Here is a 139,961-nt window from a genome sequence, read left to right as displayed (position 1 = left end):
GTACAGGACATCAAATTGAAGTCAAGCAGCTAATGATGATGTGAAGATCAATTTCTTACAAATGTCCTTGTTGTGGTTTTGAGTCCCGCTGCTATCCTGTGACTCGTAATGAAATACATATGAGTTTATACTGTTTAGATTTTATAATCCAATATAATGTGGATTTAAGGACACTGAAGCTAAAATGTGATTTTGTGTTTTTATCAAGTATTTTGTAAAGTAAATTTATGTGTCTAATATATCGGGGGGATCTGTGCGTGTGTAAATTTGATTTGCCAGGATACCAAAAAAAATTCTTTTTTTTGTAAGACAACAGTAAGCTAGACAATTTTGCATCGCTATCATTCTGAAGATGTGATGGCCGACACAATAAAAAAGTGCTCATCTCAAGTTTGCTTCATTTAAAATACATATTTTGAAAACAGTACAGATATAGCAACTAACTCGGAAAACTGGGTAAAAAATAACAATTTTGTCATTTTATATCTGACTGGTTGCCATCCATATAATTAACACAACATGCTGAAATAATAACCAAGATTGAACAGAAAGGAGGGAACCAAATATAAACAAACTGATGAGACAAGGAACACCTGAACAAGACACAAGTGGAGCTGATTGGACAATAAAAGGGGCGGGGCTAATGAGAATAAGATGGGAAACAATGATCTAATGAGGAATACAAAGAAAACGAACACAAGGAAAACATAATACTGACAAAATGGACGAGAAAAGCACACCAACTGAGAACTTGACAGCTACTTTGTTTCAATGTTGGTTGGTAAAAAAAAATGTTTAAGAACTATTATATATATTTTGTATATTTTGGATGGTGCATTCGTAAAACACAGCAAATTTGTTTCAGTCAAAGCTTTTAATAAACAAAGTCAGAGACTATTTTCTGGAAACGTTTAACATGTTCCTTTCCTGCAACGTGCGTTGATTAATATTGTGTCTTGTGGAAACAAGGAGGCCGGGAAAGCCGAGCGGTGTTGTGTCTATTCACGACATGCTGAGGTTATCCGGGATGTGAACGGGAACATCGCATGAAGCAAAAAGCACAATATTGAGGGTCAGCTGCAGTCCAGTTCCTGAAATGGCGTTCAGGTGAGAAAGTCACCAAATGTTGCCATCCGGGGGAAGAGAAATTGTCTGTTGCTATTAGAAACCGTAATTAACTGTACAAGTTTAAGTTACATGATAAAATTCAATATGTCTACTTAGACGGATGCAAAATGTTTGTAGAAAATTTAATTTCTTAATCGTTTCCTGTCAGACAAGTGGAAAAATCAAAGTCCCATGATTTGTTGTTTTTTTTTTGCTGACTCATCATGAAAGTGAATTACCTATTTTGATACACTTCGTGACAGTGATTTATTTTCGGGCTTGATGAACATAACGGAAGGAAATGTGACACGTTGTCATTGTGCAACTTGTATTTTTTCTCATCGTCAGAAAGAATGACGAGCCAGAAATGTAGCAATGACTTGCAGATTTCGATGGAGACGCACGTAAAATCGAGCTGTTGGAATGTCTGTAAATTTAATGATGACTTTTCCATGGCATGCAAAAGGATATGACTAATGAAGCGCAGGACAAAGTGAATGGAAGCTAGCCAGGGCCAAACAATGTCAAGCGGGCAATGCGACGCTGATAAATTCTTACCAGTTAGCTGGCTATTGTTCTTTGTGTTTTTAAAAACAACAATTTGATATCACCACAAAACATTATCTGACAGGCACAAAGGAATGTTTGTTTTTACTTGATTTTAAGAAAAAAAAGCTACTGATGGTCGAGTCTTGCGTAATGCCTGGAAGCTGTTGCTGGAATATAACGTTTTAAAAAAAATCAATGCTGTTTTCACTTCCCAAAAATCTGTGTTTTTTTCATTTTTTTTTTCAAAATTGAAAATATATAATCTAAAAAAAAAATATATATATATATATATATATATATATATATATATCATCTCAAAAGGTTGAGATGTTTGATGATATATATAAATATATATATAAATATAAATATAAATATAAATATAAATATATATATATATATATATATATATATATATATATATATATATATATATATATATATATATATATATATATATATATATATATATATATATATATGTATATATATATATATATATATATATATTTAGCTCGGCATTCCGCAATTAGCAGAGGTCAGCGTTTTCCAGGGGTCGGCAGGAAGCTCGTGTGCACAACTCATCAGTTAAACTCACTTTCACACACAATGGAGGAGTTGCCTGTGGATATTTTTAAAAAGAGGTATACAAGGTTGAACTTTATACGCCATTGCCGGGTTAAATGGTTAGAGCTTACGGTTAGAGATTCTTCATCATCATCATCATCGTCATGTTAAACCGAACCAACAGCAAATTTGACCAGAGAGAGAGCCCAGGTATTTTCGTTAGTGTTGTTCTGGTGTCTGATTTGTCCGAGAACATTGTTGTTGGAGTTTTCAACCACTTGTATATAAATAATGTGTGAAAAATAAAAGTATATATTGTTTAAAATTCTTGAACTTTCATCATCCTAGTCCGTACTCAGCCCCCACCACCACCACCACTCGATTCCCATAGCGTGCTAGCGGCTCGTAGCAAAGTTCCTCTTTACAATATGTGTGTGACTAAGATCAATAAACATTCCTCCCTCCCTTTGGCATGTCAGCTAGTTAAGAGAAGTCCAATGCCTTTCATGCCTGCATTGTCGTCCTCCCCCAATCTGCTGTGTACAGGAAACACGCCCCCCCCCCACCCCCCAACCCACCCCTCGCACCCTGACCGGACAGGAAGCAGTCTTGTCCCAGAGTGCTTGGAAAAGGCCAGAGCGATATCAATTGTGGAAGTTTATCTTGGGGAGTTTTTATTTTAATCTGCCGCTCTCAGGCGTGTGGCTGGGTAACGGTGGGCCAACGTGCCTCGGGGCCCGGGCGGGGCCGCCGCCTTTACACGCGATGCCATACCATCCTGAGAAGCCCCCCACCCCCCTCGGTTTTTCCTCCTCAGCGACAAACAAGGGAAAGCAGGGTGGGCCGTTCAGGAATGTTGCTGTGATATCTTTCATTGATCTGTGTGGGAGAACACGACGGGAACTCTAAGTGGGAATGATGTTCTAAAGTCCCAGTGAGATTCCCCTGAGAGCGAAACGACATTTGGTAACAGGTACACTTTGTCCATGCTAACACTGTACGGACAAAATATTGAGTCGCCGCCATTTTGAACCCACACCTACGTTTTAAATCACTTACCTTGAGAGGGCCTGTTAGCTCCGCCTCTCAAATTGTATTTGTCCCGATGCCCACTGTACTGGGTTTGTCACTATCGAATATTTTTACAATTGATTACCTTATCGATTATTCCATCGAATAATCGGATACATTTTGAATTTACATTCAAATATTAAACTCTTATGCTATTCAATGACTAAACTAGTCTCCCATATTATTCTTTGTTGTTTATTGAGTGATTCCAAAAAAACAAATAAGCGACAATTTAGTCTTGTCTAAACTGAAGCTGCCGATTTCTCGACGTGTTTGACTTGGACTGCCGCCTGCTTCCTTTCGGATGTGCCGATGCATGGCGTGACAAAACATATCCGCGCCAATGATAATGTTGATATTTGCGCGAGTAATGTCGCTAGCCGCTCTGTTTGCAATTTAGCGAAGCCCACACTCATCTGTGTTTGCAGAACAGTTACTTTTAGAAAAATGACTGGTTTCCTAAAAAGACAAAAACTCCCGTCTGTTACTCCTGTTGTGGTTTTGGGTTAGTTGGACACTTTTTTTTTTTTTCTTTTCTCACCTTGCGTGACAGTCTGTAGTGTCTTGGCTGTCACAATGATAAGTAGCGTGCGACTTTACCTGCTCCGCTCCTGGTTAGCGTGAGAGCTAAGGGCTGAAGGCCAGGTTTTTCCAGTTTTTCTTTTTTTCCTCTCACTTTCTTTCACTTTGTTTGCGTGCTTACATTTATGTAAATTTGACCAAGTAGGAAGTTGCTACTTAGTGACAAGCTAATTTTCTATTGTTTTTGTCTCTTTGAATTAAGAATGGGTGATGTGGTCATTTTAGGTTCAGATGCTAAACAAGTTTCAAAGCCATTTTTTTCTCAATATTTTACACAGAAATTATACAACGTTATAATATGATGTCAACGTTATATATGATCATATTTTGTAATGGCGACAGTCCAATGATTTCAGTTTCCATTCTTTTCTTTGGGAAGAATTTATTTTAAATCTGAACAAAATGGTTGGTTGACTTTTGAATCTCTGTCAAGGAACCTGCGTGCCTTACATAACTGAACACAAACATACGCAATAAGTGTGCGGCACGCCATTGCAGGTCCAAGGTTTGCATGATGCATGTCAATGTGAGGAAGGTGGCGAGTTGAGAAGCAAGGCGACGGATTGCGTAACAAACACACGAGAACATTATTTCGACTGCCAACGCTTCAAACAATTCGGTGAAGTAAGCCAGACGACAAAGCACATCAAAACAATATCAAACAACAAAAACAACAGATTTGGATTTCCACACCGACACTCCGACGAGAGCAGCCACTTCTTGACATCGACTCAAATCGCAACACGGCTTGTGAAAGTCCAATTTGGCCTACATCCAACAACGAGCCGTCATCCTTCGTCATGCTCGAGGGATCGTTTCCAAGCGCAAGTTTATTTTAGCGCCACTGCATACTCACCGCTACACGCCGTAGCTTGCTGATAGATGTCTTTGTTTTTGAACACTGGGTTGGTTCTATGCGGAAATCAAAGACAACTAAGACACTGTTACGGCTCTGATGCAACATGTTGACAACGGGAAAGTCATTTCTCCCATCGTCTTGTGTTGTTTGTCCAATTGGTATTTCATACCCCGACGTTGACATCATCCGATGATCCAGTGGTGGGATGCCAATTAAATTTAAGGATGTTGCTTACGTACACATATATATGCATATGTATCAATATATACTATCTCTGAGCGCATAAGAAGGTAGAAAAAAACTACTTTACGTCATAGAAGACGTTCAACGTGACGAATTATCCAATTCCGGGTGGAAAATGGTAAAAATGACAGCACTGTAATGCTTTCTTTTCACGTTAGCGTGTAAACAAAAGTGGTGTCGTGTGAACAGCCTCTCAGAGGCTCACCTGTCAGAATACTTGAGCAGCAATTAGCGCACGCCATCGCGACTCCCACTTCCTGCTGGCCCGACACACCACGCAAGAGTTTGCATGACAAGAGCCACTTGACGCTTCCTGTCGCGCCCTGGACCGTATTTACAAGGGCAAAACAATAGTGGCAGGGAACAGGGTCAAGATGAGGGGGGTCACGTGTGCTGGTGTAATTGTCTTGTGCGTGTTTGCGTGATGATCGCCAGCGTGATGAAGCGTGATAGTGTGCACACACAACTGGCAAGGCCATCAGGTTCTTGGCGAGCGAGCTGAGAGGTCCACGGGGGGCCATTATGTACTTAACAGGCTCCCGGCAGCTTTAGTTATCAAAGACATCCTGAGCCGGCCAGTTCCCTGCAGCTTGACTTTCATTACCCTGCTAATGTGCCACTAGCTGGGCAGCACGAGGGATTAGCTAAGGGTCCCTTTAAAAGGTCGCCACTTTGCACAGAAACAAAATGGTGTCATTCGGAATAGACGGGCCGCTTATGCTCCTTGTGTAAGCTATCTTGGGAAGAAATGGTGACGAAACCGGTTAGTTAGTTAGTTAGTTAGTTAGTTAGTTAGTCAGTCAGTCAGTCAGTCAGTCGGTCGGTCGGTCGGTCGGTCGGTCGGTCGGTCGGTCGGTCAGTCAGTTAGTTAGTTAGTTAGTTAGTTCACTCATTTGTCCGTCTGTCTGTTTGTTGGCTAGCTCATTAGCTAGCTCGTTAGATCATTTGTTGGTTAGTTTCTTTTGGGTTGGTGGTAACTCAGTATGTCAATTGGTCAGGCGGTTAATTGGATGATTACCAGAAACACACAGAAGCAACGTTTTTTTAAAACCTTAACAAAGTTCTATTTTCATATTCCTTTGTTGGCTAGTTCATCCATTTGTTTAAATTGAGCTTTTTTGTTGTATGTCCTGCTACCTATAGAACTGCGCTCGAACGTGTGCCATTTTAGTTGTTTTTGTAAAGTATCTCAATGAAAAAAACCTCAATTGGGGTCAATATCATGAAATAAATCTCTCGGGAGCCTTAGCTGCTCTGCTGCTTGAACCTTTGTTGCCTCATCGGGCAGTCGCGGGGTCAAATACTGTGGTCAAGGATACTTGAGGACAACAAGGGGGAGGCATTTTGAACCCTCATTGTTTGGGCAGCTGGAGTGTGGGATAAACTGTAAGTCATTCATGAGCCCGTTTGAGCGGTTAACGTCTTGGCATTAGCATCAAGCCTTATTTGGCTCTTTGCGTACGTACAAGCATAAAAATATTCGGATAGCCCAGGTTGCCGCCGCTCTCGGCATTCTCCCCATTGCGTGACTGCTCAAGCTCCACAAACTTGCACGGACACTTGGAAGGCCACAATGACTGTTCCATCAATTTTCCTGAGTGCATCCAAGGTGAATTAGATTGACGATACACTGGACCCTTCATTTTGTCTAAGCGCCGCAAAGTCTTAACTTGGTCTTGACTCCACAAATTCCTGTTTTGACTCGGTCAAAGCAAGTTTTTCCCACAATTATTGAAGCATTTTGCATTCCTTAGATCTGATGGTACCCCAACTCACAGAAATACCACAGGAAGCGTGATGATATGATTTGATAATATAATCTATATGATGTGAATAATAAATGGTAATTTTCAAAGTGTCAAATTCTTGGTTTTGTCTTTTCAAAGACTTGGTTTAACTTGGTTTCGACTCCTCAAAGTCTCGACTTTGGCAGATGTTCATTGGCTTGTCTTTTTTTTTTGTTTTGGTAGCATGCTAACCTAATGTGTGTATGTTATGACTGAAAAAGCATCCGGGGTGTGGGAAATTGAGGGTGCCTTGGGAAGAGGTCATTCCCACTTGGAAGTGGGTGTCTCAGGTGGGCCTGCCTTGTGTTTGTTATGTTTTGTTGAGGCTACTGATCTTGCCTTTTGTCGAGCAGATAGAACATATCCTCTCGGATGGGAAGAAATTACCTCATGAGGAAGATAGGGGAGTTTTTCCACTGGGAATCGGTTTCTTGTCTTACAAGTATGGACCTGAGAAGCTGTATGGGTGTCTACCTGTTTGTTATCTTAGAGCTTAGGTTTCTGGTTTATTTCCTCTGTAAGGTGTGATTTGACGTCTTAAATCTAAGTTATGCGTTCAGTCTCGTGGCATGGAAGTTTATCTGGAATTTTTATCTGCATCTTTGAAAACGAGGGTGGCTCTTCTTTAATTTAGATACGCTCATATGAATTTGGCCACATCTAAATTGGTTCACTTGAATCATGTAAGTGATTGATTGATCATTTATCAGGTGACGTTAGGTTATTTCCCAAGCGTAACACCAAAAATTCTATGTGATCATCCTGTGTCTAATAAGTGATTGTCACAGGTAGACCACATCAACAAATAACGACAAAAAAGTGTCTTAGTGGATTATAATCACAAATGCTGCAGACTTGAACCACTGGGTAGAATGTGCTCATGCAAGAACAACCACCAACATAGAAAAATGCTGCCCTCTAGTGGATAAAGCGTTGTCATTGACTGCAAATAAATGTTTTTGAGTCCCTGAAAATTTCTGCACTCTATATAAAATTACTGTAATTCTTAAATGTCATATTTATGTTAAACCTCTTTCATTAGAAGTTTACCACCTTGATCGATGCATTAAAAAGCGAGAACATACGTCCCTGGGTCCATTTGTGGTCTTCAGCATCCTTAAAAAAAAAAACTATTGACACGGCCTGCAACCGTATTTGGTGTAAGAACTTTATAAATCATTTTTGCTTTGAATGGCAAAAGGTTATACGTATTCATATTTTGTCACCGGTGGGCAGAAGTTTTTCATTTCTGGAATGACCCGTATCCCTCCAAATGACGCTTATTTTCGTTAAAGAGGAAAGAATCACAAACAAAGTTGGTACTAGTAACAAGTCGACCATCGGTTGATTATCGCCTGTTGTGTTGGCCGCCATTTTGGCCGCTGGGTTGTGCTCGTCGACCGTGAAGCTCAACCAGCTGCTAATCGCTCGGTTGCGCATGCGCGGAGACCATTTCCTCTCGGGAAGCAGTAGGCCCCTCTCTCTTGTTGCCTTGCCACACATACACACTCATATATACAAATAAACACACATGATCGAAAAGGCGCAAAGTAGCGTCAAGTCCACGCAGCGTTTTTGGGATTGTCGACAATTCAAGCCGCAGCAGCCGATCCTGGATGCTCCCCGCCGCAGTCACCCCCATGGACCACCGTCGCTAGTTTGTCGCAGCCCGCTTGGTCGACGCTTTTTCTCGGGGTGAGTGAGCTTTTTTTTTTTTTAGCCTCTCTATCGTTTTTCGTCTCGTTGTGGTTGATTTCACTCGGTGTTTAATAAGACAACGAGAGAAGCCATTGTTTGTTAAAAAAAGATCCTAATGCAGTTTTTATTATTAGACTCATTGCTTGAGCGCAACCAGCGCCAAACACGTTACCGTTAGCCGCTAGCTCACCACAAAATGTAATTGCATTAGCGGAGGGAGACACGCACACAGATACATACTTTCCCTCTTTTGCTATCTTTCTGTCTTCATTTTCTGAAATATAAAACATTTAAACGAAGCCATTCTTGCGTTGGCATCTGCTAACAACGCCCACTGCTAGTTTTGAACCACCAAAGATGCGACCCTGATTCCATTATCGGACGCTTGGCTTGCGGAAAGCTTTTTTTGTGGTCAAGCATTAAGATGCGTTTGACAGGCGATTTGTTGCATTTGTTTAAATAAATGATTATATTGTGGATAGAAACTGGCGGATGGATTATTCTTTTTTTTTTCCCCCCGCTGGAGACATTGTGCGTAATGCAATAATTGACTGTTACAGTAGATACAATTATACACACAGCCGCTGTTTATTTTTAAACCCGCAGCCTAGTGTTTTTCTATTCAAGGGACCAAGAGGGCATCTTACCCACCTTGTTTCATCCCCCCCCCCCAAGAAGCAATTCCCTTTTTCAAAACATGTACCTATAATCTGATTATTAGTTTTATCCCTAATAAGCCATCTCCCATATTGATTACATTCGATGCTGTTGACTGTTTCAAGAACTCGACTGCAGACATTCTTGGCCTCTTTTTTTTTTTTTTTTCAGTCGCTTCCTGTCCTGCTTGCTCTTTCAAGTCGTGATACGCACATACCTTTGCAAGCCGGGGCACGACCACCAAGGGCTTCAGCAGCCTTCTTAGCTACATCCATAAGCGAGGAGGGGCCAATGTGCTTGCTCAGCCCAATGTTTGCTTTTTACTCTTGAGTCACAGTGTATTTAAAAAAAAAAAAAAACATCAACACTACATGCATATAAGACTTTTATGGCCAGCCTTAGCAACTGATCTTTATTTTGGGCCCAAATGGATGATCCTAATCAAATGGCCCTCGGATTACAAAAAGATTGACCCACAGTTTCTTCGGACCAGAATTACAGTATGTGAGGCAGCATCACTTTAGCCGGGTCGTCACATTTGCGCCTCGTCGAGACATTTTGTTTGTTCCATCTGTCAAGTCTTACACTTGAATTCTTCGCTCTGCTACCAACGTGATTGACGCGCGGCGAGTGCGGCGTTCAAAAGGCCTCGCCGGAAGGCATCTGAAGGAGAAATGCGTACGCCTGCGAGGTCATCTTTATTAATGTTTGTTTGGCAGCTTGGAATCGAGCTTTGTTCCCTGCGCCGCGCGGATCTCATTGGCATGCGAAGTGGAGGCTTCTCGCAAACAAGGCGCATCCACTCGCTGTCCATCAACGCTCGCGTCGCCCGGTCGGCTTAAGAACGGCAGAAGGTTCGCAAAACGGGATCGGAGATTGGCGGACGGATAACAAAACCGTTTAATGTGCACACTGGACTAATAGTCGGTGATGTCACTTTGGAAAGTGTGGAGATGTTTTCAAGCTTTGATTCGGGGAAAAGGGCACGGGTTTTATATCGCAGTTAGACCAAAAAAAAAAAAATGCAAACAGAAGCGAAACAGTTCCGCCGTCCCTCGAAATCACGAGTTAGTCTCGTTGGTTGTCAATTTGTTGGAGCTATTCAGCAGCTGATACACGCATACCTTCTCATAATGGACAAGAATGCCAGGCGCTGGCTTCCCAGTCATGCCCACTTGAATTCACCCCAGAATTGTTCTATCGAGTTGAGGTCAGGACTTTTTGGAGGCCAGTCATGTTTATCCACATGATTCACTCCCATTTTTGTCTGACTTGCTAAAGTCATGAACTTTTTTTAGTCAGGAATGAAATATCAGCCCAGTCTAGTTGACAGCGACTGTCATCCCCAATTAAACGGCCATAAATAAACAAACGCAGTGATATGGGTTTTGACTATCTGAGATGTCCTGGTGCTCCTCAATGCTGCGCTGGCATTGCGACCCGCAGCAGATGATGAATCCCTTGCTTTGCTGGTGATGAAAGGCATCAAAAGCGGGCTAGAAGCAGACGCGGGAGGCAACGCAAACTGGTTCTTTATGTTGAGGTCAGCGGACTTCGGCTGGGCTTCAAACGGGCCGGCAGAGGATCCATTACCCCCCTGCTGAGCACCTAAGCCGGACTGGGCTCTGCTCCCACATGGCTTTTCGGGAGAGAATCTTCAAAGACCATGTAACCGGAGACTTGTCCGTCGCTTGATTAGACGACGCTACTCGAAACCTAAATGGGAATAAAAGTGAATCATTCAGTTCCTTCACGATGTCGCGCTCTCTGTTGATCAGCCGTAGCGCCAAGCCCTCTTCACAAGACCCTCGTCGCTATCGGCCTCGTAGAATGGCGGCATTGTGGCCGCCATCTTGGGCACAAACTCTCCATCTGTGCCAGCGTCTGGTCACCCCCCACACACACACACACACACTTGAAGGCTGCGAGGGCTTCTTCTCCCACGCCTGCCGGCGAGTTGACCGACCAACATGGTGAGAAAAGCCCACCGGGCACCCCGGAAAATACAGACTGGGAACCGTTTCACACGATGCTAAATCCGATTATTTTGATTACTACCACAATCACGAGTCGTAAAAAAATAATGGCTTATCGTAAAGCGAGTGGATGTTTTAAGCAGTCGTCTCCCGGATAATTAGGTTACATTTTCGAAACGTAGCCCGTAAAAAGAAGGTGCCAGCTTCATTATCTTCCTCTCGAGGGGGTTCCGCCATTGTAGAACTTTTTTCTCTTTCATCTATTGCACATTTAAGGAGCATGGATATTTTGATTTGTTAGCAGCATAAATTAATCCCGCCCCAAACCACAAAGACCTCCGCTTGACACGTTGAACGGCGGAATATATTCGCTTCCTGGATGTAAGCGAATATGCCCCCGCAGTAGTTCACTTCCTGTTTTCGAAACGTACGTGAGCAAGGATACGTGTGTGTGTTTGTGTGTGTGTGTGAACCCCGGAGTGGTGAGTGCCCCACGCTGAGCGCTGATGCTTGCCTGCGCACAGAAAATGAATAATTTAGAGTCCTGGCATAACGCGACGCAAGTTCCATTATTCAGAGCTGGCATCCAATCCGACGATCATACGCAGATGCCAGCCGGCCATCAAAAAAAAAAAAAAAAAAAACATCTCCAGTTTTTCCCCTTTTTAACTAGCGGTCTACGAACACTTCCCGGCAGTTTTAACGGTTCCCATGTGTGTTAAAACATGCGAGTCAGATTTTAATCCAACAATTTTTTTTTTTAGAAACTTTCTAAACTCAATCATAGCGTCAACGTCTGCATATGGATTAAGATTGTCTTGTGATCACTACAAGTCTGACTCGGTGTCCTTCGCAGCAATCAGTGGAATCTTGTCTCGTGAGCCAAATCTGATTGAAGCATCTCTTTCTAGTCCTTTTTTTTTTTTTTTGCCAATGTGCCTTCCCTCTTCCCTCCTCCTTCTCATCACGACGTGGGTGTTTCTCCATGGTGTCATTGGTGCTGAATGCGTGTCTTTATTAAAAGAGATTCGGGGCTGACATATTGTGCCCGCACCCGGCTGTGTCTGCTGCTAATGATGTTCTTTGTGTCTCTCCGTGCATGCGCTTTGCCTCCCTCCTCTTCCCCGCGGCCTCAATGGAAGACTTGTCATGTGTTGCAACCAAAGGAGATCAGGCGGCACACACACACACACACACACACACACACACACACACACACACACACACACACACACACACACATATCTTCCCCGTCACCTCCAAGATACTACCCAATGTTCTTTTGACATGGTCGCCAAAGTAGAATATTTGAGATGAGAGTTTTTATGCCTGGCAGTGGACACATGTTGGCATTTGTCGGGCTACACAGGTGGCGCTAGTGCGCAAATTCGTTGTCAATTGCCAGTCATCCGTTTTATTTATACAGCCGTGTCTTGACATATGACTTGAAATTGTTTCTTGGCCGTTCTTGTCATTCAAATCATTTGTCTCCATTGAAATGAATGGAGATGATATTAATCCGTTCCAGAAAAAAAAACTATATATATATATCTAATGTTTTCTCAGAGCAAACAGAGTCTTTCATTGAATTTAACATTTCCATAATGTATGTGCCGCTAGAAGCGAGTCCAGGTTGCCTCCAACCCGACATGTACTGAGAGGATATAAATAGCCGGAGCTGTGTGTGTGTGTGTGTGCGTGTGTGTGTGTGTGTGCGTGTGTGTGTGTGTTTGTGTCTGTCCGCACCGAGACTCTGAAGCTCAAGCTCAAACAATAAGCAATCGCCATCGCCCAGCATCACATAGCCTTCCTCCCCCTCTGCGGCCCAGCCGTCGCGGGCCCTTTCCCTTCCCCCCCTCTGCTCGCCACCCCTTTCCTTTCTTTCTTCCACTTCCTGGCTGGCTGCTTTTGTTGTCCGACGCCAGCGGTGAGTCCGAGCGGCCCGTCGCTCCGTGACGTCACGCCTGTCTGTCTGTCAGCCCAACTGTCTGCTTCTCCACCACCCAAGGGACCACCATTATAACCAAGAAGCAACTCTGGGACCACTGCTTATTATTTATTATATTATTATTGGATTATTATCATATATTATTATTGGATGGGAAAACGATTCAGAAAATTAGCTGCAAAATAAATCAAGTCTAAATAAATGTCTTTTATTTTCAATTTTGCAGACCGCCTGCAATACCGCCACGGACCCTTAGAGGGCCGCGGACCACTGATTGACAATCCTCGGCGTAAACGAAGACAGTAAACAACGTAACAGAAAGGAAGTGAGCGTCTTCCTGTTTCTTCAGAATGTTTTTTCTCTCGTATCTTCGTTTTTTGACTTCCCGTACACGTGAAACCTTGCTAGTCAACGCAAACGGCAAATAATTTGTTTATGCTCCATGCTGCAAAGCCACATCTCTCCATTATTTACATTTCTGTCATCACTCTGGAGGACTATTCCACGCATCTACCTCATTTTACGGGGGAGGTTTGAATATCCATATTATTAGTCATTTCTTGCAATAATTGAGAAGGTAACGTGACTTTTCCCCTAACACATGATTGATCAGGAATGTTGTTGACTGGCAATCTACATAATGGTGTCCTTGTTGCGGCTGTTGTGCAATTGAGCCTTGATCAATTCGATTTCTCTCAGGACACTGTGTGACTTTTTGTTTTCATAGTATCTGGGCCAAACAGCAAGTTAAGAAAGAAAAAGCCGGTTTATGTAAAATCTGTTTCCCTGTATTTCGTTGCTGTTGTGTTTCCTGTGCGTTGGTCCTGTGCTTGCGCGATATAAATAACGTCCGCTTCGCATCGGCCACAGATGCCTGCGGTTTTTGTCGTTCTGGTTTTAGAAGCTGACAATAACTTTTTCGATTGGGGCTCGGGCCCTTTCTGGCGATTCCTCTGTTTACGCTTTTATTTACAACAACGGTAAAAAAGCTGACAGAGCAGCAATCGGCTAAAAGACAAACTTGGCGCTGTGATTCTTTGGTTGTGGGATGTAAACATGCCATTGTGTTTTTTAGTCTGGATTTACTGGTGATTAACCTTTGACCTTTGGTATTTGCTAACCTCTGGTGCCTTGCTTGTTTACTTTTTTTTTTGTGGTCCTGCGGCCAAATGTTCATCCTCGGCTGAAAGCTCGGGGATGGGCGGTGCAGTGCAGGTATAGCAGTACATCACCGTCAAGCGTGCAGTATAAATGACAACGCAGCCGCAGGAACACGAAGGCATCGTCAATCCACAGGCTTGCCGTGATCTAGTTAGTTTGAGCGCAAGGGCATGATTTAGCGCACGCCGTTCCGTCCGTCCCTGGCGGGCTTATACCTCGGCCAACACGGCCTCCGCTTTTCGGGAAGCGCTCCATCAATAAAGAGCGCTGTTGCATCACTCATCGCCATGACAACGTCACAATGAGCGGAGACAAATTTAGACGCAAAGGAGGAAGCGATCGTCATTCATGTCCACCTTGCGCAATATTCCGAGTAGTAGAGCCCGATACAAATTGATAGAAATGTTTACACCCCCAATGAAATCTCATCAGGATTCCCGTTTTTTTAGAAACACGGTTTAGTTTGTGCTACACTCTTGAAGGTAATTGCCAAAAGTTTAGAGATTAAAGGTGTATTTTATTTTTTCCATTAGTTTTCCATGAACCCTCTGGCTGAGAGCCGCTGCGTTCTGCTAGCGTAGATTTTTTATTTTATTTTTTAAACCACACTTATCCAGGGACTGCACTAAAGTTGCATAACACCCACATTAGTGTCAGACGATGTTAAGAGATGGGCCACAAGATGACTCATTCTTTCATAATGAAAGAACACCTTAATAGCGGCGCATCTATCTCCGTGACCTCCACGTGGCCCTGCGTTGACAATCGGGAGTATCCTTACGAATTTTTCAGAACATTTTTTTTTTTTTTTGCTCCGTGACCTATTGTACGGCACGAATTTGAAATGGAAAGTATTGTCGAGGACTTGAATGTGATTGTCATGCGTGTAGGAGGGCCAAGCGATTGAACAATGGGCCCCAAGAAAAGAGTAGCACTTGACTAATTTGGTCGTGATGTTGCTTGATGTGCTCCGACGGCTCTTAAGGCATTCCTCAAAGCGGCGGCAGTTAAGAATAGCACTCTATGGCCGGCCTCACAATGCGGATGTGAGTGGCCGACACGAGAGGGGCCGGCCCCCGGCCCGGGCTAATACACAGCTGTTGCTATATCTGCCATTGACCGCAAGCGGGCCAGTTCCTGTGTCAACACAGGATGCGGCGGCCGCAACGCCGTGGTCAACTCTCCAGGGAATGTGTCATGCTCATCGAGCCTTACTAGCTACTCTTAAAAAAAAAAAAAATCGCTTTCCTTTGCGGGTACGGATTCTGTCGTCTGCCCCTCCCCGCTTCATGCAGAGCGATGGAAAATATGACTCTACGACTTCCTCCTTCTCGCTTGACTGGCAACTTCCTGTTCGCCCGACTAGTCGCAAAAAAAGTGCGATGCTCTACAGCTTTTTTTTTTTTAAAGGTGAAATGTTCCTTCTAGAAATTGAAGAGGCCGTTTTGGTTGAAAGCAGTCGTTTCGGGTGGATATGTTTGATTGGAAATGACCGTGTTATTGATTCACGCGCATGAATTTGACGCTAACGCTTAGCTTTATTCATCACAGCTCTGATGGTACCAGGTGAACAGTGAGCTGCCCGAGGACACCTGCTGCCCACTTCCTCTCATCATGTCTGGGATTCACGTAAGCGGCACCAGCACAAAACAAGTTTTGTCGGTCGGTAATGACGCCATTTTGTTTTTTGCAGGCGCCGTGGTCGACGGGCACCGAGTGCGTCGCCAAGTACAACTTCCAGACGGCCAACGAACAGGATCTGCCCTTCTGCAAAGGAGACGTGTTGACCATCATCGGAGTCACCAGGGTAAGCGAGCTCTCGCTATCTCTGACGACAACGCTCGTTATGATCGGCTGAAGACATTTTTTTTTCCCCCCCTCTTCAGGATCCTAATTGGTACAAAGCGAGGAACATTGTGGGCAGAGAAGGAACCATTCCAGCAAACTATGTCCAGAAGAGAGAAGGAGTCAAATCAGGAGGGAAGCTCAGTCTCATGCCGTAAGTTGGTGGACAAAAAGCTCCTCAAAAGTTCACACTATGGGAAAAGAAAGGCAAACATTTTTTTTTTTTTACTTTTTATCTTCATGGGGCCTCTGACTTTTTTTTTTTGCACCATTCTCACTGTAACTAGTTGCAAAGCCTGGAGGGGGGGTGGCTGGGACAGGAAGAGAGAGAAACATGTCTAAAAGGGGGAACATGAGACAAGAGCAACATGCAAATGAGCCATAAGGAAGAAATGGACCCAAATAACGCCGTTTTGATTCCACACCGCGCCTCGTTTGTCGATCCATAAAACGATCGGCCAAAAATGTAGCACTCCAACCGGGCTACTCCTTCGAACCCCGTTATGAGCATCACGACGCTCGGCTTTTGGGTCATTGGGTCATCCGGCGCTTCAATGGGGTTGTTACATAACCAACATTACCGACTGACGACACGGGAAACAAACTTCCTGTTGCTCGCTTCAGATTTACTGAAATAGTTAAGCAGCTTGTTGAGTGGCTTATGAACGACTGGTGGATTTTATATTGCAATCAAAACTTTTTTTTTTTTTTTTTTTTTTTTTTTTTAAATAGGTTTAGGCATATTGGTAAGAAGAAATTAAAATAATTAAATCTGTATATGTGTGTGGGCTGTAGACCCCTCGCCCAAGAATTATTACTGGTTAAGGATCCGGCATTCACTGGAGAAGCAGCCTGCGCTGATCTCATCAAATCGAAACGCATTAATCTGCTTCGCCACAAAGCCTGGCGCTGTCTGCGGGCGGAGGCCAACGACAAGGAGGGATGGATACCAGCAGCCACGAGAAACAGGCTAAATCAATTTGCACCGTTGTACGTCCATCCATCTAGCTAGCTAGTCCCGCTATCACTTTTTGTCCACCAGTAAATCAAAGCCAAAAGATAAGCCCAGACCTCTAGCGTTAGCAGAGATTAGCATTGATCACTCTCATTTACGTGAATGAAGTTGACACGGGGGGGTAATTTGTGGTTGGGAACGTGTTTTGGTTTCTTCACACTCTTGGGCCGGTAGGAACATCCCGTCGCCGTGGTAACCAAGGCATCTTGCTACCGGCTCAATAGAAGAGATGACGAGCCTTTCAAAACATGCTAATTTCAGAAGAACACAATGAGAACATTTTGCCAGCACTTAATCTGGTGTCCCGTCCTCTTTTTTTTTTTTTTTTTTCTCAGTTGGTTCCACGGGAAGATCACCCGCGAGCAAGCCGAGCGGCTGCTCTACCCTCCCGAGACGGGCCTATTTCTGGTACGCGAGAGCACCAACTACCCGGGCGACTACACGCTGTGCGTCAGCTGCGACGGCAAGGTGGAGCACTACCGCATCATTTACCACAACGGCAAGCTCTCCATCGACGAGGAAGAATTTTTCGACAACCTCATGCAGCTGGTGGAGGTGAGCCGGGCGGGAAAAACACTGCGAGCGAATCATTTTTTTGATTTAGCCATACGACCTAGCTTACTTTATTTAGTATGATGAATGAGTTAGTATATTATTTATTAACACCGTTACATAACCTCGGGCACCCAACTGAAAAAGACAGACACACACACGCACCGGGAGTTCCCAGTGGGGTTTGACTAAACATCTCGCTTTCTTGAAAAAAAAAAAAAATAATCTGCCCGAGCTGTTATCCACAAGGCTGGCAGGCGGATAGACTTTCATCCCGTCAGATAACGAGAAGCTCAAGAGCTCAAACTGTGGCGCGCAATTTTAATTGGGCTGGCAATGGAAATGTGCCTTCAAGGTAAAGTCCAAATTCTTGCCCTCATATTACATAACAATAAAGGCAACTGTGCCAACATTACTTCAACGCAATTATTTTTTTAGTCCTGATCCTGGCCCAAACCTTTTTTGTTTTGTTTTTTTTAAATCTCAAAGGTGTCCGACTTTTAGTTGTTAGCCTTTCACTTTTTCTTTCCGTATCATTATCGTTCCTCAGGGCTTGATCTCCGTCGTCCTTGTGTAAACCTCGCCGCTCTGTTACGCCGCCTTCTTCTCTTTTTTTTTTTCTTTTTTTTTTCTCTCGTCTATGTATAGCTTCTCCCCGCCTGCATTTCCCACTGCGTCTTCCCTCCTCGCTCGCCGAGGATTCCTCTCATTCTTCGCGTGTGTATTTTCCGGCTCGGCCGTCCCTAGCTCCCGTCGGCTTGTCGCGGCAGGCCTCCTTTGCGAAAGACCGATAAAAGGAGGCGGGAACTCGGCGGTGATGTCACACACGCCGCTCGCCATAATCACACTTTCCTCTTAAATGTTCTTTCATCTTCATGTTAGTGTTGCGTAATGCATTGTTCACAGCGCTTCGCCACGTGGGAATTTCCTTCGGTACAACGGCACCACCTGGTGGTTGTAATCGCCAACGCAGCCACTCGGCCCATTGGTCATGCTGCAGTTTTGGAATTTGTCATTCATTCCCACACGCGACTTTGCAATCGGCGTTTGCCGAAATAAGTATGTCCGCCTCCTCATCTGCATCCTCATCCCCGTTGTCAAGTCGCACATGCAGCGCTGACGCTCTGCAGTGGAGGTTCATGCGTTTTCGGCCATGATGTCATCACTGTCCAATAGGATAGCATCTTCAGAGTTCAACGTCGTCCACTTAAAAATCTTCCAGTTAAAATGCAGTCAATTAGATTAGAACCAGGATCTGAACATTAACACTAAAAATGATTCAACTAAATGTCACATTTGCATATGTTTGGTAAGTCATCCTTGTGATTCTTTGGAAAAAAAAATGTTTCTTTTTTGCTCAGTGACAGGAGAGGGAGGTGAGGTTTTCCCCGAACACTTGGAAAAAAAAAAAAAATGACAGTACTGACATTCAGAGAAGCGTTTCTTGTCACAGACAAAAGGAAATGCGTTCAAAGAAAGCACAAGATGAAAGTCAAAGCTGTTTAATGATGCGGCTTTCAGGCTTTCACCAGGGAAGACCTCAGAAACATCAGACACACTTTAGAAGTTTGTTTTTATGGGTGTCCCCCAAACTGACGGTATACACACACACACACGTTTAAAATTCTAATTCCGTTCCCGCGTGTACTTCGCAGCACTACACCAAAGATGCCGACGGCCTGTGCACCAGCCTCATCAAGCCCAAATTGATGGAAGGCACTGTGGCGGCTCAGGACGAGTTCTCCAGGAGTAAGGACATTTGGATTTATTGCTTTCAATCCATCATTTCTTTTTTGATTTCATTTTCCCTCACTCTTCCATGTTCCTCTGCAAGGCGGCTGGGCCTTGAACAGAAAGGAGCTGAAACTCCTGCAGACCATCGGCAAAGGAGAGTTCGGAGGTGAATCGAGACCCACCTTAGAGTTAAGGATGTCGACTTGGAGTTTCTAGCCCGGGTTCTCCTCCTGTCTTGTCAGATGTAATGGTGGGCGACTACAGAGGGAACAAAGTGGCGGTGAAGTGTATCAAAAACGACGCCACGGCGCAGGCTTTCATCGCCGAGGCCTCAGTCATGACGTGAGTCACGTCTCCAATTCCGTTCTACAGAAACCTGATTATTTCTTTATTTTTATTTATTTATTATTGTGCAAAGGCAACTGAGACACAACAACCTGGTGCAGTTGCTGGGCGTCATCGTGGAGGAGAGGGGAACGCTCTACATCGTCACAGAGTACATGGCCAAGGTCAGTCAAACTCGAAAAGCAATTTCAATTCAAGATTTTTTTTTTCCACAAAAACAAAAGAATCGTTTTCCTCCGTCGCGCAACAGGGCAGCCTGGTAGACTACCTGCGCTCCCGAGGACGGACCGTGCTCGGCGGTGACTGCTTACTCAAGTTCTCACTGTGAGATATTTTCTGTGTCGCTTTGTACTTCCATCCTGCAAGTTTCATTTCCATAGTGAAAGATGAAAGGGAAAAAAAAAAAAAAACATGTCCTCCTTTGCAGCGACGTGTGCGAGGCGATGGAGTACCTGGAAGCCAACAACTTTGTCCACCGAGACCTGGCGGCCCGCAACGTGCTGGTGTCGGACGACAACATCGCCAAGGTCAGCGATTTTGGACTGACCAAGGAGGCCTCCTCCATACAGGACACGGCCAAGCTCCCCGTCAAGTGGACCTCACCTGAAGCTCTGAGGGAGAAGGTGAGAATTATTTTCAGGTACTCAGACAGGGAAACTGACTCACTTTGGCAAAAAAAAAACAAAAAAATTCTGTCACCCCCGCAGAGGTTTTCCACCAAGTCAGATGTCTGGAGTTACGGAATCCTCCTCTGGGAGATCTACTCCTTCGGCCGTGTGCCTTACCCTCGAATTGTGAGTACCCGAATGTAGCGTCAGCAGAATTTTACCATCATCTGAAGTCCAATTGAAAATCTTTTAGATTGTGCTCCCGGACTGTGAGGCGCTTGGCCCGCAGGTGGCAGCATTGTTCACTTTTTTTTTGTGCAAATGGCTTCTCTTGTCCGCTAGCCGCTGAAAGAGGTGGTGCCCCGCGTGGAGAAGGGCTACAAGATGGACGCCCCCGACGGCTGCCCGCCGGTGGTGTACGACCTGATGAAGCAGTGCTGGACCCTGGACGCGACGGTGCGGCCGTCCTTCCGCATGCTGAGGGAGAAGCTGCAGCATATCCGAGCCAAGGAGCTCTACCTGTGAAGCGGCGTTGATGACGATAGGGGTGGGGAGTTAAGGGAGGAGGGGGGGAGGGGTTAAAAACCAAGGGACCACAGTGAACTTTTCTCCCCCACCCTTGGATACCCGCCAGCTTCCCTTAAAGGACCCACTTCCTGTTGGTGTTGTAAAGCTTTTGCCCAATTGGCCGCTCTTTTTCTTTCTTCTCGCTCCTCCTCCTCTTCCTCTCCACCTCTGTTGAACACGGCATTAAGTGGAGGGGAGGCTGGCCTTTTCCTCCACCTTTGTCAGGTGCTCGCTCACAACCCAATCCAACCCTTGCATGCCCCACTTCCGCCTCAGTCGGTAGCTCGCCCTCCTCCCTCTGCTGGCCGTGGTTGTCAGGTGTGGGGCCTTCGCTCTGTGCCAAAGTGCCTCCAGTCCTCCAGAGCTCCACAAAAACGCCGCCACTGTCTTTGAATTTTTCTTTTTTTTTTTTGGAAATTGCCCCTTTTTTTCAGGGAGGTTATCAAACCAGTTTTCTAGTGCCGTATCTCTTTTTATCCCATTTTTTTTGTGGTTTTTCTTCCCTCTGTGTTTTTTTTTTTCTGGGGTCCAGGAGCCATGAGTGGCGGAAATGGAGGAGCAGACGGGACGAGGACTTGGAGCAGCCTCTGAACGGTTCATCATACGTGGGCTTGTTTAGTTTTTTTTTTTATATCAAATATATTTAAAGGATTTAAAAAAAAAAAAGAAAAAAAAAAGGACTGACTGGGACAGAATTTAAAAAATTAAAGGCGGACATGGGCAGTCGGGGGACGGTGGTGCATGATGTGTGCGAGCGCGTATGTGTGAGAGTTAGCGTGCGTGCGCGAGAGGCCTTCGGTTCAACTGTCAGTGCTTTCAATGTTCATTGTTTTATTATGCTATCATGAATAAATCATTCCATCTGAGTAGACATGTGAAAGTGCCAATATCATTGATTTGTGATGTAAATATGACCACAAAAAAAAGTCGTAGAACAAATCACACCGCATGATATCACTCAGGATCATCTTTACAGTTATTCGATAATTAGGCATCTGCTTAGTTGCATAAGAAGGTTAATGTCCAAATTTGGTCACATGATCTCTGGTCCAAACACTCGGAAAACACTGCTCATCCTTTAAAGACGTAAAATATGTTGACGTAATCCTGATGAGCAGGATGTATGCTAAATCAGCTTTTATTAAAATATGCACCTGAGCTTCTGACAGGAGTTACACATCACCACGCATAATTAACCTGATTACAAGTTTTTATTTATTTTTGTCTTAAATCCGTAGCCGGACCTAACTCAATGCTGTGACAGAATGAAGATGAGTCGGTTCTACTCGGATGCTGCGGGCTATGTTTCTCCAGTTAGGCTTTGCATGAGGTTTAGGCAAGTCATGTGACTCATCGGCCTGTGAGGCCCGGATCACTCTGCATTAATTACATTTTTTTTTTTTTGCCTGGGATTTGCAACGACGCAGGTTGACTTCCTCCCACACAGACGGATTTGTTGAGCTGCTCTAAGGAACCCGCGGGAGATGAATGTTGATTGAAGAGAGCAGGTTGACGCCGTCACGAAACAGCCTGGAATTATCTTTGAACGCTTTTAGAACCTAAAAAAAAATTCAGTGCTGTTTTTATGCTGTGTTGCTCATAGCCGTGCTGGTGAACCCGAACAAGTAATTAGAATTTTATGCTGCACTGTCGTGTCACCCATATAGAAACAGACCAAATCTCATAACTGTTGTAAAAGTTCTTTATCTGCCGTTGTCTGAACTTGTAGAAATAGCCAAATGACCTTAAAATGGCGACCATTACCCAAAATGGCTGACTTTCTGTCTTTGTGTTGATTCTTGAGACTATTTGTGTCTTTATAATTGTAATTGTTATACCAAATGTTATGTTAAAAAGTGAAAGTTGAAAAATATTAGTCATTTCATAGCTGCTTACTGTATATGTCAATATTTATAGGCAGCTGTGGCTAAAGCCAGACTAGCAGGGTTTCTATTTTTTTTTTTACCTTTCGGTGCCACGCCAGGTACGCAAAGCCAAAACAAGCAAGGAAATTTTCATCGGAGTTCAATTTGAATTATAAATTCTCATAAAAAAAACGAAGCTAAGATCCGTTAGCCAACAAAAACAAAACAATTTCGTTAGTTGAATCAATTTTTCCGAGGAATTGCTATTGAAATTCAATTTGTTCATGACATTTAAAGCTCTCCATTGTAACAATTTATCGTAATTGTTTACTATATTGTACACGTGCCGTGATGTAACATCCCGCTCGCCCGGCGGCTGCGGCGGGCACGTTGGCCGCCTTTTGACTTTGGCAAATATCAAGGTCCTCCCCCGAGTCGCATCGGAACATGTTTTTTTCTGCGCCGCTTGTCAGCATGAATTTGCATTGCGCTCTCCACATTTCACCTCCCCTCCTTCCCTCCAGCATGCTGCTTGCCATGCATGCAGCGAGACCAGGGAAGGGCAAACAAACGAGTCTCTGAAGATCTTCCATAAAACCATCATTTTGCAATTCACATTATTATCATGCAAAACTCAACTTCAACTTGTGATCTGCACACCAACTGTCTGCAAGCATCACCTGCCAACATTTTGTATTTTCTTTATTCAAGTTACCGAGAGAAGCCAGGCCGCCATTTGGCGACACTGCTGCTCAAAGTTTATCGTCTGGCCTCGAAGGAACGACGAGTCACCGCTACCTCCTCGTGACAGCGAGGCGCTTCCGTTCGTTTTACGTCTTATTGTCGTGGCGACTGGCGACGACTTCTGGCAGGCTGCCTTAGCAGATGATGTCTTTGTGCACCTGGCAGAGCTTAACATGCCACATTGCAAAAAGAGAAAGTGTGAATTGGCTCCAAAAATGAATTTCAAGTAGCTGTCAGGATCACAATGTCGGTATGGAAGAGCAAATTAGCCGTGTTAACATCTCGTGGATTTTCTCGAGAAATAGCTAATTAAATTTACGCTGTTATTTTTAGGGTGACGTGTGAAAATATTCGTGATGACCAAATCGTTTGACGAGAAATATTGTCAGATTTTGATTGGCAGATTGCATCCCACCTCTTCCACCTTCAAACATAGCTACTGGATCCTACGAGCATTTTGACCGTCTAATAGACGTCTATTAGACGTCTGGGCTAAAAACATGTATCTCAAGATGTATGAATACAAGCTGGTGTATCCATAAGAATGCTATTTCGTGACCAAAGTGAATTCGTCCTCTTTTTTTTTCCCAAGTGAACCCGCCTCGGCGCGGATGACTCGGCGAGGGGCCCGAGGAGGACGTCACGTAAACGCTTGTGACACATGAGGAGCGGCGGCCGAGCGTGAGTAATGTTGAAGGCTTCATGAAATGTCGCCAAGACTGCAGATTAAAAAAAAAAAAAGTGCACACTCAACCACTTGTCACAAAACCTACATTAATGTTGCTTGTTGTTTTGAACTTCCTTTGTTGCCTCTCTCTCGCCCTCTACGTAAACTTAAATGCCATTTATTTATTTTTTAACGACAGAGATATGACAACAACAAAATGGCGACCGTATGTTTGGATTTATCCACCATCTCATCTGTTCACGTGTGCGACTGTGTAATTCATGCAACATGGTGTAAATACAGCGTGAAGTGTGAAGAGAATTTCCCAAAGGGGATTCGCAGAATTTTAAAATCTGGAAATGGACATCCAGCTTGGGAAATAAAAGCATATTCCTCGAACGGAGGTTCATCCAGACCGACCTCTGGACATTTGTCCCGACTCGGCGGTTCTGCGCACCAATGGGGCAGAAGTGAATATAAACGTTGTGGCCCCGGCGGCGGGGCACCGAGGGACAGAGGGAGACCCAGATAAGCGCTCAGCGGCGCTAATTTAAAAAAAAAAAAAAGGATGTCATGCGAGGAATGTGCCTTTCTAATGTTCTTTGTAATGAATGTTTCTATTATTTGATGTTTTTGAAAACCTTAGCAGCAAATCTTCATCTCCGAGCTCTCGTTCATCACGACATGTGCTAGCTTGTTAGCATACACACCTAAGCCAGAGGTCAAACCTTTCACCTTTTTCCGGTTGACCCTTTAACGGATCAATGCTTCAATGATCTTTTGCCTCGTGTATCCCAATTTGGTTGTTTTTTTTTATCTGCGGATGTTGACGCTTGAGTGAGAAAAGCAGCTATTAGCATTGTGTTTTTGTTGCGCTCCCTGCACTCGGCTTTTGTTGCGTAATGGCGTGATTAATTTGGCAAAATGCTTGTCCTCATTACTTCGGTGGGGGCGGAATGCTCGGCGGGCACTTCATTAGGCACACCTGCACGATATCATGAGAACATCATCGACAATTTTAACAAAGACTAAAAATATATTGCACTGAATATTTTTGGTTCATTTTTTTTTCTATTTTTCTATATTCTGTATTTCTTAAAAATAATATATTTATAATTTTTTTTTTCCCCCACAGCTTCAGCTGTTTATGGTTGTGTTATTATGTAATGGCTGCTAATTAGCATTCATTTCTTTTCATTCATACGCTTAATAAATGGCAGCGTGGGTGTTTTGTGCATGGCAGCTTATGTGACCTCAGTACAGTCAAAGTGTTTGACGTAAGCGGCGACACGCAGCTTTTTTCTCGTTGTCTGTGAAGCCCCGAAGAGTTCTTTGCGTCACGCGACCTCCGCCGTTCCGTCCACGTTGCACCCAACGATGCTTCGGATCATACGTACGCTTACTTCTGAATCAGTCAAACGTGAGTCACGAGAGTCCGAAAAATAATGACGTTTGTATTTTCGACTCAGAGGAAACTGCTGTCGGAGACATCTCGTCAGAGATTTAATGTGATAATAGACTGTGAAAGCCCCCCCCCCCACACACCTGTCAATCACAGCAGACGGCGGCCATTGTGTGATGTTCATTGCAAAAATGAACATCACACTCAGTTTCGTCGGGAAGAAGCTTGACGAGCCGCCATTTTGTTATCACGGGGGGAAGTAGCGCTCATCGTTACATCATCTCGTCGATTCAGTTCAACATCCCGTCCGGCCTGGGGAGGTTTTGACGGGCGGCCAGCTCGGCTCACCTTCGCCCTCAGCCGAGACGAAACGTCGAGACGTTCCGATTGAGCCAACTTAATTGAATTCGGTGAGCCAAAGAAGGCTCTGCGAGTTGGGGGGGGGGGAGCGTTGGTAGCGCCAGGACTCCAGCAGCGATGAAGATGACACAGTTTTGCCTTGGGGGAGGCAAAGGCTGGATTCATCCGAGCATTATGAGACATTTTCAGCGGATTTCGTCGGTAGTCGTGTTGGACGGAGGGGGCTGCGTGAGGTCGACTGGAGACATTCACCAAAACATTCAGTCTTATGTAAGCTTTGTGAGGTACACAATGTTTGCTTCCAATAAACACCAAACACCCAGAATAGACGTACCATCATTTGAAACATTCAAACTTGATTGAATCGCTAATTTCCGATTTACCCGAACCCTTCGTTTGCCCAACCCCAGAATTAAATAAATTTAAAAATATCGGATCATCCTTGCCCCGCCCCAAATTTAAATAAATAAATAAATTAAATAATCATCCCAGGCATCCATTTTGTAGGGTTTCAAATTCGAGTTAGGGTAGGCTATTGACTTCTAACTGGGCTCAACCAAGGCCTCAGACCAAAATTTGAAACCCCAACACAGGCCTTCAACCCTAATTCGAAACCCAAACTCTTGGTTGAAACCTGAACACCTCGTTAGCCATCTATGCTGGTGGTGACCTGACACACGGGCATGCGAGTCGCGTGAGGTGACGGCCACGGCGTTTGGCCATCAAGGTCTCGTCAAAGCGGGGTGTGTTGTTTTTGGGAGTGGAGGTCAGACTTATGCAACGCTGCCTGCGCATGTGGCGAGATGCGCCCAAAGCGGTGGAGGTGTTTGTGTGAGTGTGTGTGTGAGTGTGTGTGTGTTTGCTTGTGTGTTGTGTGCTCATAACTGAAGCAGACACAGATGGAGCGTTTGGGTTGGAGGCGCAGCTCCCAGCTGGAAAAACAGATGACAAGATGTATTGAGAGAATATGAAGTGATGCATCGTGGGAAATTTCAGGTCATTATAAACGTCTAATGAGGCCGCCGCCGCCGCCGCTGCGTTAGCGCACAGGTCAGCGCCGCTTGATTGGCTCGCAAACACAAAAAAAAGGTCGAGAAGCTGTTTTAAACTTGGGTTCAGGTTTTACGCTTGGCTTTCAAAGTTGTGGTTTCGACTTCATGAAGAGCATATTCGTGTTTGTTAGCGTCACTGGCTCATTAACTAGCCACTGTGGCTAAAACATTGACGCTAACGTTAGCCACAGATATAAGATTGACCTCTTGTTTAGCCGCAGGGCAAACAATCAAGCAAGTAGGGTTGCCATTTACTTATGATGAGTAAGCACAAAATACATTTACGCGTTTTATAATTAACCGGACACAACATTAGGTACACCTGAACCATGTAATCCCATAGAAGCAATGTAAAGATGTTTGCTAGTTGCTTCACATCTTCATCGCATTCCAACTAGCAGGTTGTTTGCATGGTGTCATACAAAGGGGAATTTTTACGCTCAGCTAATTCCATCTAAGCTTAGCCAGTGACGTCACATTTTCTCCAAAGCTGCCCTCGGGATACACGCCATATGTGACACGGAGAAAGGGATGGAAATCATGGGATGAGAGATGTTGGCTGAGGTCAGCAGAAAGGAGTAAAAAAAAAAAGAACGGATGGGGGAATAGATGGATGAATGGATGTTCCTCAGATGGAGGATGTTGAAGAGATGGAGTGACGAACGAAACGTGAGATGATGGAGAGAGCTGGAGGGATGAGGAAGGAAGGGGGGGGGGGATTGATGACAGGGTAGAAAGAACACGTGTGACAGGAAGTGGCAAGGAAGGAGGAGTGCGCGATGATGAAGGATGGCTGAATAGGAGGATGAAGGGGTGAGCAAATAAAAGGAAGGATGGAGAGAAGATGGACGAGTGCACGGGGATAAAGGAAGTGGAGGGATGAGGGAGAGAAAGATGGAAGGCTGCTGTGGAGGATGGATCACATAAAATGGAACGTAAAGAGAGATGCAGGAATGAAGATGAACACACACACACACACACACACACATCTGTAATACTTTAGCTGTTGATCTTTAAAGCCTGCAGGGCTTCTCATAGCTTGTTAGCCTCCAGCAGCGTGCTAACATGCTAATCTTGAAGCGGATTAAATAATCTTTAATCTTTACATATATAGTGAAGGGCCGTGTGTAAAAAAATACATTGCATGTGTGGATGTGTGTGTATGTTGGTGTGTGTTTATTGCATTCGAAAACACACATTCTGCTATCCTTTCAGTGCATTACTTATTGCTGTCATGAGGGATTTATTACAGTTCATAACTCGGTCACTTTTATTTAGTTTAAATTTTATTTGTTTATTTATATTTTTTTTATTTATTTATTTATTTATTTATTTTATTTTAATTTGTATGTCAGTTCAGGTGTACCTAATGAAGTGTCTCTATGTCGCTGTCATTCCAGCCAGTCTAAAGTGAGACTCACACAAAAAGAAAATGGCCCGCACAATGTTTCCTAATGAGGCTTTTTGAAGCTTCTCGCCATCAATACAAGCCTGATTGGTGGAGTGTGTGGATGGCATCAAGAGCGGCAGCTGCTCCAGCTCGCTTCATCCTGTGAGTGTATTTTTTTTTTTCTTCTGTCCCTGTTTCCACAGACTTGACAAACTCACTGATTGCTCTTTCACACGTCTTCTAAAATCGAGATGCTTCTCTTCGCACTTTGTTTAAAGGCGCTGGCTTGGAAGTAGGAACACCGCATCTGACTTTTTTGGGGGGGGGGTTTGATTTCCCCGGAGTCCGTACAAACAAAATAAAATGCTGCTTGTCGTCATCATTTTGAGGGTTAAAGCGAGATATTTGAATAGCTTCAAAAATCATCTTGATGACGCACTGGCTCCTTTCAATGTTACCACGGCAACCCCGGATTAGCTACTTTAGTAGTAAACCAACCAGGACACTTTCACTTTCGAGCATCTTACAATATTTTCTAATAATCATTTTCTATCTTACTGTGTTCACTAAATATTCCAATGATTATTATTTTTTTTGCATCATTTTGAAGCCCTTTAATGTCGTTTTGGGCTGGCGGGTGTTGTTTGTGAGTCTCCTCCCTTGTTTGCTAAAACAAAAGTCCTGGACCGAGTGTGAAGAAGAAGATGATGAGGACAATAAGGATGATGATGTAGTCAAACCCACGCATGCTCTTAATCCAAGCAGCTCGTGTAAAGTGATCGGCTAAAAAGGATTTTGGTAAAACCACCCCCGTTATTACCACCCTATCATCGGCATACAAAATGACCAGCGGTGTTGAAATTGAACAGGAAGTCAGCCATTTTGCTAACTATGAGGAACCATAATTAAAAAAAGAAATATTATAATTAATAGTATTCTTATTATTTATTATAATAACAATAATTTTATTATAATTAATAATAATAATAAAGTGTGGAGATATTCTCAAACACAAGTAGGAATATTCATGTTTTTCAAAAACTTGAATAAATGTTAAAATGTAGCTTTACCTTTTCCAAAAAAAACAACAACATTGCCTTTCAGATTTTGGATGTAAGCCATAATGGTATTTGATCCAAGACATTCCAAAATGGCATCCATTAGCGGCATCAATGATGCTATTTTAATGCATAGATGGAATTTGATTTTGATGACGATGATGACATTTGATGTGAGGACTGTTTTTGATGACATCATCCCAAAGACCTGCTGTGGTTTTGCCCTTGGCGAGTCATGCCAATGATCAGCATGCAACACAGACGTCAGTCAAAGGGGGAGAGCAGGCGGTAAAAAGACGACTAAAGCGGAGCAGGAGGCTGCGGGGGCCTTGACACGCATCTATTTTTAGATTCTGGGAGTAATGTTGTTTCTGCACTCATCCGGGAGCCTTTCGTTACGCCGCCATCGCCAGCCAGCCGCCATTGCCGCGCCTTTTGCACGCTTTTGACAAACGCAGCTGCTTCCGTACACCCAACTGGACCAACACGACACTCAGTGTCTTCAAATCTAGTTTCATCTCCAGATATTTGTGTCATGTACTGTTTCATACACTCCACTTAAGGTCAATAGCTGCCCAAAAACTTTATGGTCCTGTGAAAGTTTGCGGTCAAAGAAAAAAAAATCCAATTGGACTCCATTTTGAAAGTAGCACGGAGACGCTATGGGATTTTTTGGATGATCCAAGATATTTGAAGTCACTCCTTGTGTACTTCACTTCATGATTGTATTTAATGTCAAACAGATTTAATCAGCCTTTGCTGATTGATTGTATAATGACGATATATTTGGAGTGTATCTAAGCCAGACGTATTCCGAGTCGACTGAAGGAAAGTAGGCCAGACAGTGTCACGCCGATGCCGCTACGAGGATCATCCTTGTCGACTGCCTGTCAAACTTCTTGGATGTTACATGATCGCCTTCTGGAATGTACTTCATATTTGTATGCCCAGTGTGTACAAGAAAACAAAAACTTTGCCCCTAATTGCCCCAAATTAATTAATGGGGGGAAAAAAAGCAGGGGGCGCTAAAAAATGAGTAAATGCTATAGATGGCGAGAAAAAAAAAAAAAGCTTGACCCACGTTGTGTCCGGTGTCGATCGGGAGTGTGCCGCACCCGGTGCTTTGCAGGAGGGAGGGTAGCCAGCCACACGCCATTGGTAGAGTTGCGCGCCAAACTTGTTGACTCATATGCGCCCGGCTCGTCAGCATCCGCCTCCTCTTCTTCCTCCTCCTCCTCCTCTTCCTCCGATCTGATTGCACGCGCCATTCAGCGGGGAATCATTTCTGCTCACTTTCCACCCCCCCCCCCTCTCTCTCCCTGCAACCACAGTGTTTTTGTTTTTTACGCGCATCTTTCTCGGGTGGATTCCACGCAAGACGCCAGCCTCCATCACGGAGCCCGCTTTCTTCACTTTCCCCCCCCGAAAAAAAGATTCTAATTGAGAGATGGCTTTTATGGTCAAGCACGTGGTGGGGGGACAGCTGAAGAACTTGACGGGTGGTTTGACGGAGGAGAAACCTGAAGGGGAGAAGACGGACGCGGCTGCGCAGGGGATGACCCAGGAGGAGTTCGAGCAGTACCAGCAACAGTTAGAGGAGGAGAAGTAAGTCGACAGACAAAAAAAAAAGACGGGTGACTCAAGGGGTGAAATGCGTGCGTAAAAAAGACGAAGAAGAGACGTGCGTCTTTTACGCACCCGAGCCAGGCGCACACGCGGATGGATGCATTGGAAAACATATTTGCGTCAGGTTTCGTTGCATGCACACGCTTCTTTTTTTTTTGACAAGGATTCGTGCACGTGGATAATCTGCGCGCATGCACGAAGCATGGTCTAAATAAGGACGTGTAAAATGGCTGCCCTATTGGGTAAACGAACAAGTATGGAAATGAGACGTAATCTAATGTGTTGTGTAGGGATGCTTGAGGACACCATGCCCAAGGTCATTTGGGAAAATGCGCTCTACATCATTTGGCACATTTCGAGAAATTAATGTGTATGTGTTGGGGGGGGGGGGGGGTGATTACAATGCTCAAAGGCTACCAAAAAAAATGACTACATAAGTTTAAAACTAACTTTACAAAGATACAAAATGAGCATGGGGGTATGATGAGTAACAAAGAGACATTTTTGAAACATTGAGGTTAAGTAAAAGCGGACCATTTCAAAATGATCAAAATGAGCAAAGGGGTAAAGAAAAAAAAAACGTCATTAAAAGAATGCCAAAGTGAGTAAGACTGTTTTAATGAGTCACAATATACGTATTTAATATGAAAAAAAAGATGATTCTAAAATGTGTATGAAACTTCCCTTTGAATATTGTCAAAAACTATCCCAAAACAATTCGTGAAGCATGTAACACACAAAAAAAAAAGTGAAGAAGGGTAACATCAGTCAAAATCAGACGTGGCCCATTATATGTATTATTATGTGTTCAAATGATTTGCATGAATGTATGTATCATATAGACATCTATAGATAGCACGGCATGCTAGAGGTCACCGAGCGCAAGGTCATCTGGGAATTCGAGTTGTGTGGTTATTGATTGCTGATGTCGCTTTTCACGTCCCGTATCATGTGCCTTAACATTCAAACCAAAGAAGGTCACGTTTGAGTCACTTAAAAATTGCAAAAACATTTTTAGCAAATTGACAATCATTCATTTCATTTTGACTGGCTATCATTTGGATCACGAGTCCAATTTTCAAGTGGAGCAAAATACAATTGCCAACCCTACATTTAAGTATATTTCATGTTTACAAAAATTCGACACGCTCACTCAGGCCGCTGTCACGTGACCTTTCAGCAGAATAACTATTAACCCGAGGCGAAGAAAACGTGTTTAGCGATTCCGTGAAGACACGTTATCTACTTCAGGGCGCCCGAGAGGCCACTAACCCGCCCGATGTCACGTGATATCCTTGACAAGACTGATGGTGACTCTGGATTTGGTGTTTTGCCCGCTTGGGCCTAACATGACAGCATATCTCGAGGATAATGTTAAAAAAAAAAAAAAAAACGACCTTGCGCTGACACATTGGGTGCATCGCCTTCAGAGGATGTGATCCTCACAGGCTCGGAGTGTGTGTGTGTGTGTGTGTGTGTGTGTGTGTGTGTGTGTGTGTGTTTGCGGTCTCCATATTCTATTTGTGAGCTCACACGCCACATCTGGTCGACATTATGTCAGCTTTGTTGACTTGTGTGTCTCAGGCCTCTCAACAAATTAAGCAATTGTGATGGGGGATGACTTGAAGCCAACTGGGGCGTGAAGGCCTCAACAAGCTTTGGATTCGGGAGAATAGCGCCCTCTGGTGTAGGAAACCACTCCAAATGCTAATTTATCGTCGATAAAATGTTATTATTGATAGCTCATATTGCTAAATAAGAATTGTTTTCTTCTAAAGTCGCATCTTGGACCAACTATTTTTGACAAAATGGAACCGAATTAATGTTGTTTTATTTCAAAAGTGTACAATAATCAACAAAACACAATATGACCTTTAAAAAAAAAAATCCTCTCTCCATTTCAAACAAATTCACAAAATTTGGGATTGCTGTATTGCAGACAAGAACGAGAGGCCAATTTTGCCCAGAAGAAAGCCGAGCGAGCCACAGTGAGGAGTCATTTTCGAGACAAGTACAGACTACCAAAGGTAATCCGAAGTTTTTACAAAACATACATATTCAATGTTCACATTACATTCATATTGTCCTTCACGTAAAGTTTACAACATACGTCAACTAGCTACACGCAAGACTTTAAACTGAGGTTTTATGAAAACACGCATCCAAATTGTCAATTTGAATATTTTTGCCAAATCAGAACGAGCTGGACGAGACCCAGATCCAGCAGGCGGGCGACGACGTGGTCCTACCCACCGAGCTGGCCAAGATGATCGCCGAGGACGGCCAGGAGGAAGCGCACAAGCAGTCTGTGCTGGGTCAGCTGTCCAATCTACAGAACGTCGACATGGACCAGCTCAAGGACAAGGCCCAGGCGACGCTGGAGGACCTCAAGAAGCAGACGGAAAACTGCAGTCTCATGTGATGTCAGGGAAGTTGAGATCTGCCCAAGGTCGAGCTTCTGGGTAGGAGGGAGTAGTTGTGCAAGTGTTTGTTCAAATGATTCATTACGGAAGCTCGGAGCTGCTGCTAAACATCTTTTGACAGGCATTTAGCTTTGGCATTTTTTTGCCTGTCAAAAAAGGTTTACTCCACATTGGCAGCTCCGCGTAAATTACAATAATGCTAAAAACAAATCCGACTTATTCAATAGAAAACATTTTGTTGAAAATTCTTTGACGTTTGATATTTTCTTGGCATTTTTTAACTAAATGATTCAACATTTCACCCGGAAGCTACTTTTATCAATCATGGGCCTTTTTATTGTTTTCTTTTAACCAATGACGTTCGAGCAAATAAGCCATGTGTCACTTTAGAGACGTTACCGCGCGCAATACACGAGACGTAGCTCTCCGACTTTTTTCGAAAGCAAAGCCTGTTTTCGTGCTGCACATTGATCGAAGTACTTGCTACAAATACGTATATAAAAAGCTGCTAGAAAGGTACAAATAATAAATGCTTTTTAGAGGCCAAAATCCGAATATTTGTGTCCTCATAACGCCGATACTTTTGTTGTGTGTACGCGCTGAGCTCGTCGTATGGTGCCGTTTCGTACCAGTGGATTAGCTGTCGTCGTGTCGAGTGGTGTCCTCGTGAACCTTGTTAGCGCTAATGCTAAGGCCGCGACCTCGCGGTGTCGTTTTCAGAGGAGTCAGGAGAGAATTATGGTGTTGTTGTTCGTGGACGTTTTGTGTAGCGATGGCAATTTACGCTTCTTTGGGCCACTTTACAATACGGGTACACTCATTCATGTGTTCATAATGACTTCAATATGGACTCACAATGTTAACCCTAGCCCATAAATGAAGCCTAGCCTAACCTTATGTTTATAAATTCTTACTATAATGATATGAATCATCTTTGATGACACCCTTATTGTAAAAGTGGCACCCACCTCAATAACCTACGTTGCTTTATTTTGCTAAATTGCATTTTTGGCATTTGTGCGCGTGCGTGTGTTTTGAAATAAATGTCATCTGGTTTCATTAAGGGGGCAGCGTGGGTAGAAATGTTCCAAATTTAACAGAGCACACTTTTTTTTGTGTGGGTGTGTCTCTATCTTTGTCCAGCAAATAGATGAATGGACGCTAGGGAAATCCTCATTGCTGTGGTTCTTGTCACGTGATGATGGTGATTGATTAGTTAATGTTCATTATGAAATATACAAGAAAAAGTAGCAATAATAATTTTTGGGGGAATATTGCTCCAAGGAAATAATTGCTGTAATAATAATGACAGTTATAATAATTATAATAGAGGGGAAAGTGAAGCCATAAGCCACGAGACTTGCTTGCTTGCTACAAGCGTGTTGTGTTTTTCTCATCTAATATTTCTGTCATTCTGTCTCTCATGGGAGTTTCAATTGCAATAAACATATTTTTGGATAATGTTCTCATTTGTGTGTTCTTTAGCATTTTTTTTTCTAGTAATCTCTCTGATGTGCAAGGAGCCTGAGAAAATTGACTTTTTTTTTTAGGAATCCACTTTTTATATATTTTATTGTGCACTTGGAGTCTCTAGCATTGGATAGAAAAATAATCTGCTACAAAGATACTTTTATATTCTGTTTGGGGGATATTTTTTTACTCCGTTCAATTTGATCCATTTTCTATGACATATTTTGTAACTATTACGTCACAGTTTTGATATGGCAATACCAAACAAGGTAATGGGCGTGGCCAAACGGTTTCCGATATCTGCCATCTTTATAACTCGGAGAAACTAGTCCAAACTCAAAGACGCCAAAGGTACAATTGGATAGGGCAAAATGTTCCAATGTTGGATGCATTAATTGACAAAACTATTACAATGTCCCACAGTATCAGAACCTCAGAGAAGTGCCTAGTTAAATGACATTTTTCAAGACGAAGCATCCTTGTCTGTGCGAAGCACTTAAAGATGAGCGTTTGAGAAATCTGTCAATATAGAGAAGGATTTACCCAAAGACTTCGTTTCATTGAGAATTTAGTTCCTCCAACCTATGGAAACAACGGACACAGTAAAGCGGTAAGCTTGAGATGACACAAGAATAATAAAGTGTATTTCACTTTCATAGTATTGTGTGTCTATGATGCCCTCGTTTTGGTAGCATTAGCATCACAGTCTGATTTTAGCACTGTGCACTTTATGTTTTCACTTCTTGTGAGTATATTTTGAGTAGTTGTATCAGATAAATTGCATCTAAGGTGCTGTTTTATATTGTTATCCACAACTGAATGAGTAAAATGTCAACAGGAAGGATCTATAAGCATGTTTTGTCTACTTTATTTAGAACCAAGACCTGCATTCTTACTAGTGAACAACAGAGGGCGACAAATATTTAGAAAAAGTACATGATGTATTTCCACATTACTTTTCATTTGAATAGACGTACTGTATTGCGCATTGTTGTCTTAATTAAGCCAAAGTACACATTTTACACTGCAAAAAAATAAATCACATTTCATGTATCATATAGAAAAAAAAAGTGTTATTTTGTGTTTCTGTGTTCTTAAAGAAAAGTTCACTTGCTTTGGTCATACATACGATTCTTTATACAATACTGTTGATCTGTCTATTTGCACTCTTGAACCTGGCATCCATTTTGTGCAAAGTGCTCGAGCCTCCCAGTGTAAGACACGTGAAAATGTAGTCCCCCCTCTCCCCCTAAAAAATCAAGTTAATCAGCATGTGAATGGCAGTAAAGCCTGAGCTATTGCTAGTTTTCAAGTGCAGTGTGAAAGGGGAGAGCTGTAAATTATATTGCTGCAGAAGGCCCTCTCCATTGACGGACGTGTTGCGTGAACAGACCTCCTTGTGGGGAGACGCTGGGCCGACGCATGGCCAATCGGACACAATGGCGGTGAAACGGGCCAGAAAATAGCATTCTACATGGCTGAGGAATGTGTGACAGCAGTGGGCGAGGGAGAAAGTGAGCGAGGAGGGTGTGGTGGTGGTGGTGGTGGGGGGGGGGCAATTAGATTCTGAAGACCCTCAGCGATGAGGCCTTCATGAAGGTTCTGTCAGATGGTATAATGGTACCTGGTCCAAGCCTAGCTGGTTCTGATTTCACTATAGTCGTGAGGGAATTTGTGAGCAGGCAACAGTTGCCGGAGAAGTACTTAGAGGCGACCAATCAGCTGCCAGGGAGAGAAATTTGTGTGTGTGACCATGAGAGAGCAAGCGAGAGAGAGAGGGGGGGGGGGTGCATGTAAAAAAACTTTTCTTTCTTGGGGGAGGGGTGTTGTGAGGGAAGCTCGGCGCTGCGCGAAGTGAAACAGCACAGAGAGAGCGAGCACGAGGGACAAAGGAGATCCACACACAACCAAGAGGGAATGAAACAAACTGGATACGTTTTGCAACTTTATTTTTTCATTTAAATGCACATCCGTGCGCGCGGCCGGTCCCTAAACGCACCGCGGCCGTTCGGGCTGGAGTAGGAGAACTTTTGCTGCTGGAGCGTGAGTTCATGCACTCTGCTTTTGCACCCACGCGTGGTGACTCCATGACGTGTTTTCCGGGACTCTGCGAGGTATTTTTGTCCACTTTATAGCCCGGGAGGTTTGATGATGTACTGCAGGAGGAAGGGTTCGAGTTAACCCCCTAAGCATGAGATGTTGGTGCGGCGTCCTGGCACTGCTCCTGTGGGTGCTGGTGGCCTTGGATGCCCAGCTCATCTGCTGGCAGGCCACCCTGCGCTGCCACGCCGAACCCGAGTGCGACTTTGCCTATGGTCAGTACTTGGCCGCCTGTGAGGGCAACCTGCGGGGCACCAGGCGCCAGTGCCCCAGCCACTGCATTAACGCACTGATCCGCCTCAACCGCACCCGCAGCGGGCCGGACCTGGAGAAGTGCGAGTGCGCTCAGGACGTCGAGTGTCAAGGGGCCAAGCGAGCCATCGAGCCGTGTCTACCTCGACGGTACCCGGAAGATGGCGGCGGGGGGATCGGCTGCATGGAGGCACGCCAACGTTGCGTGCAAGACAGCCACTGCCACGCTTCCCTGGAAGCGTATCTGTCTTACTGCGGACAGCTGTTCAGTGGACGCAAGTGCTCGGCCAAGTGCAAGGCCACCATCCAGCAGATGTTGTACATCCCCGACGGGGCGCTGCTCAACCGTTGCGTTTGCGACGGCGAAGGGAGACCCTTCTGCGAGGTGGTCAAGGAGAACATGAGTAAACTCTGCTCCATTGGGGACCACCACGGCGTCATCTCAGACCAGCCGGAGGTGGACGACACGTATGAGGACGAGGATTATGACGCCAGACAGGACAGGGATGACGTCTACAGCGAAAACTCTGCGGCTCCACGGAGGTTGCCCACGTTGGGGGTGCTCCTGGTTCTCCTTCTTGGATGTATTTGGTTGTGAAATTGGATTCATCCCTTGACACTTCTTTTCCTGGACCGACTGAAGCGGGGCTTGAAGGCGAGTCAGCTGGATGAGGTGATGCTGGTTTTTCACCCTTGCTGTCAACACTTTGGATCATTTGAGACTATCTTTAAAACCAAGGTTGACAAGAGGACAGCTGGAATTCTTCATGGTTGAGGATATTCGGTGGGTCCAATCCTACTCTACGCCAAGAAGTGCCACCACGTTGGGTTTTTGCAGTTGACCTGGCTGAGGGATTCTGGTTTCCACCCCTGGACACTTTGGATTTCATCATGCTGAAACCTCGAACTCTTCAAGAACCGTTTGAGGTCTCCCTAGTTGAGGGCTATGACATCTTAGTTGGAAGGACCAGCAACCACAAAAACATTCAAGAACCTTCAGTTTGGACTTCCTCAAGCGTGAGGATGTCTTCTACATGGGAAAAACTGGAGGCCGACTCACCAGGCTATTTTTTTTCCAGGCTAAAAAAAAAAAAAAAATTTGCCAGTTGCGTGCGGCACCCGTTTGTTTACTCTTGGTGTCAATGGTACTTAGAGGGTCGCTTTATTAAGACCTTAGACAAACACGGAGACTCGGCCCGTCCGGGTCTGTTTACTCTCCTACTTTTGTCGCGGTAACCACACTTCAAATATTTGCAGGGGACAGGATCAAGTGCTTAAATTAACTGGAGCACCGCACTCCACACAACTTTTGTACAGAAGACCCGAGCAGCCAGCCGCCCCTTGGCCTCCTTCCTCCCCTGCTCACCCGACCTTTTCCTCTCCGTAACTTCACACCTTTAAATGACACCCTGTTTTATCACTGCTAACCTTGCTATGTTGACACCATCTTGCTTTTGTTTCTTCATTGCCTGAGATCCAACGCAGGAGCGACAAAATGTCAACTCCATTCCCCAATCCCATGCTAACTTTTACAGCTCAAAATGTAGCAGGCTCATTAAATTCACAACTTTTTTTAATGCTGGAAAAACAAAAAAAAGCTCTTTGAAGATATTTGTTGGATTCTACAAGTCTCAATGGGGACACTTGCTTCTTGTAGATTTTTGACAACAGGATTTACTGTAACGCTACAAAACCGTTTACATTTTCTAAACAGGCAACATGTTGAAAAATGTTCCCATTGTCACGCAGAAATTATGCCAACATGAGTTTTGTGTGTAAATGTTAAATTATGAAGCCAGAATATGAAGACTAATGTGTATATATATATATATTTGACAGAATGATATGATTATATGAGTGTAATGAAGCTTGGAAGCCATGATTATTGATACTGTCCCAGTTGCCGAATGTCTTTGGAATAAAATCTTGAAAAAGTGAGCTAAAATGACATTTTAATGCATTTCCACATCATTTAAGGTTTAGGGCGTCAGTGAAAACTTCAGTGAGGAAATGAAGCTTCAACTTTGCTTCATGAACCAGATGTATTTTTGGATTCCTCTAGGGGGCACTGTTGGTTTCATGAAAGGTGTTTAAGAAACGGCAAGTCAATATGCTCAATAAACACAACTGGTTCATGAATCATCTTGAAGCTTCATTTTCCTCATCACTAGTCAAAATGTTATTGTCCAAAAAAAACCCCCACATTTCAACGTTGTGAATATTCGTGCAACATCCAACAAAAGAAGCTGAAATAAAGCTGCCGTCCCCCCCCCCCCCCCCCCCCCGCGCCCTCCCATTTTGTTTTTATCCAGATTGTCTTGACTCCAGGACTTCTCGACCATGCATCTTAAATTCCTCCGAGACGACGGCCCCGCCCCTTTTCCCGTTTTCTGGGAGTCAAATCAAAACAAACACGAGAAAAGCAGCTTCGGGGGTAAATGTGCAATTTGAGTGCAGGAAAAGGGGAGGGGGGGGCACAAGGGGGTTACACAGCTTTTGCCACAGCCCATTTTGTAAATTATCTGCATTCAGCGTTTCTCCCAAACAACCCCGCCGTAACCTTCAATCCCGACCCCCGCGCTCTCTTCACCGGGCCAAAAAGGGAGGGACCCCAGGATTTAGGAGGCACTTGTCTCTCAGAGGTACAATGTTCCATTCATGATAACCATCCAGCCGCAGCCAACGACCGACCTGCTCTATGGTGTCAGTGCAAAAGGGGGCGGAGTCAAACCAAACTCCCCATTCCTCCACAGTTTGACCAAGTTTAGACAGAAATTTTCACGATTCTTACCCAACGATGAAGAACTGTCTCCAAAATTTCCATGACGTTTATCTGGAGTGAAAGATGAGGTCTCCATGCACACTAAATCAGCAGGACCCCCACAAAGAAGCAGAAGTGCCCCGATTAAATTCAATGGCCCAAATAAAATGTGAACTCTTAATTTCAGCCTGGGAGACATTTCTTCCCAGTGTGCCTAGTGAACACCATTAAACTAAGAACAAAGCCTGCTTGGATATCAAAACACAGCAGCAGCATGACCCTCAAGTGCCCCCCCCAGATCACGGGTCGTGTTTTAGATTAAGAGATAGAACTTCATGTTACAGTTCTGAATTATTATTATTTTTTTACCACTTTTATATTCTCCGGCATGTGTTTGTAATCGGTCACCTCCAGCCGAGAACAAAGCTTTCCAGCGGGACACTTGTAGTCTCAAAACACTGGTCGACCACGTTTGTCTTGACAAAGATCCAACCGTAACAAGAATTATTTTTATTTTTTTTTAAAGTTGAAGTTGAGGTGACGAGTCAATTGATATTCTATTGTGGTATTCCTGAAAAACTGTCACCATTTTTACGTAGCAGGTTAATTCAATAATTATGCTAGTCATTTTACTCTATTTAGCATTTTGTTGATTATAGATATCTTCTTTTTACACTTGTATGACACTTATTAGTATTCTAGAATGTTACATAAAGAAGAAAAATTCAAGGACTTGTTTTTAAGTGTAAATAGTAGGTTCTTGAAAAATAATCTCTAGTTGCCATGGTAACAAAAACCATGCTTGCCTCACGTCCGACGGGACACTGCAAAGGTGTCAACTCTTAAACAAGTGTCGGGCAGGCGAAGGCAAAGTGTCCAAAAAAAAAAAAACTTTTGCTTTTCTAAGTGCGGTTCTCATGTGAAATGTTCCCATATAGTGAGCGTCATATAATTATAAAATGTCCTTAGTCTCCCTCGCCAAGCCTTCCTGTCTGTCTCCTCCCACTCTGTGGACGCGATCCAGCTCTTCCTGACGTTGATGGCGCGCTCGAAGCTCTCGCTTCTCTTTTTCTTTTTTTTTTTACAACTTCTGGACAAAAGGCAAGCATTGGCTTGGCAGCGCGCTGTTGACAAAACGTCTCCAGAAGGTTCCAACAGTCATTTTATTTCCCGCTCGGCTTCTTCTTTCTCCTTTAATAAATACACGGTCATTATTCAAATGACAGCTGCGTCAACATTCAAAAACACAAAATGAAACAGCGCAGCAGCGTATAAGTTCTGCCAATATACATATTTAGACTTTTCCCTCATAATTAAGGCTCTTTTTCGAATATTACAACATATGTTGGAAATCAAAACAGCGTGCCCAGACCTCCAACGGCGAGGATTATCAGTCTTTCGTTTAGGCCCAGTGCGTCTCGTGTGTGTATGTGTGTGTCGGTGTCACACAAATGTGCGCACACACACACATACTGGCCTGGGGGCGGCTGGCCAAACCTGCTGCTGTAAAGTAAACAGCGCCCGGGCCGCACCTCTCCATCTCTTCTTTCATGGCGGTGGGAATGGCGTCCATCAGTGGAGAGGACATGGCGAGCCTGCGGTTAGGCCACAGTGGAGGAGGGAGGAGGAGGGGGGGTGAACTACAGTAGAGCCTCGAAAGTTCGGGATTAGACTTTTTTTTTGGAAGTGGTCCAAAAGTCAGATTTGCTCCTTTTGTTGTTTCCATCTGAAGCTATTCGATTCCGTAACGCACATCTTAATTGTGCCAGTGGACAGTAAAAAAAAAAAGAAACATAGATATATATGATGTAAATCTATCTTAAAACGTTGTAAACAGTTATCTTCTATCCACAGTGTGTTAGCAGGAAAACAAAACCCGTGACAGTATTTTTTGCAGCTCGCTCTCGCTACTTGCTAGCTCACAGCAACAACCAAAACATTGAGCGCTTCTTCCGACTCCAGAGATGTGGAAGGTGAGGTGGGGATGCAAGTTTGATTTGGCATAGAGCACTGAACTTTAATGGGAGGGGGGGGGGGGGTGTTTGGCTCAGTCTGACTATCCGAGGTCCAAGCCAGCTGGTTTTCTGCCGATGGCCTTCGGGTTTACTGCAAACAGCACGCTGGCAAGATAGAAAAAAAAAAAGAATTCTGTTAAGATTGAATAAATTACATTTCATCATGTATAATCTGACAATATGAGTTGGTCGATTTTGTGAAGTAGTATTTTTTTTTTTTTTTAAATCGTCTTTTTGATTTCCATTTCTGATGACACAATGCGCTTATATGAGAGACGTCGTCCTTTGCCGACACGCAGTGGCTGCCGTCTGTGGCTAGCAGCAACCGTGTGGTTTTTATTAAAATAACTTCAGCGGGAATAAGAAAAAAAAAAAAAAGCTCATGTACTTTGGGAAATTCAAGCCGCCTCTCCAGTGAGGCCTGCAAAAAAAAAAAAAAAATTCTATAATTCCACAGGAATTTCTGGCTAAACACAGGATATTGTCCAGGCTTTAAGAAACTCGGAGAAAAGCATAGGAAGGAGGTGTATGTAGATTTACGATCTGGAGCGAGTGTTTCACTAATAGCACATTTTTCACATGGTGTGACTTTCCTCACAGATTTGCACCGCTGAGCTCAGCAAAAAAAAAAGTAAATTGTTAAGCTCCAAGTTATCTGAGCTTCTTCTACTGCTAGACTTTTTCAGTCTGGATAGCCTCCAGCAATGTGCTGCCTGTAAAAGTTCCGAGAATGTGGAATGCTTTTGTCGGTCATCCAGAGTACATCTCACACTGCAAGAGCTGTCTAAAGTTGAAAAAAAAAAAAAGAACGACGTACGTTTTGCCATTTTTCATCAATACCATACTCACAGCTTCTAACAGAGTCGGCAAGGGACTCCCGATCCAACGAGGCGTCCCTTTGAGTCTCTTGCATCTGGAACAAATACAAGTCATTCCAAATTATGACCAATTAAAAAAAAAATCACATTCCAAATTATTAATAGACATTTAAAAATTGTTTTAAATTTTTTGGACTGCACCCTCACCTTAATGTTCTTCTTGAGGTACTCTGCTCTGCTCATGAGGTTTTTAATCTGGAGAAAAGAAAATATTTTTATGAAAGGTTCCATTTTTTTTTCTTTAATCGTTTTAAGAAAAAAATCAAAATGGTGGCTTTGCTGGTGCTAAGACACAGATATGTAACGACGGGTCACAAAGGACAATGAATCCGTCCCGAGTAACACAATGAGCCCCCCCCCCCCACCCCGGCAGGATACCGAAGAGGCGGGACAAAACGAAAGCTGGCACGTCGGGGTAGCGTACGGTGTTTTTCTGACCTGTACTCGGCAGCACGAGACAGGATGTCTGAGTCCCTGCTGCGGCAGTGTGGAATGCGAGTTATTATTTTTTGAACTCCGGTGAGACCTCCAAGCTCACGGAAATGCCGTGCCAAATTTGCTAGAGGAGGAAAATTGGGGAAAACATTTCAGAAGGGACACGTGTGCTTTTAAGCTTTTGGGGGGGGGGGGGGGCACATGATGATGAGGAGGAGAAAATGTAACACAAGAGTTTTGCTTGTACACAATGACGAGACCGCCGTGGTTAGTTTCCATTTAAACGTAGTGCTCTGGCGCAGCAAATTAACATTTTGACCGCAGTTTTTTTTTTTTGTATTCTGCCCTCCAACCGCAAGCCTTTAATCAGCGCGTGCAATAAAACATGAAGGAACCCGACGCGGGTTGCACTTTCTCCATGCTCGAGTTGCCGTCCTGACTTTAAAATCAGTCACAATTTCGGATTCCACTCCACAATGGATGGAGTCAGCTTGCCGGTGCGTCTTTGTTAGAACTCGAGTCGTGTTATTGTTGTCGGAAATGTTTGCGGTTGTGTGTGTTTATGTTGTGTTCCACATTAGAACGTTTTTTTTTGCCCTTTTTTTCCCCCCGTTGTTTAAATTATTGATCTCAACGACGGCGAGACTCACCTCGCCGTGCAGCAGCTCTCGTCGGCGGCCCTGCGGCTCGGCTGGGAGGGCCAAAAGAGAGAATAGAATTAGCGCCGTACAACTTTTAGGAGGCCAATGGATCTTTGACGTGTATAGCCGTCAATGGGAGCCAATGAGTTAAAAAGCTGAGGTGATGGGGAAAAAATTGACGTCGTTCAGAAGATGAACGGACATTTTAGCTGATTAAACTTCCAACACTCGTGCGTGACCATGAAAGTGAGTCACAGATGGCCCATCAAGCAGGTTCAGCGTGTTCTCCTCCATCCCGCTTTGAGCATCTATCATCGTTTCAAAGTGGAAATGAGTGCTATGTTGGCATGTAGTTAAATCCTCCCCCCCCACCCCCTCCCCACTTGAAAAGCATCTTGATTGGGAAGAGCGAGCTCCGTCCGGGCTTGGCTGGCCGCCTCAAGCTCTCGACAGCCCAAGATAAAGCGTCTTGTGTGTTGTGCAGCGAACGAGGCCTAAATGGGAAGCAGATGGCCGTGCTCCCGTAGCCCACGCGGGGGGGCCCTGGCAGACTCTGGGTCCCATCATCTCGGCTGGAAAGAGCCTCAATAGCGGAATCGTTCTCACATGAGGGCTCTCGCATGAGCTCATTGAGGACACGCACTTGGTGAATGGCTTTCTGTGTTGCCCGGCGGCCCCGCCCACTCGCACCTTGCCTCGACAGCCGCGCTCAAATATGCCGCGACGGGCCGAGGAATCGCTCAGTCGTTCCACTTCTACCTATTGCCCTACCCGACAAGCTTCCACTGTACCTGCGAGTGTCAACAGGAGTTCTCCTAAACAATTTTGATATCCATCCAAGGCCTCATTGTCGTCCACTCCGCTTTGCTCCTGCACCGAGACAACGGTTGACAAAAAAAAATAAATAGGACAACCGATCTCAAATCGTGATCAAATTTGATTCTTCTAACCACCGCGGCCTTTCGTTTTTTTTTGTTATTCGCTACCGCGTCTGACCTTAGCGATGGCGACGGAGGCCATCTCCAGCGCCGCCAGCAATCGTGGATGCTCGCGAGACATTTCTACAAAGGGCGAGATGGAGAAAAAGGTTTGAATAACGAGCGCTTGCCCTCATCTTGCCTTCGTGACGTTTCCTACCCCGGAGGATGTCCGTGGAAGTGCGCGCCTCCTCGAAGATGAGCTTGTTGTCCGAGGCTACCAAAGCCTTCAGCTCTTCCGCTCGGGAAGCGTACTGACGGACCTGCGGGGGTGACATTTAATTGAATTCAAACTAAGTGATTCCCACGGTATTCTCTGGCCTACCTTTTTCCTGAGGACTTCTTTACGCTGCAGGTCGGTTTCATCTAGAAGAGGTGATTTTCTTGCATTCAGTATGTTTAACGTGAGGCTCAATGGCAAATTTGCTCTTACAGTAAATAGCAGGGACAAAGTGCTCCAAGGCGCTGCAATATAGCGAGAGCGCGGCAGATCTCTCGCCATCCTGGTCCTTCTGGACGGCCTGTAGGACCAGTTCTTTCTGGAAAGAGGTAGAAGATAGAGGGTGACACAGACCAAAACATGCCACGGATTCTTTTTGTGTCTCTTACCGCCTTCCCTAAGCTCTCAGCACTCGGCATGTGCTCCATGTCCACAAAGGGGTGCGTGAAGAACTCTGCGAATGTGATCCGGGTATCTGGATTCCTCTCGAGGAGACGCAGGAGAAGGTCCCGGCAGTGCTTGGAGACCTTGGCCCCAGGTGGGAGCTGATGCACAACGACGCGACCTCATTATGTTGCTCTCAAACCGTTAATTGTTAAAAAATTCGAGACGCAAGTATGCTTCAGGCCTCCACCGCTAGAGGGCGACAGCGCACTTCATTCATAATATCCAGCAACCATCAAGTCATATTATTTTATTTTTAAGGAAAGTACATTAAAGTGGGCCACCTAATGGATTTAAAATGAACAAATGTATGGATAAAAGAAAAGAATTCCATCACTTGTACCTCAATGGGGTGGTTACTTCGGATCTTCTCTTCCAATTCTGAATACGACCTTGATGCAAAAGGGGCCCGTCCAAACAGTGCCTCTATATTCACACAAGTAACATAAAGAGGGTTTTTAGGGTTGTGGCTTTTGGGGGGTGAAGTATGGCTACATCCAAATCTAGCTAGCTAGTTTGTTGCAAGTGACAACTCCTTTCCAATATTCTCTATTATATTTTTGTAGACTCGACCGGGCCCAACACTCACCATAAAGAATGACTCCCACGGACCAAAGATCCACTCTGGAGTCATACTGGCGCCGACACACCATCTCAGGAGCCATATACAAAGGGGAGCCTCTCAGCACGCTCTTCTCGTCCCATGGTGACATGTACTGGGCGAAGCCAAAGTCTGATATTGAAGCAGATACATAATACTAAAATCTAGTATTTATTCTCATAAATATTGCGTCACCATATTATTTGACTTAATCGTTTTTTTTTTCTTACCTGCTAATTTGAGGATTGAGCCACATAGCAAAATATTCTGTGGTTTCAAATCCAAATGGGAGATATTTCGGTCATGGAGATACTGGAGAGCACAAGCTGTGGGTGTGAGCAACATACGGTATGTGTATTGTTCTAATAGCCATTTAAAAATCAAATAAAAGACCGTATGCCGAGTCACCTATCTGCTGCAGAAAACGTCGGGCAACTCCCTCCGGCAAGATCCGACGACTGCGGATGAAACGGGACAGATCTCCACCGGAACACCACTCCAGGATCAGATAGATGTTCTCCGAATCCCACTGATGGTAAGGCAAGAAAATGATTGGATTCATACAGTGGAAATGAAACTGCTACAGAAAATGGATGAATGGAAATCAAGTGAACTCACCACAAAATCTTTCAGCTGGACAATATGAGGGTGGCGCACAGTCTTGAGGATCTCGATCTCCGTGAGCAGGTTCTCTGTGGACGCCTTGTTCAGTGTCTTCTTGGCGACCACCTTCACGGCCACCGCTTCTCGATTGTCCCCCTGCTGCACCGTTTGGGATGAACGTGTCGGCCATTTTGTGTCACGGATGCAGCAAAAAAAAGAGGATGCAATATGGAGGTAATGGCTCACCTTTCTGTAAGCCTTGTAGACTGTGGCATATGTTCCGCTACCGAGCCGCTCTGTCAGGATGAAGTCATTCAGTTTTGGAGGGGCAAAGCTGGAAGACGAAGCCATGATGAAGCCAGCAGGTCTTGGCTGCAATGGGATCATATCGGGCTAGGTGATGTGGCTTATCTTAAAATAACATGTCGTCTTTGGCCAACATTTCCAGTCATACAGAAAACAAGATGTCAAATCATTGCACTCAGGACTAAGAACTAGCTAGTTCACAAAATGATTAACACTGAGTGTGTTTTGTGAACGAGTTCCTTTCTGCACACTGCCATGTAGTTAGTGACACCAGTGCACGTCAAAAATACGGAATCTGCACAAAATAATTTGAAAATAAAATTGTCATAACAAATGAACTCAAACTACCGATAGCACCGATTAATAGCGCACGTGCACAATTTATAACGCTACAAATATACCCACAACAGTTTGCAGTTATTGTCACAGATGAAACAATATGATAGTTTCACATTAAAACTCTTAGTACAATTCGTCATCCTACGTAGCTCATAACACATTCTTATCTGTTTTATTAACTGCATTGATAAGTAACGATCATGAAGATGAACCCTGTCACCAGGAAGTGAAGTGATGATTACTTCAGGCTAGGCTTGGGTTGATCTGACGATTAAAAACAAGCAGATTTTGTCTAGACAAGGGAAGAGGAAAACAAGGTGACTTCATTTTGAACCTGATGAAGTTCTAGCTAACGACACAATCAAAACATACACGAATGTTAGCAGTCAATCGCCTGAATAGCAATGTTTTGATTCAAACCGCGTTCAAAGTGACAGTTTAATGCGTACCTTTATAGCAGTTCATCCATGACAGGCAGAAAGGTGTGTGGAAAAGTGATTGTTTACATCGCTCGCTGTCAGTCGGTGCAGTCAGTGACGTCTCGCGCACGGTGATCACGTGACTTGGAACCACCTAGAATCCGTCACACCGCCTCCTATCATTTGGATACGAGTACTGCACTTGCTTGAAAGCGGTATTTTTTTTTTATTGAGCAATCTACAAAGTACAAGAATTGAAAATGAATGTAAAGAGATATGGCCAAAAATAAAAATATGACATTTTCATTAAGGAACGATCAATAAAATATCAAGTGATTTTGTAATGAAATGCACCGGAAGTCCGCCTTCATCACTCCTGTAGTGGTCATTTAAAGATGGCGGACTGCTTGGCCACACGCTTGGCAGCTCAGGAAGAGCAAATTAGGCTCCTTGCCGGCGAAATCTCCACCCTTCGGGATGGGATCAACCGGGACTTAGGCCCAGCCGGCGACGCGGGGGTTTCCTTGCAGCTGGATGAACTGAGGTCGGAGAATGAGAAGCTTAAGTACCGGCTACTGCACCTCCGTCGGGGTCTGCGGGAGGAGTTGGAGCTGGAGTCGGGCAAGAAGTGTTCACAGCCAAGGGGCGAGTGTGGCAAAGCGGCTGAGCCGAACGTCGTCAAAGGAGGGGAAACGAATAACAAAGCTGCTCCTAAAAAGGTCTTGGATTTTGATCTGGTTCTCAAACTCAGTGAAAGAGGCGATTCAAGGATGTATTTCTGTTTTTTTTGTTTTTTTTCTATTTACGTTGTGTAATTTATTATGTAGTAAAAATACAATTATTGAATTCTGACAGCTGAAAATGTGAAGATTTTATTTGTGCAAAAAACACCAATTATTTTATATTTTAAATAATGTACCAATTATTTTTAGACGCTATGTTGCACCGACCAAGGGCGACCATTGGTTGTCATGGTAACACAAGCCTCAAGATGTGCTGCATCCATCAGTACTCTGCAATAGTCGATTTTGAGTGGCTCATTTGCATGAGACAGAATCAAACTCTGAAAACAGACTGAGGCTTAAGTGTCATGTTCTACCTTTTGTCTTAAGATAGCTCTGTCTCTCATCAGGTGAGCAGCACTGATACTAAACCAGGTGACAAAAACAAGGAGAAGAAACAACATAAAGAACAATCAGATGGAACCGTCAAAGGGGTGAATATCCAGACTTAAATTTATCTCGAGCTATGTTGAATTGAAGAAAAATTGAAGAAATATTCCAATGATGAATAAAAACCTTTTTGGCAGCTCAAAGCCTGGCCTACGTTTGTGGATGAGCGCCTCCGCCTCTACGAGGAGCTGAAGAAGGAAAGTGATGCCCTCCAGGCCAAGAGAGCTTCAAACGGTAAGCCCATCACTGTGGAGCTCCCCGATGGGCGTAAAGTGGCGGGATCGTCCTGGGTCACCACTCCGTACCAACTGGCTTGTGACATCAGGTAAATGTTGCTGCTGATAGGCAATAAATACTTGCTCGGTGCATTTTTTTTTTTTCATTTTTATTTATTATCTGGGTGGAATCCAGTCAGGGTCTTGCTGACAACGCGGTGATCTCTCGAGTGAATGGAGAGCTGTGGGATTTGGACAGACCTCTGGAGCGCGACTGCTCACTGGCGATTTTGCGCTTTGACGATGACGACGCGCAAGCAGTGAGTAAAATACATTTTTCTATCATTGTAAAGAGGAAATCTAAAAATTTGCATAAAACTAGATGAAATGATGGTTTGAACGTGAACTTGCTATTGATGGTTTTTCCCCTTTTTTTTGTCTTGCAGGTGTACTGGCACTCCAGCGCTCACATCCTCGGCGAGGCGATGGAACGCTTCTACGGTGGCTGTTTATGTTACGGACCCCCCATCGAAAACGGCTTCTACTACGACATGTTCCTCGACGACCAAAAGTAAATTTATCCCCTCAATCAATCCACGCACACTGAAAACGATGACACCATTATCAAATATAAATTGTTCTAGGAGCGTGTCCAGCACGGAGTTTAGCAACCTGGAGTCCTTGTGCAAGACATTTGTGAAGGAGAAACAAGCCTTTGAGAGGCTTGAGGTTACCAAGGAAACACTACTGAAGATGTTCAAGGTGAGAGAGATGTTGCAAAAAAACGAACAGACCTTTATGCGTCCCCGACCTTCATCATACGGCTTGTCAAAAATAATCATCCCCCATTTTGTGTGTAACCCGCGTGTTTGTATTTTCCAGTACAATAAATTCAAGTGCCGTATTCTAAACGAGAAGGTCACTACACCCACGACTACAGTTTACAGGTCAGTTGGTTGATCACAACATTTTGAAATGTAGTTTTTTTTGATAAGCTAATCATTATAGCTACCGGACAGATGTGGGCCGCTCATTGACCTCTGTAGAGGACCTCATGTGAGGCACACAGGGAAGATCAAAGCCATGAAGATCTACAAGGTGCACTTTTTGAAGGACTTTTGTCATCGGTCATTCACATATTTGTGGAGTTTAGCAACTCATTTGTATATCTGTCGTCAGAACTCTGCCACTTACTGGGAGGGCCGCTCGGACATGGAGACGCTGCAGAGGATCTATGGGATCTCCTTCCCCGACTCCAAGATGCTGAAAGAGTGGGAACGCTTCCAGGAGGAGGCTAAGAATAGAGACCATCGCAAGATAGGCAAAGTAAGTTGGCGTACGTTTCAACAGTTTTTTTAATAGTTTTAGTAGGAATTTTTTTTTATATCTGCTTTTAAATATTTTTAATTACAGTACATAAACTGCACCGTGATTCTATTTTTTGGTAAATATAAAAAAAAAAAATCACATTTTTCCAAATAATTTAAATGATTATATCAGGTGGAAAATGGATTGCTATTTTTTATTTAATGAAGAAATATTCCTCTTACCAGCAGGGGTCACTGTGCTCTCACTTTGACCCCATTTCGAACCTGCTGTCGTCATCTTAGTTCCCCAGTTGGGTCCCCAGCATGGGGTCGGCACAGAAGGCAACGCCTTCCTAACAACCGCATGCTTCCATATTCCCAGCAAGTGTCATCGACTTGCTACTAACAGCCCTAGTTTTGTTTTTTCCAATATGCTTCATGAACATAAAAGCCCGAAATGTCAATTAAAGTTCTTGGGCTTGTTTTTTTTGATTGTTGTAGGAACAAGAGCTGTTCTTCTTCCATGATCTCAGTCCCGGGAGTTGCTTCTTCCTGCCGCGTGGAGCTTACATCTACAACACGCTCATCGAGTTCATCAGGGTGAGCGAGACCATTGAGAACATTTTGTTTGCTTTATTTTCAACTCAACCACATACATCCACGAGGTAATTAAAATTCGGAACCTTGAAGAGTCAGCCATACACAACATAGACAATTACCATTTTACCAATATGTCAATACCAATTAATCACAAATTTAGTCAACAAAAACAATTTATTAAAATATCTCTGCCTTGTCAGAACAGCGTGAATTTGTTTTAAACTCATAAATTGCAACCCAACAACAACCTTGTTTAATATTATTCCAAAAAGGCGAAAGGCAATCTACAGTTGAGTCAATAAAATCTGCCAGGCCATAATTTGCGACAATACGTCAATCCCGCTTGTACCCTCCAACCGTGATTTCAGTGGCTGCACGTTGAAACTTCTCAAGTGTGTTTGCAACGTTGTTATGTGCAATCAGCAGGGAATGTACCGTACAAATAAGCGGTGGGGGGGAGGAACGGAATAAAAATGTAATCAGTGATTACATGTGTGGAGGCAGAGAATTGTTTTTGAGCAGTGAGTACAGGACTGTTTCTGACTTGGAACATATCAGTGAGTGGAGCATGTTCCTGTGACATATTTCTCCTCCTTGACAATTTTCACAGCCCAAATGAGGACGTGAGATGAGGCCAAGAAGGTCGCTCGGTGGTGTTGCTAAGCACGCTAATGCAACGCTGTCTGATGTCAGAGTGTTTGAGGCAACTGTCACTTGCACCATTTTTAGCAGTTCCCCACCTCCAGGCACATATTATTAGTCAATTTCCCACAGGGCACAAAAGCCTTTATTAGACCCGTAAAGGGTAAATTGTGTCTTTTTTTTTCCTCAGCGGTGAAATGGAAAGTAGCAGCAGCTCAGAAGAAAATCTTTATGCATGTTTAGTGGATATTATGCAATATGAAAATGTACTTTAATATATGCAAGGTGAACAGTGGCAAATATAGCCGGCATCACTCTAAGTAGCAAAAAAAAAAAAAATATTTCCAAACAAATTTTTGTTTCTCACTTAGGATGAATACTGGAGAAGAGGCTTCCAGGAAGTGGCCTCTCCCAACATCTATAACAGCAAGTTGTGGGAGACGTCGGGTCACTGGCAGCACTACAGCGAAAATATGTTCTCCTTTCCAGTGGAGAACGAAACCTTTGCGCTTAAACCCATGAACTGCCCGGGACACTGGTAAGACCACCTATTTGCTGCCTACATTTTTTTTATTACAATATATATTTTATTTCTTTGGATGTAGAGCTGCAACTAACAATTATCCTTTTTTTTTTTTCACCAAATTATTCTCGATTAAAAAATGTTCGGGTTCCATCCGTTTATTCAAAAACAGAACATTATTTTTCTGCAGTATATTAATTGTTGACAGGCTGATATTCAAAATGTTTGCACAATTTTGAATAAAAAATAGATTTTTAAATATTAAAAAAAAAAAATAAAGTATCCAAACCATTAATTGATGATTCAAAATCCTTCTCAATTATTTCAGTCATCGATTAATCATCGCACCGCCTAATGCTGTGTTCTCGCTCCCCAGTTTGATGTTCAGCCACAGGCCTCGCTCGTGGAGGGAGCTCCCACTCAGGCTGGCTGACTTCGGGGTCCTCCACCGCAACGAGCTGTCCGGAACGCTCACCGGGTTGACCAGAGTGCGACGTTTCCAACAGGACGATGCTCACATTTTTTGCACCATGGATCAGGTGTTTCATTCGACACCACGACCGCAATGAACACGATGAGCTCCGTATTTATTTCCAATCTTTTCTCCTCAGATCGAGTCTGAGATGAAAGGCTGCCTGGATTTCCTGCGCAGTGTCTACCATGTGTTTGGCTTCTCCTTCCAACTTCACCTCTCCACCCGCCCGGAGAAGTACCTGGGCGATATCGCCGTGTGGAATCAAGCCGAGAAGGTAACCGTAACAACTACGTCGTTTTGACGTCTTGAAATGTGAAACTCTTGACTCGTGTTTGCCAGCAATTGGAGAACAGCCTCAATGAGTTTGGGGAGCCTTGGAAACTCAACCCAGGAGATGGCGCTTTCTACGGGCCTAAGGTCGGCTAGCTCACATCACGTAGCGTCTGCAATGTATATACGTTAACACTTTATGGATGCTCTCTTATAGATTGACATTAAGATCAAAGACGCCATTGGTCGTTACCACCAGTGTGCCACTATTCAACTGGACTTCCAGCTTCCCATCCGCTTCGACCTGACCTTTGTGGGGTGAGGAGCCTGATCGAAACGCTGGCTTTGATTTACCAACACAGTTTAGAAAACACAATTTAGACACGTATCGATTGAATTACAGACTCAAAACTGACCAAGTTAAGGAATGAGTCAATGAGTGACCCATTGGCTAACATTTAGACTCAATAATTGACTTTATGATCAATTTATTGAATAAATGGTGATAAATAAATCATTTGGTGATTTTGATTTCATTTTCAAATTTCTCTCACAGAAAGGATGGCGATGACAAAGGTCGTCCAGTTATCATCCATCGTGCCATTTTGGGCTCTGTGGAGAGAATGATTGCAATACTGACAGAAAACTATGCTGGCAAATGGTGAGTGGATTTTCGGTATTTGCCAAAATAATCAATAAAAGATAGTAATAATCCTTCCACAAGATAGACATTCCCAAAAAAATGACTCTTTTTATGAAATTCGTCCCTACCACCAGGCCTCTTTGGATCTCTCCAAGGCAGGTGATGGTAGTGCCTGTCAACCCGTCCTGCGACGACTATGCCAAGAAGGCGAGTCCCCTTCCGTCTTAATCACAACAAAGGGCATCTTGATGAGGTCGTCTACTAACATACGGGCGCCGTTTCTTGCCCTTTAGGTCTGTAAGCAATTCACAGATGCAGGCATGATGGCCGACGTCGACCTCGATTCTGGGTGCCTTTTAAATAAAAAAATACGCAATGCTCAACTGGCCCAATATAACTTCATTCTGGGTAAGGAGATGCCTTGATTTATTATCAAATATGTATTTTATTCACATTATAATATCTGAATTAGTTTTTTACAATTACACTTAAGGAATTTCAGCGACATTTGATCAATTCAGGCAAACTTGACGTCACTTGTTCATGTGGCTAATTTTTGCCGAATTTTAGACGATTAGACTCAACAGTTGGACTTTTTTTTTTTTCCCCGAGTTCTGTGCTGGCATAAGTGACAAATTCACTGACACCAAGCGGGGCCATGTGCTTGAGAGCTCTGTCACTTGGCATGAACTGGTATTGATCTTGTCATGCCTTGGCAGTGGTCGGCGAGAAGGAGAAGGCGACCGGCGCCGTCAACGTGCGCACCAGGGATAATAAAGTCCACGGCGAAGTATCGTTGGAGGAGACCATGGCCCGCCTGAACCTCCTCAAGCAGGCCCGCTGTCGAAATGCAGAAGAGGAGTTCTGATGGAATGGTTGATCGGCCAATTGAGAAGAGGTAAAATTGCAGAAAAATGTCTCAGTGGTGGTGCCAGGAATGTGTCATTGAAGGTACAAAATGATTGGATCAGAGGGAATTGGCGGTTTAAGAAATGTGGCGATTATAAAGACTGATGATGTAACTGGCCTGCCTCTTCTTGGAAGGGAAATAAATCTACTGTTCAAGTGCAATTTGTTTTGTTTTTGTACCCTAAATTCAAAAAAAGTGGTTGGTACAAGTATGGACAGTGGCCCGCCCACTATCAAGACTTTCATGTAACTGGACATTGCATTAAAAATTCTTTGACCCACATTGGTGGGTCAAATGAGATTGACTTGGTTTAAAGTTCTCTTGAGAAATGAACATAATAAAAATAATAAACACGTTGTACATTACAAACATAATACAAATTGTTCTCATTTTTAAGGGATGTATAAGAAGTGATGAAGATATCAAATAAAAACAAATAATTCGGAGACAATAACACTTGATAAGTAAGGCCTAAGTATATTTTCAACAGTATAATTTCAAAACGGATCAAATTCTATACATAGTACATGCAATATGATATCCTTGTAGTTCATGTGCTGGCCATAGGGGGCAACAATGCGCCTTATTTCACCAACAGCTACAAGCAAGCAAGCGACGAGGAAAAAAAAGAAAAGGAAGCGACAAATGGCTTGTCAACAGTGGCGACCTGACCGCGGGCGATTACTCAAAAGCTACGGAATTGGACTCCTTTTGTACACGGAGCTTTTTTTGCAGTGTGTCAATGGTATGTTCTTTTTGTGTTTGTTGTGTAAAGTGTACCTGTAAATGCCGTCGCGCGGTTATCTTGTGCTAGCGGCTCAGGCTAACACTCAAAATGGCTAGTTAGCGCAGGGGAGAGACACTTGTCCATAACATTTGACATATTAAGGTGACGTTTATTTCCATTGAAGCGAATTACATCCTTTCACATTCCAAAGAGATTTACGCTAACCGCCATGAATGATGCTTGTGTTTGCCCGTCAAGGATACTTGAGCTCCCCGCACGTCGGCCAGGAGCCTCCGTACACCAGAGATGCCCAGCACGGCCCGGTCATCACCAGCCCGGTTGTGCCTGCTGCAGCCTCGGGTAAAGTTTTCACTCATTCACCCACTACACTGTTTTCATTGACGCGATGTACTCAGTATGATGGATGGATGAATGGATTGATTTGCGAGCGATAATTTGGGACACAAGCATCAGCGAACTCAAATCACTTCACAATAATCAGCATGATCACATTTCTCACAAATGGCCAAATACGCGTTTTCTTGTTTTTGTTGCCACATTTTGCTGGAGAACAAAAACTAAAGAGATGTTTACTTTATTCTGCATTTTCAGTGAGACAAAACACAAAAGTTTTTGATCGAGTCCAAAAATGAGGCGGCGGCATCTCTACCTCCATATTTTATATGCAGGACCAAATATTCCTTTTTACATTCCTGTCTTTGATTGCAGTTTCTCCTGCCGATAATGAGGAGAGCTACGCCTCCAAATGTCCCAGTGGGGGTCCGTGCAATCGCTTGCCAGCTGATTGCATACAATGCAATTACCAACACAATTGCACTTATGGGAAACCAGCCTCCTTCTCTTGTAAAGCCAAAAAGGGCGTTCACTGTGTTGTGAGTCTTTTTTTTTTCTCCTCTTCACCCCCCCCTGTACTTTGAGTCATGCTTCTTGTGTCTCACCACTGATGTTATTTTTGCGTTCCATTCAGGGAGAGTCGGGCCAGCAGCAAAGCAACTTCTCTCTTTCCATCACTTGTCAGTTCTGCTGGCAACTGGACCCCACACAGTATCGCTGCTCCAACTCCACCAGCTGCATGACCGTGGCTTGCCCCCGGCAGCGCTACAACGCCACCTGTGACGTCATGGAACATGTCCACTGTTTAGGTAAAGCCTTCTTGCAACACTGGGCGGCTGTTTTTCTAGCTGATAAGTTTTGTGTTGCATTCATGTTTTCATACAGAAGACTTTATTTGGTGCTTAAAAATGCCTGACAATGAAATAGAAAAAGCTATTAGAATATGAATTTTTTATTATTTTTATGAATCATTTAAAATAAAAATACATCCGGATATATGGTAGAGTTTAAATATGATTTTTTAAAGAAAAACAAATCATGTCATAACTTTTAGAAAGTCATGTATTAAAACATTTTAAAACAAGGGTTTTATAAAAATCCCATTTTCCTTAAAGTTCTTCTCCTTCTGGTTTAGGTCTTTGCCATGTTTGATGAACTCAGACTTGTTTATTTACAGGTAAGAGGCGCTTTCAGAAGCGTTTGTATTGCAACTGGACTGGAGGATACAAGTGGTCCACGGCCTTGGCACTCAGGTAAAACCAAAATGTTTCTCTCAATTATTTGAAGTTGTGTAGCCATTAGACAGCCTCACTCTACCGTCTCACTCTGTTTCCCATATTTATATGATTATATTTCTGGCTGAAGGAACCAATTGTTTTATTTTCTTTTTAATCATCCGATTAGCTGTTTTACTCTTTTATTGTAATCGTAATAAAAAGGTGAATACTGCATATGTAAACCAAAAAAAAAGACAAAGCATCAAGCCACTTATGTGTTTATTTTTGTTTGTGTTTACTGTGGCGTAGCATCACGCTGGGTGGTTTTGGGGCCGATCGATTTTACCTGGGCCAGTGGCGAGAGGGTCTGGGCAAGCTGTTCAGCTTCGGAGGACTGGGCATTTGGACTTTGATAGACGTGCTTCTCATCGCCGTGGGTTACGTGGGACCGGCGGATGGTTCTCTCTACATCTAAAAAAAAAACTGTTCGGATGTTAGAGGCCCGGCTCGCGTTCCAAGGACCGCTCTCCCGACACCACGTTTTCAGCACCGCCCCGGCATTCCCATCTGCTAACACGCAGGAAGTGTTTTTACTGCCTCACACCCGAGTACGAAGACGCACGCACATGCGCCGGTTCCATCCTAATCAGTCTCCGCTGGTGCGAGCGTGCAGATGGAGGATTCTACCACCACCAGGAATCGGCAATTACATCCTGGCGGGAACTCGTTACTTGAAGGCAGCCGCCAAGATGGTCCTATGTCCAAACTTCATTGGCGAGTGTTCTTCCACCCAGCACAAGGTGGAACGGATACAGTTGACGCCAACATGCTGAGGAATACAATGAGTGTTGTTATAAAAGGAGCATTTTGACAAAATAGGGTTGCTTTCACACTGGTGATTAAAATTGGCATTTTACCAAGGTTTTGCAAAATCGAGGTAGGAAGTCGACCTAACAGTTTTCTGGCTTCGGTGGCAGAGCTGTCACAGAGGTTTAGGCCACAACTGTTAAGAAAATTGACCTGGCACACTTCCATTTTTAGAGGTTAAGTTAGATCCAAGTCATCTATTGCTAAGACTAACAAGAGCGGACCTTCACCAAGGCTGAATGAAAATGAATTGAGAGTGTAAGGTCAACCCAACGAGTTCCTAATTTTTTGGCCATCACATCTGCGGAAGGTTATACTGCTACGCCCGAACCAGGGTGTGAAGAGTTTAAATGCCTGCCACCGTCCTGGATGACGCATAGCTGTGTATTTGTGCATAGTGATGGGAAAATGAAGCTTCAACTTTGCTTCATGAACCAGTTTTATTTGTTCACTCCTCCAGGGGGCACTGTTTCTTAAAGGTAGATTTATGAAATGGCAAGTCAGTGTGCTTTTCGTCCTACATTGGACAGAGTGCCATCTAGAGGGCTAAATGAATACAACTGCTTCATGAATCACCTTGAAGCTTCATTTTCCCACCACACTTACTGTGTTGCACATAAGCAGCTGATAGGATCATAGGATTTGATAGGAAGTGACATCATAAGCAAGCAAATTCAGAACTCCAGCTCACTGCAGGATTTTTTTTCTTGCCAATGTGTGCAATAAATGTTCATGTGGATTTAATTATTGTTGAAAACACTGTAAATGACATATTTTTGAGTTGTGTAAATAAAACTTGTGAAATCTGTTTTTTCTTAAATGAATATTGAATGAATATTGTGAGGACGTGCACAGGCTCAGGGTCAAAGCCACAACTCTTATTTTATGTACACCACGCGACATACTTTTAATGTTGGTCGTTACGCAATTGATCATTGTCATTGAAGGGGTTGAACTTCGTAGGAATTATTTGTGTTTATAGCAGAGGTCATTGTAATTTGTGACTCACGTCTGGCAGGTACAACACAAAACAACCCCACGTCTTCCAAAAACCTCTTGTCATTGGAAAACATGTTGCATAACAGCAGCAAGGAGGGAGGAGGGTGTAAAAAAAAAAAAAAAGCGACCCTCCCATTGGCAGTTGCGCTCAGGCCACAGTAAATTCACTCCACCCTAATTCGTCTTCATCGTTATGCTGGCCTTAGGCCAAAGACACCACCCCCCCCTCAAGTTTTGGCCTGAGCTGAACTGAGGAACTTGGTAATGCTCGCCTTTATTTCTCATGACGGAAGAAATATTTGCCCTGTGGTTATTTGCATGCATGCTGTTGTATTGTGAGCTGTGTAATACAAATGATTACATGTTAAAATAGTCGACCTCCAACTGTTTAGCAAAATAAGGGGATTTGGAGGACTGTTTTTTTCTTCAACATTCTCGTCACATTGTTTAACATCAATAGTTTAAAATGTTTAGAACTGCATTAAATTGAGGAAAATTTATATATATTAGTATATACTATATATATATATATATATATATATATATATATATATAAATAAAACAAACGGCGAGGACTTAGTATATATATATATATATATATATATATATATATATATATATATATATATATACTAAGTATTAAAATTCACAATTATAGCTTTTCTAGCTAGCTAAAAACAATTACAACTACTATTGTCAAACAAAATAAAAATTAAGATTTTAAAATCTTATAAGAAAGTGTAAGACATTTTATTTCACTTTTTGGAAATGTACTTGAAGACCAATCCCTGTTTACACAATGTTTTGCAAAAAAAAAACAACCATAATAGATAAAAAAAAAAAAAACAAGCCCAACTTTTCAGTATCAGAAACATGCGTCTTGAAAAATAACATAAATTGGAGCGGTTGAATGAGCTGAATTTTAGTGAGAAAAATGGCAAATTATTTATAATAGTCCATGGGACAATGATGAAGGGGGCGTAACGTTCTGCTATTACCCCTCATAATCATAATAATCCCATTTAATCATACCCTGGCAATTACTTTCAGCATCCCTTAATGATGGTGTAATCATGTGCTAATGTCTGACTAAAAAAAAAAAAACATGTTTTTTCATTTTAGGCAACAAAATGGAAATGAATTCATTCCTATTTTACAAAAGATCCTCACTCGCTGTCAAACTATTGTTTTCATTCCAAAAACATTTGTGATTGACTTTCACCGACCGCAGTCTTAACTCCCCCCACGCTCATTTTTTTTGTCAAACGGTGCCCCGCTGTGTGTGGTCTCATGGTTGCTATGGTGCATCCAGAGCCCACCTGAAGTTGTGGAAATTACAGTCTATAAAAAGCCGCGAGCGCCGTCTTTAGATTTTTTTTTTTGCTCTCATTTAGTCTCGCATGGATGCTAATTGAAGGGGAACGTGGGCTTTTCATATTGTAATGGCGTATCAACATAAATGTTTTGAATAAATCTATTGTCACATGGCCTTTCCATGTGACAAAAATTATTTCTTGACGGTAATGTCTTTAAAGCCACACCTTGTGAGGACAAACATACCTTCTGGTGCAGCGCAATGGTTTCTCATTCCAATCCAGAACTCTTGTATAACGAGTCGGCATTCCACCTATAATCATTTCCACAGTCGAATCATTGTGACAGCAAAAATGGCAAATGCGGTTTCAGTGCTTTTATTTGCACAACAGGATTTGCACTGTACAAACAACCCCAGTTCAGGTGTTGAGGGACAAACACAGGAGCATCTCTTTTTTTTTTTTAACCTGACCTGAGCATCCCTCGCTCTCACTCCTTTGCTGAGGAGAAACAAAGCTTTGTTTTTTTTTTTTAAAAAACAAAAAAAAAACAAATGAATAAATAAAAGCAGCAACTTGCTGAACAAATATACTTCCATTGCCAAAAGCGGATCTGAAATTAAATTAAAAAAGTGGAAATTAAAAGAAATGTACTGTCCAGCCTCAATGATAGAGCGTATGAGCTTGGTTTTAGGAGAAGTAAACAAACAAACAAACAAAAACAATGTTCTATGCGGCTCCACTAATCTAATCACAACATTCTGATGCAAATTGCGTTTGTGGAATATCAATTAAACAGCAAAATGCGCCCGTTTGTATCCATCGCAGGGCGGCCATTTTGCCACTTACTGTCCATTGAAAAGGACATCAACGAATGAACAGGGTTTAGTTGACGACCAATCACAGCTCAACATGCAAACATCACAAGTAAGCTCAGAAAACAAGTGAGCCCTGCTTGGTCATTACTTGAGTAACTGTGATGTCATTTTCAGTTGACAGCAAGTGGCAAAATGGCCGCCCCCTGAGCTGGATAAAACAGGTGGACTTTGCTGCTAAATACATATTCCCCAAACGCAGTATTTATCAAAATTATTTTTGTTCGACTAGTGCGGACTCAAAGAACATATTGTAAACATTTTGGAGTCGACTTTCCGTTCAAACAGTATGTAAAAATGCAGTGGATAGACCAAAACAGAAAAAAGGCATAACGTGATCTCCACGTACATGTCGATACATCTTCCATCGTTTGAGGTTTGGACACATTAAGACTTGTATTTAAAAAGAAAACAGGGGCCAAAACACAAAACCCAAGGAGCTCCTCTGACTCCTTTTTAGGTAAACATAGTGGAAGTTCTCTTGAAGCAATGACAACTTAATTAAATCCACTCAAATTCCCATTAGCGAAGAAATAATGTCGCCAAGTCAACATAAGATTTTGTATAAAAATAGAACGAGACATTCAACAAAAATAAATCTACAGTGTCAAATAAGAGGCGAGGGGAGGGGGGGGGGAGGTGCTCAGGTTTGGCACGAGCTGGATGCTTTTCACATGTTAAGTCTGGGTGGCGGCACTCTTGGCTCTCTCGGCCAGCGGCCCGCAGTGGAACCCTCGGGTTCCGTCGGGGCCCCGCGGGAGCCTCGTGACGCCCGGCGGCAGCCCGTCCGCATTCTGGATCTTGCGGGCCAACATGGGGCTCCCCACCGGGCTGCTCTCCTGCGAGGCCACCTGCTTGCGCCTCTGCACCCACGGGCTGCCCGACGGCGTCAAGCTGCTGTCGGACGAGTAGTCGGCCCAGCGGCGCCCCGGTTCGGGGCTTAGCCGCCCCTGGGTGACCAAGGGGGATTTGTGGGAGTGGGCGGATTTGCGCTGGATGCAGGGACTGGCGCGGGGGCTGGACCACGGACTGTTGCGGGGTGACAGGTGATTGTTCTGGAAGGCAACACCTGCGGCCGTGGGGCTGAGCTTGTTGCAGGATTGCGACTTACGGGCCGGCCGCGGCGACGTGGGCGTGCTCTCCGTGTCCGAGGAGCTGCAGGCCGAGTCGTCCGCGTGGTACTGCAGCTCTCGGACTCGGCTGTTGAGCGAGCGGCTTTTCCGCATCCCCGTGGGGGGCGCTTCTTCGCCGGGCCGTTCCTTCTGGACTTTCTTCTTGGGGGGCTTGGTGCCGATCAGGACCACCTTCAAGCCCGACGAGCCGCTCCCGCCGTCCTCTCCGCCCACGGCCTCGTTGGCTTTGACGGCCGCCTCCACCTCCTCGAACTCCACGATGGCGCACTCCTCGCTGCCCAGCTGGGCGTAGCGACCGCTCAGCCTCTTCAGGTCGGCCGGCAGGTCCTTGCCCGGCTTGAGGACGCGGACCGAGGCGATGGCGCCGTACGTCCCGAAGGCTTTGAGCAGCAGCTTCATCAGCTGCTCCTGCTGAGCGCCGCAGCTCTCTCCGGCCCCGTTCTCCGTGAGCTGGGCCAGCTCGGGCCAGCGCTGCAGCTCGCTCAGAAGCAGCATGCGGCTGGGAAGCGACTCGCTGGCAAAGACCGGCACGGCCGACTTGCGCCGCACCTTCCGGCCTTCGTCGTTGAGCTCCAGGAGGTTGGATTGCCTCAGTGCGAAAGCCGTTGTTCTCCAATCGCGAGTTAAGTGTTTGACCTACAAAAACGACACGGGGTTATTCTTGAGAAATTCCCACAACTCCCAAGACCATGTCTACGGATTTATGGATTTCTTTCTCAGCCATTATTACCTTTTTGAAGGAGGTCAGCAACTTGACGCTGACAAAGCCTAGCTTATTCCGCCGCACATGCTTTAGCAAGAAGGCGTCGTGCTCCAGGTTTTCATCCGACAGGTAGTACTCGATCTGGGTCACCAGTTTTTGGATGAGTTCCGGGTCGGGGGGCTGCCAGCTCTCCTCCTCCAGCTCCCCGCCGCTGGTCCCGGCACCGCTGTATTGAGATGATGCAATTCTGTTTTATTATTTGAATTGAACAAACGGAAAGAACAGATTGTGTTGTAGTGTGTCGTGTGGAACATTCTGGATCATTCCATGTCCAGTATGCGTGGGAAGACGGCTCTCCCACTCAGAGAATCTCCTTTCGCTATATTTTGCATTCAAAACAATCAACTTACTAGTCGCTGACAGAATTGCATTATTGCGCAACACCCAATGTGAATCACAGGTCTTAGTGCCAGGACCTCTCCATGTGAATACAGTTCATTGCCAGCCTCGCCCCCTCCCTCGACGTAAATTTAAACGCAGTCTGGTACAAACAAGCAGATGAGAAGTGAATGAATTTTTTTGTCAAGATGACTCATCGCCTTCCTCCGCATCCCCCCCCCCCCCCTCCCCCCACACTCTTGCTTCATCTCTCGCTCGCTCGGCTTTCGAGCAAGCTGACCGCACAGCTGGCACGAGCCTTCGAATGAGAGTCGTGCGAGCCTTTTCGACGAGAAGACGTGACTCGGATAATACTCTGGAATCTCCAACATCCAACCGTTTGCATTCCAGAATCTCCCACGGGAAATAATAGGAAAAGGAAACAGTTATGTGAACCCTCACACTGTTCACAAACTCACCGATTGGATTTTGGGGGAATCTACCAGCAGCAGAAAAACACTTCTGCTGCTGTTTTTTTTTTTTTTTAATGAAATACTTTAAGTTGCCACAAGATGGCAGCAAAGCACATATTTTCAATTAGACAGAAAACTGGCCTTTCTAAATAAATTCATATAGCCACATTTTAATAGTCCCAACTTAGTCTTGACCACATGTTTACATTTTCTTTCCTCTCTCGAACAACTTCAGAATCTTAAGATGGCAAAAGTGTCGTTGTCGCTTGAAAACTGCTATTTTTACAGGTTGCTGAGGAAAAGCGAAATATCATATTTGAAACTATGAGTAGGTGCAAGTATGTTGCAATTACTTGGCGGGTTTTCACTATTCGCAGCGGGGCTTCTTCACCGCCCCTCCCCTCCCGTGAATAAATAATAAATGGAGATTCTCTATTGCAGGATATAAAGCAGTAAGCAGCCAGATGGCAGCTACCAATCATCTCGTCTCCTGGCACCCGCTATAAAAATGGCAACGTGACAAGAGAAGGAGGTGGCGCACAAAGCGCTTTGTGTGCGACAAAGCCATCAGGGCGTGGCCAAGCTTGCCTCAGTGCTCAGACTGCCCAGGTAGGAACTTCTCAAGAGGCCGGCTAAAAATAGCAGGTGGTGACGTGACGTGAATGGGGGTGGGGGGGGATTAAGGGGAAGGTATCAGCCTTTATGTCCCTCCAGTGTCCGGTAGTTTGGTGACAATGAGACTTGCAGTCTCGACTCTGGGCTCTGCCACACTCTTCAGTAGTAGACTTAAAAAAATAATAATAATAAGGCAAGAAACTTTCATATTAAAGTTGGACAATTGAAGAAAATGTTTTTTTTTTTTTATTTTGAAAATGTTTTCATGAATGAAATAGAACTCATTGGCCCAAACTTTAAGTAAAAACAACTACCTTGTTGCTATAATTGTCAATTTATACTTTCAAGTTGTTCCAACTAAAATGACTATTTTAGCGATCAATTTTTTTTAATTTTTTTTTACAGTGATAGAAATGATAAATGCTTTCTGTCCTCCCAACTGGTTGAGGAAGATGGCCACTTACACAGTCTTACGAAAACCATGCGGTCAAAGTGCTCACTTCCATTGGATCAAACATAAAAAATGCTTATCGTCAATTTTGCCACCAAGCAACCACGTTTGTCGCAATAACTTTGACTTCTGCTTCTACAGTTGTCATCACATTTGCGGGCGCTTTGCTCAAATGACCTTAAAAGAGCTTTTAAGAATAAATGAAATTCATTTATGTGAATATGTCATCATGTTAATCATTTAACAAGGTAGAAAAACACTTTACATTTTTTTTTAAAAGATCATTTTTACAATACGGCGAGGACGTGACAATGTTTCCCATGACTGGTCGACTTATTTTTAGAGCATCTCCACGGGCTGCTCATGTGGTTCTTTCTACCTGGTACTCTCTGGTGACACCTGCCTCATATAAATATGTACAAGTGACTCAAAATGCAGCTTAATTGCAGTAACCACAGTTCCAGAAGTGGAACAAACAACACCACAAAAAAAAAAGCATTTTTGAGCCATTTGGTACTTGCTCTATTATGTTAGCATCAGATGGAAACGCACAAAAAAAAAAATGAGGTGAAGGCATGAGTCCATCAAAAACAAGCTGATGTCACTCGCTTATATTGTTTGCATGCTTGAAATACAAAAATGCAGAAAAACAAGTTGGTTGAAAAAGTGCCCCGATGTACTTGAGTATAAAAAACTAAATTGGTGCTTTAATTCCCACTATTGATAAATGCCGGATTGTGAAATAACATTAAAACGCCCAAACTGTGGTTTTAGGTTCATTTGACCTCGCCTCAACTTTGAAGGGGCTTCCATGGTGTTAAGTGCGCGTGTATTGTGACCAACCTTGACTTGTCGTGTCTTCCGAATTCATCCTCGCTGCAGCTACCGCCGATAAAGTCGACATGACCGGGCGAGAATTCCTCCGGTTCCTCGTCTTCGGCCGCTTGGATAGCGACCGTGATGGTGACCGTCCCCATCTCCTGCGAAAGCTGATGGTCCACGGTGATGACCTCTTCAGACGAATCAGGGGAACACGGGCTGGTGCTCGGACTGGAGATCCCCGCTGCCGCGCTCATGTTCTCCCCAAAGTGGTTGAAGACGTCTCCGGAAGCCGAGCTCGTATCAAAGAGGCGGGCAGGACGCGACGTTGATCGACGGCTACTCTCACGGAGGAGAACCCACGGAGCTCCCAAGAAGCGCTCCACGGCTTGCCACACGAGCACGAACCAGATCGGAACGGCCTGCGGAGCCGGCGAGACGCAACCTGGAGCGAGAGAGGCCGACGGGCTGCAAGGGGAGGAGGAGGAGGAGGCAGCAGCACCGCCACCGCCGTGTACCGCCGCGGCAACTGCAGCTACTTCCTCATATGTAAGAGGCTTTGTGGTTCGGATGCGAGCTCTGGGATTGGGCCGTGGCGGCGTCTGTTCGCACTCACTGGCCCACAAGCAGAGGCTGCTGACACACAGCCAGGAGGGGGGCAGCAGGAAGGAGAGGCAACGCATGAAGGCGTTCACTAAAGCGTGCATCTTTGATTTATTCCCCCCCGCACAGTCGTGCATAGAAATGTTTGTTTTTTTATGATCAGATCAATTCCACCTTTCAAAAAGGCGTCTTTTTAAAATGGGAGGGGAACAAAAATGGGACGTGTTGCAATCTAATTGGGGGAAAGTGCCGTGACGATGCACCAGGTAGAATTGAAGACTGCTAATTGAATAATTGGCTTGCAGCGTGTTATGCCACGCAACCAGGTGACCCCTTAGGAAAAGGAACGGGATGATTAACGGGAGCACTTTCAAAATAGAAGATCGAGGGGAAAGTCCATCTGGAAATAGATAATAATGAGCACGTGATTAAAAAAAATATATATTTAAGGCTGAAAGTTCAAACTGTTAATTTCTGCTTTTAGCTCTAGAAATATGTATTTGCCTCAAACCAAACCATCAAAATTCCCAAGATGTTTTGAAGAACTTCTGCCAAAGAGGAAATAGTTTGTGTATTTGGAGGTTTCCACTTTTTTTTTTCTTCAATTGACTCATGTGTGGGTCAAGGGAAAGCCCATTAAAAATTGAAGGGTGTGACATTGTGGAAAAACTAAGCGTACCCTGCCCTACTAGTCACACAAAACTTTGAGTGTACTTTGTTTTCCAGTGGCCTTAGACTACTTCGAGGTTATAACATATTCTCCCAAAAAAAATGTCCTTTTAATAATCGTAAATAATTTCCAAAAAATGATCAAGGACTTGGCTTTGTGGTCACGGTTAAACAAAGCGCCCACTTGGCCGTGAAAATGTTTTTATTTCTTTTCCTTTTCCACATGTTCACACTTGTCATAGTCGCAGCTTGACCGTTCCACTTTTCCAAGCATGTTTCTTGTCCTTGGCTTCAAAACGGTGACAATCACTCACAATAGTTTTGTCCCCATCCCTGCATGAAGCAGCCCGAGTCCCCGAAGATTGGCAAGCCACGCACGCTCACAGCTGGTGGCTAGTCTGACTCATTGGAGGCACCACATGCCATACACACTGCTCCACTTTGTGTGTACAGTGTAACAAGTTTGGCAAAGTGTGTCAGCAGTTCTCAATGTAGATTATAGAATCATGTTTTCCCCCAATACACAGAAAATTCCCAACCTCAACTCTAAGCCTAACCATGATAAACCCTCATTTAAAATCATAAAATCTAAGCTTGTTTATCACAATACTATTAATATTCAGAATGCAAAATCTTAATATTGACAAATCCAGTTTATTTTAATTTTAAAGATGCATCGCTACTAAAAATATATGTCAACGTCATAATGTACTGTACTTCCTTTTATCTCCAGGCGCTTGCATTGATGTTTTCATATTGCTCATTGACCTTTCCAAGACAGTTATATCATCTTCAATTCTTGGAAAGCAAAAAAAAAAATAAAACCCAGCAACCTAGAAAATTAATAAATGACTGTGGACCACCCGAAGGTTTCAATCAAGCTGTGACCTTTGAACCCGCTCCTTTGTTTGCGGAGCGTGACACCAAGTACAGAAAAAAATAAAATCACGCTTCTTAGCTCAAAATAATCACGCTTGGATTTGTAATAAAGGTTTAAATGTCAAACCACCGCATAACAGGAGCTGGAAAAAGAAACGAGTCAATACATGAATAAAACCGATGGAAAAGAGAAGCACGTTGCAGGTAGAAAAAAAATAAATAAATATAAGTCTTGAGAAATTCATAAAATTAGCACCCTTGGATAGCTCAGTGCATGTGAAGAGGCACAAACGCTTGACAGGCAGCTTACATTCTATGCATGTGGCACATTTCCTTTTAGTTCATGAATAGATTGTGACAGGCACTGTGTGGGTTGCGCCTTTCGTAAATGTGGACCGCTTTTTTCCGAAGGATAGTTTGTTATCATTTTCGAAATACCATAATACCGTAACTAGCGCTACGGCCAAAGTTGGAGGCAATTTGCAATTGAGTTTCTGTTTGGATGGTTACAGGATACTTCCTGTTTTGTGGAGAATGACTTAAACAAAAACAAAACAAAAAAACACAGGACAGCTTTCTGTTAAGAAATGATAACATATTGGGGTGGTCAGCAGCCCCGTGAGCCACCAACAAATATCCGCCCCTGCCCCCTAAAAAACATACATCAACGCATTAGCACTTCATCTTGCAATGTGGTAAACAAATATGCATAACTCATTTGCAATTGTGCATATTTTTGACCGTGTCAAATGGAGGACGCTCTGCTGTGTTGTTGAGTTCAGCACAGTGGGGTCAATGACAGGAGGCAAAGTTGAAAAGGTCACACGAGGCACAAATTGCAGGTCACCACATGTTTATTCAGTGTGCCGCGTATGTTTGTGTCTCCACAATTACTTGTTAACATCCTGCTCCATTTGCTCAATGATACTTTAGATTTTGCCCTCTCGCTTGAGAAAAATGGGACCGGATAAACAACAGCTCTGTTTTGTTTTAATTAGTCGGTAATCAGACTGGAAGGACGTGTGTGCCTACAAATTACATCACAACAGCTAGCTGACAAATAAAAAGCACATTTTTAGATAATTAGAAAATTTTAGTACCAGTTTGTACAGCAAGCGCTGTGTTTTTTTTTTTTTTTTTTAAAGAAAGTGTATGTTACCAAGCAATGGCACGGCGGTTGCCATGGCAACGAAACTTGTGTGTTTGTGTCTTTTGCTTTCCGAGGAGGCTGCGAGCAGAAAGGATCTCCAAAACGGTAGCGATAGATCAAACATTTAATGTTCCGTTATTTGCTTCTCTAGGGATGCAAAAGAAATTTTAATGCTAACAAACGCACTGGACTGCACGGAGACATGAGCCGAGCCGAGCGTACACGGAAACACACGAACGACAATGATCACTTGTTGTTTCTCACACCAATGGTTAGTTACACATTTTAATCGTTTGTTTTCAACAATTGCACAAGAATGACAAAACTCCACTTTCCCTACAGGTTAATAGTTGCAAGTTGCGCCCGAAAAGCGGCAAATTATTACCTGGGAGACGCCAGCCAATGGTGAACAGATATGCAAATTTGATGACCTCATTTTTAATTGTCCAAAGATTTACTGACCATTGTTTCACATTTCATAGGTCGCATATCATGATTATTTAAAGGACACAGGTCTGAATCCTAAAACAAGAAGTTCGTTTTACCCAGGTACTTTTGTATTTTCAAAATAATAATATTGTGAAGAAGAAAAAATATATATATAATGACGTCAGTCCTACAATCTATGTCCTGGGCATACCTGTATTGACAAATATTCCTCTCCAGATTATCATTCCCATCGAGAGCCATCGTTTAGTGCTGCCCCCTACAGTTTGCCCTCAGTTCCTTTTACTCCAAACGAGGTCCGAAACAGGCCAACTCGCAGTGCCGGGGCCAGGTATGACCGCCCCGCCCCTCACCCCAAGTCAACAGGTAAACAGCATAAAGTACAATTGTCATTTGTATGATTTTTATGATTATTATTTCAATTGTACATGTGTTTATTTCTTTTCCAGGTGGCTCCGGATCATACCATTTCAATGCCACCTCCGGTTTCCCCATCATTCACTTCCATTGGGATGATGTGGGATCCAGTCTTCATCGAATTGACTTGGACAGGTATTTGTTGTAAATTCTGCCTTTGGTTTACAAGGACAAACAACTAGTATTATATTCCACTGAAAAATGACCACCCACTGTGATGTAGTATTTTTTTCTTTTTGGTTTCCGTCAAAGTTGCAATAACAAATATGTCCACTAGGGCGCAGCAGACTCCTTAAAATCTTTCCCACCTGTAATATTTCGGCGGGTGGCTTCAATCCATATGAATGTTTTCCACCTTGCAGGCGCAGCCTAGATGAGTGTCCACAGTTTGGTACCTTGGACGACCTGCAAGTGCTCAACTTGCAGCATAACATGATCGCTACCATCAGCCAGTTGTCACTCTTGAAGCAACTTGTCATCCTTAACTTGGACGACAACCAGGTCACCGATATGAGCGGCATCCAAGCACTTACCTCCCTTAGGATTCTCAATTTGGGAAATAACAGGTGACATGTGTCTTAATAAGCATGAAGATATCAATGTAACAAATAAATACAGGAATTGATGAATCATTTTACACTTGATGGGCTTTTAAAAAAAAATATATCCAAAATCTTAAAGGAGTTTTTCCAAAGTAAAATCTGAAGCTGCAATGTGTGACTTCTCTTTTGCAGGATTTGTCAAATCACATGCTTGGACAATCTATCCAAGCTCCACATCTTGGATTTGCATCATAATCAGGTACAATGTTCATTTCCCCTTGCTGGATTCATAAATTGTATCCATCTATCTGGTTACACTTCATTAGTCTCCTTCGCCATGTTGTCTTCAACCTTCTTGGTCTAGCTGCTCATGTTTTGTGTGAGAAAAGAAACAAATATGTTATTTATTTTTATTCAGTTGGCAAAAAAGGCAAAGCGACAAGGCGAGAGAAATCAAACAATGAGAAGATATGAAACGGAAAGGCCCGACCGATTGTCTTAATTGTGTTGTGCCAGTGCGCACCGCCCACGCAGCACCTCAGGGAACGCTCTCGAGTCCTCTTCGCTTTGTGGAGCCACAGTCCGAATACATGAATAATTACAACACTGCACTGTGTTTGAAGTTCATCAGCGCCGTTTCAACTCATCATGTCCACAAGAAAAAACATTTACATGATAATATATATATTTCTTTTTTTTAAATGATCGTATTTCATAACATTATGAAACAGTTGCTAATGAAGCTAGATTTTGAATGCTAAGAATACATCTCTAAAAGTTGACTCCCATTCTCTCAAATGTGACCCGACACGTCGGCATAGCGAGCGAGGCCGCGACGCTTTTCCACTTGGCCGCTTCTTGGCGGGCGCTCCCGCGACACGCTCTGCTCACTCTGCAAACCGAGGCCCCCTCGGAACCTTCTCCTCTCATCAATTCCGCTTGTACTGTCAGCAGCGCGGCACGTGGGTGGCCGAGCGGCCCGACGTTGTGGACCGTGTTCTCCTCTGATAAAACCTTATGAATAAAAGAAAAACTTTGCCATTATCACCCCTACTGTTTGTCTCAGATCAGCAAGATGGAGAACCTGAACCATCTGACGGAGCTGCAAGTGTTGAACCTGGCTGGGAACAACATCTCCCGCGTGGAGAACCTCCAAGGCTTGGATTCTTTGACGGAACTCAACTTGCGACACAATCGCATCTCTTTTGTGGTGAGGGCCCTTCATTCATTTTCATCAAATCAGGTTTTCCAATCTCCATCCGAAACCTGAATTTCCCACTTATCATGTAAATGCTCGTTGAGTCAAAGTTCATTGGTGTCCAAGTCACGTCAGAGCCTCCGTCACTTCACTTCTGTGAGATCACTTTGGATGTGTCATCAAATCTGAAGCTTCCCGGGCTCAGCGCATGAAATCGGACCCTGAATAACAAGAAACTCACTTCCTCGGGTTCCTAAAGCTTTTAAACAGGAACACTACATGTCAGGACTTGGCCTATTCATTTTCGACTCCAATCCCTGAAGCACTTTTTTTTCGACTTTTTGGTGAAAAAAAAAATCCACTTGGAATCAACTCCAATCTTCTCCCATCACTCACCTTTTCCCACAACTATGTGCTAATGATCGGATGCAATATTTCACTTACTCTTCAATTCTATCATGTTCTCTGAAACCTGTCAACTGACTCAAGAGCGTGGTAAGAGTCATTTATCAAAATTGTTTTCACTTGTCGGCAGGTGGTTCTTTCACTCGGAGAATCCCCCCGTGACGGAGTATGTGGGGGGGAAACGACGGCAGCGATAACACGATAACAGTATCGTCACCTAGGGGCAGGCTGGCTTTTTCCATTTGTCTTGAAACATCATTACGGTTGAGAGCGTCAACAATATTCATACGATGGGATATCCAGCTTTGTTGCGGATGGCTTAGCTTGAACATCTGCGCGTGTGTGGTCTTGACTTTATTTGGAGATGAACGTCAAATGAATTTGTGTGTACTTTACTGAACAAGCAAGCACGGAGGTGGTTATTATTTTCCAAATGTAAACACTTCTAGGAATTGATCGAAAGTTATTTCTAGCTAACACATTAGCCACCTCGTGTTCTATCGGCCTTCGCAAGCCTGCAGGCACGTCTCCTCTTCGCCGCGCTCTGTTCGCATGCCAGCGCAGCGGCGGCCATCGCACGCTGTCTGAGGCTAAATATAGCCATCTCAGACTACATGATGTCATCGCTGAGCTGACAAGCCGCCTAACGACGCCCGACCAATTACAGCGGCCGTCTTTCCAAACAATTGATCATAGCGTGTTTGTGTTTTTCCAGCTTTCTCTGGCTGACAGCTTTTTATTTTCTTTTTTTTACACTCACACCAGTCATCACCTCATTGATTGTCACATGCAAGTCACGCCATGGATGACTTGCTACCCCCCCACCCCCCGCCTACAATAGCATTAGGTGCTAACTGCTAGCAATATATCCTGTCACTTGTTATCAAGTCTATAATAGCTAACTTATTTTTCCACTTGCAAACCGCATAGTCAACCGCTAGCTGATATATCAATAATTGCTAATCTTGCCGGAATCGAATGTGCGTATTGGCCAAATCTCATTTGCATGTGTGGTCCTCTGAGGATTTGGCAGGGGCGGGGTGCGGATGCAGCTCATTCAGAGCCATTGTTCCTTGCTACCAAAGCGTGTGTGTGTGTGTGTGTGTGTGAGTGTGTGTGTGTGTATGCGGGCTGCTGCTGCAGCATCTCTGCATTGCTCCCCCTCCCCTCCTCATCCTCCCTCCGCCCCCCCCCCCCCCCCGAGGAGGCAGCAGCATGCCGGGCTCGGTGCATGCGCAGGGCGAACGGGGATGCTGTGCCGCCGGAGCCCAAAGCTGCAAGGTGACTGACTGAGAGGAGAGGCCAAAGTGACGATGCTCTTCCTCCCTCTCCTTTTCCCTCCCAGGACGAGGTGGACCGTCTGCCCCGCTTGCGGCGCCTCTTTCTCAGCTGTAATAACATCAGCAGGTAAGCCTTTCAGCCACCTTAACGCCCCCCCCCACCTTTGTCCTCATCCTGTACCGCTCATCCCATACGGAATCTGGAGAAGATTCACCAGGCCTAAAAGTTGTTTGAAGCACGCTGGATGTTTAGTGCTAGCTCAGGGCGTGTGGGCTGGTTTGTCACACCCTCCCTGGTAGCCTCAATGAAGACGTTAACTTGTGGCTCACCTCACAAAAGCGAAGCCTGCATGTGCAATGTGGCCTGGTTGAAAACAATGAGCTATTCAAAGTATGGTAATGTCCTCGCATGTGGGCAAGGAGAGCCAGTGTCGCTGATGTCAGCTGTTTGTCAAACACGCACATGCAAAATGAAAACATTCTGAAGAGGCTACTGTCGGCGACAGCTGACTATCAAACGACAGCCTGTGATGTCACTCGCAAGACCACGCCCCTTAAAGGGAAAGTCACGTCAAATGTTCTGAAGAATATGTTCGATGCGGGCCCGTAAAACCTTTCAAACATTTTCCTCATCTTTGTATTATTATTATTTATTTTTTTAGATATTATGACTTAAAATTTGGAGTTTTTTTTTTTCTTCTTATTCGCCCAAAAAACGTTCCAAACCTTTTCTTCATTTTTTTTATTATTATTTAGATATTGTGACTGAACATTTTGACTTTTTTACTCCTTGATATACGGTAACTTTATTTTGGTCAAATCCAACCATTGCGATATTTCTGTCATTCTTTTGATCACAGACGTCGCGTCACTCTTGTAACTTTTTTTTTTTTTTTCCCGACCTAGTCTCCACCAGCTAGACTGCTCCAGGGAGTCGCTCTCCCTTTCCGAGCTTACCCTGGATGGGAACCCCGTAGCCCTGGAGACATGGTACAAGCAAGCTGTCCTACGCTGTGTGCTTCACCTCAAACAGCTGGACATGAAGCGCATCACGGTAAGAAGCCTCATTACGTGTGTTTCCCCAAACATCTTCTATCATGAGCCACACTAGTATTACCTTACTTTCCAAATCCAGACGCAAAAACTTGTTTACTCCATTCAGTGCTCCAGCTCTTATTCTCTCATCAAATCCAAATGTATTTTGTAAATAAAACCCTTTTTGAAAGGCTTTTGTACTGTGTATGTCATCGCCTGCCGGAGATGTTCTGACCCTCTCCGCATTAAGCTGTCTAAAATAAACCATCGAGGCATCGCTCAACGAGACCAAACTGTCAGGCCTTCGGAAAGGGCTGTCAAAGTCCATTTGTGTCTTTGTTTTTCGACACGTTCAAAAAGCTGTTATCACACAAACACACTTTGAGTTTTATTTGTGGCTTTGTTGACTTCATTTCACCGTATCCAGCGTTTCCTCCATCGGAACTTAAGTAATCCTTTGGCCTCATATTTATGATTATTATTATGATTATGATTATTATTATCCATCCATCTATTATTTATGTCGCAAAAGCCCCTCCTTTGAAATCAATAGAACATTGACCAGTGTGACCAAAACAGCCGGGTGGACAGCTTCATATCTTTATCGCGCCTAACTGGCAGAGATCCTTGACACCATGGCATGCATCCCAAAACAAGTGTTGCGCTGTCACAGACTGTCACAGTTTAGCAGCATTGCATTCTGGGAGTATTGGCTATCCCCAACAGCTGGGCTGTGTTCATCCCAGACTGAAAATCTAGACCGATAATCCTGTGATGATGATGATGATGATGATGATGCTGGCTGGCTGGTGGGTGTCAGAATCCCCTCTCCTACTGCAGCAAGTGGTCCAATTCTGACTGACACCTCTTTTTTTTTCGTTTTTTGGGCAGTTCTTCACTCCGCTGAATAATTTAGAAGTGGCAAGACTGCTGACCTCGCTGTTATGATTTTTTTAAAGGACGAGGATCGCCGCATGGCTGGCGTGCAGGCTCGGAAAGAGGAGGAGAAGAAGAAGGAGAGTCACAAGCAGACCATTCATAAGGTACGCCTTTTGGAAAACAAATTCCACATAGGAAAATATTTCAGGCCAGAAGACGCTATCAAGAGTTTTGAGTGGATTTGCTCAGATTTACTCTACCTCGCCATCGGGGTGTGGTACATTCCACACGTGGGGTTGTGTCAATGCTAAATTTCAACCGCAATTGTTTCAAGTTGTCAAAGAGGTAAATTTATGTTGTGTAACTCCAGCGTAAGTTTCAACTTCAAAATCTCAGCCATCAGCAGAAGCTATTAGGTAGCTTTTGACTGAGACCTGAGACAGACATCTGAATGGTTCAGCTTGGGGCGAGCGACACTTGAAACCTTGCCAACTCTCTGTCGACGTAGGAGAAGCGGCGTCTCGCTATCCGTAATGCGGCGCAGCAGTGGGAGGGCGTCGTCGCCGCCTGCCTGGAGCTGCCGCCGACCACAACCAACGGCGCCAAAGATGAAGTCAGCCCGGAGAACAGCCCCGCCCACTGCCACACGCAGACCAACGGCTTAGCTCAGGAGCCTTCGCCCGATGAGCCACGGTGGGTCTGATGTAACAGGATGTGATCACAATTCGGAAAAAAATAGAATTATCTTTCCCTATTTTCATGCGCTTAGCTAATAGGAAAGTTGTAACTGCTGTTAACGTGAAAAAAAAAAAAAAATACTGCTTCGTGAAGCAAATTTGAAGCTTCATTTTCAATGAGTTTACTGTACCGTATCAAAATATCAGAATTCATCTGTCTGATTCCCTTTGTTAGACGGGTGAGTCCGGGTTTTGGACCGGAACGAATGACGGGTGGACCCGAAAACCGTTTCCGCACCAACAGCCGTCCAAACAGCCCTCGAGATCCAAAGTAAGACAAGCATGATTTCATTTTTAGATCATTCGAAATACCCAAAGACAAATCAAATCTGCATGGCCATTTGAAATTCTTCCTCGATGATGAATTTCATTTCGTAAAACGTGTTTGGATTACACACATCCATCACGGACGTATGCATCAACAGTTGCAGAGATGAATTATGTGGAAGGCGTGCATTAATCGTTTCCTAGCCGGCACGTAGACAAACAAAATGGCCCTGAGAGCAAATGGTGACAAATGTCTGCCTCACCCCTCTGAGCTGGACCCGGTGTCAGCTTTTGCTTCCATTGTATCGCCCCCAAATCTATATTTTATCTTCCCCCTCAGGCCGAGCGTGTCATTCATTCGCCTTTGAGAAAGGTGACACCGTCATTCCCACGCACGCAAACACAAACAATCGGCGATACCTTCCTCCCGCTTAACGGATGGAATTGTCTCCTGTTTTTTGATGTCTCGCACGACATCGCGTATCGTCTGGCCGTCGTGCGTGAGAATCCTCGGGAAGTACGCCGTCACAGATGGCGCATGGGTTGTCACCCTTCCCGAATAGAAACAGATTCAAGAGGACATCTGGATCGACATCCTGTGTGATGACGTATTTGTGTCGATTTCGGAGACCTTTACCATTTTCAAATGGTTTGGATTTAGAACAAAAAAAAATTGAAAATTTGATACTTCATTTTAGTTCCTATGTTCATTGTCATGTTTGTCTTTGCGTCGATGCAAATAAAATGAAAGGAAAAGATGAATAATTCTGCTTGAGCTAGCAGAGCTACCATTCCGCTACAGCTAGCAGAGCTAGCCTAATCGCTAAATCCGGAACATCTGTCGCTGTTTAAGTGGGGAAATGACAATATAATGCTGTTGTAGCAACACTTATCCTCAATATTAAAGAAATGAAGTCCTTACAGACGGTGTATACTTCTTCGGGAAGATTTAATTTGCCAGATGATCTCCTGCGGGATTAAGTGTGATGATGGTGGATTTGAGTTTATGACATGTTTTCTGCACAGTAGGTTGAACTCAGTGATACTTTCCCTCGTCGTCTTTTCACGACTTTCTGCCGAGTGTAATCGAGTGGGCTGTTTTTGGTTGCATCCTTTATGATTTCAAAAATGTGTATAGACACACACACACACACACACACACATAGGCAAGACCACACTTGTACACAATTGACCATATATTACTGACGATATTTTTTCCCAATTTTTCAAAATTAATATTGCACTTGTAAAGGATATATTGTGCATTTTGCTCATTTTTAACAGTTTAAACAAAAGGTATATTTTTTTCCCCACAATCAAATGAAAATTCATGCATTTTTGTAATAATTAAAACATTTTGTGGCTTTTTTTTTCTTTCATAGGTCCAAATGTGTTTTATTTTCTTCTACGTTTCAGGCCCACGGAAGCAGGAAGCGTGACGAGCCTGTCGCTGTCCGACAGTCATCTGGCCGAGTTGGACGGCGACACCTTGCGCTTGTTCGGCCCGGGTGCCCTGGAGGCATTGGAGAGGGGCTGGGGAGTGCAGACGGCCGGCGCCGTCACCGTCATCGCCTTCCGTTACATCTACTTTGACGCCATCGTACCAACGCTGCCCAGGATCAGGGTCAAGTTCCCCAATCTGGCGGTGAGAAGATTATACACTGAATATTTATGCAACACGGAATATGCAACTTTATTTTTTTCTGTAGCATCTCATTTTCCTGGAAGCCAACATCAGCCGCCTGCCACAGTTGGCCGCACTGGCTCAGGTTCGCCGTCTGGACCAGCTGACCATACACCCGCAGGGCAACCCGGTGGTGGGTCTCGCCTTGTGGCGCTCCTTCGTCATCTACCGTCTCCACCATTTTAACCTGCAGAAGATCAACGGCCAGGAGGTCAGTCCGCATCGCGTCAGTAGATGGCAGTGGTGCACAAATTCTGTTATTATTGATTAAAAATGGAATTAGGGTATGACATGATTACTTGCAGATATCTAATAAAAATTATTTATAATCTTTTTGATGTTCATGTAAAAGCATCAACCATAAATGTCTTTTACCCAAGACATTAATTTAATTTAATTTAATTTAATTTAATACTCAAACAGTAATAGAGGGAAAATCCTTCTTGGATAGACGCTGTGTTTTTTTTTATTTATTAATTTGTATTTGATTATGTTTGGATGTTGGTCCCAAATGAAATGGTTTATAAATGTCGCCGTACTGTACTGGCTCTCCTTGGCATTGGCACGTCCACATCGCTGTAACGTTAAGCATATTGATGTCACTCTGTATGTTTCTGTGTGTCGTATTAGTATATACGTGTGTATGTACGTGTGTGTTCACGTCCTTCGCCAGGTCACCATGAATGATGTCATCGCCGCCGAGCGCGTCTTCGGTACGCTGGGCCACGTAGCGGCCACCGAGACACCGCGCTGCCGCCTTCTCTTGCTGCTGGAGGAGTCCAGGTGAAGCTCTAATCATTTCATCCAATATCTTTTTTGACCCATATTGGGTTATTTTTTTTTTTTTTTTTACTCAACTGTTTGTTGAGTGTAAAAAAAAAAAAAAATCTACTTCGATACATGAAAGTAGGATTCCTAGTTGATGACTTCCCACCACCGACAGCAAGTATGTGACCGAGGTGGAAACCCTCGCGGGCATGTGCGTGCTTGACTAGCCGTGTGTTTCTATCGGCATTTTTTTTGTCTGCTGCTGGCACCAAGCAGCCGGCGGTGCTAAGGTACTTGGCACCGTCACACGCACACATAGAGAAACATTCCACCTTTTTCCCTTTCATACTTTAATTCTATCCTGGAGCGTGCACTCGGGCTGAACTGTAAATAGCAACGTAGACTCCTTAGTAATTAAACCGGAAAAAATGCATGTCATGTCCAGACAATTTTACCTTCCGTCAGAGATATTTTTCCACTTTAATGTGCCACTTGGGTTTCCCCATGCATCTTAAGTCACTTTCTCTCAATATATTCAAGGGGGCCGGATTTTTAGATTTGGATCTTGACTTAAAGGCAACATAGCATGCATTTGCCCCCCCCCCCCTAACTTATTTTTGCAAGATTAAAGCCACGCCCCTCACGAAATGGTTTTGAAAGCTCACCTCTAATGAATTTAATGGCATTTTGTCTGTATTAAAAAAAAAAAAAAGAGTTATTTTATGAAATCCTCACTCACTCTCAATCTCATCTTTCACCTTCCCCCGAAGGAAGCGGCAGCTGCAGTTCCTGTTGGAGGGGCGCGGCCGGCGCGCGGGGCTCAGCCCGGAGGAGCTGCGGGACAACGGGAAGCTGGCGGGCGAAGGCCTGAGCCGAGCACTCTTCAACTATCCCAGCCGGGACGGCAGCACAGACAGCCCGGAGGTTAGCGCGAGGATTGAGACTCATCCTGCAGTTTTGCCATGCTAACATTAAGCTGGAATCAATAAATGGCTTTGGATGTTCCGCGTCGCAGGAAGGCGCCGCCGAGGCGTCTGAGCGCGCCGCCACCGTGGACCTGTACCTTCAGGATCTGGTGCGCCGGGCTTCAGAGACCAACGTGAAGGGTGAGGCCTTGCACCGCCTGTGGCCCCGGATGTTCGCCGAGATGGTACGCGACTGCGTGTTGGAGATGCGCGACCGAGAGGCCTTCCGCCAAGCCAGCCTTGCTAAGCTGTCCAAGTGAATGAGGACAGCTCGTGATTTGCCATCATGACCCGTAACGACACACACGCACGCACGCACGCTCACGTCTGGACGTTTTTCAAAAGCACCTTCTCCACTTTTAAGGACTTGTCGTTGATTGAATGTAGTTGGGACAGCTTTGAAATGATCACAATCTGTTTTGAATCATCTTCTCTTTCAGCTCATACTGGATGTTCATGTCCCACATGCGTTGCCTGAGAAAAGATGGTAGGACATAAATTAAGAGTTTGTTTTAAAAACACTGGATTCCTCTATTGTAGTATTAAAAGATTCTCTATTAACACAATCATTGTGTTTTCATGCCTAACTTTATTTTTCTGAATTGTACCAGGCTTCTGTCAGCGGTGAATTTATTTTAAAACAATGTTTTTTTATACATAAATAATTCAACTTGGAAAGTAAACAAGTAACAGACCTTTTCTTCCTCAGTAAAATCTTGGTAAAAGCAGTTTCTGGTGTCCCTAATGTAGTGGCCGATGAGTGCGTCTCAGCAGGGGGCGCAAAAGAGTCACTTTTCCCTCACCGTGTGTGGCTCACAACAAGTCTTCGACATTCAGATTCTTTTTGTGTGCGTAAAAGTCACAAGCACGTGAGCTAAGTGGTTCCGCAGAACTCCTCCGCACTTTTTTTTTTTTTTTGGCGTGACTCTTAATTTGAGATCCAGGATGTTTGTTTCACACGATTCGGCAGGTATTGGTGGACAGGAAAAGCTTGAGCAGAAACGTGGATTATGTGTTTAGAAGCCGAGGAAAAGTGGCGTTCATTTTGGGCTGCTGACTGGAATATGTTGCCTTCAAAGTCCACTGGAGTTCACGTAAACCAGGACCACTCAGGTAAATCTTGTTGTAAATTTTTAATGGGATTATTTAACTCACTCATGAAGCTTTTCTTTTCATTCACAACGTCTTTTTCGTTTTTTTTAATTGTTTATGTTGGTATAGAGTATTTGCTATCAATAATAAAAAAATGTAATTAGTAATGACAAATAACTTTATTTGCATATTTGGAACATATCAGTGGCAATTTGCCAATGAACCAAAATTTGTGTAAATATCAAAAACAATTGCATGCAGGAAAGTTGCCAAACACGAAATGTTAATAGTTTGATGTTCTAATATTAGGCAAGTACAATCCATTAAAAATAGAGCTGCTCAATTTTCTCCCCAACCTGGTGAGAGCGATAATCCCCCCCCCCCCCCCCCCCCTTTCGGTGCAGCCATTATAGCCATGAGCCATCCACATGGAAGTCTCAGTCGACATAATTAATGTCGATTTGAGTATGCAAACCCCAAATCCTGCAAACTCTATAAATTCAAATTGCACACATGCCATTTAATGTATCCCTAAAAAAAATCCCCTTGTAATGTGTTGTGTTACTCTTGTAGGATTTTATTACGTCGTTCACTTGGATGCGATTACATTCACTATGAAACAAAGTTGTGTTTGAGCATGTCTAATTTGTCATTTCCGATTAGTGTGTGATCATCATCCTACAAGAATGCGAGGAGTCTACACGTGGCTTTTCAGGTAATGTTTTTTTTTTTAACACCTTTGATGCTATTGTGTACCTGGATCTAATTCCTCCCAACTGGCTGGCTCTGCAGGCATGTTGTACTATTTCTATTTTGTTTGGAGGCTGTGAGGTGTCAGCACGTCGCAGACCACAGAAAGGTGAGCATGGAGCGAGGTCGCACCCAAATACAAACCCGTACATCTCGTGACATCGCCCTGCACGTGTCATCACAATCGTGTCTTTGTTTGTCAAATACCGCCAATTTAAGAGGACTCTCCTCTTTCCTGCTTCCCGTAAAGTGTTGAAAGCTTGCAGGAACGCTCCCAAAAAAAACTTAGGTGCCAATGTTGTGTCAACAAACTGCCACATCAGCAGTTTATGGGCTAAACTGGAAGTTCGGGAACGTGTTTCGTAACTTTCTTTACCATCGCAAAAGTGTTTAAAGGATTCTGAATAGACCATTTTTCGGCAAACGTTATACATTCAAAGTGTCGACGATCAAGTCTTGGGTGAAACATCAAAGATGATTTTGAGCCTTTGAACCCAACGTACGTGTTTTGTAACCGTTAAAGATGGATTGCCTAATAATTGACGGATGACAAGTGTCCTGACAACCTTCCAAACTTTCCATTCTTTAAAAATCCTATGAATGGAGTCTTCTTAAAAGATATAATAAAAGCCGCCTGGCCTGGCAAGGCCGTCTTCCCAAAGCCGCTGCAGGCATCTCAAAGTTGAGAAGGGCTTCGAGCCAACAGAGACTTACCAGCCAAAACACGACTTAGAACTTTACTTCTTTTAGTGGGGAAGAGTTGAGCTTCTAAAAAGGTCCACCTGAGGAAATCACATTGTTGTTCTCATCCAGGTCCCTCAGAGGACGCCAGACTCTGAAGCAGACCATAGAGGCATCCAAGGATCCTGGGCTCCCTGGGGGTCCTGGTCGGCATGTTCCTTGACATGTGGAGGTGGCGTGCAGAAGCGGAGTAGATCGTGTGTAAAGGTCTACCCTGTTGATCCGGGTCAGGTCATTTCAGCTTTGAGGCCGTCAGTTTCCATCTATCGGGATGGCGGCCGTCAAGAGGGCAGGGGGAACCCGTCTGGTGGACGCAGGTACAGACAGTCTTTGACCAAATCAAAAATGATATTTAGTCTTTAGACTTTGCCAAGGCCGCCCCCCTTAAATGCCAAATCCTGCATCCACTAGACAAAACCAAATGCTTTGTTCTGGTTTTTTTTTTTGTTCTTGTTACATTGGGATTAAAGTGACTATGTGAGGCTGTCGGGGTGGGTTGTGAGACCCCCCCCCCCCCCCCCTTTGCAAAATTCCTCTTAAAAGAGAGTCCAGGACTCAGCCAGTGCTTGGCAGTTCTGCAGTCCTTCCTGTTGAAACAAATCAAGCTGACAGCACAGCGACAGGGGGCGGCTGCTGAAGGGGAACGACTCCATTGGCGCATTTCCATTCGAGGACTTAACTCCAACTCATTTTTTTTCTAGAACAACATTTAGGAGATAGGCATTAAAACTTGTACGTTCTGGCCTAGCTGACCCTGATCACCCGACACTGCCTAATTGTCTTCAGGAGGATCAGCGCCATCATCCCGGGCCGGTACGGTTTTGGAAGAACTCCATCGCGGACTTCGGAAAGGGTCCGGCAGTCTCAGCCTGACAGACAGAGACGTTCCGCCGTCTCCCACCACGGCGGACCTCACACGGAGATCCTCTGGGCCCCGTTGTACCAACAGAAGGGCCAGATGGGGCTTCCTCTGAGCGGGCAGGATTCCCAAGCTCAGCAGCCACAGCGACAACTGGAGCGACCCTACCAACCTCTCCCGGCTTCTTCTTGTGTGGGAGAGGGCGATGGCCACAGAATCTGCGACCATAAGGTTCAGACGTCGACTTCCTTCATTTTTTTTTCCACGTCCCAGCCAAAGCGACTCAGTGAACACATCTATTTGAAATGAAACACACCCCCTGGGTTCTGTATAACATCACGAGCATAAAGTAAATCAAAGCCGAGACTTGTTTAAATGGAGACGTCGACGCGTCTTCTTTTTAACAGCAACCTGATCAATGAGTAACGTCAACGCTGGCTTCCACTTCTTCCTGCTTGACTAATTACATTTTTTTTTGTGTGTGTGTATACATAACCTTGGCGTACCCCTTTGGAAATAAACAACTGCTCAATGTGTATTTAAGGTCGTGAAAGGGTGAAGAAGAAATCTTAGTGTTAATCTTTCCAGAATGCAGATTTTGCAATCCCCCCCCTTCTTTTTTTAAAAAAAATTTTTTTAATAATTCAAATTTCCCATGGCAAATGATGGAAAATGTTCAAAAGTAAAAATGTCATTATCAGCAATACAGGCAATGTTTTAAACTTGCGGCTAAAGTCCCATTCCAAATGAAATGATTATTATTAACAATGTCATTATCTGTTTTTAGGCTTGTCCCACATTCAGCAAACCCATCAGAGCTGCTCAGTGTTCCACACACAACAAGAAGCCTTTCATGGGCAATCTGTACGAGTGGGAGCCTTTCAATGAAGGTACTAGTGCGACCTGCATGTACAAAAACAATCCAGAAAAATGCGCCCCAAAAATAGGCTGATAACGAACACAAAATCTCCACCAGATGGCGCCAAAGTAATACTTGTATTCAGCACCCAAAACAAAGAGTCCAAAAAGAAATCTGAGACTGTCCCAATAGAATCTGTTCGTGAATGCCAAACCGCAAATATCCGGGGGCTTACTGTAATCATGATATGGATTTTCATATGATATGTAGCTTCATGAATGAATATGTATCAATACTTTTTGAGTTCAAATGTGTCCATGTGCTTTTTAGTTACGGGGGATCAACACTGCGAGCTCAACTGTCGAGCCGCCGGCTTTCGGTTCTACGTGCGACTCTCCGACAAGGTGATCGATGGCACGCCATGCGGACCCAACAATTCTTCCGTGTGCGTAGCAGGAAAGTGCATGGTAAGATCACATCATTTTATTTGGTTGCATTGTGGCCACAAGAGGGCAGTATAGTTTAAGAGTCATCTCGTGGAGTGAAGCTGAGGTCCACAGGAAGTTGCGCTGTGGGATTTTTGTTCACTGTTTGAATCCAAGTGGCTAAAACACACCTGCCAGAATTGGCCTGACACGTCGTTGCGTGGGAGCAAACACACTACACAAATGTTGTGATCACTTCCTGAACCATCCTCACACTTCTTCTCATTCAGAAAAAAAAAAAGAAATCACTCCTCTCAGCTGTTGGAGCCATTGCACTCGGAAATTCACCCCCGCCCTCATCGGCTAGTGATAACGCCAAAACATCTGTTATAAATATGAATCGCAACTGTCCGTTTGCCGTTTGTTTTGCTCATCTGAAATCCGGGCACTGATAAGCAGCTTGAAAAAGAGGTGATGCTAAATGTGGAGCTTGAAATACTGCAGCCTCCAGAGCTCCAACTTTTTAACTTATAAACATTAGCTGGACAAAGTGGGAGAATGTATACTGAGTCCTATGAAGTCTGCCTAGCAACAACTGATGCAACCAAAAAAATAAGTTATTTGCTGTTTCTCACTATCAACAACTCGCTTTCTACGATTGGAAATATTTCCCCAAATGTTTCAGTGGGCTCTCAATTCCCCTTTAACAATCCGCTTACTCTCCTTTCTAAAAAAAAAAAAAAAACTCAGGAAAGCGTCCTCTCCCCTCCCCTGCACCTCCCCAAAAGCTCTCTTTACAAAGCTCGTAAGGGATGGTCGCTGACGTTTTTTTGGGGGGGGACTTGAGAGCGAGCGCAGTGTAACTTTTTGGGGAGAATGCTGCCGGTGCCGAGCCTGTTGCTGCTGGCCTGCCTCCATGTGCAGGGGAAGCCGAGGGCCCAGGTAGGACCTGCTTTTTCGGGGTACCTGGTGGAATGTTGGGAGAGCTCGAGCACCTTGTTGGTTTAATTGGATGTCGGAGCCGATCCGTCAACGCCGTTTTAGCTCAGCTCTGATTGACTGACGAGACTAGCTAGGTCAAACTATTCCAATATGTAATTAGATAAGGAAAACATATGACAAGAAAAACACCAATCTATGGTTTCGCGGATTTTCTGGAACGCGACGTATCACTTAATTCGACTTCCAGATTCAGCATCCCATCCAGCCATCGCTATACATTCCTGGACATGGGCTGGATATTCTATAAAGCAAAGGTTTATGGCATTTCCAGATGCTACGCCAAGAAAACATTTGATCTTATTTGTGTTTGTGCGTGTGTAGACCTCTTCGAATCCCCGGCGTGCCTTCCAAACATTCGCCCTTCACCCCTCGCTCGTAAATACATAAGTGGTAAAATCAGGCTCTCTGGCGTCATCCTATGATGTCATCAAAGCATCAGCTAACCTTTTTTATTTATATATATATATATATATATATATATATATACACATATATATATAAAATTAAATGATACATTTATTTAAATACGTGTCGAAAAATTATGTGGATTAAAACAATAGGTAAAATAAATAAATAAAACCAAAAGATTAAATCGTAATAATAATAATAATAGTGAATGTGATCCTGTAAAAAGACTCAGGAAGCATCCCTTATATTAAACAGGAAATCAGCCATTTTGTTTCAAAGCAGCCATTTCAGTTCAATTCTTGCAAACACGTCATTATCAGCCTTCATATTTGTATAGCAAAGACAATTTTGCTAGGCACCTGAAGAAAATGCTTTCCCTCTTTCTTTTTTCCCTCGAGTGCCCGTGAATAACCTCGTGTCAACGTTTGTTTCACGAGGGGAGATTTTGACTGCTGTGATGATGTCGTGTGAGGTGTGATGGATTTTACGCTGACACGGCAGAGCCGTTTAATGCTCGTCATGTCACTAACACTTCTTCATGGCTGCACTTTTATTCTTTTTTTCCACTGGGGATTTTTTTTATTTGTTGGATGTTATGCTCATTGGAAACATGAAATACAAACGGAATGACTTTTAGAATCCTGCGTGACGGGACATCGCCTCAACCGTTACGCGCTTTCACACAGTCATCAGATACTTGACAAACTTCGGACTTTTCACGCAAACATTTGGAATTATTTGAACAAATAGTCCTCTCTGGTTGCTCCTCACAGATTCCTGGCTGCGATGGCTTCCTGGGCTCCGGGAAGGTGATGGACAAGTGCGGAGTGTGCGGCGGCGACAACGACACCTGCCGTCTCGTATCGGGACTCTTCCGCCATTCTCTGACCAAAATCGGCTACCACAAAATCGCCGAGATCCCGCCGGGAGCCACCAAGATCAACGTCACAGAGATGACTAAAAGCCGCAACTACTTAGGTAGGAGAAACCTTTTTTTTTTTTTTTTTTTTCACCCCACAAAATGCTACACAAAGCCAAAGAAAAATCCTCAAATCAATATTTCATCCAGCTCGGGAGGCGGCCATTTTGCCACTGTCGACAGGTGCTCAAGTAACAACCAATCACGGCTCACCTCTTTTCTGACTTTGCTCATGTGAACTTTTTTTTCTACATCAATAATCCCTTTAATGTTTTAGATTTGTGGGGACCATTTTCTGAATTAACTTTTGGAATGTTATTTAATGAGAGCCAGATCCCATTTTAGTGGTATAACCTCAACCCCCCCCTTCCAACCCCTCCCTCGATGAAAGTGCTCGACGGAGCAGCACGCGGCTCATTTAAGTAAACGTTTTTGTAATGCCAAAGTTTGCGACGGCGTCCAGGTCCCGGTGTATGTATTCTCTCCGCTCAAGTAATCTAGGACAACGGGGTTTCTAATGGATTTTTCATGAGCAAACACATCCCACGTATTCCCTCAGTGGCTCTCTTTTTTGGGCCCGAATGTGCTTTCACTTGATCCAAACAGTCTTTTACAAGTCTTAAGTTACCCTCCTAATGCATTTCTAATGTTCCCTTTCGCTTAATCCACCGAGTGCTTCGGCCAAAAAGGTCTGCCAGCGAAAAAAGGATGACAAGTTTTCAAAGTTACTTACAGCCCTCACATAAGGTTGTGCTATTCCACATTTGACTCCGATTTTTCTGAGAATTTCTTTGGCTTTTTTTGGTGACACTTATCGTAAAAGAATCTTCTTGTCGGTTTCCCGCAGCACTGAGAAGCCGCTCGGGTCGCTCCATCATCAACGGGAATTGGGCTATTGATCGGCCGGGCAAGTATGAGGGCGGGGGCACGATGTTCACTTACCGCCGACCCAATGAAATCAGCAGCACTGCTGGGGAGTCGCTTCTTGCCGATGGGCCCACCAATGAGATCCTGGAAATTTATGTGAGTTGAGAACACAATTGCATATATACTTTTGTCTTTCCTGTGTATTTTTCATTTAATTTAATTTATATATATGTAGTGATATTTAATAAAAAAAAAAATTCTAATTAAAAATTTACATTTTTAAACATTTATAAGATTTAAAAGATTTTAAAATGTAAGCATTATTTTTATTTAAAAATAATTCTTTCCTGTGTATTTTTCATTTAATTTAATTTATATATGTAGTGATATTTAATTATTTATTTATTTTTCTAATTAAAAATTTACACTTTTAAACATTTATAAGATTTAAAAGATTTTAAAATGTAAGCATTATTTTTATTTAAAATGTAAAAAAATTACATTTTTTAAACATTTTTTATTTTATTTCTGTGTAGTTTTAATTGTGGTAATTCTCAATACCCCTCAGTTGATCTTCCAGCAGCCCAACCCTGGGATTCACTATGAATATGTGGTCGCCTTGGAGACGCCACAAGGTAAACAAGACCTCCAGGATCAAAGGTCACATGACATCCACCCTTACTCAAATCAATCACGCCTCTCAGGGAACGCCGTGAACGAGGAGCAGCAAGTGGGGCACGACGATTCCCAACGGGGAAATTACGACCCAGCCGGCGGGGGGACTTACCCGCCTCATCGTCATGACAACCAGGCGCCGCCGCGGCAACGGGAATACAGTTGGAAGATGGCTGGCACCAGCGGGTGCAGCGCCTCCTGCGGTAAAGGTGAGATTTGAGAAGTTTCACCCTGAGCTTTTTGCACATGGCGTATGTTTTTAATTTTGCACTGTGTAGGTTCCAGGCATCCCATCTTTCACTGCGTCCAGCATCTGAACCAGGCCCAGGTCCAGGACGTTTTGTGTGAGGGCAGCAGTAAACCAGTGGAGCAGGAGGAAATGTGCAACCTACAGCCCTGCCCTGCATTGTGAGTCAATTGTGTGTCCATTTCATTCAAATCCAAATATTATTAATTTTTTTTTTGCTAGTTGGGACATCGGCGAGTGGTCGGAATGCAGCAGGACGTGCGGTCTGGGCACGCAGCAGCGTCAGGTCCTGTGTCGCCAAACCTACGCCGACCGCACCCACAACGTGCACGCCAGCCACTGCGACCACCTGCGGCGGCCCGAGACTTCCGGCACCTGCCAGACCAAAATCTGCAGCGAGTGGCGCGTCCTCTCCGAGTGGAGCGCCGTGAGTGTCGACCGTCTGTCGCGGCTGATCCGATGGAGTGGGTTCTTAATTGGCTGTGTTCCGGCAGTGCTCGGTGCCGTGCGGGTTGGGTCAGAAGCGGCGGGACGTGCGCTGCGTCAGCAACGTGGGCGACTTTGTGCCCGACGCCGAGTGTAACCCAAACCTGAGGCCGGTCCACGTGGAGAATTGCGACATGGGTGCCTGCGCCAAAAGTTGGTTCTACACAGACTGGGGCGCCAAGGTAGCACACACACACTCACACACACACAACGGATGCCCCAATAATTGGAAAAAGAACAAAAATGCAGCCTCCGCCCTGTCAGAATATCCAACAGATTCCCATTCAAAATGTTCAATGGAAAGACTTTTGTCTCCCTCGCGACAGTCAAGTCGCCATTCTGGAAAACATCTGTGCATGTGATTGATGAATGCACAGTGCATGTACGGTCCGGTCCGGTCCATACATACTGTCTGGTTTCAACTGGAATCTCCTGGTCAGCATTATGCTCAAATGCTTAAACATTTCCTCAACCATCTTTACAAACATCAATGTTGTAACTTCATTGTCGTTTCCTGTTCTTCAACATCTTCATGTTCAGGTGTAGCTCAGTGGAAAAGTTGTTGTCCTCCATCACATAGGTTGTTGATTCAATCCTTATCTTTGGTGATTTTTGTCTGTTTTCCCCAAATGTTGAAAATTCCACCAAAAATGACAGCCACATAAGTAACAGAGCAAAAAAATGCTCCCCCCCCCTAAGAAATGTTAATAAAAATCACTCATTTTTAGTATCATTTAAATGGGCAATTTGTTTTTCTTGCAGTGTTCCGCTGAATGCGGGATGGGCGTTCGTACGCGAGGTGTCTTGTGCTTGAGCAATCACATCAGCAGCCTCCCACTGGAGGGCTGCGGCAGCCAACGCCCTCCAGACTCCCAGGTGTGCAACACGGGCCCTTGCGAAAACGCCATGGAGTGGTTCACCGGCCCGTGGACTCAGGTATGAAGACGTAGTTATGAGCAACACAACTGTAGCCATGTCGCTAATTTACGTTTCAAAGCACAAGTTCCGTAGATGCAAGTGTACGAAGTGTGATAGCAGTAGTGTTGGAAGAGGCTGGAAAGAAACAATGACCTTAACTGAGCTTTACTTGACATGTACGTGTTTGTCAGTGTTCTGCAGAGTGCGGCGTGGGCAAGCAGCAGAGGGCAGTGGTGTGTCTGTCGAAGTCACCAGACGCCATCGCCGTGGCGCCCCAGTACGAGTGCTCGTCGCTGGAGAAGCCGCTCAGCCAACAGAGCTGCAACGTAAAAGCTTGTGGAGTAAAGTGGTACTACACCGACTGGAGCTCTGTAAGTACGGATCTGATGAAATTTGAAACCCTACTTTGAAACCCTAAACACGATGTTAAAACCTGAACTTTTTTTTGTTTTGGTCCATGCAGTGCTCCAAAACATGTGAGGGAGGATTTCGTGTGCGTGAGGTTCGTTGTCTCTCCGAAGACATGCAGTCCAGTACCAGTTGCGAGGATCGGCTCAAACCGGCCGAACGGGAAGACTGCAACCCCGAACCTTGCGTACCTCAAATAGGTTGGTCCGAAAAGCCATACCAGTTGGTTTGCTCGAATCCATTATTGAATCTTTGCGTTTCCGTCGCAGATGAGCACTGCAAAGACGAGTACTTCAACTGCAACGTTGTGGTCCAGGCTCGCCTATGCGTCTACGACTACTACAAGAGGAGCTGTTGCGCATCCTGCTCTCGCCACCCCCACAGACACTACGTGGCCCACAGGGGGCGCAGCTGACCCTCATTGGAACAGGAAGTAAAAACATTTGCACGCGGGAAAGGATGGAAAGCCACCTTCGTTTAGGGTCCGTCTCCATGGAAACAAAGGCCCGATTTGAAGGCAGAGTCAACACTACACCCCAGAAGTAGCCATTAAAGTTCGTCTTTGGAGGACGCAGCCTACAAATTCGGACACCACCAATAATTGGCTGGAGCTATACTGAAGACTCATTCAAGAACACTGGGAATTTGGATGCACACTATGTTAACTTAGCAAACTTTTCCCGTCTACAAAGCACACACATACAATTTGTGATATATTCAAGGACCTACAGACTCTGTAAGAAACAAGTTTTGGCTCTTCAAAAAGCTAGCTAGCAAGCAAATTAACTATTTCCCTTTAAGGTTTTTTTTTTATCATTGAAAAATATTTATTCAGTTTTTGAGTATATCTGTATTGACATTGCTTTCTTCTTAAAATAAACACTTTTGTACCATTCTCTTCTGTACATGCAAGTATAAGGTAAACGTTACTTTTCTTGTGTGACAAGAGCGACACATAGTGGCCAGTACCAGCAAATACACCCTGTGAAGAATGGACATCCACTGTATTGATTTGCAAAAATCACATTTTATTCCATTTTACAGCATTTGCTTTACTTCAGTTAAAAAACTATCATCTGAGGTCCTAAGTTGATTTATGTTGTTTTTGTTAAACTACATCATGATCAAGGATGAATTCTTGTGTTGGTTGATTTTGTTTCTTGTGTTGAGCATTGTGGCAGATCAAAATTTGTCCGGCACCAGTGATGTGCATTCCAGTTCTTTTAAGTGAACTGAATCTTCAGAATCAGTTTCGAACCTTGCAATAAAGTTTTCAATCAATCAATCTCAAAAGATTCGTTCAAACGAAACGTTCAAAGAATCGTCCCCCCCCCACACGCACACACACACATATCCTTTTTTTAATTTTATTTTTTTTAAATATAAATCAAATAAACAAAAATCATTGTCAAAGCGAATGGAGTGTCCGAGTGACGTCACAGATCAAACAGCCAATCAGGGGGTGGGGGCGGGTGTGGCACTTTTCACTTTCATTTAAGCTTTGACCATGATTTTTCCCTAATGAAGTGGCCTGTCATTCGGTACACCTGAAAATGGCGGTGTACCTAATGGAGTGTCCGAGTGACGTCACAGATCAAACAACCAATCAGAAAGTGGGGGGTTGTTTGGGTGTGGCACTTTTCACTTTCATTTAAATTTTGACCATGATTTTTCCCTAATGAAGTGGCCTGTCAATAGGTACACCTGAAAAAGGCGGTGTACCTAATGGAGTGTCCGAGTGACGTCACAGATCAAACAACCAATCAGAAAGTGGGGGGTTGTTTGGGTGTGGCACTTTTCACTTTCATTTAAACTTTGACCATGAATTTTCCCTAATGAAGTGGCCTGTCAATAGGTACACCTGAAAATGGCGGCGTACCTAAGGGAGTGTTCGAGTGACGTCACAGATCCAACAGCCAATCAGAAAGTGGGTATGAGGGCGGGTGTGGTACTTTTCACTTTCTGTGATTTTTCCCTAATGAAGTGGCCTCTCATCGAAGTGGTCAAATCTTCACGGAAAGTGAAAAGTGCCACACCCGCCCTCACCCCCACTTTCTGATTGGCTGTTTGATCTGTGACGTCACTCGGACCCTCCATTAGGTACACCGCCATTTTCAGGTGTACCTATTGACAGGCCACTTCATTAGGGAAAAATCATGGTCAAAATTTAAATGAAAATGAAAAGTGCCACACCCAAACAACCCCCCACTTTCTGATTGGTTGTTTGATCTGTGACGTCACTCGGACACTCCATTAGGTACACCGCCATTTTCAGGTGTACCTATTGACAGGCCACTTCATTAGGGAAAATTCATGGTCAAAGTTTAAATGAAAGTGAAAAGTGCCACACCCAAACAACCCCCCACTTTCTGATTGGTTGTTTGATCTGTGACGTCACTCGGACACTCCATTAGGTACACCGCCATTTTCAGGTGTACCTATTGACAGGCCACTTCATTAGGGAAAATTCATGGTCAAAGTTTAAATGAAAGTGAAAAGTGCCACACCCAAACAACCCCCCACTTTCTGATTGGTTGTTTGATCTGTGACGTCACTCGGACCCTCCATTAGGTACACCGCCATTTTCAGGTGTACCTATTGACAGGCCACTTCATTAGGGAAAAATCATGGTCAAAGTTTAAATGAAAGTGAAAAGTGCCACACCCAAACAACCCCCCACTTTCTGATTGGTTGTTTGATCTGTGACGTCACTCGGACACTCCATTAGGTACACCGCCATTTTCAGGTGTACCTATTGACAGGCCACTTCATTAGGGAAAATTCATGGTCAAAGTTTAAATGAAAGTAAAAAGTGCCACACCCAAACAACCCCCCACTTTCTGATTGGTTGTTTGATCTGTGACGTCACTCGGACACTCCATTAGGTACACCGCCATTTTCAGGTGTACCTATTGACAGGCCACTTCATTAGGGAAAATTCATGGTCAAAGTTTAAATGAAAGTGAAAAGTGCCACACCCAAACAACCCCCCACTTTCTGATTGGTTGTTTGATCTGTGACGTCACTCGGACACTCCATTAGGTACACCGCCATTTTCAGGTGTACCTATTGACAGGCCACTTCATTAGGGAAAAATCATGGTCAAAATTTAAATGAAAGTGAAAAGTGCCACACCCAAACAACCCCCCACTTTCTGATTGGTTGTTTGATCTGTGACGTCACTCGGACACTCCATTAGGTACACCGCCATTTTCAGGTGTACCTATTGACAGGCCACTTCATTAGGGAAAAATCATGGTCAAAATTTAAATGAAAGTGAAAAGTGCCACACCCAAACAACCCCCCACTTTCTGATTGGTTGTTTGATCTGTGACGTCACTCGGACACTCCATTAGGTACACCGCCTTTTTCAGGTGTACCTATTGACAGGCCACTTCATTAGGGAAAAATCATGGTCAAAATTTAAATGAAAGTGAAAAGTGCCACACCCAAACAACCCCCCACTTTCTGATTGGTTGTTTGATCTGTGACGTCACTCGGACACTCCATTAGGTACACCGCCATTTTCAGGTGTACCGAATGACAGGCCACTTCATTAGGGAAAAATCATGGTCAAAGCTTAAATGAAAGTGAAAAGTGCCACACCCGCCCTCACCCCCACTTTCTGATTGGCTGTTTGATCTGTGACGTCACTCGGACACCGCTATTTTCAGATTCATTCGAGAAGATTCACGAGTGACAGATAGCGTTGCTACTATGCTAGTCGACACACGTTATGCCGACATTGATGTTTTAGTTTTGTATTTGTTGGATTGTATTTGATGGTGTTATCATACCGAATGTGTTTGAATAAAAGGTCGAAAAAAAATTAGGAGACCCCGGGGATGATCCAGGACGCGCTGGAGAGACTACGTCTCTCGGCTGGCCTGGGAACGCCTTGGGATCCCCCGGGATGAGCTGGACGAAGTGGCTGGGGAGATGGAGGTCTGGGAGTCCCTCCTAAAGCTGCTGCCCCCGCGACCCGACCCCGGATAAGTGGAAGAAGATGGATGGATGGATGGATGGATGGATGGATCGATGGACGGAAAAAAATCCGTTGTGCAGACATTTGTTAATTTGGGGGACACCAACTCATATAACAACGTATAACACACATATTGTCATATAAAGCAGTTCACCAAATGTCAGATTTTTATGTGAAGAATGGACATCCACTGTATAGATTTGCAAAAATCATATTTTATTCCCTTTTACAAAATTGGCTTTGCTTCAGTTAAAAAACTATCATCTGAGGAACTAAGGTGATTTATGTTACAGTTGTTTTTGTTAAACTACATCATGATCAAGGATGAATTCTTGTGTTGGTTGATTTTGTATGTGTTGAGCATTGTGGCAGATCAAAATTTTTGGCTGGACGCGAGCGGGCTGAACGGTTTTCCCGAGGTGTTCATGAAGGACTCGATCTCCTCTACGGTCCTTGGGACGCAGGTAAGCAGCTCAATGCCGTCCGCGGTGACGGCGATGTCATCCTCAATGCGAACCTGCCAGGGGTAACGTAAATGAGAGGCAATGAATAGCCTTACTAGCTTAAGTAGCTAATGACCTCATTAGCGAAGGAGCTAGCGACCTAACTGCCTCATCAAACCTTTGGACTGAAATAAACAACAATATGCAAGCCCTTGCCAGAGGGAATGAAAACAATTACTGACCCCGCCAAAGCCTCTGAAGCGACTGAGCACTTGGTTATTGATGAAGCAACTCTTGGCTGGGTCATTCAGGGCTTCATCCAGCAGTTGGTTGATGAAGTAGATGCCCGGCTCCACGGTGAGCACCATGCGCTCCCGGACCAGGCGGCCCATGCGCAGACTCTTCAGTCCGGGCTCGTCGATGCGCTCCACTCCCTGTGGGGCACCGGCGTTTGAGAAGGTTACGACGGCTTCCGGATGTCCGCCGACGGACGGCGCTCTCACCTCGGGGTAGCCGCCCACGTCGTGCACGTCGATGCCCAGCAGGTGGCCCAGACCGTGAGGCATGAAAGTAGAGCCAAGGTGGACTTTCATCATGTCTTCTACGCTGCCCTTAAGAATGCCCACTTTGACCAGCTCCTCCAGGTGGACCCGGTCAGCCAGTCGGTGCATGTCGGTCCACTTCACGCCTGGTCGTAGGAACATTTACACATGCTTAAATTTCGGATCGATGAAGCAACTTAACACAATTTGCGCCTGTGTTTTAAAGCAAAGAATATTATTTTCTTGACTAACACGCTAAGTAATGTCATCGAAATATTAACAAACAAATAAACTGTTAGTGATAGTCGTGTCACCTGGTTTGATGGCAGCCATGACTGTTCTGGAGGCTTTTAGAACAGCCTCGTAGATGGCCCTCTGGTCGGCGGTGAACTTGCCATTGGCTGGGAAGGAGCATGTGATGTCCGACGAGTAGCAGTAGTACTCGCCGCCCATGTCGAACAAACTGTAGGAGTGGACATCAAAATAAAATGTCTTTCAATTTGTTAGGATTTAAAATGTTAAGTCATCTCTCCCAAGGTACAATTGTTACCATGGTTACATTTACAGGTAGTTTTGGACAATTCCGTTTTTTTGTTGGGAAGGGGATCAAAAAAAATATTGGCACTCACCACATGTCGCCATCCATTATGGTTTTGTCGTTGGGAGCCCCAGCGTGACCATAGTGCAGAACCGAGCAATTGTTGCCCCTGTGGGTCACACAATCAAACATCAAAAGTTCAGTCTCGTTCTTAAAGGAGCACAAATGTTATTTTTGAATCACCGACCTCACAGAACATGGACTGGTTTTTTTCCCCGTTGTAAATATTGATTAATAAATAGTGTTTTAAAAATTAGGAGTATAAATGTCATTTTATAGTAAACCTTTTGGGACCAGTCTGTATTTTAGTTATTATGGACCTGAAATATCCTAACTCAATAGTGCAATCACGGGCATATTTTTTGTGAAAATAAAAATTGGAGCTGGCAAGCTTAGGTTTCGACTTTGGTACACGGAGACACTGAATGGAACCAATGAGCTTTTGTCAATCAGCGTCAAAAAATGTTGACTTGATAGCCTCTGACGTCGTTCCACTTTAAAGTTTGGACATGGTTCAGGTTGTTAATCAAAACAAAGGCTTTGTGTGTAAACACAAAACTAAGCTAATAAGCGCTAATCCCCAAGAAAAACTCATTACGCGCGGCCTTGGATACACAGAAGACCAGCATTATTAGTTGATTAGCAACTGCTCATGCGTAGCCATGCTGCTAATTAAGTTTTAAAGCACAAGCGTCCATTATCCATTTTGTTTTAATATTGCCACTGGGTAGTCAACAGAAGGCCCACTCACGTTCCGCAGATACAAGTGTACGAAGTGTGCCGCATGCCTCCTTTTGTGTAGCAGTAGTGTTGGAAGAGGCTGAAAAGAAAGATATCACAGATGACTAGCTCAATAAAATCATGGCCAGCAAAAACAGGATCACAATTAAGATGTGATTTATTGCGCAGCCCTGCTGGTTAGCTAACTAATAAAACAAAAAAAACAAGAAGTAAAACCTTCTAGCTAGCTAGCTAGCTATCCAGCTAGAGACTAGCCAGCTAGCTAGCTAAATATTTGACTAAGTCATGTAGATCTATTACTGAGGGAAAAAGAAATCTTTACCTTTCCATTTCGTATTCTTTCTGCCCAGGTTTGACACTTTTCATAATCTACAAAAATAAACGTAGACATATGTGAGTGAGTCATGTGGATTACGAATGCGATAACGTTGCTAGTACTTACGATCTTATGGGCTTCGCTGGACACCTTGTTGGTGTACCTCAGGACTTCAAGCTCCATGTCCGTCTTAATCAGGCGGCTGCAGGAACAGAGTGACAAAGAATGGATGTGATTCAAAGCTGCACTTATGAACAAATCAGTGCTTATTTGACTCTTTGATTCAGTTGACTCTTTGAAGAAGGCAGAGCAGTATCTCGGAGTCATACATTTCAGACGTGCTCTGCTAATAAGTATCCTACGGGAACAGCGTGACCCGAGACATTCTCTCCAAATGTCATGGAGGAACTTGCCTTTAAAGAAAAAAAAAATAAAAATCTCTTTTTGCTGCACAGCTAAAAAGTTTTGCTTCCGAACTCAGCTGAAACTGACACAGTGAACCAAAATGCAAAGGCAACTTTTCAAGGTTTTTTTTTTTTTTCTGCTTTCTTTGTATTACATCTTATTTATTTTTGTTGTTTCCTAACAAATGCCACCAGACTTAATTGCTAAAACGAACAAACAAACAAAAAGTGCAAAAACAGCTGGTGAAAAGGCAGGCCGGCATTAATGCCAAGCCATGTTACAAATGGTGGCGGGGGGGGGTGTTTTGCCGAGCGGCAGAAACACTGCCTTTCTCCACAGGAGGTGTGACTCAAGACGATTCTGTCTCATTTGGGCCAGAAATGTCAATTCATCTAATGGCTGCAAAGTCTAATGCAGGGAACAAGCAGATGTGCACGTAGCCTATTACATCCAGCCTGCTTGAGGATGGATGTGTATGTGGGGAGGATAAACCAGCTTCATGAAGATTTGCATCATCAGATCACTGATTCCAACTTGGCACTTAGTTCTGGACTTATTTTTAGTTGCAAAGTGTCATAAGTCACTTTAACCTAATACTACAAATTATAATGAAAAAAGTGATGATAATTCTAGTCTCTCTTCTAAAATTTGGACCATAACTTTTATTTTGATTCAACTGACGCGTATGACATCTTACCATTCCACAATGACTGGGTGCAACAACGTGTTGTTCACTTGGAATCTGAATCAGAAGAAAAAAAAAGTAGCTTAGTTATACAATAATTCCACATTTAATATACTTTAATATTAAATAAAAAAAGATGGTAAATAGTTAAAAAAAAACAAAAAAAAAACAAGAGAGCAGCGAAGACAACGTAGTTTGTGCAAAATTAGCAGTATGCGTGAGACCACATCAAGCAAAGTGTAATTAAAGGAAGAACCTACTGGCTAATTCCTTCAAAGGAGGCTTCACGGCTGACGCTACCACTGTCTGTGTTCTGTCCTCGCTACAATGAACACGCGCACACATACATAAAAAAAAAAAAAAGACATCAAATGTTAAATGCATCCACACACGATTTCCACGTCGGAATTTTCTCAATCAAGTCTGAATTTGTGAGACTCAACAACATTTAAAAAAAAAAATAAGCAATTATTTTTTTTTGTGTGGGAAGAACAAAAAGCAGCATACCAATGTGAGCAGGACGGCTGGTTTCAGGTCACGCAGAAATTCAGTAATCTGCAAAGCATGAAAAAAAAATAAAACAATGACGCTGACAAATATGAGCTTCCGTCTCACACACAAATTGCAGAGTGACATTCTGGCTGCCAGGTGTCGCCGTGGCTCTGCAGCCCTAATGTGACACGGAACCTCAAATGACTTTATTGCTCATCCAGCAGCCCAAAATGTCAGGTGACATTTTCCTGACACGTTGGCGGCTCGCCTGGGGAGCGTTCCAACTAGCACATATCTTTAATTTTACACACATTAGCCCCGGTGAAGGTCGTCTCGAGTCACAATAAAACACAGCCGCTCCGTCTGGCGGAGACGAGTCATTTTCCGGTGATGGACTCTACAAGTGAACAAAGACATGAGCTGCCCATTCAAAGCGACACTCTGCGAACATGACAATTAAAGTATTCCCATTTGTTTTGAATTGTGAAAAAAACTTCAGGTTGAATGAGCAAAAAATTAACTCAAGTCTAACCAGTCAAAATATTTTGACAAGCGCTCGGGAGATGAGTCATGGTAGATTCTAAATTCAAAAAAAAAAAAAATTAGTTGGCCTCAACTATGCACGCAGCACTTAAAAAAGGTCACAATATTGACATTGTAGTTTTCGATCGTGCTTATAGTGCAAGTCCCCGCTGGCGACACTTAAGGCGGCTGAAAGCTTCTCTTATGGCATTTGAGTGTTTTGAAAGCTCCCACTGTGACTTTGGCAGAGGAAGTGACGGCAGATTGACGTTGGACGCCTCCCCCCGGGCGGGATTTGTGCACCTTGGGGAGGCTGTGAGGAAAAACTCCATTCTTCATAACCACGAGAAGGTCAATTTAAGCACCAAGGAATTGATTTACATACTGGCATTTTTTTTTCTGTATTCTTAAGAATGTCACAAAACACATGCAAGATATTTTTTTTTAGGTTGAGTTCCCCTTTAAGACTTTAGTGATCAGGTTCAAAAGAGGACTTACATCACAGGTATAGTGCACCTCATCCACAGCATACTTCTTCCTGAAGTGGTCTTTGGAAAAGATTCTGTTGACACACCAGACCCAACTTTTTAGTTGACGTTACCCCAAACGGCCCGGCTCCAGGCAAACGCAAACACTCACTCTCCCATCCAAGTGGCATAGCTTGGAGGCAGTTTTGGAACAAACAGGATGGACTTCCCCGAGTCCACTTGAATGGCCCCATAGCAGTCAGCCTCAGTCACCCCAAAAGCCCAATGGAAGAACGACTCCTGCGGTATAAAAAAAACCAAGCCGATCAAACACTTCTCGCGTTTGCGTCTAAAACGAGACACGAATCACCGACCTGCCTGAAGACGACGTCCGTGTCGGTGCAGTGCCTCTGTTGCTGCTCGCCACCCTGCAGCACCACGACCGAGTTGCTCTCCAGGTTCTCTTTGGCCCTCAGTCCGTTACAGAGGCGCCGGCGGTTTTCTGCGAAAAGCTCGGCGGACACTCGCAGGGTGTCGTTACCCAGCCAGAAAACCGGTCTGAAAGCAAAAAAAAGGAATGGAAGAAATGAAATTGAGATTTATTTATTTTTTTAGCAGTTTGTTTACAGGACAGTAGCTTTTTGAACATACAAAAAAAGATTTCAATTTCTTGGCTCTTTATTTTTATATGCTATGATTTGACTTGGTCATTCTTTCAAATAGCCCAAGAGTCATAGCGACGAAGAAAACCCAGCAATTTCGTGAGAGCTTGGGCGCCGTACGCTCAGTTCCTAATAACAGTGTTTGTGAGCTTTATGGATCGACCTTGAGCACAGTCCAGCGTGCAAGATCAGATAGACTGTTTCTTATCAGCAAAGAGAGACTTACTATCCGACCCGCCGTGTTACAAGCTTGTCAAAGTACTGTCTTAATCTTTGCACAGTCGGGATTGACTCCTCACACCATCAAATCTTATTACGTCCTATCTAAAGGATTATCTACACGTCCTGGCAACGTTGTGGCCTCCGAGTAAAAAAATAAATAAAAAATAAGTGGAAACTTCCAATTTGGAGATGAAAGCAAAAAGTGCTGAGTTTAAAGAAGAAAAAAAAAACCTTGGGAGTAATGACGGGGCGTTTCCGATGAATTGAACGAGTTTTTTTTTACAGTTTCACCTCACATTACCAAAATATGCATGGTAGACTAATCGAGCCCCGCGGATCTTACGTGTGTATATTTTCTGCCCTGCGATTGGCTGGTGACCAGTTCAGGGTGTGCCCTGATGTACACATAATAAGAATGGACGGTTGTTTTGATAATTGAGTCTCTGAAGACAATAAAATGGAACTGCTGGACAAAGGACTTGTACATGCTACCTCAGCGTTAATTTGAAAGGGCAAAGTTTTTGATTACGCAAGTTGGGATGGCACAAGAGATGCCGCTGTCACAAGATTAAAGATTAAAAAAAAAAAAAAAAAAGGGGGAGGGCTGTTGCATCAATAACTATATAGATATTTATTTAAACATTTTAACATGGGATTTACATTCAGAAATATAAAACGTGAACATGTCATTGTTACTATTTTCATATTTTTATAAATAACTGTGAATTTTAACGCCATACGGTTCAAAAGAAACGTTTGACAATGAATGAATTTTGATATGCACAATCCGATCTCTTTGTTTCTTTTCCATCTGAATTATAAATTAAATTGTAAATATGAATATATCTCGGATACCCATATCGTAGTGCTTGGACGTTCTACCATGTAAAATCACAAGGTTAATGCATTGAAGGAAATATTGTGTTTTTAATTACAAATTGTGCATATTAACACACAAATACTTAACCGTTACATATGACATGCAGGAACTTTGTTGTTGATCTCTCATCGATTTTGACAGCTTTCAAATTGCCAGCAAACGTCTCGGAGCGCAAAACGGTGGTACCGACGCGGCACCGCAATAAAACATCACTTCAAAATACATTGACATGCATGATGCTAGATTTATTAAATTACAATATTTAGTGGTGCAGTCTGAAAATAATAAATAAGAACTCACTCCGGTGCTGTAGCCATGATGACGTTTGTTTCCAGCCACTGTCACGTGTCAACGGAAGTCACGTGACTTTGCAGGATGACTTGGCATTGTGTTGCGTTCAGAACAATCGGACGTGGGCATTTCGGATCGTTGTACGCTGAGCGCAGGCTGTTTAATCTGAAATATTTTTTCATAAATACAGTTTGCACAACTGCTGGTTGAGTCTGTTGCTTCCGGATTGGGATTGAGGTTTTATTGTATACGTCGCCAGCCAATCGCATGGCACATATACAAAGTATAAAAATGTTCTCCTTTCATTTATTTAAATAAACTGAATTTATGAAAACATATATGATCTTTTACAATGCCGATATCACACAGCCCTTTGTGTGTAACTCCCAGGTTGTTATAACGTGTGACACTTTTTAATTAAAAAGACCAATAACGCAATTAAGACGCCTTGACCTTAGCGAGTCACGCTTTCGGCTCTTTTTGGTGTGTGTATCAAGTAGAAATGAAACGACTTACTGCCATGAGTGTAAATAAGCCTAACGCGGGGCCAGAATTAAAAGCTATTGGTCGGTGTAATTTAAAGGCAACAGGCAACTTGTTTGTTCTGCTTTGAGATCATTCATTTACTAATGCTTGCCCGAGTGGGTTGTATAACTCAGCTTGTGCACATTTGTTTCAATGCAATTACAAACAAACCTCATTAGGAAAGACTTTAGGTGCTCATTCTTATGAGAAACAATAAAAGAGCTGTAACAAAAAGAATGTTGGTTTTGATTGTCATTACCACGGAGAGAAATATCTCATTTTTAGTAGCTTCTCAACATCTGATTTATGAAAAAGTCTAAATTTCAGCCTACGAGTGATTCAGTGAAATGATAACTCATCAATTGCTGATTTTATATTTGCAAATGAACATGTACTCTTCTGGGTCATTTTTATTTTTTTATTTTTTTTGCTGAGTCTGAATAAATTTTCATGACCTTTTGAGTCAGAGTTTGTCACCAATTTTACTATAAATATCCTTAATATTTGGATGACTGCTCATATAAAGAATTATAGTTATGTTATGACAACTAGTAACTTACCACACCTTTGTATCTATTTCATCTTGCTGCAAGAAAACGAACATCCTTGGGACTAATTCAGCTCTCCCAGAGTTCCGCGCACACAAACCTCACGTTGGCATGCAAATGACGCCGATTGCAACGCTGTTTCTTAAGCTAAAGGATAAATGAATGTGATCGTATTAGCATAGTGACCGCGAGGATACCAAAGATTTGTGGGAAAGCGCAGTAGGCTGGATAATTAAAGGTCATTCCTCATTAAGACATATGAAATCATTACTACATAGCACTGAGGTTGCACGTGGTTAAAATATCCTCATCAGCACCATGGGTGGAATCTCTCACACATATTTTCTTCCTGTAGTTCACATGTTTTTTTTTTTTTTTTTTACCTCCCCTCCCCCCCATCATAGCAGTACGTAATTACATCTTTTTCTTTTCTAATCTAAAATGTGGAATGCATTTTTATGTGCTGATACTGACAATATCCTTTCTCCATAATTGGCTGGCTGCTGTGAGATGCTGCGTATGTTTGTGTGTCCCTGTGTGTGTGTGGAGCACACTTTTTAATAACCACCTGCACTTGCTCAAAAAAAAGCAAGTCACACACTTGAGACGCAGAAAATGGAGCCTTCAAAGTGCATTCAAAGCTTAAGATGTGCCATGCCCACTGACATGGGGATTTTGGTCCCTGCCAATTAAATCATTTAGTAAAACTATGCTTTGCCGTATGGATGAAATGGCGGAAAGTGCAGGGCAATCAATGGTTTGATCAACACATAAAGTTCCCCGTTGAGCTGTGTAAATCCTCGTCACGCTTCCTCAATGACCCCCGCAGGCCATGGAGGGAGGAAGTGGAGGATGTCAAGCATCAACTGCAGATTGAGCGCCAGTTCCCCCTGCATCCTTTTGTTTTATCTTTAGAGCCAGATGCAATTTAGGCTGCTACACGCCAGCTTTGCTGCAACTTCAAACTTTATTGCTTGCAGGCTTTGGACATCTGTAACAAAATAGTCCAAAGAAACACAAACAGCCTATATAAGAAAGAGCAGTGGAGAGTCAATGCAAAGTTTTAACAAGGATGACCAATTGTTAAGCAAAGTGCATTTTTTGATATAAAAATAAATTTAAGATAAATTTAAAATCCAAATAAAATAAAAAAATGAATAAATAAAAATAAATAAAATATATTTATAATAAATAAAACATATTCATGACTTTTCTTCCGTGTATTTACTTTCCAAACAAATTGTGTTGTCTTTCACATACTCCTCATTTGAACTTTCTTGATATACAAATAACCACACGCATCTTTCGAATATCTTGGCCTTGGGAGAGCTCACTCTGATTCTTGTCAACCCTGCAAACAGATTTGTTTGAGAAACTGCAGGATGCAAAAAACAACAAGAAATTGTCAAAATCCACAGAGAGGTCTACTTTCAAAGTGATTAAAAGTACAGCAGTTACCATGTGTGCTCCATGTGATGTGTTAACACTAGTGTGTAAAGCTAATTTCACAGCTTGGAGGTGCTAAGAAGATCTATTATAATGTCAGAGTTGAAAATAGAAGTCAGGATTTGCTGATTGTGGAAGAGCATGCTCTGTATAAGATCACATAAAATCAATCATTTTTTTTTCCTTTATTTTTAGGTAATGAGGAGAGGAATCAAATATTTTCACGCGATATAAGGATATAATATAACAAAGGTAATGAGGGGAGCTGATTCGATGGCCGAGAATAAAATCAGCTGTGTTCACACCCACCACGACGCAAACCCCCCTGTTTTACCGGTGTCTGTTTATAAAAAGGCCACAAAAAAAAGCTACCATGTCAAATCTTCACAAAAACAAAACAACAACTTAATATTTTTAATTGAGATAAAAATTAAAATTAAAATCAAACTGCAAATTATAGAAAAAATACTTTAAATGTAACTGCATGCCAAAAATAAATGCCCTACTCCTCTTCTCAGTTCCATAAAAATCAGTCCAGTTATTTTTGCATAATCCGCTAAACACATGAGGCTGACAAAAAACATAACCTCCTTGGTGGAGGTAATAAAAGACAGATGGTTTGTGTTTTGGGTTGGTCGGGTCAGCACTCAGCAGGTTAAAAAAAAAAAGTCATCTATAACCATCGGGCAAGCTGTTTACCGTGGCGAAGGATTAGGGGGCGGCACACATTCTGTATTTCACCAGGATTTATCTCAAAGTGGATTGCTCATAAGCCTCTCATAAATAATTTCCAAATGATGGTAGTTGTGCCATTTGCTGTGTGAGCCCACATGACCTTCAGTCAGTCGTCCTTCAGGCTCCACGTTGTTCCAAAACAGCTGTGTCCATTTAGTAAAAAAAAAAAAAAAAAAAAAAAAAAAAAAAAAAAAAAAAAAAAAGAGATTCTAAGAGACCGAGTGTCTCTTGGAAAAAGTCTTCATAAAAGAAAAATAGAAAAAGAATGGCAGCCCATGCGATAGGCACCACACACTAAATGTTCCCTCAATTGAAAAAAAAAAATCAATCGGTTAAACCAGTTCACTTATTTTTTATCACTCTATATTTTACATAATTCTCTTTATTTACATTAGTTTGTTTAGTTTGACCGTAGAATAAGTACCAAGCGGGGATTCAGCGGGATGTCGATGATGTAGTTGATATCTAGTAAATTGGCAAAAATTTAAGTGAGCCATGAGTGTTAATTACAACGCCAGTAACAATATGTTCATGCGTGTGCTAACACAGCTGTGGAGCATAAAATATTCTTTCAACTGCGAGTACAAGTGAGGATGGTTATTTGTGTCCCCCGCAACTTCTTCTGCGTATGTTCACACTTTATATTCAGCAATGTGCTGTGACATGAGCCCTTTCCTCCCTTCTTATTTTACCACCCAATCTCCATCACCAGGAAATAATTGCCTCTTCTGCCAGCCATGATTAAAAATATTAATATCATTTAGCACACAGCGCATGAAAAAAAAAAAAAAATCATCTAACATAATGAAGCGCGATGTATTTTTAGCCCCCGAGCCTCATGCAGAATCATTTGAAATGAGATTCCAACTGAAGGCCACGCTTGTGAGTGTAAACAACTTGACCTTGAGTGGACCACTTCATTCATTCAAGTTGCACAGCTATAAATGGAGAGGATACGTCACTTTCATCACAAGTGACATCGGCTCCTAAACTAAGGACGGGATATTTTTTCATGCACCTTTGTTTTCCGGGTAACCACGGGTCATCTGCTGTGCTATTCAAATACGACATTGAAAAAGAATGAATACAATCACAAGGACTTCTCTGCTAATAAATAATTTCAAATGAATGAAAAGTTCCAGCGATGCAACTGGGGGGGAAATGACAGGTGGCTTACTGTTCCCGTTTCCAATTAAATTGGTTATTGTTATTTTGAGGTCTCGTGATAAAAATAGTAAATAAATATAATAATAGTAAATAAAAAATAAAATAAATAAAAAGACAAATAAATAAATAAATAAATAAATACATAAATAAATAAATAAATAAAACATTAGCAGTAATTTTTGGGGAAGGATAAAAATAAAAAAAGAGAAAGAATTTGAAAGCAGCCACCATTCAGTCAGAGGGCATGTGAAAAGTGGAAGTCATCTTATCTGTCACTGCGAAGCTCTGCTGCTAATATGAAAGGAACGCGTAGGCGGTTATCGTTGCCAGTGAGGAACATCATTAATCGTCAGCATCCGGATTGCAAAACAACGTTGTGAACACGCTCACGTAGCCGCGCACGCAGCACCTTTAGCTGCAATCGGCAACAGACGGGGGCGTCGCCTCAGTTGCGTCGTTAATATTCATTCTAGCCTTTCTCCGCTGCGGGCGGAGAGACTTGAAAATGACTTTGAAATCAACTCCTCTTTGAGTGTTACGTCTACGCTCCAAGGAAGATTCCAGATGGGGAATCTGTGCACTTAACTTCAACGTTCTCATCAAGTTGGATTCTCGTCGGTGGATGGGAGTTCCGGGCCGCACGCATCAAGCGTGCAATCATCGAGATAGCGTACGTATCCTCCAGGGAAGTTTGAGGTCTGCTTCTACCTTCTTTCAGTGTCTGATGCCTTCTGTGAACCTTTTGATGGATGTCAAGGCAAACAATTTCACTTCAGAGTCTAAGAAACACACAACCACCAAATCATTGAGGCTTCCAAACTCGAAGAAACTCAAAAACATTTTTTAGCATCGCAAAGCTGATGCAAGTTATTGAACAAAAAAGCAAGGGCTCAGAACAGTGCCCTGAGGAACACACTAAAAGTGCAAACACCTGGATGTGACTGAGTTGACAACAGTTGACCTATGACCTTTGCTAACATATGACTCGAAATGATCTTAAGTGTAGCTAATGTGTTTTTGCTGACATTCAAGCACACATCCCTGAGGTTGTCATCACCACTGGGCTCTTTAGTGACTGACCAGCAGTGGATGGCCACACACACACACACACACACACACACACACACACACACACACACACACATGCACACACACTAAGAGCTCCTCACACTTTCTGGTTATGGCATGCTGCCGCAAGAATAGAAAGAAAGTCATGGCTTGTTATCTCATTGCAGCTTTTCTCTCTCCTCCCCCCCCACACCTCCTTCTGTGCACATGAGCCATATCTGCAGCTTTGAAGTCAGAGCCGCTGGCGATGTCTCAAGCCCGGCCGGCATCAAGCGAGCGCCTCTTCGTTAAAATCCTTGAGCTGCCTATAATTACGGGCTCTGTTGGGTGGCACGCGGGACAATGCACATGACATAAACACCACCGCCACCGCCACCGAGGTTGAAACAAGACAAGAGGATCACGATCAAGCTACATTGTACTAATCAATCAAAGATGATCCTGGTGCAATGTCACGGGAAAACTCAGAACCTATCATTGACAGCCTTTTTGTTTTCTGAGTTTGGTCATGTGACGTTCGTCAGCTATTGCACAGCAGAACTGGACACAAAGAGGCAGTTTATACAACTTAGTCAAAGATCAATAAAAAAAAAAGCTCAAGTTTTTTTGTCATTCTGGGGAAAAATCTAAGATCTTGGGATTTCTGTCAGTCTGGTTCTATTTATAAGTTGCAACCATAACGATCTCTGCATTCTCCCCTTTGTGGAAGAAACAGAGACAGACATACTGTACATTCTGTCACCGAGCATTTCTCGGCAGACTCAAAGAATAGTAGAAAAATGCGAAGAAATATATATTTTTTTTCCCCCACGAATTATGCTCTGAGCTGCTGCCATCGTCATTAAAAGTAATAAATCGTGGTGGAATGACAAAATGATACATTGAAAAGTTTTCACACAAAACCACCAGACATAGCTTGTCGACTCTTGCGGTAGTTGCAGGTAAAAACCATTTAACCTGCGAGGGAAGATGCCGTTGTTTGACATTTTCTTTTTCTTCTATCGGATTCTTCGGCACGCCCTAATTGCTCCCGCAGGGAGCAATCCCGCCGTTCCACATAAACAGCGACCCGTTGTGGGTTTTCCGAGCCAAATGGATGTTTAGAGTCACTGCTCCGTGGGAACTTTTGACTTGGCACGATGTGTGTGTTGGAGGAAGGTTGGTGCGGAGCGTGGGAGTACAAATCGTTGCACACTAAAATAGTGATCAGGTGCCATTAAGGAATTTGGGCTTTTTAATAGCACAGACAGAGACACACACACACGCACACATTTTCCCTAGCAACCACCAACTGTTCAGCCGCCGCCTAGCTATTCCCTTGGTTGTCATGGCAGCGAAACACGCACTTCGCACCCCTCAAAACTAGAACCTGGCTGGTTAAAAAAAAAAAAAAAATAGAAAGGTTTGCTATGATCCTTGAGATATTTTGACAAAAGCTTGTCATTACCTGAAAACATGTTCGGATTGGGGTGGAAAAAAATAAATAGAAGCATAACATCCTGTTCATTGTAGGGAAATAAACATCTCATCATTCTGAGACCCCAAAAAAAATGGTGTCCTTTAAAATGTGAGAAAAACATTTCCTTTAAATTGTGAGAAAAATGTCTCCTTTAATGGGGTTCTTTGTTATTTGTATTTTTGTTCTCAATCTGACCTTGTATTTGATGTCTCTCGGAGCTGCTTAAAGGATTCGTAGAGGATGAGCCACAAAAGCAAGGCCAAGGCACGAATGCGAAATAACAATGTTTCTCAATGCCAGAGCAAGGTTGAAGAGCTGAAGGCCCAATCTGTCACGTTCGGCTCATTAAGACATCACAAACTGCTTTTAGATGCGTTCATAAATTCAAGCGGATTTATTTTGCGCTTGTTTTCTCTCGCGGGGCATTCGGCAGTTAATTAACGGCATGTAGATCGGCGGAAAATTAAGACTTGTGTCAACAAGATGCAACAATAGTAGAGATGGCAACTCCTTAACTCATTTTTTCCCATTTTTTTAATGAAAGCTATCATCTTGCACATCAATCATACAAAACCTGATGTAAATGGACCACTAAAAATAATAATAATAATAATAATAATAAAAATAAATAAATAAATAAATAAATAAATAATCAGTATCTTGTTAATAAAAAATGGTAGATGCGGTATATTTTTTCTCCCACATGCAGCATTTATGTTTGAAGATAGTATCACCTCCCTCTTAGCGCAACAAAGTTAATTCATGCGGTATTGTATAAGTTACACTTTAACATTGTTACCTTTTTCCTCTCTCTCTCTCTGTTTTTTTGATTTTTTTTTTTAAACAAAGGCATATTCTTATTTGTTTAATAACATGAGCTGGTTATTGTTACCATGACAACCAAATCTCTCTGTTTTCCGCCCAAAGCGAGTCAATATAATGTTATACATATTTGGCCCACAACATTTGATCCACCTGCGCAATCTAATGATATCCAAATGTTTGCTATTAAAAAAAAATGACCTCTACTATTTCATCTTGAAATCTAATTTACTCACAGCAATACAAACCAAACTCTTACATCAGTTTCACAAGAGCCGAACAGACAATATTATTCATATCTTCATGTTTACAGGGAACAACAATACTAATATGTCACGAATATATGAGAATAAAACAACTCTCCAATTTGAGCAGTAAAAAGGAACTAAAAAGTACAAAGTGTAAACCTCTTCTTTTTTATGTTTTGATGCGAGAGCACCTGGGAGAGCATGATGTGAACTTGCTTGTTTACATTTGCGGAGGAAGCGAGAAGGAAAAACAAAACAAAGAAAAGGACAGGTGAAATGAAAGCAGTCATTCACAGGCTCTAATGAGAGCTGAAAGAGAGGTAATCTAATTAAGCTTTTCCTATTCCCGAACTGGCTTTCTTCACTGTTACATAAGAACTCTTTGTTAGCTTCCTACAAACAATCTCCACTTCCTTCTTGTGTGTCGCAGAGAGAACGGAAAAGCTCCCCAAAAAAAAAAATCTTCTTTTCTTCTTTGCTATTTCCTTCATTTTCCTTGATGCTGTAAGAATGACTGCGGCGTGGGGCTAACAAATGAAACTCAATAAGAAGCTTTGCTGAGCATTTTTGAAAGTCACTTTGAAAGTCTTACATAAGACAGTGAAAATATGCAATAATAATATCGGTGCTAATGCATTAAACTTTATATGTGACGAACTGGGTCACTGACAAACTGGTTGACTAACAGACCAACCAACCAACCAACCAACCAACCAACCAACCAACCAACCAACCAACCAACCAACCAACCAACCAACCAACCAACCAACCAACCAACCAACCAACCGACTGACCGACCAATCAACCAGTTAACTGATAGACCAACTATCTAACTGACCGACTAACCACTTTAAGTGGCTGACTGACTACTTATTGACTGACCGACCAACTCATCGTCTCATTCACTAACTGTCACTACTTATCAGACTGACTGACTTTTCTCGAGGTGTGCAACACTAATTAACCCTTGTGTGTTAATAGTTTTATGAGATCTTGAAGTATCATTGTCTAGAGGAGCTGACACAATCCCCTCGAATTAATACGACTAAATAGTGACTCACTGGTCATATGCCAATGACTGTACAACACCTCAAGAAGCTTCTTCAAATCACTCTACATTGAGCTTTAGTGTTTCATAACAACACAAATGGGATTCAGACACATCAAGCAGGCAGGCGGCTATCATCTCAAAGACCATGATAATTACTTTCAGAGTAATTACATCTGCTATCACTTCTGACTGCCGAGACAATCTGTGTGGTTGTGAGTGTGCGCTTACTGACAAAATCAAATTACTCACTGAATCAACAACCGCTCTCTAATGCTGGCGGGTTGGTTCCCCTGTGGATGAAACGGAGCCTCCGCATGGCCGTCCCTCCCCCCATCCTCACAACACAATTGAGTCCCTTGTGTAGCTTAGGAGTTAGATTGTTGATGAGCAGCAGCTCCGGTTTGCCTTTTCAATCGACACCAGGAGAAAGGTGCGAGCGGAACTGAGCTAGCTTGGCCATGCAACACGCCACGCGACTTTAATAGAACGCCATATACTGTACTATCAGCAAACATTCTAATAACATGATGAGCTTAATAGCTTGATGAGAATGAAAGGACACTTGAGTAGAAGAGAGAAGATTTATGCTATAATTTAATTCAATTCAGTGTTATCTTATTTTTGTTTGTGTCGTCACTTTTGAACAATAGCTTTGGTTTTTAGATGCGTATCAAAATGGTGAACAGAATGAGTCACTGACTAACAGACCAGCTAACGAAGTGATGGACAATCAACCTAGCTAGCTAGCATACTGGTAAATAAACGAACTGACTTACACACAGGCAAACAAACAAACAAACAAACAAACAAACAAACAAACAAACAAACAAACAAACCTGACGGACAAATTATCGCTGACTGGCGGACGAACTGACCAACAAACTGCGCAAACAAACCAAAGAACTGAACTGAGCGATCGACTGACAGTCAGTCAGTCAATCAGTGAAGCAGTTTGGCAGCCAAACGAGCAAAAATGGCCGACTGAGGGGTGCGGAGACAAACTGTGCGTCCTTGAGGCTAGAGCAGGCCAACAAGCAGGTGCGCCACATTAGAATGTACACACACGACATCAGTGTTGGGTCAGCGACCACGCATCGCCCCTCGTGTCACGTATCATCCTTCAGAGCGACCTTCTTTGGCCGCGTCGTCGCTGCTTCCCTGCCACATCCTTTCTGTTTTCTAATTAGCACGTGGCGCTCCGACCTCCCATGTAATCATATCTCGACGAGTCCGCCGGCGACGTGACTGTTCTTTTTTTGCAGTCATCGGCCCTCAGGTGGCTTCAAGAGCCATCGGATCTCGGCAGCTTTCCCCGCGCATCAAGCTCTGAACACATGTTGGAGCATGTGACTGTCGAGATCTGCGTAAAGAGGTCAGTCAGATCAGACATGGGACTGAGTCTCACTGGCTTCATTAAGTAGAAGTCAGCAGTCGGACAAGCTGAGAGAAGCTCGGTACACACAACGGTTAGCCAACTTATTGCGGGGCACCTCAAATAGAAAATATGCATTCCAAACAAAAATGCATAAATAATTCCGACTCATGAATTTGGGATCAATCAATCAATCCCAAAACTGCTTCCACTCAACTTTGGAGCAAATAATAGTCAGGATGATCAAATAAAGAATTCTAAAATTGACGAATAAGTATTGTCAAGTCTTACATAAACATTTGAGAGCAAACATGAAAAGAGAAACTCTCTTAGTCTGAGGTATCGTCTGCCAAACAGTGATAGGAGATATTTCGTGTGATTCGGAGCCAGCAGAGGTCACAAAATGTGTGTCATTGCGTAACGTTGGCCTACTTAGATATTCACACAGTAGTGGCCATCATTGGGAAATATGTTTTTATAACTAGCTGATGCTTTTTATTTTGTTTTGACCAGCTTTCTGATGCTGAGCCGTGATTGGTTGTGACCTGAGACCTGGCAACTGTGATGTCATCTTCAGTTGGTGTCATAGTAAAGTCATATTTGTGTGGCTTCAATGACACAAATCGATGAATGTACTTTACTAGGCCAAACAATAAAGGGCTAAAGATAACTATCGTGATATTGGGACTTTAAGTCGCGTTTTTTTTCATAGTTTGGGTGGGAGGGCGACTTATACAGCGGTTGTTTACATAAAGGACCAAGGATTCGATCACGGGATAACGAAGATGAGGAAGGGCCCCACGTTTGAAGGATTGAATGATTTGGAGTGACACAAAGTTTGACGTTCTCAGCTCCTCATATGTATATATGTCACGTGAGCATACCGTATCATTTAGCCTGTTGTTGCTGGTTCATGTCTGTTCTTGGTGTTGGATTTTGACAAATACATTTGCCCCAAAAGTGCGACTTATACTCCGGTGCGACTTATATATATATGTTTTTTTTTCACTTTATTGTGCATTTAATGGCTGGTTCGACTTATACTCCGGAGCGATTTATAGTCCGAAAATCACGGTACTCAATTGCAGCCATTTCTCTTTTCTATGCTTGACCAACAAAACTGTGATGTTTCTTTTTTTTTTAGCCACGAGTTGGCTTTGTGGAGCAGATCACTTTATCTTGGTCCTTTGTGTTGTCTCAAATTAGGACAAAAAAGTGGGATAGCTGAACATTGTGGTTGCTGGGGACAAAACCGCATGTCCAAAAGGGGCTGGAAAGAGACATTTAATGACATCCCGGGAGAAGACTGCAGGCTGACCCTGACATCACATCCAGGTAGGATGCTTCGTCCTTGCCGGACATTTCGCACTTTCCTCCTCTTCTTCACTCTGTGACATTTCTACCTCATTTGCTTTACTTTGAGCCCCTTTGAATGTGAATCAACACATTGAGATGTGGCTAAAATGAAGCCATGAGCTAGTTGTCCTTGAGTTTTTTCATACTTCTCCATCCTTTCCTCTCCTTCTTTCCTTCCATTCTCCCTCTTTTATAGTTGATCCCATCCTTCATTCCATCCATCCTTCCCGGCCCCATGAAAACAATCGAGCAGGGCACAGCAGTCAAGGCGACACATATAACATCCCTGACGGCATTTTTATTGACTTGTGGAAGTGAGACGACTTCATCTTCTGTGTATGGGTCGCTTGTTTGTTGTACCCCGTGAGGAGTAAAGGTCAAAAGTCAAAAGCCTGTGCCGTTAGCCTCTTGTCAGATTTACAAGGGGGCAGAGTTGCGTTTTGCCGACGCAGCATATTACAAAGAATGGAATGCGACCTTCATTGGTATCTTCCGGCCTTGTCAACTTTCCTTCGAACTAGCCTGGGATTTTATTTTGTAGGCCAAACATTTGCATTAAGCACTATTGGAATTTCTGAACACGTTAAACATCCAGTTAATGAACCCCAGAAAAATAAAAGCACACAAAAACAGTGATGCCATTATACGGCCGTCACGTTGAGTTTAATGAGACGAGAGAGGCCTTTCGCAAACGTTTGGCGTTAATCTCAGCGAATCAGTCAATCGTCACAACTTTTGCCTTCTTCAATTCCTCCTTTCCTTTGAACGTGTCAGGATGTTATCTTGTTAGCAAGACGCTCTCCTCACGCTATCTTTAGCTTCGCCTGTGATTCTTCCGCCTCTCATGACTCACCAAGTAACACGCACTGGGGTTTATTAATGCTTTTACTAAAATAGCAATAACGGTAGCGGCAACCTGCCGTGACAAGAGGGCGAGCTGGGTAGAAATGATGTCACCCCTCCCTGTGTTACTGATCTCTTTTCCGCCCACTCGCAAACTCCAAATTAAAGCGCATGAACTGTTACTCAAGTTTCATTTGGATTTAATTTGATTCCTCAGCCGCTGCTTGGAAAGTATGAATCAGTATCAAAGATGTGCCCAACTAGCGTCCCGGCTCATTTGTGAAATGTGACATCATCAGACCCGTCGAGGCGTTGGGCTCCTCGTTGGTTATTCTTCGGTAATACGCCGAGTGGAGGTGGCCGTAATGAAGCGGCTTCCCGCCGGGTAATGAAAGATCCGTGTCTGATGCGGAGGGCAGCCGGGCGATCACGAAGGCCATTAGAGGGGAGCGGCTAAAGTGTTGTCGACTCCAAAAAATTGACTAAAACAACACTGTTTAAAAATAAATAACGAGGATCTGACATGGGACTGAGCCTTCATTGACTAAATAAATTCACGAGTATTTTTGTCAAATGTTCATCATTATCCATCCATCCATTTTCTGAACCGCTTAGTCCCCACGGGGGTCGCGGGCGTGCTATCCCAGCCGTCATCGGGGAGTAGGCGGGGGACACCCTGAACCAATTGCCAGCCAATCGCAGGGCACAAACAGACAAACAACCATTTCCACTCGCACTCACACCAATTCAACAATTTGGAGTACCCAATCGGCCTACCAAGAGGAAACCGGAGTGCCCGGGGAGAACATGCAAACTCCACACAGTGAAGGCTGGAGATGGAATCGAACCTGCACCCTCCTAATTGTGAGGCGGACGTGCTACCCAGTGCACCACCGAGCCGCCCTCATCATTATTTTAACTTGATTTAATTTTGTGAGTATTATACATACCGACGTATTTAGATATAATCTGGCTCCTAAATCGCTCCAAAAATGCTACATGAATTTAATATTATAGCATTTAAGCATTTGCTTAATTAAATCCTTCAGGCTTCGCTGCCGAAAAAAAAATAAAAACGGAAACGCAAAGCAACTTGTAATTGGCGTAACTTTTTTATTTATTTCCTGTATCTTTTTCGCTGAGGGACGCAATGCAGGGCTGGACTCGGTGAAAACTTCCTGCAGTGAAGCAAATCATTTTCATTTCATTTCGAGTGGCGCTGAGGCTTGAAGAGTTCCATTAACTCCCGCCTTTTGATTTGCTCTGCCAATGTTGTTGTACTCCATTTAAAGATGATTCAAAAGTGCTTGCCTGTTGACTCCACCTCAGCTCAACTTAAGTTGTTATTTGTGTTTTATTTATTTTTTTCCATAATTTTACTGATAAATATTGAGGTAACGATTGACAAGAAAGAGTCAAGAGGACCACCGCTTAGTTTCCTCCCCCCTTAAAAAACTTTTAACGAAAACCGTTTAACCGCGAGAGCGTAGCAGGGCGGCAGCGCCGCGTGACAATTAGCGGCGTGAAATTTCACATTTCAACACTTTTAACATCAAAGCTGACATTCAATTAGGCATCTCTATTAATATAATGTTTAGTTTGTTCTATCTCCTGTCAGTACGCCTTACACTGTCAGTATATTTCATATGATCTCTTTTTGGGATGAACATATTACTCATCTCTTTGTACAACTTCTCAAAAAAAACCAAAAAAAAGATAAAAATAGGCCAATAGATTTGATTTAATCGGGAAGCCCCGCTATGGGAGGTGTGTGCGTGTTTGTGTGCCGTAATACCCTTCTCTGCATTAATCTGGCTTTCCAGTTGTGTGTGTGTTTGTGTGTAACTTTGGATCAACTAAATTCCAGATTAAAATCATATTTCATTTGCAGTCTTGTTATCAAACTGATTTCCCAGAGTTCACCATCGACTCAATGTTTCTCCCTGGACATTTGTTCCGTCGCGAGGATTTTTCTTCTCTCTGCCCTTATTCCAGTTTGAGATTCACAGTACAAATTCACAAATGCAAATATTTGGTGTAAGTGTTGATGGAGTTTTACGCCAGCGCTGTTCTTCCAGCTTGTTTTGGTCTGTGGGTTACTTGTGACCTTGTTACACGTCATTCGGTGCTTGAAGCACCGCCTCTGGCGATCAGGAGAGATGAAATGGAATGAAAGATCCAAAAGTAACTATGGTTCATGGCTCAGGATGCCTTTGCAAATAGATTAAGGGACTTGTTTGCCTCTTGATTTGGGAGGGATTAATATAAAAACGTGGACAACTGCAGAGCTTTATCCACCAACAAAACTAAAACGGCTTACGGTATTACGTCCTAGACAATAACAGTGCATTTCTTACCTTGGAGCAGAAAAATGTGTGCGTTTTGAGTTATTTTTTTACATGACTACGTAATGTACGAATAGCTACTTTGTATCCAAAAGGCTTTCAAGTTCATTTTACTTTGACATGCGAAATGAGGCTTGACGATTAAAGGAAGACAACGATAAATAATAGCTAATTAGCAACTGAGATAGTTAGCTAGCTAGGTAGATAGATAGTGAGTTTAAAAAAAATGTTAGATAGCTCGCTATCTAGCTAGGTAGATAGATAGAATAATTGCGAGATAGCTAGATACTAGATAGTTCGCTAGTTTGCTAGACAGTATGCGTTCCTCGTAGCTTCAATTGAATGAATTCACCAACAAATGTCAGCTTTCCCTTAAGTAGAAGTGCCTGAAGAGTACAGTAAGCGATAGCATGAAGTTTATCTTGAGTCTGTGTGACCTACTTTCTTCACAAACAATACGTTTATTTTCATTTGCTTGGAGCCGCTTAACCTCGTTGTTGCTGATAGTCAAGCACACGGCTCTTCTATTCTCTCAATTTGAGCGGCTTTAGACCAACAAGCAGTTAATCAGGTGTGAGTGTTTTCGCCCCACGTTGCAATCAATTCAAGAGCTTTTGGTGCACATTGTCCTTAAAAACACACGAGTAAATCTTGATACTAAAAATATGTACTTATGAAACGCATCTGCCTCCAAATAATAGCTGTTTATTGTTTTATCTCGTTGGCATAGCCGTCTCACACTTTTAAGGGAAAAAAATAGTCAAAGTCTCTAAAAAAAGTCGGTGTCTCTAACATGGCAGCTGCTGTCCCCGCTTTCACTTCACAGTGAGCCAATCAAAAACGTAATAATTGAGAGTTCCTCGGAGCAAGGCATTTTGCAACGTGACCTTGAGTGAGAGCAATGTGCTGTCTCATCCTCATTGATCACGTGGAAGCAGCTTGTTGTTCTGCACATCACACAGCTCGATACATTTTCAAGTGGAAGCATTCAATTCGACCCACTCACATCGGTACTGTTATTTGCTTCTGTCCATATTGTAGCCAATTTGTCCGTCCGAGTGAATTTCCATTACAACGATATTATACGTGTAAAATGTATTTTTGGATTCATCTTTATCTGCTTACACCTCTGAATATTTGTATTTTTCAAGTGCACTTGTTCGTGGCCACCTCCCTCTTATCAACGAGATAAAAAGAAGATAAACAAGCACTCTGTGTGGAGGAGGACATGAAAATGCCAAAGAGGTGAACCGGAATGACAAATAGGAACACGCAAACATCCAAATGGAGCCGAGTCACGCTCCAGATAACCTTTAGCCAAACATTTGTGGGTCGCTTCATCTTGAAGTCGAAGACGGATGATGCCTTTTAAGCTGCGAGGCTAGCCGAAAACTAAGTGCGAGCTAGCTTCAGCCACCGCATGACACGCTAAAGTGAAAGCAATTTGTTTGCCTAACTTTTAATTCAATGATTACCTCTTGATTGAATAACTGTTTACACTTTTATTAATTTAGAAATAAAAAGAATTTACTGAAAATACTGATTGCAGTATTTAAGCATTTTGCGACATTTTCCACATAAAGCATTTGAACAATTATTATTAAAAGAGATAAATGATAATCCTATTTTAAACTATTACATTCCAATATAATTAAAGAGTTTCAAACAATTTACTTTTTTTGGTTTCTCCAACTCAAACAGTTATTCCATTGAAATAATATTCATGAGCATATGACAAGATTAAATGTTATCAAAATAAATGAATTCACAAAATATTTCACCAAAAATTAAAATGAAAATAAGAATTTGACATTCAATAAAATGAATAAAACATTCTATGATTTATCACATTATCTAAATAATTAATTATAATTCATTAAATTCCATAATTTTGTTACCATAGATTAAGAATTTGCAAAACATAAATTCAAGACAAAATTTGATCCAAATGTTCCATTTTGATAGGCATCACAATTAGTTTTTACAGCTTCACATATTACTAAACGGTCCCTAAGCCCCCATCTCCTTGAACCAGCACCATTTCCCTCTGGAGTCTTTTCTATGTAGATTTCATTATTTAAAAAGACCTGTAAATAATACAAACAACAGGAGCAATCGCCAAAATGAACTCATGCACTTGTTGCTAACTGACAGCGAGGCCAGAAGAGCCGACCGAGTAGCTCATCAATGAACGATTGGTAGCGTGGTGTGCTGGCTCAGTATCTCGTACATTTTTTCACAAAGAAGCCATTTCCACGTCATTCAATAGTTACAGGCCATGAAAGCTCAAGGAACGACAACTAGCTTCTTTATAGTGACATTTAGAGCAAATTAATTCATACAAAAAAAAGGTCCGGAACATGTCAACAAAAACAAACACAAGCTGCTCAAACGAGAAAGCCGGCGAAGGTGTCAACAGTGGAGGAGTTGATCACTCCGACGCCGTCCAAGGTCGAGCGAATTAGTCAGGTGGGACGACTCACAGCTAGCGGGGCGGGGGTTAGCCGGAGCGGCACGCCCTCTATTCGTCATGCCGTGATCCACCATGACACAATGCCTCACGGACCAGCTGCCGAGTCACCGTGAGAAGGACACTTTGCAGGTGTCCACTCAGCTTCTCTGTCGGAGGTCTCGAATACTAACTCAAGAGATCGCTCGGCCAACTTCAGCAATCCACGAAAATATATTCTTTTTTTTCCAGAGTCCAGACATTCAATTCAATGAATGGTTTGGCTTTTTGGCTTCAGTGTAGCTAGGGCAGTTCCAAACATTAGCATAGAAGAACGAAATGTAAATATTAAGCTAATGGGCTGCTCACGATCTCTTTATTGACGTCAGTAGTTTTCACTTGTTCCTTTTAAAAGTTCCTCAGAAGGACTAATTAGCAACGCGCTGGTTTCTCCTGCCAGAACGTGGCAGTAGTTATGGAGGCCGGCCTGTTGGGACGCAGCGTTTCTCAAAGAGTAAGCGTCTTGTTTTTCCCAGATGATGCGGCTGATATGGGAGCGGCTGGAAAACGAGGAGCTGTTATTCTCTTAATTGCCTGCAAAGTGCTGGCGAGGCATGGCGCCAAACAATGCGAGACTTTTCGGTGTTATGATGAAGAAGCGAGATGCCGTGAAGAGATTTGAGGTTTACAGTAGATGTCTTTTAGTTTTAATATACCGCACTGTATGGATGACCGTATTTATTTTATGTCTTGCAATTGTGATTAAAAATACACATTTTATCATGGCAGTAGCTTTCACAATAACATAACTCCTTTTATTCCAACAACAGACTATTTTTAAAAACCTTAATTGAACATGGCATAAGTGTTCCTCAAATGAAGCATTATTTTGACAGCCAAATATTCGTAAAAAATATCGTTAATCAAAAAATAATTTTGTCACAATTCACTTCAAGTCACACCTCAAATCAAAGGCCTTGACGAGGGCTGTTCAAATCCGTTACTATTTTGCTAATATCATTTTCGACACGATGACCGTAAAACTTGCCTGTTATTGTTTGACATTACATTAAAAGTGAATTGAAATCACTTGGATCAAAAAGGCAAAAACATTTTTTTTCTTTGTGTTTATTTCTTTGAATTTAAAAAAAAAATCAAACATCAATATTAAAAGCCACGTGAACTGGTAAGATTGCATCACAGCATCCATTCAGTGCCTGAAACGAATCTTCACACAGCAGCGAGCTTTGTTTAATCCACCGAGTCCCCATCCTCCCCCCCCCCCCCCCACCTATGAGACCAACAGGCACTTGACTGGGCGTGGCCGTCTGCATCCTGAGTGCAGCTCTATCACTGCTATTTCCCGAGGATGTGAGGCTTTTTAGCTCAAGCTTAAGTACAACCATGTGCATTTAATGCAATTTGCCACCTCGGAGAGGTTGTGATTGGGCTACTTGCGCGTTTTTTTTCTCCGCGGGGTGATTTTGAAAAGATGCAATGGCTTCATTTGGACCAGGTCGGCGGTGCAACTTGGCACCCCAGAGTACATTAGAAAGAGGTGAAATAACACTCTGAGACGGGCTGGTGGGGGGGGAAGAAGTGGGATTGAGTGGCCGGTGATGCTTTTAGTACACCCCCGCGGACCCTCTGGGCCTCGTAATGTAGTTTGGGGTTTGTGTCAGAAGCCTCGGCACAACCTGCTGCGACAAACGTGCCCCAAGCACGTGTGACAGGCCACTTTATTTATCCCGATGCCATCTGCAGAGGTTGGCATGGTCGGAGAGCTTGTCCTCTATCAGCAACCTTTGAAAATTCCAAGCATATAGCCAAATGGATTGTTGCGTCAAAGTATTAATATAAAAAAAAAAATCGTCATTTTGCTTCTGTTTGGAGCTGATTGTCTCCAAACATGATGTGAATGATTGCATTTGGTAGCTTATGCTAACGACTCTCGTTAGGTCCATGATGGTTCCATTTTGGTTGCAGTTCATTTTAAGGCGAAAAACTAATTCGCCACAATCTACAGTGAGTCACCCTCAAACCGATGGTCAAAATCACAGGTGTCAAACCCAAAGCCCGGGGGCCAGATATGGCCCGACACATCATGTTATGTGGCCCACGAAGACGAATTGTGCATCGACTTACTGTGTCAATACTAACATTGTCTTCACTTAAAAAAAAAAAAAAACTGATATTTTGTTACCGTTCATGTTTTTTACTGGCCTCTGATTTCAAAACTACTCATCAATTTGTTGTGTAGCTTATACTGAGGAGTATTTATTTGATGGCCCTCCGAAGAAAATTATGACTACAATGCCGCCTGCGACAAAAATGACTTTAACACCCCTGTACTGGACGAAGGCGTTCTAAATCTCAAAATATTTACTTTGACGAACTAACTTAACTAACTAGCAAAATGTCACTAATCACAACGCTTTACATTCTGTAACTGTTCCTGTTGAGTGTGCTCGGACACAACACGCATGTAATTCCAGACAAAATTGATCGCACAAAACAACAGCGAGTGGCAAAACCAAGCGAGCCAGTGAGTTAGTGCGCTCCAGTCTGGAAGTCTGCTCCTAAAATCAATATTTAATGTTTATTTTCACATCGCCTCCTCCCGAAGCCGAGCAAATTGCTCGGCCGGTGCCGAGCCGAGGCTGGCGGTGTCGTAGAGATGGATATATGACCGCGGGACACGCTGAGTCACAAGTCATCAATGTGGGCGGGCCGGGTCGTCCTCAAGCGAACATGAATCTTCCAAACGTAAATAACCAGATGCAGGTGCACATAACCTGCCAATACCAATGTACAGTATTTTCTCATATCGTGCCCGTGGGCGTTGGGTTACTCAACTACAAATGGGTTGTGATGTCTGTTGGGGATGGCCGGGCTAAGAGGGGGAGAGAGGAGATGATGTCGATATTTGAGTTTTTCATACACAATTTTGAAATGATCATAAAGTTTATGATTACAAGTTGTGACAATAATGTCAACCTAGATACACAATATTGTTCCTACCACGTGTCACGACCGGATTAGGTAAACGCCGTTAAAAGGACTCAATAGGTGCTGCTGTTTTGGTTAGCAACATGATTCAAATGGACTAAAGAGATTCCGAAATGATGTAATGACAGTTGTGAATTTTATTTTCCTAAAGGGGAAAAGGGAGGTGTCTATTTGAGCGAGGCATTTTTATATAATATAATATAAATAAAGTTGTATTGTGTTGTATTGTCTTTGTTGTGTATTCAATTCAATAGCCTTATAATATTCAATCAAATATTTTTTATATACATAAAGCTGTACAAGGATGCAGATGACAGCAAATGTTGTCTTGAGCGCAACAGGGCTTAAAACCGAAGGCGGTATTTGTCAGCTTGCTTGCTAGAAAAGTTATCTGGAAGTGTTCAGACAGAAAGCCTGAGCTCGGGGTCATATTTAAATGTGTCAAATTTGTTGTAGTTTCTGCTCGGAAAATACGAGCTGGATGTGTTCGCTTTCAGGCTATTACCAAACAAACATGTTGGATCTTTTTTATCCACACCGTTACGGATTTTGTGCGCATTTCGGAGATCAATTGTTTTTGGTCGGCGTTTTTCTTATTACGGATATATGCTAGCTCGTCATTAAAAATAATAATATTTTGTATTTTAGATTTTTTCCATGGTGCCACAGTATAAAATCTCACTGCTCTCACATCGGGATGTTTTTTATACTCGCTGCCAGTAAATGGTGACAGATAAATTGGCATACTCCAAAGAATCTCGACTTCATTCCGACCCGCACCATACGTTAAATTGCCGCCCCATTCATCACAATCAATCCAAAGACCTGCCGAGGCCGGCGGAGCAATTTGGTCGTGGCCGCGTAACCGTTATTCCGCTGCTGAGTCCGTAATAACTTTTGAGCCAGATTATACGTGGTTCTATCGGGCCGCGGGGATGCATTTTTTTCCTTTCATAATGAAATGAATCATTCATTACTTGAGATCCATATGTATGTAATGACTCTTGCCATGGGGTAATGTACAGGTGTGACGCAGGGGAAATGCCTTTAAACTAGCACGCTGGCGGTTGTTACTCGGCACGGCAAACATAAATGAATATATGAATAATAATGAGTGATTACATACTAAAACAGCCATTAAAAATAATGAAAAGGATTTTAAAAGACGATTAAATGAAGTAAAAGGGTCAATGAATCAACCACTAAATGTGAAAAATTCCCCAAAATATTTCAGATAGTTAACATTTAAATTGGTAACACACAGCTTCAACTCGTTCACTACCATTGACGGGAATAGACGTCAAATATCACGTTGGACTGGGTGAATGAGTTAAGATTTCGAATGAACGTCATGACGATAGTTTCTGACAGCATGATCTTAATCACAAAAATTATCAGTATAAGAATTAAGAAAGTATTAGAATTTATATTGGCTAAGCAGGCTGGAAGAACAATGAAAGAAATTGGGATTATCTTATTTAGCATTATACGGCTAAAAAAAAAAAAGTAAATCTTACAGGATAACAAGTGTATCCCTTATCTAACTGTTGCTCTTATTACAATCTGCCCCTATTGATCGTGATCGAATTGTACCAGTGGATGTAAGCTATCCTCCATTTACCGATCAAGATGCAACACGTTTGCGTTCATGCATCGATCTCAAGTGACAAAGCCTTGGCGGAGGTCTTGCTCTGCTGTCTGATTGTTTTTTTGTTTTTTTTTTAGCCTACTGGAGTCCACTGGCTCTATGGGCATCGCTTATCGATTGGAAGCCACCCACCCTCCCCGTCCCCAGGATGAGTGATGAGCAATGACGGGATGGAATTGATGAGCGCGCCATGAGGGGTTGAAGTTGTTTGTCTTTTATACGAAGGATGGTGTCAAGGCCCTGCGAAGCTTTTCAAACTCCATCTTAAGTCTGTCTGTCACTGAGTCGGAGGAGTTCATTAAGGCACATCAGCTTTTTCCCGTTGCAAACTTGCTGACTCGACCGGCCTTATTACACTCACTATATGGTACAGTCAGAGTCCATGTGTGCTCCCTTAAGGTCCAATCGACACTACTTGGGACCCCACAGAGCTAATTAGCGGTCTCCATAAATGGACCATTCCAGGAACCCAGCAAAAGCACCTCTGTGTTCCAAAGGTTGGCTTTCAAGGCCACGATTATTGCCAACTAAGCCAGTTTGAATTGAGCAGCCAGTGGGAGCATATGTGAAGGACCAGAAACTCAACATGCGAGGGAAACAGGAAAAACCAATGCAGCAATTGGACTTGAATCAAGCTTTTTTTTTTTTTCCATCAAGAAGCTCAATCTTGAATTTCATCCCATTATTTTTCAACAGTGGTTCAATGATTTCAAATCTGCAATTAAATAGGAAAAAGCGGCAAGGCTGCGACTTTCCAGAAATATTCCCAACGCAGGACTGGAGAACATGCACAAACGCAGTCCCCACCCGCCCCTCGGTGCTCTATATATGCTCAGATCTTCAGGACTTGTTTTTTGTGCGTTGTGGCCCACTTACAGGCAGAGCAGCTTTGTGAAGTGCAACCATAAATCGTGCATGACACAAAGCGCAAAAGCAGAAGTCACTGAAGCGGTGCCTGAGCTAGCTGCTGGATGTTGACATTGTACAGCAGAGGGCGCAGCTGTGCTCAATTCGGCAAGGATGCGTTGGTGTCTCAAGACGGCAGCCACACCCTGATGCTGAAACACCGTCAACAACCATTGTCTTGTTGGCCAGCACTGATGGGAGGAGTTGATTATTCTTTTCATTTATTTTCACTTGCAAATTTTTGGGATTCACCTAATTGAAACACTTTAATAATTCTCCACCTCAAATCTTTCGTCATCCCTTAGTTTCTCCCCTGCCCAGTACAGGTGCTGTATTATTGAAAATAAATAAATACAAATAATTAATCTTTGCATATTTTTAAAATGGGCAAAATAAAATAGTAATGTCAAATATTCAGTAATACTAGGTGACTAGTAGTAAAAATAACAAATAAAAATAAGTTAACTTAAATTTCAGTTTCTTAAAAAATATTGATCTTAACTCCCCTGCTCACAACACATATAATAAAGTTTTCATAATGCAAAAGTGAGAGACACAAAAAGCAAAATAACACACAACCCTAAATAACAATAGAATAATTTAAAAAAAGTTGTAATAAATTGCTGATAAAATCAACGTATAAGAAAATACCACTAATATTTCAAATAAAAAATAATAATAAAACACAAAAATACATAACTATTCTAAATTTGACAACCACACGAGTCCCAATTCTCCCTTTACCCCCCCTCTTTTAATTGATGCTGTATTTTTAAGCAATTCAGGTGTCAAAAAACAAAAAAAACCTTGTTCAAATCATTGCAAGATTAAACAACTTTATTGGTGGTATGAGTGCTTTTGATTGATGATCAAAGACTCACAGTAGTAATTCCCACTTGCTTCCCGACCATTGATTTTTCACTTAAAAGCAAATTGTTGCACATTTATCTGGCTGTGATGATTAAAAGTCTTTCCAAAAAGTTGCAGCACACATGCAAGTGTAGAGTATGTGTGTGCACGCTTTCAACTCAAACGCCGCCTCTGCTGTGTGTTAGGACTGCAGCTCGTGTGCAAGCTGCAAGCAGCATCACGGATCACCACTGCTCATCGCTCTCATCTTCTTTTTTTTTTGCATTTGGGAAAAAAAAAACTACTGGATTTAATCTCCGTAGTTGTTCACATCGCAAAGGAGGACTTTAAATCGTTCCCCTCGGACAGCACTTTTTTTTTTTCTGACCGGACTACCGCCTGCGCGAAGACAAAAGAGGCAAAGCAACGATGTGCTCCAGTGGGGAAAGAAGGAGAACAAGTCGGACGTGAATTAGAGGGAGAGAAAAGATCGGAAAGTGCTTTTCCTGCTGCAGACGTGCACGCCTGGAGACACTCACGCGCGCGCGCACGCATAGAGGAGAGCGCACACAACGCGTCGCGCCGGTCCTTAGAGACTCTCCGGCGCTGCGCAGCATCGCGATTGGCTCCCTCCCTCTCTCCCTTTCTCTCTCTCTCTTCCTCCCTTCGCGTCTCCCGTTTTTCCTCCGTGCACGGCCGAGGAGCACCAGGCATGCTCGCCCCGGCCGCAGCGGCTCCGAGACGCTATCAAACTTGAGTCCCGCTCCCCCTGTTTGTCCGGGCGCTCTCCGTGGTGCTGAAGGTGGAAACTAGCAGTGCCGATCAACTCGTGAGGAGGCGTCGGGCGCGCCGAGCACACGCCGCCGCCGGCGTCTCGCGGGCTGTGTGGTCGTCAGGAGTCGTGCAAAGGTAAAAACTGCGCTCGGAGCCATGAGAGTTTTTCTATTACCGGGCTCATGTTACACTCTCAGCTTTGGGTTTCTTTTCAGTTTCTGAGTGGGGATGTTCCAGATCTGCAAGGGTGTTGACCCCCAACCATGCCTGTTGAGAATTTCTTGTTGCTTTTTATTGCACTTAGTTTGAAGGCTTGAGAAGAGTCCGGGCGATATCAGTCAAATGATGAGGAAAGCTGGAATATAGTGAATAAAGTTTTGCCGTATTTGTGTGTTGATTATAAATTTCTATGCAAGAATGACCATTTAGGTAAAAAATGAGAACTTCCTTCAGGCAAAGTGGAGGAACTTTGAACTGGAGCGACATCTCACCGTTTCTGTCGATAGTGCTGTTTTCTTACAATGCCAACTTAAAACCAGACATCTAAGTGATGTTTGTGCTGTTTCTGTGCGGTTGTCACAATTAATGACTGTGCTCGTTTGTAAAAGCAAAAACATGGAGATCCCTCCACTATTTTCTGCAGTTACATAAGCAGCATCTTGAGATCATTTTTCCGCTTGATTTGCAGCGGTGCAGTAGACATCTCTCCGTTTTGACTTGAGTTTCCAAACATTTTGTGAGTGATTGTAATTCCTCCAGTTTCAAAAACTCGAACTTGAGTGATGTCCAAACTGGGGTGAAGAGAATCCAAAAAAGCAATACAAAACGTTGTTTTTGATTTTGTTTCATTGGGAGGCTTTGTAGAAAACCTTTACAGTGAATAAAATCCTGTCTTCTGCAGAAACTCATTATTGGGACCTGGAGATGAATTAAATTGAATTCTTAAGATGTAATTTATCTTCCATTGGGAATGTACATTTCCCAACATGAAGCTACAACAAAGGAGTACAGAATTCCTAACGTCTATGAAAATGTGAATATTTGTAGCTAGAATGGCGATGAGCATCATCACACATGCAGCAGGAGGCATCATGCAGGTGTTATCAAGACACAGAGAGCCCCCCCCCCCCATCCCACCCTTCAATGCCGTGACATTCAATGGCTCCACTCAGTTGTTGACCTCCAGATGGCTTCTCAGATGCAGCGGTCCAAGCCGAGTTGAACGAGACGAGAAACAGACTTGGTTTACCAAAGATAATTAACTCATTCACTGCCGGCCCAGTTTAGATCTTCGACGTCTATAGGCGTCATTGGGATTGAACGGGTTTAAATGTAATGGTGGCTTTGTTTGGTCAGCAGAAGACACGAGGCTTGCCAAAAGTTTGTTTCTCAGCTTGGATGAGTGAGGGGGACTTGTTGCCCGCGGGAAATAAACAGATTCTTGTTGCTAAGTGCTGCAAACCAATCTTGATTGATGGCTTTTAAAATGGGGGATGACTAGAAGAACGAAAACCTTGACACAACACTCCTTATAAGGGTTTTTTTTTTTTTCATTTGAGGTCATCTGATATGTTGACTGAAAGAAATGTGGCAGGAAATGGGAGTGATAATGAGGTTGGGGTCTTGATGGAACATGATTGGCTGGCTGCTGTCATGTGATTTATGGTCAGTGACAGTCAATGACCCCCATACTGTAATCATCTTGATGCTATTGTTAGTCTTTGTAAATCTCAAAATGCTCCAGATGCTTTATCAGATGGCTTCCAGTTTGTAAAATATTGGACATCTGCAACATGTGACAGAATCATCGGACCTCTGTCACGGAAATTTACAAATATATGTTGTTGTTTTTTAAACAGGCAGATACGAGAAAAAAATCAAATAAACAACGCACAACGCGAGAAAGCACGACAAAAGGTCAGCATAACACAAACCCACCAATAGGGAACCGGAGCAAGAGACATGAATGGAGCCGCAATAGAAAATAAATAACAACAATGATGCAATAAGTCTCCAACGAAAGGGAATCAAATGTATTTACTGCAGCCAAGAACAACACACGAGACAAAAACCGGCCAGCACTGAAGGAAGACTATAATCAATCGAATTTAGTGGCTACGACAAGGTACAGCCAGCACATGAGACAAGCAAACATTTGACACCGCCACCGAGCTGTAGTTCACCTTAAATAGCTGCTGATTGTAACAGGAGACAAGTCAAGGCCCCGCCCACTCCAGCACACAAACATTTGAAAACACAAAAAAGACGAGAACAAACAAGAGACAATTCCAAAACTAGGAAAACCAGAAAGCAACAATACAAACTAAGAAATAAAACAAACATTATGGTTGAACTGTTATCTAGTCAAACTGGTGCCCAAATTGGAACCCCCAGCCTCCAAACTGTGGGATAGATATGCTAAACACAACTCAAATTATGTTTTCACTGTGGAAGCTTGGGTGAAGCACAAAAACGGCATGTTTTATGTTTTTTGCCCTTGGCGAAGGTCTACCCTTCATCATGTATTCATCCACTTTTACTTATTTCCCGGCAAGTTAAATATAATTAAATAAAAGCCTGCAAATGTAATTAGATATGTATTTGGAATAATTACCAATGCTGCCCACCTCCCCGTGGCGGGGGCGACTGGGCATGTGTGTGTGTGTGTGTGTGTGTGTGTGTGTGTATAAATAGTGGGAGCAGCAAAAAAAAAAGTGTGGGAGGGAAAAGAAATGAAAGAGAAGATGAAGGAGCTTGTGTGTCTGTGTCCAAGCCTCAAGGATGCACAAAATGAAAGACAGGGAGACACCGATGAGTGCATGGAAAGGGTGCATGAAACAGCAACAAACGTGTGTGTGCGTGTATGTGTGTGTATGTGTGTGTGTGTGTATGAGAGTTGGCAAAAAATCGAAATTCCTCAATTTAGAAGTTTTTTTTTTGAATTTGTGAATTTTGTCCACGATGTACTGAAGTCGCGATAATAGAACCGCGATGTAGCGAGGGATTACTGTAACGTCATGTGGAATGCGAGGGAGGTCACGGCAACTTTGTCACTTTCTGGTTCCGCGTGCCTCTTTTCACACTAGCTCCTTCCACCAGACCTTCTAGATGTGCTTTATATTTATAAAGTGGTATTAAATGAAAGGCAAATATGATGAATGTTGTTACTCTTTGCAACTTTGTCAATAAAGGAGCGGAAATGTTTGTGCAGTTTGTTGTGGTATTAGGAATTTGAAATGGGCACAAAATCATTTTGAAAAACATAATTGTGCATTTGTACATTTTTGGGACAAAATCTACCTTTCATTATTTGTCGCCGTTTTAGTGTGCAAGCCAAAGCGATAAAAGCAATAGGCCTACTTTTTGCGTGTGTGTGATATCAATTCAGTTGAGGGAAGCGGGTTATTTAGGCTAGTATGCAAACTATTACTATTGATGAGACTCAGGGGAAAGTGATTAGATTGTGTTGAATAATTGAACAACTGTATGCAGCCGTTTATGTGACACGGGTTTAGATACACAGGGTGCGTGCTTTGCCAATTATTTTTTGTCTATGTTTTGACAGACTGTGGAAAAATAATCGATTCAAATGGATTTTGTCTGTTCTTTTGTGTTGCCTGTGTTTTAAGTGCTTTGCTTTCATTTTATTTATCTATTTTATTTATTTATTTATTTATTTATTTATTTATTTATCCATTTTTATTTATTTATTATTTCTTCCTTTCTTTTTCTTTCTTTCTTTCTTTCTTTCTTTCTTTCTTTCTTTCTTTCTTTCTTTCTTTCTTTCTTTCTTTCTTTCTTTCTTTCATTTATGTCTGTTTCCATTTTATTGATTGATTGATTGGTTGATTGGTGGCATATTCAGAACACCTTTTGGACCAATGCGGTATACAGCAACACCCATGATGGTGACAATGTTGGGTTCTGAATTTGAAATGGTCATGATATTAAAATAGTTCTAAATTTACACTCCAACGGCCACGAGCAGCCCGAAGATACTACTTGTGCACTTTCTGAACAATTCTCTCGAGATCATGTTGCTGTCTATGCGCTTTGCGTCACATGACTTCAGGCACAAGCTATCCCGCTTAGAATTTGACATGGGCTCTGATAAGGATGAGCCATGCTGGATAGCTTTTTATGTATCTATATATTTATAGCAAGAGCGCATGATGACAATGCCTTTAGAGAAACTTTTGCCTCCTTGTTTCTACATGGGGAGCTGCGGAGGAGCAGCAAGAAAAGGAGGAGTGCTCTTTTCATCCTGCTGATGGAGCGGAGCATGATCTGCACTTTGATCACAATGAATTATTCCTATCCTCGGCTATAAATACGGTCTGTTTGCAGCGGCTTCGCTCTGGCTTTTCTGCCACTGAATCTGTGCTCGGCGAGCTCTGATTTCATCTTTAACATGAAAAGTTCAAGCCCGACCTTGGAAGAAAACAATGAAAGATCCTTGCTGATGAGTTCCTATGGGAGTGGAGCTTTAGGAACAGTCAACAATAAGAAGCAGGTCACACTTTGGGTCCCTTAACATTCATCCTCACGGCGAGCAATTTAAAAAAAAAAAAATCACAATCATTTGGCCTCGTCAAGCTCGCCCCGCCCAGAAACCGCGCCGCTGTCAACCCATCACCTCTAACGGGAACCAAAGGTCACCCTTTAATTATTCATTCAGGATGTCCAACAAAGCCAGCCGCCTGTTATTTAGGGTGCGGGAGACCCGCTGAATAATTCAACAGGAGGATTCTCTTTCCTCCCGCAGTTTGGGAGAGTCTCACCTAAACCCCTGCTGTTTCTCAGCTGACCTTGAAGCAGCTCCATGCAGGGATGCTACAGCTCTCATTTCAATAGCTGCAAATATGGCTTATCCTTTCAATACAACCAACCAATCACCATCCAGAGGACTAAAATGTCAGCAAAATGGCCAATTCCCCCCAAAAAACCAAAACATCAATTAAAAACTAGCTATTGAACTCAAAACTTTATGAGTCAAACTGTTTACAAACCACCGTATTTTCCGGGCTATAAGGCGCACCTAAAAATCTATAATTTTCTCAAAAGCCAACAGTGCGCCTAATAGTCCGGTGCGCCTTATATATGGGCCAAATTCCTAAATTTAAACTGGCCCGAAGCATTGTGTCATGAAATCAATCATAAGTGGCCCGCTGCAGACTATGAATCGTGAATCAAAAAGACTATGGATCATTATTTTGTGATTATAAAGTAATTTGTTGGGTCTGAAGTTGAAATAAAAAAGATAAAATGGAGAATGATTTCGCCTTGTATAAGCACAAAGTTTTAAAATGGGCCATTCATTGAAGGTGCGCCTTATAGTCCGGTGCGCCTTATAGTCTGAGAAATACAGTAACTGAATGCCACAATTGAATTTCTAATGATTATTTATCCCGTTACCGCTAGACCTACACCACAATACGTCAGGCAGGTGCCAATGTTTGTTCTGAAAATATACAAATAAAAAAAAAAAAAAAGGAGCTTAGCAGGCTTTGTGTTTTGCGACACTATCCGCCGACAATGACTCCTAACCGGCTTTTCGCGAGATGCGAGCAGAGTTTATTGGCGCTGAAGAGGCCAAATCAGACATTAATGCTATTAAAGTGCATTAAAGCGAGGAACGCTGTAACTTGTGAGTCACTTTCCCCGCGAGGATTAGAGGGAGGGAGAGCGAGAGCCTTGTCTCGTTTCCCGGCAGGCAACGGAGCGAGCGACGGACGGATGACGGAGCGCAGACAAAGTGTGCGACACCCACCGAGTGACAGCAAGAGAGACAGACTAACTCCATCATGCCTGAATAATAAATACACGCACACCAGCGATACAGTACAAAATGTCTCATGCGACGAATGGCAGCCAGCCCAGAAGCATGTTTATCATGACGGTGACGCCGTTTCCCGTAATAACCGCCCGACTCATTCGGGAAAACACGACAAGTTGTCGAAATATTCAATATTATTGGTTGAGGTTTGGCTTAAGGGATCAAAATAAACACAATAAAAATATATTATATTTGATTTAATTAAAAGGAGAGTTGGGGTCTTAGAGACCCTAAAAAGTGAATTAATAAGAGTGAAAAACGTCCACTAGCAGGAACTAGGAAGGGAAGGGGAGGGAAGGAGAAACAAATAATAAGAATGGTCATGCTCTCCCTTCAATAGTCAGTATGAATGGACAGTTTGGAGACCGTCAGAGAAAGACGAGATCCATTTTTCAGTTTATGGATGTGGTGTTTGCTCATCACTACACTCAAGTGAACGGTACCTGCTTGTCTACCATTACGAGGAATAATTGACGTTCATTTAACCAGCATGTAGGAGAAAATCGATCCACAAGAACAGAAGTTTTGATTGAAAATCAATCAAAACATGGTATTGGGTAAATCAACTTTAATGGGATAGTATGGAGATACAAAGTAACGCGTTTCCATTTGATTGTTGAATTTTGACTTGTGGCAATTAAATGAAGCAAATACGGAATCTTCTAAGTAAGGTGTTGATAATAATGAATAAATGATTTCAGCGATTATTCAAATCTGCTTTGTGGGCAAACCTCGGTCACGTCACGCCAGCTATTAGTAAAATGTGTCACCCCCCCAAGTGTCGCTTTACGCAGGAAACTGAAGCATGTAATTGTGATTCATGCCATAATTATCTCACAATAAATCACAGCGGTTATAATAATAATGCATCCTCCCTCCATTTCAAGTCAATAGAAACACCTTGATTATTATTTAATATTTGCTGTCAAGTGATCAATGAGTACGCTGTCATAATTACACTCCCGGCACGAAAGACGTCTTTTTTTTTGTTATCCGCCTCTCCGCGTGATTAAACAGCCTACAGAGGCAGGGAGCGCCACTCATTCAATTAGTCTGTCATTGAGCACATTTAATTACATGCAACGCCTGCCCTGTTTGACCCTGCGGGCAAAGCGAGGGCCCCTCTTACCTGGGAAATAGCACAGCGTGGGCGTCCATCATCTGGCATACTGTTATTAAAAATGTACACACCCTAAGATTAAAGGATTTTCACTCCCTTTGGGACGAGCGAATATCGAAGCGAGAGCGCTGAGAATGTCCCGTCCGCCCCGAGACATTCGCTCACGGTTGCCCCCCCCCTCGCTCCGGCCGGAGTCTTTGATGTGGCTCAAGGTCAATTCCGAGTCGTTTGTACAGTTCATTTGCATGAGGACCTCAGTGAGGATTTGAAAAGCAACAGGTCTTTTTCATCTGGTCAAAGCTTAGATTGAAAACTAATTGAAATAACAACATGTAGCTTTCTCAGCGCTCTAAAATTTTTGGGATGTTCACAAAATGTTTCATTTTCCTGAAAATATTATAGCCCCGGCAAAGTTGACTTTGATGATTACAAAAATATATTTTGTTAGGGAGAAATAATAACCCTGACAACCATCTTTGATGTTCACGTAAAACCTGTAAATTAAAGGGACAGTGTGTATTATTTTGTGCCATCTAGTGGTGAACTAATGCAATGATCTAAATTTAAAGCATGTGTATTTTGAAGCACGTATGTTTGGTTGGATAAATTGTCTCGTTGTGGAAGCAGTCATGATTTTTTCTTAGCTTCTTTTAACATTTGCCACAAATATTTTTCAAATTTAGACGAAAATCAAGCACCAGTATTCCAATTTAAGTGAAAACCAAAAGTGCTGTTGCGACCATGTTGCAGCCCCTTCTGCAGCACACCTTTGGAGATGATCAAAGTTATTAGTCGTTCTACCATGGCCTCTTCCTAAAATGTCATGACATTTAAGAGAGGAGACATTTCGCGCTGAAGCCCAAATGTGAACCTGCAGGTGGCGCTAGAGGTAGAAGTGGGCCAGCCAAAGTCGTTAGGCCGGAATGTCAGTAAAAATGTCACATGAATCAACTTAATGCTTGACAGATGGTTTCAGTCTGGTGGATGTGACGGCAGTTTTGGACATTTAAGTTGTTTTGAAATTTAGATTGTTACTTTGACAATTTTTCAAATAAGAGCAGGGTCACAGATTTCTCGGAACTTCATATGGTTTTTGTCGTTTGGTTCATCAGGCCATTCAAAAGCGAGGAGGGTGTAAATCTGCATCTTATTTAAGACCAAATAATCATCTTGATTATATTTTCTCTGTGCTCTTCAACTATGCCGTGTGTTTCGACTTGATCTTCTCTCCCGAGGAAGCGACTGCTGGTAGCTCTTCAAAGCGAGGAGCCGCCTGACCTTGTTGAGTTTTAATTTGCCCGGGCTCCTTTTTCCTCTCGGCCGTTTGAATTCGACCTTGCGACGCCGCGAGCGTAAATTGATTCAGCATGAAAAGTTTGATCCTCCATTTTGGGCTTTTTAAGACACCAGAGGGGAAACCCCTCCGGAAGCTTTTTTTTTTTGCTGATTCATGGTTGGAGAAAGGATTTTCATCTCAATGAAGTCGTCAGCATATTGGTAAAAAAAAGAGCATAGGAATTATTCTAAAATAGATTTTCATTTGCGGGTGGGTAAAAAAAAATCGTACTGTCATGGACAACCTATTAAAAAAAAAAATCGGAAATGCCGACACTAGTATTTTTTTAAAAAGCACCTTGAACGTGTGAAGTCTATATTTTCGAGACGCATCTTTTATTTTATGAGTTTAGCGTGAGTTATAGTGTGTTTAAAGCGGCGTGACAACAATATCACGGCGTCAATGTTCTTCACACTGGTTTCTCATGTGCATGCATCAAAACCATCAGAGCTGTGAGGTGTGGAAATAGAAGCTTGATATTTGATGTGGCGGAAAAGGGCATCCAGGAGGGAGAAAGGGCACCTGCGCATCCCCGTAGCATACACAAGTATCCGCTGGAAAAATTCCATTTAAGCATATTCCATCACGATGATGAAAATAACCAACGATAATAACAAAAACAAACTTACAAAAAGAAAGAACTAAAAGGAAAAAAATCTAAATTCTGATTAATATGAAACAAGTTAGCAAAGATGTTAGCAATGTTAACAATACCGAAAAATTGTCGTTATTTGTATTTTATCGAATGAATGGATGGAGGGTTTCATAATTATTCTGTATTCTTATTTAAAAAAAACATTTCTTGAGTTAATGGATGAGCTTTTAGATTGAACATTTGACGCCACAGCATGAGCTAGCTGGATTAGTCGTCGGCGCTAGTTTAAAGCTGGGAGGGCTTTGTCGCCGTGGTTACGGACTGTCGCCCACCTGTCGGGCAATCTCGGCAACAAAAATTAAAATGATGGATTGATGATTACGCCGTCACTCAGTTTCCATAACATTAAGTACACCTGCGCTAATACAATCTCACTTTTAGAAAAACTTGTACTTTTCTCACTCTAGTTTGTTTTTTTTCATCCGGATGCTTTTGTTTGCTTTCCTTCATTGCAAACTTTAAAGGAGTATTGATTTTGTATCCGGACGCTAACGCTAATCCGCATCAAAGCCGCTTCCTCCACGCTCGCTGGCCGATCCGCCGAAAGGTCAGCGTTGGCATTGTTTGTACAGAAGCAGACGAGTCTGCGGAGGCTGGCGTGTTGATATGACAGATGGCGCCCGCAACCCGATGAGTCAGACGTGCAGTTTAGCCCATCAGAGGGACTTTGGGCTCAAAGTATCCCTTCCATTGCTATCCAACTCCAAACACTGTTTTGTGATGTGTTGTGTTTGGGGCCAAATGCAAACAGAGCACAAGTACCTGACTGTACAAATCAATATTTGTTGTTGGGGAAAGCACTTTTGTTTACTTTTTCAATCCCACCCTCTGTGCTCTGCTGCACAGCACAGTTTAAAGTACTTTTTTTTTTTTTTTCCCTGAGTCACTTTATTCCCCAGTGATGCTTTTTTTTCTATACTTGGTCTGTGTTGCTTTGAAATAGTGTGTTTAAGTGCTTGATATTTTCGCATTGGATTCTGTAAATGGCTTGATGTTAAGATGTTGAAGAGTACATAAATGCAGTCTTTGCAACCACACTGAGCTCATTATTAAACTGTGAGAACTTTCTTTTTCCCCGCACTTAGTCGATTGCACCACGCCGGCGTCTGTCTCTATCTGTGAAAAATATCTGGACTTAAATATACATTGATTTTCTATTTTCTAGTCTATTGATTTTCTAGCATTTATATTTTAGATTATGATTAGAGATACAGTCGCTGAGTCAACAGTGAGAAGATTTTTTTACAAGGCACATGAATGCACCATTTGTTTTCTTTTGGACTATGTCTTGTTATGGATTCCTTTTCAGTTTTGCACCACTACTATGGCGAAAGAGAAGATGTTTTGCAGTTAAAATTCCAAATTTTGAAAAGATTTGTGGCTCATGTTCATGACATAACATTGCGTTGACACGCGTCTGCCATTTTGCACTCAGGTATGATCTGCCGGTGTTAATTGCGCACTGATTGAAGACATCAGCGCGGGGAGAATCGGCGTTTAATTAAATTATCATCTCATCGATGCTGTTCGGTGGCCCAACTTTATGCGGGGAAACGCTTCGTTGAGCTGGAATCGCAGCATCAAGGCAGAAGCAATTACAATTATCCAACAAATATTTAGAAATAAACTTTTGTTTAATTAAGGACAACATGGTGATGGCAGTTGATTTAGCTGGGTGGTTAAATGCACCCATGCGCCACGCCGCTATGACCACGTGATCAAATATTGCCAACAATCATCCCACTTTGTGAATGCTACTTTTGTCAATCAGCAAGCAGTGTAAGCATCATATAAAGTCGCGTATTATATTGCTCAGTGCAAAAAACAAAAAAAAACAAAACACCATTGCAGAAGAGCTGGTACTCCCTGCAGCGGTGGATATGGTCTTCGTCATGCTGCCTCATTTTAATAAAAAAAAAAACTGCACAAATTGTTTTATTCATTTTTGTTTTGTAGGTTAAACTGTTTTATATATTGTGCTCCTGAGTTAAGAGAAATTTTGCATTAAATTCAAGTGTCATTACTCAAATTTCAAATTGTCTTCACTTTTAAAAAAAATCATCTTTTTAAAACATTTGAACAGTTTTTACTCGTCTGATTAGAAAACGAGTTATTTGTCCGTTTGTTTCGTAACTTATACTGTATATAATATATTCGTACGTTCATACATTTAATTGGGTTGGCCCTCCGAAGGAAACAATGACTACAATGCAGCCTGTGACAAAAATGAGTTAGACACCCCTGATTTAGAACCTTTAGAAGTTTGGATTTCATACTTTCAGCCAAGTAAACACTCTAACGTTTTAACAAATGTTATGTTAAGTAAAAGTCTTTATAACTCCCCCAAAAAAATCAAAATCTGTTTTTTTATTTTGTGTGTGGTTGGTTTCCCACCTGCAGTTTATATGATTAGCCTTATTATGCTATTCTATGAATGTGTTGACTTCATAGGTAAGCTTTGAAAAACGCCTTAGCTGTCACAGCAGACTCATTGCATATTTAAAGTGTTTTTTTTTTTTTCTTGGGTGTTTTTTAGCACAGGAATCTGCGTGACAGTCGTGTTCTTTACACGTCACGGAAATGGTGCACTTGAGTAGTCACGCTTATTTGCATATTCGCAGCAGGAAAACAGCCACTGTGTGTACCAACGTCAGTCCTGCTGGAATAATATTTTGACACCTCTACTTTTAGTTTTATAAGGGTTCAAGGGGGGGAGGGGGGGGATAAGCAGCTCAAAATTGTCCCAGTTCACAGATTATTGCTCACAAATTAAATAGACTAAGAGGTTGTTATCATGCCAGTTTGGACAAATATGCCAGTTGGAGCGGAGAGAACCTGCTCAGAGTGGGTAAAATATTTTCCCTGAGCGCAAGTGGTTGTTTGCTCAAATTGCACTGCACCTGCAAGACATTTACAGCAACAACCAAAAAAAAAAAAAAAAAAAAAAAAAAAGTGCACTCAAGCACGCACACGGTGTGTATAATCAACTGATGGCTAAAACACAAGGCAGATTGTGTGTTAACAGAATTAATGAGTGGTTGTAAATGAAACGCTGCCTTCATGAAGGAAATGACAACGATACAAGTTGCTGAGCGTTTTTGTTGACGTTTGCAACGGGCTCATTTTAGCAAGACGTGCTATTGTGATCAGATGTTTTGATGAAAGCGTGTCAGAAGACTCATCAGGAATGTTTTAAAGTTAAAAAAAAATCTTGTCCGCTTTTTCTTTCAGAATTGAAAGATTTGATTATGTTAGTTGATGAGTTTTTGACCAATTTTTGAGGTGAAATAGGAGGTCAATTTCTTTGTTTAGCTAATTCTGCTCTTTTTTTTTTTTTGCCCCCCTCCCTCAGGAATCATGGTGGGAAAGATGGGGAGGATGTCACTGGACTCCCAGTGTGGACGGAGGAGGAAGTTGAGCTGCTTGTTCTTGTTCCTCCTGCTTTTCACTGCAGGAGGACTGCTTCTTTTCCTCCAGCATCTCGACAAATCGGAGACGGTGCCCCAACATTCTGGTGAGTTTACCCTCACTCAATAAAAAAAACAAAAAAACTAAAGAACTGGTGACTGTTTCGCTTCCATGACCACAAAACCTCAAGCACTGGTTCATTCAAAATTTTCCCTGAGCAGATAAATAATTTTGTAGAAAAAAAAATAAGATTAGTGGGATTATTTCTCAGTAGAGAATGATAAAAAAATGTGAAGAACAACAAAATAATTTCCTCAAATAATCTAGAAACAACGCATTATTTTTGTGGTGTTATGTCAAAGTTGTCCATTTAAATCATAGGTGTCAAACCCAAAGCCCGGGGGGGCAGATATGGCCCGTCATATCATTTTATGCGGCCCGCAAAGACAAATTTTGCACCGACTGATTTCAAACTAGTTCCTCATCACTTTTTTGGGTTCTTTTTATCACAAACAACTTTTTAATTTTAGGTTATATTTACCTGACATGTTTCGGCATGTACTTCCGCCTTCATCAGAGTCAGAGAACCTAAAATTAAAAAGTTGTTTGTGATAAAAGAACCAAAAAAAGTGATTGACAAGGGAAACAAAATGAACTTAGGACAACTAGTTCTTCATCAGTTTATTTTGTAGACGTTGACAATCATAACAGCCATTCGAGCGAAACTATGGCTACAATGCGGTCCGCGACAAAAAAATGAGTTTGACACTCCCGATTTAAATGAATGCACACATATACAAAAACACTTGACACTCTTCAGGAAAAATCATGCCCATACATAACATGGATCATAAATACTGGGACGGAGCCATGCATTTAATCATACAATACACACACATATTTGCATAGTCACTTGTTATTTTCCCCATGTGGTGTACTCAGCTGTAATATAGTCTGCTTGCCAAATCCCTCGCTTTTTAGTGTTCCACCCAGGGTGTCTCTGAGGTGAGGGTTACCATGACAATGGAAGGAGTTCATACCCGTCGAGCCTTTGAGCTGCCAGGTGCAGCTGGTATTCGGACTTTGATAGACGGTATCGAGATCGTAACTTTAAACACCACCCGTAGCTGTCGTGAAATGCGCAATATAAATAAAGTTATGTTATTGTATTGTTTGTCCGACACATTTTGTGTTTCATACTCAATGTAGCCCGCGCCCTCCGTCCTCCCATCTCGCATTGATCCGTTTGTTGTCGGCAAAGAAAATTCTGATGAAGTAGCACAACGTGATGCCCGAGCTCCAAATAAAAATAAAAAAAAAAGCCACGCTGCATCGAGCGGCACACCAACACATTACTCTACCGCTCTGAACGAGAAGCACTCAGTCCAAGTGGAATCTCCACACCACTAATAAGCTTGTGATTGCAACATTGTTTCAAATGCAGAAGAAAAAAAAGATTTGTAGGACGTAGACGAACACAGGTTATGTAGCACTTGAGCTTTGGAGAGAATGACTGCGTAGAAGAGAGAGGCAGATGCTATGAGAAATCACTTGTCA

General features: G+C 43.0%; 11 protein-coding genes across 21 annotated transcripts in view; 8 read left to right on the top strand and 3 right to left on the bottom strand.

The window, feature by feature from the left end:
• cyp1a (cytochrome P450, family 1, subfamily A) overlaps positions 1–390 on the top strand; it is a 3,776-nt gene extending 3,386 nt beyond the window's left edge. The window contains exon 7 of the mRNA XM_085906827.1: positions 1–390. This exon is cut by the window's left edge and continues 821 nt beyond it. The gene's annotated coding sequence lies outside the window, so the exon portion shown is untranslated.
• A 7,800-nt stretch (positions 391–8,190) lies between these two features.
• Positions 8,191–21,547, top strand: cskl (c-src tyrosine kinase-like). Of its 3 annotated transcripts, XM_085907963.1 has the most exons (14): positions 8,191–8,457; positions 13,268–13,366; positions 15,754–15,831; positions 15,896–16,009; positions 16,089–16,201; positions 17,398–17,617; positions 19,270–19,363; positions 19,449–19,514; positions 19,591–19,690; positions 19,767–19,857; positions 19,944–20,017; positions 20,121–20,316; positions 20,401–20,487; positions 20,644–21,547. In XM_085907963.1, the coding sequence occupies exons 3-14, from the start codon at positions 15,817–15,819 to the stop codon at positions 20,824–20,826; spliced, it is 1,353 nt and encodes a 450-aa protein (XP_085764089.1). In that variant the 5' UTR covers positions 8,191–8,457; positions 13,268–13,366; positions 15,754–15,816; the 3' UTR covers positions 20,827–21,547. The 3 variants fall into 3 exon arrangements, with proteins under 3 accessions (XP_085764089.1, XP_085764088.1, XP_085764086.1); XM_085907962.1 differs by lacking the exon at positions 13,268–13,366; XM_085907960.1 differs by lacking the exons at positions 8,191–8,457; positions 13,268–13,366; positions 15,754–15,831 and having other exon boundaries at positions 15,872–16,009.
• Positions 21,548–23,956: 2,409 nt separating this feature from the next.
• Positions 23,957–34,848, top strand: cplx3b (complexin 3b). Of its 2 annotated transcripts, none has more exons than XM_085907799.1 (5): positions 23,957–24,158; positions 28,359–28,510; positions 30,738–31,011; positions 32,972–33,059; positions 33,230–34,848. In XM_085907799.1, exons 3-5 carry the CDS (start codon positions 30,854–30,856, stop codon positions 33,452–33,454), a joined length of 471 nt encoding a protein of 156 aa, XP_085763925.1. In that variant the 5' UTR covers positions 23,957–24,158; positions 28,359–28,510; positions 30,738–30,853; the 3' UTR covers positions 33,455–34,848. The 2 variants fall into 2 exon arrangements, with proteins under 2 accessions (XP_085763925.1, XP_085763926.1); XM_085907800.1 differs by lacking the exon at positions 23,957–24,158 and adding an exon at positions 26,819–26,902.
• Positions 34,849–35,231: 383 nt separating this feature from the next.
• tars3 (threonyl-tRNA synthetase 3) lies at positions 35,232–55,036 on the top strand. 6 transcript variants are annotated; one of them, XM_085907139.1, is made up of 23 exons: positions 35,232–35,276; positions 35,349–35,535; positions 46,215–46,597; positions 46,671–46,784; positions 46,883–47,086; positions 49,049–49,132; positions 49,226–49,413; positions 49,500–49,623; positions 49,750–49,874; positions 49,948–50,065; positions 50,186–50,250; positions 50,323–50,401; positions 50,483–50,629; positions 51,112–51,210; positions 52,224–52,390; positions 52,752–52,914; positions 52,987–53,124; positions 53,190–53,267; positions 53,338–53,438; positions 53,677–53,781; positions 53,898–53,970; positions 54,057–54,171; positions 54,483–55,036. In XM_085907139.1, exons 5-23 carry the CDS (start codon positions 47,081–47,083, stop codon positions 54,629–54,631), a joined length of 2,124 nt encoding a protein of 707 aa, XP_085763265.1. In that variant the 5' UTR covers positions 35,232–35,276; positions 35,349–35,535; positions 46,215–46,597; positions 46,671–46,784; positions 46,883–47,080; the 3' UTR covers positions 54,632–55,036. The 6 variants fall into 6 exon arrangements, with proteins under 6 accessions (XP_085763265.1, XP_085763267.1, XP_085763266.1 ...); XM_085907141.1 differs by having other exon boundaries at positions 35,232–35,535; positions 46,215–46,379; positions 46,493–46,597; XM_085907140.1 differs by lacking the exons at positions 35,232–35,276; positions 35,349–35,535 and adding an exon at positions 45,634–45,742.
• On the top strand, positions 36,767–39,472 carry LOC147059559 (growth arrest-specific protein 1). Its single transcript, XM_085907149.1, has 2 exons — positions 36,767–36,968; positions 37,088–39,472. Exon 2 carries the CDS (start codon positions 37,117–37,119, stop codon positions 37,873–37,875), a length of 759 nt encoding a protein of 252 aa, XP_085763275.1. The 5' UTR covers positions 36,767–36,968; positions 37,088–37,116; the 3' UTR covers positions 37,876–39,472.
• On the bottom strand, positions 41,184–48,050 carry ulk3 (unc-51 like kinase 3). 3 transcript variants are annotated; one of them, XM_085907147.1, is made up of 17 exons: positions 47,947–48,050; positions 47,099–47,224; positions 46,868–47,011; positions 46,658–46,778; positions 46,480–46,575; positions 46,238–46,381; positions 45,992–46,074; positions 45,594–45,749; positions 45,418–45,523; positions 45,310–45,350; positions 45,145–45,247; positions 45,004–45,068; positions 44,799–44,877; positions 44,017–44,057; positions 43,079–43,126; positions 42,903–42,966; positions 41,184–42,158 (listed from the first exon to the last, which is right to left on the bottom strand). In XM_085907147.1, the coding sequence occupies exons 2-17, from the start codon at positions 47,201–47,203 to the stop codon at positions 42,142–42,144; spliced, it is 1,413 nt and encodes a 470-aa protein (XP_085763273.1). In that variant the 5' UTR covers positions 47,204–47,224; positions 47,947–48,050; the 3' UTR covers positions 41,184–42,141. The 3 variants fall into 3 exon arrangements, with proteins under 3 accessions (XP_085763273.1, XP_085763272.1, XP_085763274.1); XM_085907146.1 differs by having other exon boundaries at positions 47,099–48,013; XM_085907148.1 differs by lacking the exons at positions 41,184–42,158; positions 42,903–42,966; positions 44,017–44,057 and having other exon boundaries at positions 43,089–43,126; positions 47,099–48,014.
• Positions 55,037–55,255: 219 nt separating the features above from the next.
• On the top strand, positions 55,256–58,646 carry tm2d3 (TM2 domain containing 3). The gene is made up of 6 exons (XM_085908583.1): positions 55,256–55,418; positions 55,659–55,760; positions 56,130–56,293; positions 56,389–56,563; positions 56,932–57,007; positions 57,281–58,646. Exons 1-6 carry the CDS (start codon positions 55,319–55,321, stop codon positions 57,444–57,446), a joined length of 783 nt encoding a protein of 260 aa, XP_085764709.1. The 5' UTR covers positions 55,256–55,318; the 3' UTR covers positions 57,447–58,646.
• Positions 58,647–60,512: 1,866 nt separating this feature from the next.
• larp6a (La ribonucleoprotein 6, translational regulator a) lies at positions 60,513–66,479 on the bottom strand. The gene is made up of 3 exons (XM_085908192.1): positions 65,622–66,479; positions 62,889–63,087; positions 60,513–62,794 (listed from the first exon to the last, which is right to left on the bottom strand). Exons 1-3 carry the CDS (start codon positions 66,335–66,337, stop codon positions 61,703–61,705), a joined length of 2,007 nt encoding a protein of 668 aa, XP_085764318.1. The 5' UTR covers positions 66,338–66,479; the 3' UTR covers positions 60,513–61,702.
• Positions 66,480–69,050: 2,571 nt separating this feature from the next.
• Positions 69,051–80,516, top strand: lrrc49 (leucine rich repeat containing 49). The gene is made up of 21 exons (XM_085907817.1): positions 69,051–69,169; positions 69,241–69,303; positions 69,381–69,447; positions 69,565–69,711; positions 69,795–69,897; positions 70,125–70,328; positions 70,497–70,563; positions 71,371–71,514; positions 73,253–73,314; positions 74,094–74,241; positions 75,182–75,265; positions 75,610–75,794; positions 76,014–76,109; positions 77,522–77,750; positions 77,815–78,000; positions 78,463–78,572; positions 79,328–79,481; positions 79,573–79,815; positions 79,963–80,009; positions 80,273–80,370; positions 80,493–80,516. Exons 1-18 carry the CDS (start codon positions 69,101–69,103, stop codon positions 79,780–79,782), a joined length of 2,328 nt encoding a protein of 775 aa, XP_085763943.1. The 5' UTR covers positions 69,051–69,100; the 3' UTR covers positions 79,783–79,815; positions 79,963–80,009; positions 80,273–80,370; positions 80,493–80,516.
• On the top strand, positions 79,890–91,378 carry thsd4 (thrombospondin type 1 domain containing 4). Its single transcript, XM_085907816.1, has 20 exons — positions 79,890–80,009; positions 80,273–80,391; positions 80,493–80,635; positions 81,278–81,329; positions 81,407–81,473; positions 82,178–82,422; positions 82,892–83,195; positions 83,752–83,854; positions 84,154–84,290; positions 86,432–86,636; positions 87,425–87,600; positions 88,013–88,079; positions 88,149–88,328; positions 88,398–88,527; positions 88,589–88,793; positions 88,861–89,034; positions 89,615–89,788; positions 89,962–90,141; positions 90,234–90,378; positions 90,448–91,378. The coding sequence occupies exons 3-20, from the start codon at positions 80,533–80,535 to the stop codon at positions 90,591–90,593; spliced, it is 2,793 nt and encodes a 930-aa protein (XP_085763942.1). The 5' UTR covers positions 79,890–80,009; positions 80,273–80,391; positions 80,493–80,532; the 3' UTR covers positions 90,594–91,378.
• Positions 91,379–94,358: 2,980 nt separating this feature from the next.
• On the bottom strand, positions 94,359–101,555 carry pepd (peptidase D). The gene is made up of 15 exons (XM_085907818.1): positions 101,439–101,555; positions 99,749–99,932; positions 99,547–99,674; positions 99,406–99,469; positions 98,401–98,448; positions 98,154–98,215; positions 97,906–97,950; positions 96,930–97,005; positions 96,810–96,856; positions 96,498–96,566; positions 95,778–95,855; positions 95,463–95,611; positions 95,110–95,294; positions 94,849–95,040; positions 94,359–94,680 (listed from the first exon to the last, which is right to left on the bottom strand). Exons 1-15 carry the CDS (start codon positions 101,453–101,455, stop codon positions 94,537–94,539), a joined length of 1,488 nt encoding a protein of 495 aa, XP_085763944.1. The 5' UTR covers positions 101,456–101,555; the 3' UTR covers positions 94,359–94,536.
• Between the last annotated feature and the right edge of the window lie 38,406 nt (positions 101,556–139,961).

The sequence above is a fragment of the Syngnathus leptorhynchus genome, chromosome 3 (assembly GCF_054491065.1).
Source record: "Syngnathus leptorhynchus isolate UIUO chromosome 3, UIUO_Slep, whole genome shotgun sequence".
Lineage (NCBI taxonomy): Eukaryota > Metazoa > Chordata > Actinopteri > Syngnathiformes > Syngnathidae > Syngnathus > Syngnathus leptorhynchus.
The sequence above is the reverse complement of the archived record's forward strand: the minus strand, read 5'-3'. Positions and strand labels throughout refer to the sequence as shown.

Bases quoted from the DNA above. Each gene is read 5' to 3' on its own strand.
- cskl (XM_085907960.1), top strand. From the start codon at position 15,872: ATGACGCCATTTTGTTTTTTGCAGGCGCCGTGGTCGACGGGCACCGAG. The intron at 16,202-17,397 runs GTAAGTTGGTGG...TTTTTTTCTCAG, and splicing joins GGGAAGCTCAGTCTCATGCC to TTGGTTCCACGGGAAGATCA. The intron at 19,515-19,590 runs GTGAATCGAGAC...CTGTCTTGTCAG, and splicing joins CGGCAAAGGAGAGTTCGGAG to ATGTAATGGTGGGCGACTAC.
- cplx3b (XM_085907799.1), top strand. From the start codon at position 30,854: ATGGCTTTTATGGTCAAGCACGTGGTGGGGGGACAGCTGAAGAACTTG. The intron at 31,012-32,971 runs GTAAGTCGACAG...GCTGTATTGCAG, and splicing joins CAACAGTTAGAGGAGGAGAA to ACAAGAACGAGAGGCCAATT. The intron at 33,060-33,229 runs GTAATCCGAAGT...TTGCCAAATCAG, and splicing joins ACAAGTACAGACTACCAAAG to AACGAGCTGGACGAGACCCA.
- LOC147059559 (XM_085907149.1), top strand. From the start codon at position 37,117: ATGAGATGTTGGTGCGGCGTCCTGGCACTGCTCCTGTGGGTGCTGGTG.
- ulk3 (XM_085907146.1), bottom strand. From the start codon at position 47,239: ATGATCCCATTGCAGCCAAGACCTGCTGGCTTCATCATGGCTTCGTCT. The intron at 45,351-45,417 runs GTAAGAGCAAAT...CACCTCTTCTAG, and splicing joins CTTTGTCCCTGCTATTTACT to ATGAAACCGACCTGCAGCGT. The intron at 43,127-44,016 runs GTGAGTCTCGCC...TCTTTTCTCCAG, and splicing joins GAGAGCTGCTGCACGGCGAG to ATTAAAAACCTCATGAGCAG.
- tars3 (XM_085907138.1), top strand. From the start codon at position 48,312: ATGGCGGACTGCTTGGCCACACGCTTGGCAGCTCAGGAAGAGCAAATT. The intron at 53,268-53,337 runs GTCGGCTAGCTC...GCTCTCTTATAG, and splicing joins GCGCTTTCTACGGGCCTAAG to ATTGACATTAAGATCAAAGA. The intron at 53,439-53,676 runs GTGAGGAGCCTG...TTTCTCTCACAG, and splicing joins TTCGACCTGACCTTTGTGGG to AAAGGATGGCGATGACAAAG.
- tm2d3 (XM_085908583.1), top strand. From the start codon at position 55,319: ATGGCTTGTCAACAGTGGCGACCTGACCGCGGGCGATTACTCAAAAGC. The intron at 56,564-56,931 runs GTAAAGCCTTCT...GTTTATTTACAG, and splicing joins GGAACATGTCCACTGTTTAG to GTAAGAGGCGCTTTCAGAAG. The intron at 57,008-57,280 runs GTAAAACCAAAA...ACTGTGGCGTAG, and splicing joins TCCACGGCCTTGGCACTCAG to CATCACGCTGGGTGGTTTTG.
- larp6a (XM_085908192.1), bottom strand. From the start codon at position 66,337: ATGCACGACTGTGCGGGGGGGAATAAATCAAAGATGCACGCTTTAGTG. The intron at 63,088-65,621 runs GTTGGTCACAAT...ATCTCAATACAG, and splicing joins GGAAGACACGACAAGTCAAG to CGGTGCCGGGACCAGCGGCG. The intron at 62,795-62,888 runs GTAATAATGGCT...TCGTTTTTGTAG, and splicing joins TGCTGACCTCCTTCAAAAAG to GTCAAACACTTAACTCGCGA.
- lrrc49 (XM_085907817.1), top strand. From the start codon at position 69,101: ATGAGCCGAGCCGAGCGTACACGGAAACACACGAACGACAATGATCAC. The intron at 71,515-73,252 runs GTGAGGGCCCTT...TTTCCCTCCCAG, and splicing joins ACAATCGCATCTCTTTTGTG to GACGAGGTGGACCGTCTGCC. The intron at 78,001-78,462 runs GTCAGTCCGCAT...GTCCTTCGCCAG, and splicing joins AGAAGATCAACGGCCAGGAG to GTCACCATGAATGATGTCAT.
- thsd4 (XM_085907816.1), top strand. From the start codon at position 80,533: ATGTGTTTAGAAGCCGAGGAAAAGTGGCGTTCATTTTGGGCTGCTGAC. The intron at 84,291-86,431 runs GTAAGATCACAT...TGCTCCTCACAG, and splicing joins GCGTAGCAGGAAAGTGCATG to ATTCCTGGCTGCGATGGCTT. The intron at 88,080-88,148 runs GTAAACAAGACC...CACGCCTCTCAG, and splicing joins CGCCTTGGAGACGCCACAAG to GGAACGCCGTGAACGAGGAG.
- pepd (XM_085907818.1), bottom strand. The intron at 95,041-95,109 runs GTGAGAGCGCCG...GGTGCCCCACAG, and splicing joins ACGTGGGCGGCTACCCCGAG to GGAGTGGAGCGCATCGACGA. The intron at 94,681-94,848 runs GTCAGTAATTGT...TACCCCTGGCAG, and splicing joins GCTTCAGAGGCTTTGGCGGG to GTTCGCATTGAGGATGACAT.